The sequence below is a fragment of the Dermacentor albipictus genome, chromosome 7, assembly GCF_038994185.2.
Source record: "Dermacentor albipictus isolate Rhodes 1998 colony chromosome 7, USDA_Dalb.pri_finalv2, whole genome shotgun sequence".
In the NCBI taxonomy this organism is placed as follows: Eukaryota; Metazoa; Arthropoda; class Arachnida; order Ixodida; family Ixodidae; genus Dermacentor; species Dermacentor albipictus.
This window is the reverse complement of record NC_091827.1, coordinates 60011580-60155758: the sequence shown is the minus strand read 5'-3', so window position 1 is coordinate 60155758 and position 144179 is coordinate 60011580. Positions and strand designations below refer to the sequence as shown.

General features: G+C 45.3%; 3 protein-coding genes and 1 long non-coding RNA gene across 5 annotated transcripts in view; 3 read left to right on the top strand and 1 right to left on the bottom strand.

The window, feature by feature from the left end:
• The window catches only part of LOC135912638 (uncharacterized), a 76608-nt gene extending 45016 nt beyond the window's left edge, over nt 1–31592 (bottom strand). The window contains exons 1-5 of one of the 2 annotated variants that reach the window (XM_065445125.2): nt 31420–31592; nt 25683–25841; nt 13158–13228; nt 11095–11185; nt 9697–9943 (exon numbers count right to left, since the gene is read on the bottom strand). In XM_065445125.2, the coding sequence (XP_065301197.1) occupies nt 9697–9943; nt 11095–11185; nt 13158–13228; nt 25683–25841; nt 31420–31435 (584 nt within the window). In that variant the 5' untranslated portion in view covers nt 31436–31592. Of the gene's footprint in view, nt 1–9696; nt 9944–11094; nt 11186–13157; nt 13229–16580; nt 16676–25682; nt 25842–31419 lie in introns of those variants that run through there. The other variant, XM_065445127.1, reaches the window with a different exon arrangement.
• Nucleotides 31593–41578: 9986 nt separating this feature from the next.
• LOC135912637 (uncharacterized) lies at nt 41579–78788 on the top strand. Its single transcript, XM_070521278.1, has 14 exons — nt 41579–41710; nt 43501–43632; nt 44706–44744; nt 46845–46854; nt 48324–48418; nt 52684–52841; nt 54767–54821; nt 55939–56245; nt 62348–62507; nt 64169–64293; nt 68790–68907; nt 72177–72344; nt 77212–77343; nt 78401–78788. Exons 1-14 carry the CDS (start codon nt 41695–41697, stop codon nt 78563–78565), a joined length of 1680 nt encoding a protein of 559 aa, XP_070377379.1. The 5' UTR covers nt 41579–41694; the 3' UTR covers nt 78566–78788.
• Nucleotides 78789–95187: 16399 nt separating this feature from the next.
• On the top strand, nt 95188–99151 carry LOC139047473 (uncharacterized). Its single transcript, XR_011507167.1, has 3 exons — nt 95188–95311; nt 98303–98392; nt 99114–99151. It is a non-coding gene; the product is annotated as an uncharacterized lncRNA (long non-coding RNA).
• A 4962-nt stretch (nt 99152–104113) lies between these two features.
• On the top strand, nt 104114–141911 carry LOC135912634 (uncharacterized). Its single transcript, XM_065445123.2, has 10 exons — nt 104114–104214; nt 106378–106475; nt 113106–113238; nt 117766–118006; nt 121802–121961; nt 125739–125863; nt 131127–131244; nt 136497–136664; nt 140520–140651; nt 141593–141911. Exons 3-10 carry the CDS (start codon nt 113136–113138, stop codon nt 141758–141760), a joined length of 1215 nt encoding a protein of 404 aa, XP_065301195.1. The 5' UTR covers nt 104114–104214; nt 106378–106475; nt 113106–113135; the 3' UTR covers nt 141761–141911.
• The last annotated feature ends 2268 nt before the right edge of the window (nt 141912–144179 follow it).

Here is a 144179-nt window from a genome sequence, read left to right as displayed (position 1 = left end):
GTGCTCTTCTTCTTCATTACGAAATAAATAAATAAATAAATAAATAAATAAATAAATAAATAAATAAATAAATAAATAAATAAATAAATAAATAAATAAAGTTGCTGGGATTGAGGCCGTGCAGTCGTCTCGTTGGCGCCGCAGATGTGTTTGCACGCTGTATTGCGCGATAAAGTGTGAAAACGTATGTGCCGCCCCTCCTCCCCTTGTCCACAGTAAAAGCAATACAAGCGCCGTGCGTGGCTTCGTGTTCTCTCTCTCTCTCGGTATACTCTCTACACTAATTGTCTGGAGACGTCAAACAATGTCAAAGGAATGTTTGCGTGTCCTTTGTGATGGGACCGAGTCAACCAAATAGACGCAAGTAAGCTGAACTCGCGTATAGGCATTTCGGAGTAAAAAAAAATGAATAAGGTGGAGTAGTGACTTCTTTGCCGAAGCAAAAGTGCTGATCATGACCCAGTGCACTCTTTTTTCAGTAAGTTGTTTCTCAATTTTAATGGTTGTTCATCTTTTTTTTTTCTTTTATGAGCTAGTGCACTAAGGAAAGGCCGTAACCGCTACAAAGTCATAATGAAATTCTGCAGAAAAAATAGATAACAATGAATTAAACCACTAGGCTGGAACTACTGTTAGCAGGCCTATAACACTAGTAATCGTTGTTGTAACAATAAATTAAGCTTCTCACTTCCCTTAACTTTTCTCGCTCACTGCATAGGTAGCCTTGAAGCCTTGAGCGATCATTGACCAGTTTGCTCACGTGATGCCTGCGTTTGGGGGGCGCTGTTCTTGCAGGCCTCTCGGATTCAACCACGTGACCACCACAATGATGCACTCCGATACCACGTCACTCATATCCTAACTGGTCACCCCGACTGTTCCGGCTTTCCGCTCAAGATCAAGTCTGGTCAGCCAAGTCAAAGTCAGTCAACATTACTTTATTTCAACATCTATATTGAAAAGTACAATGATGCTAGGACTTGTAAGCGATAAACCGCAAGAAGCGTGACAGTGGCCTGCACCCTGTTTAAAACACACAGGCCGCAGGATGCAGCAAGTGGCAACATCCAGTTAGTGTGCTCACAAATGAAATCTGTGTAGAAAATGCGTTAAACGCAGTGTTTGCAGTATAAGAAAGTGAGAAAAAGTTCAAACTTTGCAAATTGTCAGATAAATACGTCATTATGTTTAACGCTTACATTGTAGCAGCTCCAACACATTTCCAACACATTATCTTATAAACGGCGTGCAGATATCTCATTTTCCATGGCCAAATGCGAATCAGTTTGGCTTGAATTTGACAATCACTTTCTACCAACCAACAAAAGAACTATCATTGGTTCAATTTACCGTTCCCCATCGTCATCTTACGATGATTTTTGTGCTGAACTTGATAGTTTATTAAACTCGTTCATTACCAAAAATTACAATGTAATCATTGTCGGCGACATTAACATTACCATTACAAATTTTAACGATAGTTCTTGTGTCCAGTACACCAAGTGCTTCATTGGACATGGTTTGGAATCTTTGCTAGATTCTCCAACACGATGTGCTTCTTCCGGTCAAAATACGCTTATTGACCATGTACTCAGTAATATCATGACTAATCAAAAAGCTGATGTGGTCCATTTTAATCTGACAGACCATTATCCAATTTTTCTCTTATTAAATACTCAAACTACTTACAAAAATAAAATGGTGATTAAAAGTTCTTTTGACTCAGGAAAATTTGTGGATTTGGTGTCCGGCTCTGACTGGGGCCTATTATCCGAGGAATCTTGTGTTAACAAAGCATCCAGCACTTTAAATGAGAAACTAACAGATATTATAAATACTTGTACGTCTGTATCCTCCATATTACGTTGGTATTCCACCCCCAGGCATCCGTAGATCACTAGAGGACTACTGCGCTCTATAAATAAAAAAAGATAACCTCTTCAAAAAATTAAAACTCCAAGCATTTAACCTCGCCCTTAAGGCTCGATTCAAATTATATTCACAAACTCTCAGCGTCTTACTTAAACAGGCTAAGAGAACCTACTATGAAAATAAAGTGCTCGAAAATGGGAATGACTGGAGAAAAAATTGGAATGTAATTAAAGAATTTTTAAATCTTAATCAGCAAGACACACCTGTGACAGGGTTTACTGACGGCACCGCACTCCAACTGATCCTATAGATGTCGCAAATTCATTTAATGAATCATTTTTCAAGAGCTCTGCAGCCGGTGTCCCTAACTTGCACAAGTTGCCCCGCGTGCCTCACTCCTTTTTCTTAAAACCAACATCGCCAAATGAAGTTCATCGCACTATAATAGGGCTCAAGACAACAGGCTGTGGCCTAGATTCAATTCATCCATCAAAAATCAAACTTGTTGCTCGTGAGTTATCTTTTGTCCTCTCTGATATTATTAACACTGCATTTCGTACCGGCGTTTTTCCAACGAGTCTCAAACAAGGAAAAGTCACTCCAGTATTTAAAAAAGGTGATCGAAATATCTTTTCTAATTATCGCCCTATAACGATACTGCCATTTTTTAGTAAAGTAATTGAGAAGCTCCTTGTTAATCACCTAACGAACTACCTAACAAAATTTAACCTTTTAACTTCTAAGCAGTTTGGTTTTCGTGCTAACTTATCAACTGTATTAGCACTGATAAAACTAACTGACAGCCTAAAGCAGTTTATCGACAATGGGCTATGGGCGGGAGCGGTATTTGTTGATTTAACTAAAGCTTTTGAAACTATTAACCACTCCATTTTGTACGCTAAACTTGAATCATTTGGAATTTGTGGACCTGCTTTAGCTCTTTTGCAGAGCTACCTTACTAATAGAACCCAGGTTGTTAGATATGGAAGCGTTTTATCCACCCCAATAACAACGAACCAGGGCGTTCCACAAGGATAAATTTTGGGTCCTCTGCTATTCCTCATTTACATTAATGACTTACCATCATCGCTTAACAGTTCTGAGTGCATCCTCTATGCTGACGATACAACGATATTCAGTAGTGGTAAAGACATTAACAGTCTACTCAGAAAGTTAAACACCGATGTCACGAATCTTGTGTTTTGGTGTAAAAATAACTTGCTAAACGTAAACCCTGTTAAAACAAAGTTTATGTTATTTCACTCGTCCCAAAAAACGCCTACAAGAACCCCTGAACTATACATTGATGACTACGTCATTACCCCATCTAATTGTGTAACATTCCTTAGTGTTACATTAGACCCCCAACTTAAGTATAACATTCACGTAAACTCTGTCACTAAGAAGACTGCTTTCGGCATCCGCGTGCTCATTCGAACAAGACACTGTTTTCAGCAATATATACTAAAATCACTTTACTACGCTTTCATGAACAGTCACCTTACTTACTGCATTTCATCATGGGGCAACACATATCCTGCACATCTGACAACCCTCATTCACCTTCAGAACCGGGCGGTCCGAATAATTACCCACAGTTCATATATGACATCAGCAGCGCCCATTTTTCGCACTCTTGAGATTCTACCATTAACATGCACATTTCAACTGAAACTATGTCTTATATTATATAGAAGTAGAAACAGTGACATTCCAGCTGAGTTACTTCCCTCGACGCAACTTTTCAATACAAATAACACGCGGTTTTCTGAAAATAATAATCTCTTGCTTCCTAAAGTCAACACTAACTACGGTAAAATGACAGCCTTCTTTTCCGCAATTTCATTTTGGAATTCACTGCCATCAAATATTAAATCATGCTCTTCATTACACTGTTTCCGGCGGCTTCTAAAACAGTTCTTATTAACAACATACCTTACCTGATTATTCGACAAGTGTACATACTTTTATATGTGTGTCTATATATAGGTGTGTATCTATGTGTGCGTGTGTGTATACATTTATTACTGTGTAGCCATGTTTCATTATTTTTCTCGATTTATGTTGATAGATTATCAGTCGTTTGTAAATTAATTTTGTTGCACTGTTGGATTGCCCACTTTTGTTCATAATCACTATACTTCTATTCAATTACTGTGATGATAGTACCTTCAAGTGTATTTCAATATGGAATTATTCTTGCTAATTTTTGTATAATCTTCAACTACCCGATGTTTCAGTAATTACTTCTAATATGTTCATTGTATTTTCACGCTGTTCTTACCCTCGTTGCTAATCCTATATTACATATTTTGTGCATGTTGTAACAGGAGGTCCCCCTGACAGTTTTTACTTTGGGACCTCCTTCTGTGTTACATTTTCTTTGTAATTGTATTGTATTGTGTAATAATAAACTTCAAACTTCATGAGAATGGAATTATAAGTCAAAAGAGGGTAGCAACCTGAGGTAATCAAAGATTTGCTTAGTGTGGGAGCCATATGGGACATTTACGATTATTCGAAGTGCTTGCTTGTCACATCGGTGAATGTCTTAAGCTTGCAATGATGGCCGTACCCCATATCAGTGACATTATGATAATGTCGGAAAGAAGAAAGAGTTATGGACTAGAAGCTTTATGTGTGATGGGAGAACAAACCACCGCCTCGATTGCGCTCCAACTGTCCGTGATAATTTAGAGCAAGCCTACTCAACGTGTTCTTTCTGATACTTGATTTCATGCAGTACAACTCGAAGACTCCTAACGACAAGTACAACTTCAATGCCAGAGAGCTCAGTGTAAAGTTTATGTCAACATTCATACTTTTGTTTTGGCGCAAAATATTACAGATTTTATTTTCGCAATATTTATGGCCATTGAACTACACTTACATATACGTGCACGTACGTCATCAGCTCGATTTATAAGTGCCGGCCGATGAGAATCTGAGAAAGATAACTGTTGCCTGCTTATACGTTATATTTTGTATTTCTGCCGATATATACTAGATGGTTTACATATACGTTAGAGAGCAAAAGTCCGCGGATACTATGCTACGATATTTGATGTTTACTTATTTTATTAAACCAAAATTTAAAGCTTTTTAGACGCATTTGTTGTATGTGGTAACGTAGATAGCAACCTAAAACATTCCGAAAGTTTTCTGAAAGCAATAATCAGAAAGTTTGTTAATAATTGTGCTTCGATTGATGCAATAGAAAGCTTTGGAATAATCAATAAGTACACCAACCACGTAATGGCCACTTTCAAGGAAGTCAAGAATAAATGTTTAATGCAACAAACGTACATTCTCAGTAGAACGTCTTTTCTTGTGTGTAAGTAAGTGAATTTGAATGGTGCCAGAAGGTTGTGCTATGTCGAAAGAGAGGTCACTCGAATGTATAATAATTTTTCTATACTTTTCGAAATGACAGGGAGAATCGATATTGGCCTGTAGTCGGACGTGTTATATCTATCACCATCTTTGTAGACAAGAGACACTTTGGCAACTTATAGACATTGAAAATGCGAACAATGATGACAATAACGTGTTTGAGTGGTTCTATTGTAAGTTGTCACTGTTTCCGGATTTGAGTGGTCTCCAGATTTCAGATCGCAGTCCTTAGGCGCCCGTTCCTGCGTTGAACGTCGGCGTGCCTCGGCTTTGTACCTTGGTGTAACCGAGCGAACGAGCAAAGAGAATGATGAAAAAGTGAAGGCGGAGTGCAGCGGCACTTGAAAGACGGTGAGAGCGAAGAGAACGGGAGGAGGAAAGTGGAGGAGGAGGGTGAAGCTGAAGCATGAGGAGGAAGGCGAAGTAAGGCACATTTAAGCCCATCCAGAGGGCGCTCACGTCAGCGCATGCGCACCAGCGGTGGCATCGGCCGTGTGGGGGAAACAAAACAAGCAATCAGAAACTTAACCTTAACGCATAGCGTTGGCTGCGAGCGTCTCCAGGTAAATATTAGGTTTACATAAGCTGCAGTTGTCGGGAAGTGGCAACTGCGGGGGGCGGTACATTATAGTCCCGCGCTTCGCGGCTCTGGCAGCCGGTGCGGTGCTCTGTGCGATGCCCCAATATATCGCGAAATGAAAACACATATAGAGCTGCGCGCAAATTTCGCATTAGACAGTATCGTAATGGTCGGTGAATGTTCTTTTTGTTCGTTTCAGCATACGCATGCCACCACTTGTTGCTAATATTCGCTCCAGTATGTGTTTGCCCTTAAGCAACCAGCTCGCGCCTCAAATAGCAAGGCACAGCACTACGTGGTATCGTGCAGATTTTCCATTCCAATTCATTTCTTCGTATTCTCCTAAATATCCTTGCTCGCTTTTCTCGCCATTATTTGCAGCCATTTCACTGTCTCTGTTTCTACCACTTTCTTTTTGATGACTCCAGCTTGTGTGCTTACATTTTCACTGAGCGTGTACTTGGTACTTGGTAGCGCTCGTCCTGTCTGTTCCTTTCTGTGTCCGTGTTCACTTCGCGCTACTAGCCAAGATCATGCTACCGTACCTACTCGCCCAACTGTCTATCCTTTTGTACTTGGTTGCCAGCTTTCTTGACCTCTTCCTCCATTCTTTGTCCATGCTTTTTCTGTCGAACTGCTTGTGCACTTTAGCCGTCCATTTATTTTGATCCATGTGGCTGAGTCTTTCTTGAAAACGTACTTTGCTCTGCGCTTCTATGACTTAAAAACAGGCCCAACCCATTTCGATCTGCACTGCATCATTTGTGGTTTTACCGCTTGCTCCGAAAGCCAACCTGTCTACCAATCTTTGGTTAATCTTCAACCCCGACGTGATACTATTTTAAACACAAAGTGGCATTTGCGAACGTTAGAGCTTCCACTCACCACCTTATATTTATTGTGGCCTCAAAATGCTCTATGTTTCATAAGTGCTGCGTTCCGCTTCCCATCAATATTCAGATTATCCTGGTGGGCGCCTGAGTAAGAAGTCTTTTGTTCGTTTATGCATGCGCCGAGGTAGTTGCATTGCTTAACTATGGGTATGAGTCGCTGTTGAATTGACACCATCCAATTCCCGATTTCTCTGTGCTAAACTTAGGACGTAGATTTCTCGCTGAGTTGCCATAGCTATTCGCAAGTGTCGGCAAATCTTATATTGTCCGCTATGTCATCCGTAAACATAAGTGCGGGCACGTTCTGTTGCACCGAGTGTCCATAACTTATGCAGGATAAATCAAACCCTATGTCGCCGTTTTCTAATCGTATTTCTATGCCCTTGACATAAAGCGTGAATAGCAATGGAGGCAGAGGTCACCCTTGTTCCAGCCTTTGTTGAATGTGTATCACTTCAGTATATTTTCGGCCAGTCCCTACATTTTTACTCGGTTGTGTCGATATACCTCCCTGAGCAGCATCCCCGAAATCGTCATCTATGTCTTCGTTTTTGAGAATATTCCATAAAAATTCCGTCTGCGCTGTAGTAGGGTGCCTTAATGTTGGCACGGGTATTTATTTATCCTTTTTCCAGGTACTGCATTTTCCCACTAACAACTTAATGTTATCGCCTGTCAACTACTGATAACAACTTGGTAATCTTATCTGTCCTCTCCCGCCTGGCTGCTCGCCACCGCCCACCCACCCGCTCGCTCGATATGTTGCTCTCTATGGAGCGAGCGAGCGAGCGAGCGAGCGAGTGAGTCTGTCTGTCTGTCTGTCTGTCTGTCTGTCTGTCTGTCTGTCTGTCTGTCTGTCTGTCTGTCTGTCTGTCTGTCTGTCTGTCTGTCTGTCTGTCTGTCTGTCTGTCTGTCTGTCTGTCTGTCTGTCTGTCTGTCTGTCTGTCTGTCTGTCTGTCTGTCTGTCTGTCTGTCTGTCTGTCTGTCTGTCTGTCTGTCTGTCTGTCTGTCTGTCTGTCTGTCTGTCTGTCTGTCTGTCTGTCTGTCTGTCTGTCTGTCTGTCTGTCTGTCTGTCTGTCTGTCTGTCTGTCTGTCTGTCTGTCTGTCTGTCTGTCTGTCTGTCTGTCTGTCTGTCTGTCTGTCTGTCTGTCTGTCTGTCTGTCTGTCTGTCTGTCTGTCTGTCTGTCTGTCTGTCTGTCTGTCTGTCTGTCTGTCTGTCTGTCTGTCTGTCTGTCTGTCTGTCTGTCTGTCTGTCTGTCTGTCTGTCTGTCTGTCTGTCTGTCTGTCTGTCTGTCTGTCTGTCTGTCTGTCTGTCTGTCTGTCTGTCTGTCTGTCTGTCTGTCTGTCTGTCTGTCTGTCTGTCTGTCTGTCTGTCTGTCTGTCTGTCTGTCTGTCTGTCTGTCTGTCTGTCTGTCTGTCTGTCTGTCTGTCTGTCTGTCTGTCTGTCTGTCTGTCTGTCTGTCTGTCTGTCTGTCTGTCTGTCTGTCTGTCTGTCTGTCTGTCTGTCTGTCTGTCTGTCTGTCTGTCTGTCTGTCTGTCTGTCTGTCTGTCTGTCTGTCTGTCTGTCTGTCTGTCTGTCTGTCTGTCTGTCTGTCTGTCTGTCTGTCTGTCTGTCTGTCTGTCTGTCTGTCTGTCTGTCTGTCTGTCTGTCTGTCTGTCTGTCTGTCTGTCTGTCTGTCTGTCTGTCTGTCTGTCTGTCTGTCTGTCTGTCTGTCTGTCTGTCTGTCTGTCTGTCTGTCTGTCTGTCTGTCTGTCTGTCTGTCTGTCTGTCTGTCTGTCTGTCTGTCTGTCTGTCTGTCTGTCTGTCTGTCTGTCTGTCTGTCTGTCTGTCTGTCTGTCTGTCTGTCTGTCTGTCTGTCTGTCTGTCTGTCTGTCTGTCTGTCTGTCTGTCTGTCTGTCTGTCTGTCTGTCTGTCTGTCTGTCTGTCTGTCTGTCTGTCTGTCTGTCTGTCTGTCTGTCTGTCTGTCTGTCTGTCTGTCTGTCTGTCTGTCTGTCTGTCTGTCTGTCTGTCTGTCTGTCTGTCTGTCTGTCTGTCTGTCTGTCTGTCTGTCTGTCTGTCTGTCTGTCTGTCTGTCTGTCTGTCTGTCTGTCTGTCTGTCTGTCTGTCTGTCTGTCTGTCTGTCTGTCTGTCTGTCTGTCTGTCTGTCTGTCTGTCTGTCTGTCTGTCTGTCTGTCTGTCTGTCTGTCTGTCTGTCTGTCTGTCTGTCTGTCTGTCTGTCTGTCTGTCTGTCTGTCTGTCTGTCTGTCTGTCTGTCTGTCTGTCTGTCTGTCTGTCTGTCTGTCTGTCTGTCTGTCTGTCTGTCTGTCTGTCTGTCTGTCTGTCTGTCTGTCTGTCTGTCTGTCTGTCTGTCTGTCTGTCTGTCTGTCTGTCTGTCTGTCTGTCTGTCTGTCTGTCTGTCTGTCTGTCTGTCTGTCTGTCTGTCTGTCTGTCTGTCTGTCTGTCTGTCTGTCTGTCTGTCTGTCTGTCTGTCTGTCTGTCTGTCTGTCTGTCTGTCTGTCTGTCTGTCTGTCTGTCTGTCTGTCTGTCTGTCTGTCTGTCTGTCTGTCTGTCTGTCTGTCTGTCTGTCTGTCTGTCTGTCTTAAAAAGTTAGTAGAAGGAACTCTGGCGGTAATGTCAAAAATTAGTAGAAGGAACTCTTGCGGTAATGTTAACGGCAATGGTGGTTCAGCAAGAATGGAAATTCAAGTTAGCACAGGTATTTGCCTAAACTTTGTCCTTCTGGCGTCAACGGGCTTTGTGGCTCTGCTCAACGATCACTTTCAACAAACGATTGTGTTATAAATGGTACAATAGGGGACGTGTAAAACTTAGCACCCATGACGTGTATACTTCACCCATCGCAGTTAGCGGTCCGTATACGATCGTTATTAATAATGACGGTTTTCTCTGCTACTGTTCCAAATAGTTATTTCAGTGGGATACTAATGATCCAAGATTCGCGTGTGTCAGGGACTCACCGGACGTCGAAGGACAAACCGCACGAGGTGTCAACGTAAGTGCTGCAGGCGTTCCTGAATGCATGGTAGCTGATGCCGTTGACGGACCCGATCACAGCTTTCTGGAACACCCGCACGTGCGTGTATATGATGATGTCACATGACTTGTCCGGTGGGAAGAGCTTAGAAATTGCCGTCTGCGTCCCCACCGAGCACAGCAAAGGAGGGGGCGGCGTCGGTGTCGTTGTCGAAGTTGTTGGCGTTGGTTCTGCAGGATGCGAGAGACTTGCGTTGGCGTGAGGAAAAAGAAGCATTCGGGAACCTCAAAATTATCGAATAGAATCGATTATAGGCTTTTGATGCGTGCCGAATTATAACATTGATTGGAATACGGAATGTTTTTTCAGATTCTGAACGTAAGAAATGAGGACAAAAGTAGCGCCCCCCCCCACCCCCCAAAGAAACGTGGTTTCTGTATAAAACTGGAAAAGGCGCCACATTAAAGCATCCTGAATGAGACGAACAAACTCAGACTTGGCCAAACCAGAACTGAACTGGCTCCTCGCTGCTATAGACAGAATAGCGTATGCTTCGCGTGGTTGAAATTTAACGCCTCTTCGCCTATACGTTAATAGCAACAAGTGTGATTGCAACAACTCCCTGCGCTATACATTCGATTCTGGGCTTGACGTCACATCCGCTTTGATTGCGTCCCATCCGCCTTGAGCGCCACAAGGTATGCGTGTCTTCTGTTAAGTGTCAGCCTAAGTTCTGGTAATGAAGTAATCGATGCGTTCGCTTAGATTTACAATGCTTCCGCGTACTCTGTGACGCCAAGTATAGGGTTTTCAGCTAGATATATTGTGGCAAGTATTAAAAAACGCGAATATCCGTCATGAGAAGATAACCAACTTCGTATTATTCATCATCTTCTTGAGCAACCCAAAGTATTGCTTTTACATGTCATTATTTAAGCCAAATATTTTATGTAAAACAACCAAGCGAACATTTTTACCACTGTCCACTTCAACATTTTCTGCTTCAGCCAATATCTTACATGTTGCATAATTTCTAATTATAGAGCCAACTGCATAGTAAAGGTTGCTTGGATGTCTCAAGGGGCAGTGAACAATACTAATTAGATCCCATTCTTGTAGTGCCCACTGGCATTTTCTGAGGCTTGGCAGACGCTACTTGAAAGACTCTATATTGCGAATCTCTATCAAACTGGCTGGTCAAACTACAATATACACAATGCGTGAAAAGTTGGCGGAATGAGAAAGATAATAGGAGCTCTACGGTTCTTTTCTTTTTTTTAGCTACGACGTAAAGGTTGAAACAGTTCTACGAAAGCTAACACTCTCCCTCATCACGAAGCACCGAATTCCCGATCGTCAAAATATAGTCTGAATGGCTCACTTGGTCTCCGAGTCGCCTTTGAAATGGACGAGCCCGTATCTTGTCCCGGTACGGCGGGTGGCGTCTGTGGTGCCGGCGCCTGAGGAGCAACCTATGGAGAGGTTAACGGCAACATTTATTTTCTTCGGTACGCATGCCCTAAAGGTACCTAATAAATAAGGATTCCAACACGCCTCACGAACTCGACCAAAGAACACCACAAATCAAGGAAGTCTCTCCTTTGTTTTTCTCTTTCTTATTTTTTATGCGAAGCTTTACTTGCGAACCGTGCCTGAATGACCTGACCGTAACTGCCGGGTGCTGCTGCTGCTGCTGTCTTAAAGATTAGATCACGCCTTAAAAAAAAAGAATGAGTTACGTGCCCAACGGTGGGACCGAACGTCGGTCGCCCAGCACAGCAGCCCCAACTTCTAACCACGAGGCGACACCAGGTTTATGAGGTAATTACCAACTATAGCTCATTGAGATAATGGCCGCGTCTGTCACATTGCGCAGCGCGGATGTGTGATACCACTTGCGCGTGATAACACTTGTGATAACACTTGTGCAGTCCCCTTTAGACCAATGACGCGGAAGTGAAGTGGTTAAATTTAGTGCGCTTCATTGGCCGCTTCCCGAAAGCTTTGCTTCACGTAGATACTGAAGTGTCCGTTGGATGGGGATGATTGTTTTCTAATATGCAGGTAGTTTTTTCTCGGTGTCTAGAAAGTGGTGGGAGGAGAAAATGGGGGAGGACGCGTGGCTGTGGTGCGCTTAAGCAGCGTGATTATTAGGCGTCCCGCCACATAAGAAGACCGATTAAATTGGGTGCTACAGATGAGTCATATGCGGTCGTTCTATTCACGCAATCACTATAAGATTATAAGGTTACTATTACCAGAATTCACTATACTATAAAGGCATGAGGCTGATATTTCAGCAGCTACCGTGGGTGCTCTCCACACTCTGATTTCGCTCATCTCGTAGCCACAAGTGCCCAGCTACTAGGCGTGTAGGTACCAATATGAAGTCACGGGCTCTTGTAAGGGTGTTGTCAGTAGTCTGCACAAAGAGCGAGTCTAGATGAAGTCGTGATGACACATTTCGGTCTGTCATTAACGCGCCGTCCTAACGGCGCAAGCATGTTGGACATGAAATGGGCGCACATTTTTTTGCGTCCAGGTGCTTGACGTCCTCAGCTAAGCCGTTTGTCGACGTGTTTCCCTTCTTGACGTCATTCTCGTGCCGCTTCGAGCATTTCTTTGAATTCCCAGTCTCACCTACATACAGAAATTCGCAATCAGCACATGATATATTACACACTGCACCAGGTGTAGTGTATCACTCATCATTCGAACTACTGATAACACCCTTAACAGAATGGACTGCAATCTTCCCACCATCTAGGCGAAGTCAATTCTTCCAATGTTAGGGATTACGTAAACTGTTTCAGTGATGACCATTTCGTTCTTGCGTTTTGTAAACGGGCTTCCCATACCTGCAAGAAACGTCAATTTCGTGGTTTGTTGGTCGGTTGCAAGATTTATATTTGCTATACTGTAACTTCACCCGGCCAGACGGTTCTCAGTCAAGCCATTTAATTCATTAAACTTCGTACTTGACGGCTAATACCCGGCATAATTATATTTTTGAGATTATCTAGAACGGGCGTTTTAACAAATTTTCAGAAGGTTGGTGTAGGTATAGCCTTCTCAAGAATTTAAGCTAGCCATTTGCCTGGCTTATCAGCATTTGAAGCATTCTTATCACTTTGAAGTAGTTTTAAGATACGCTGGTCTAGAAGTAGACTTCAAAGGTTTATGAAGACCTGAAAACTCCCTTTCGCAGGTTCCAGTGAATCGAAGCTAAATTATCCAGCCAACAAACTGTTTTTTTGCCTCAGCTTTATTTCGATAGGCTTCCGTCTGTCTCAGCCAGCTGGACATCTGGCTTCTCCAAGATATGCCTTCCTATCACTTTCAACGCTCGGCCATTTGAGCAAAACTGCCAGCTCTTCTTAAAGGTTATGGGCAGTTGATGTTTGAAGAGACTTTACTTTGAGGCTATATCAAAGCAAAACTCACCAACACGTTGGTTCCGCCACCTTCACCTTTTCCAGATCGTCCTTCCGCACCTTCATCCTCCATTTCACTGCCTGACAAATGCGAAATGAACAAGTTTGTATAACTCACGCTCCAGATTTCCAATGACTAACACAAGCAGCTTTTCATTGCAGCCTCTGAAATCCGTACCAGTCGCGAGAACAGACGGCGATTAGAACTGTTTATTTCCGCACCATCGAGAAGGAATTCGTGAGATAAACGTCTCAAAAGTGAGACTTTCGTGTTTCATTTTTCTCAGCTTGAAAAGAAAAATTGTAGAAGAAAAGAAAGGCGTAGGATTCGTGGTATAACCACTTTAACTGTTGAATGGTTGTTCACTTGGCACTCCATTCTGACACAGCATAGTTCGGGGCAGCGCCACCCTTCAAGTAATGTGTTTAATCGGCTTTGTGACTCTCGACGGCCCTTCCTGAGGGAACGCCTCGCAACTAGAAGCTCTCGGCGTCTACTCGAATGCACTGGATTGGAAGCGTGCTGTTCTATATACCTACTACTCTTCGTAAACAATTCGAAGCGTCGTGTCCTTTTGGCGCGAGGAGTGGCACTATGTGGTGGGAAGCGTACATTCAAGCGCTTGCATGAGAGCTCCGTACTCTGTGGCATCCAAGAAATTTGAGTCGAGGCGCACCGGTAATACGCATGCAACAACAACGTTTTATCAAGGAATACGTACCACCCATTCCTATTGCGAACAACCCGTGTGCCCGATATGTCCTACCTACATCCGTATGTGGCTATGGACGTATGCGATCATATAATCATATAGCTATGAAAACTGATTTGTGCTTGACTCTTCATTGTCGCTACAACGGGAACACATGAATATAAAACTGTGGTTCGGCGCACATGGTGTTTCTTTACTGGGATGTCCTACGTACGGAAAAACGCTTGGAAATGAAACATTAGTAATGCGCTTATTCATTCGCAGCTTAGACACAAATTTACTCGCAACTGACAAAAGCTAAAATGTTACGATTAGGAACATGGTCCCTCCTGTTCTTAATTCGCTGGTGTGAAAGATTTACTCTGTGCTTTCTTTTACTCTTCAGATGTCCTAACTTAGGTGTACTTGACACAGCGTTGGGTCCGCAAATGTGAGCGCCTCAAGAACGCTTCCTGCAAGACCAGCGGAAGAGCCTTCTCGGCTCATAATAATGACGCCAAACCGAACCTTCAAAGTGCTCCCTTACGGAGGCTGGTTTGGTTACGATGAAGCATGACGGATTTAGGCGAGAAACCTGAAAAGTCCCCGAAAAATGCCTCATCATTCGCGGCTTCAGGCTTCGCGAATGTTATCTTGAAAGCACAGCCAGCTCACATCTTCCTGTTCTTTCTTAAGAACTTCAAGACACACAAGATTACCAGGTCACGCAACTTAAGAGACAATACTAAATTCGCGTGAGCTACTGTTTATCCTCACGAGCTTTGCCATGAAAACATAAACACGATCAGCAGCACAGAGGATTATGGGGAGGCAAGCACAATGATTTTGGTCGTGGCACCAAAAGCATTCACCGATATCTGCTTCAACAGGAAGCTCAGTGTGGCATTGCAGAGGTCTATCCCGAATCTAAAAAGGTGAAGCTAGTTACAGCGATGAACAGCGCACACGGCTGTCATCCTCAGACACCTCTTTCAGACAAAGCCTCCCAAGCAGACGTGCCTTATACCCCGGAGCTTGGTGCGGTATGGTTCGTAAGCACAGTTGCCGGAATCGCCGTTCGTTTGAACCACACTGCGTGTCTTGTTTTAGACCACGCACTACGAAGTGTGTGCGCCACCGATGCTCTCGCGTCTTGTCTTTCATTGTTTGGCGTTGCTCCAGTTTTTCAGCTTGACTGCACAGTAGATATCAAAGGACTCCCCTGCATCACCGGCTAGATAACCAACTGAAGGCGCCGCCTTAGAGCCGTGAACCTTGCCGAGTTTGTTTGGTGGAAAGCGCATGCAGAGAGACAAAACTATCCGGAACGATGGCGCCTAGAGTAAAGAAGCCGGAACAAGCCGGAACACAGCGCTAGTGCTCTGAGCAATATAGTGTTTGGGGTTGTGTGGCAAAAAAACAACAACATTGGGTACCAACGCAAACACTGCGCTGCACTTCCAGCGAAACCACACGGAAGGCCACCTGGATTGTCGTACCAAGGACGCGACGACCCCCCACAACTTTTCGCTGGCCTCCAAGTGCATCTTAATCCGCAGGAGAGTGCTACGTTTAACTTGGTTGCCAGGTTGCTACCTTTCGCGTGCGGTTTTTCAGCCTGAAACTAAATTTAACTGGGTGACCAGTTGCGCATATCGCCTGCATATAAAACCTGGTCGTCGTGGTTAGGAACGGAATGGGGCCGCTATCTCGCACTTGCAGCACGACGCCGTGCGGAAAGTGAAGTTGCAGCAGTGGTATGCTCGATGAATATGGCATTGCTTCTATAACCACAAGGACTCGGGTTCGGTCATTGCCAGCAGCGGCTGCATTTCGCCGAATGGTACACCGGTGAAATTGGCGCGGAAAGACGGGCGTTAAAAAACACGGATGCAGCTTCGCGTCTCTGAAATTCACGAGCGCAAACACATACGCAAATATTTGAGCAAAACCCCAAACGCCAGTGGCGTTTTTGTAGTAGCCCCTTCCTAATTCTGTTCGCGTTTTCCACGCTTCCATTTCCGTACCATAAATCCCTACAAACTTGCGCAGTCTTTCGGCGCTGTAACCGCATACACTTGTTTGTTGAGATTACAGCGCACAATAAATGGAGAATGTGGCTTTGAAAACGAACTGTCTTATTTCATTACGCATGTTGATGAAAATTGGCACACGTGCCCAGAATTTCTCCCTGATGCTTCGATACAAGTTTCAGATGAACAGCTTGAGCACATTTTATTCATATTGTTCCGCAATATCACAGAATTTGCGTAAAATATTTCACCTCCTTAGCTGATGCAACAAATCTTTAGAGTACCTCTGCGTGATCTATAGTGAAGTCATTTCGCATTCAGATAGAAATACAGTAACGGAAACTTAATATGCGATTTTCAAGAATTCGTTTCTTTTTATCATTTCTCGCGATACGAAAGTCACGCCCAGCTTTGATAAAGAATGCTAGTCAAACTCAAGTGGCAGAGTTTTGCCATTACGGTATCCTTTATTGCCAACTGTGGCTTTTAAGGACGTCAACTCCTTTTAGCGACGCTGAAAAGAAAAGGGATGGGGGTCTCAGTGCACGTTGGAGGAACGACACCAACCATCCTGATTTCCCTCCCCCTTCCTTTTATTTCGTCATGTGTAAACATGCCAGAAAAGAAAACACTATACTGCAGCGATATAGACACCGTCCTAAGCGTGTTCCTCTACATACTAAGTACATGTGGCATGTGAGATCTTACCTCCTAAGGACAGAAGTACGACCATAATGAGGATCAGGAAGAAACCGATAAGCATCAAAAAACCGCACACCATGGGCCAGTTGTTGCTCTGCGGCCTGAAATTGGTGAAACACGAGTGTAGTACACACGACGAAAACGGCACCATTTTGCATTCATGACTTTTGTCTTTTTGTGCGTTCATTTTTGCCCGACGCCTCACTTGCCTAGATATAGCTGGGATCGGTTGCTAAGCGTAGCAGATAAACTACTAGAATCACTAGAAAGTAACTCTTTATTTGTGATTTGTGATAGGAAAAAGCAAACGAGAATGGCGTCCTGTGGAGCGCTGTCCACGCAAGGTAGCCACATCAGTCAGCGAACAAATAAAGTTGTCAGAAGTGCATCGCACGGCCCGTGTTTGCAGTCAAACTCTCGCTTTCGATCCCCATTGAAATGAAAGATTACAATCGGTGAGCCTCATTACCATCCTTTCGCGACCTCGCATGAGAAAACGGATGAGACGAGCGTTTCAACGGCCGTTTATCTCAACGGTCACTGAAAGCGAAAGTGCGACAGCTGTATTAGACAAGTCAGTGCGAGGCCTTTCTGTATGTGAAGGAGCCAGTCAGCTATATGTTACGATGTATATTCTAAATATGTAATGACTTCTGCTACCCACTCTCTTCGGAAGCCAGTTTATGCTATGCAATACAACTTTCTGTCGCATCAGGTTGCTGTGCTCAGGGCACTGTTTCAACTACGTTATTGTACACGTCATACTTTAACCGAGTTCACCACTGAGCCTATCCGGCGAGAAACCGAGCCAGCGAACCAAGCTGAAGCCCAGAGAGGATGGCTAAAAAAAGCAAGCTTGGTTTCAAAAAAAAGAACGAAAACTGCGAGAGGCTTATTTCTTTACGGTGAACGCGATGTACTGGGTTTAGCCTCAAATCCAAGCTGTTTTCTTGAATAAATAGATATCCAGCAGCCAGTCACCATGGGTGTCATTAAAATGGGTCGACACCATACTTACGTCTTACATAAACTGCATATTTACTGACATTCCCTGTGAAAAGTGCTTCAGATTTATTGTGCATCACGCGAGTAATCTTGCTGTGCGCAAAAACAATTTTTTTCTCTTACTCGCGTGGCGTTGCAGTGCTTGCAATGACAGCCTAGTCCTTCGCAAAAAAAAAAAAACGGTCTGACTGCGGGTTCTCTTGTTCCAACGTCTGCACTGCTCCTCATATTGGGTGAAAACGAACCACACGGCCTCGAACTGTCGTGATGTACAAACTCATTTGCCAGTGCACAAACCTTAACCCTTTGGTGTGCTTACGAGGCGTGTTTTCAAGTGGGAAATGTTGGAATCGTGCTGAGGTGTCTCCTCCTACACATACCTTTTCTTAATTTGTTTCCAGTAAACTCTGTCCCACGACTGCATCCCACACTGCGTCCCATTTAATGGTAGTTCTATAGGAACAATGCATTTGAATGGCATTTGTGATATAAGCAATGCGCCCGATATGTGCATGCTTAAGGTCTCGCGACACCGGCGTGCAAGAACGTGCATGATGTTTCTTACCGTAGGCGAGAAAATATTGTGGCCCATGTGAGCACTTAGCAAAATGCATCAGCGTACCAACTCATACGAACACCTTTAGAGCTCAGTTCTAAGGCGTCCGTTCCTGCGTTGAGCGTCGGCGTCCTTCAGCGTCGTCGTGGTAACCTAGCGAACGAGTACAGCGAAGGATGAAAGAGCGAACGCGGAGCGCAGTGGGGATGAAAGACGGCGATAGAGGAGAGAGTGCGAGGAAGAAAGCGGAGGAGGAGGAGGGTGTGGCGAAAGCGTGAGAAGAAAAGCGTAGTTCCGCGCAAGACGGGCTTTGCAGCGACAACCGCTATAGATGGCTCCAGAGTCGCGCGCCCTCGTCTGTTCACCGATGACGCCATCGATAAGGCATGCGGCGGTGGCGTCCGCCGGTACCATATATGGAAATAAAGCGCTGCATGAGGGGAGGTCCGACTGCGGCGGCTGCTGTGAATCACGCCTACGCGTCACCCACGCGCTGCCTCTCGCGATCTCCCGGTTAGCGAGGCAGTCGCGCCACACTTCGCTCGGTTTGCATTACGCCGCGCAAACAGATTGTCCGCGCCGGCGACGCTACTCAGAGCGTTCACTATCTAATGTAAGCCGTATGCCCATATAATCATAATACACAGTATTGACACGAATACTCTGTTGACACTACATCTGCGCTGAAATTTCTCATTAGAGAGTATCGTAATAGTCTACGATATTATTTTTATCCGTTCAACTATGTATTAATACTGGCAACTGCAATATTTAGGAAAGTTACTGCACGCAAAACGTTTCAACTTCGGAAACGAAGATAGTCAGTGCCAAAGTCATGTGATCTTAGTGTGAATCACTATGCTATATGTCATCATCATCATCATCAGCCTAGTTACGCCCACTGCAGGGCAAAGGCCTCTCCCACACTTCTCCAACTACCCCGGTCATGTACTAATTGTGGCCATGTTGTCCCTGCAAACGTCTTAATGTCATCCGCCCACCTAACTTTCTGCCGCCCCCTGCTACGCTTCCCTTCCCTTGGAATCCAGTCCGTAACCCTTAATGACCATCGGTTATCTTCCCTCCTCATTACATGTCCGGCCCACGCCCATTTCTTTTTCTTGATTTCAACTAAGATGTCATTTACCCGCGTTTGTTGCCTCACCCACTCTGCTCTTTTCTTATCCCTTAACGTTATACCGATCATTCTTCTTTCCATAGCTCGTTGCGTCGTCCTCAATTTCAGCAGAACCCTTTTCGTAAGCCTCCAGGTTTCTGCCCCATATGGCAATACTGGTAACACACAGCTGTTATACACTTTCCTTCTGAGGGATAGTGGCAAACTGCTGTTCATGATTTGAGAATGCCTGCCAAACGCACCCCAGCCCGTTCTTATTCATCTGGTTATTTCAGTCTCATGATCCGGGTCCGTGGTCACTACCTGCCCTAAGTAGATGTATTCCCTTACCACTTCCAGTGCCTCGCTACCTATCGTAAACTGCTGTTCTCTTCCGAGACTGTCAAACATTACTTTAGTTTTCTGCAGATTAATTTTCAGACCCACCCTTCTGCTGTGCCTCTCCAGGTCAGTGAGCATGCATTGCAATTGGTCCCCTCAGTTACTAAGCAAGGCAACATCATCAGCGAATCGCAAGTTGCTAAGGTATTCTCGATCAACTTTTATCCCCCATTCTTCCCAATCCAGGTCTCTAAATACCTCCTGTAAACATGCGGTGAATAGCATTCGAGAGATCGTATCTCCCTGTCTAACGCCTTTCTTTATTGGGATTTTGTTGCTTTCTTTGTGGAGGACTACGGTGGCTGTCGAGCCACTATAGATGTCTTCCAGTATTTTTACATATGGCTCATCTACACCCTGATTCCGTAATGCCTCCATGACTGCTGAGGTTTCGACTGAATCAAACGCTTTCTCGTAATCAATGAAAGCTATATATAAGGGTTGGTTATATTCTGCACATTTTTCTATCACCTGATTGATAGTGTGAATATGGTCTATTGTTGAGTAGCCTTTACGGAATCCTGCCTGGTCCTTTGGTTGACAGAAGCCTAAGGTGTTCCTGATTCTATTTGCGATTACCTTAGTAAATACTTTGTAAGCAACGGACAGTAAGCTGATCGGTCTATAATTTTTCAAGTCTTTGGCGTCCCCTTTCTTATGGATTAGGATTATGTTAGCGTTCTTCCAAGATTCCGGTACGCTCGAGGTTATGAGGCATTGCGTATACAGGGTGGCCAGTTTCTCTAGAACAATCTGACCACCATCCTTCAACAAATCTGCTGTTACCTGATCCTCCCCAGCTGCCTTCCCCCTTTGCATAGCTCCTAAGGCTTTCTTTACTTCTTCTGGCGTTACCTGCGGGATTTCGAATTCCTCTAGGCTATTCACTCTTCCACGATCGTCGTGGCTGCTACTGGTACTATATAAATCTCTGTAGAACTCCTCAGCCACTTGAACTATCTCATCCATGTTAGTAACTATATTGCCGGCTTTGTCTCTCAACGCACACATCTGATTCCTGCCTATTCCTAGTTTCTTCTTCACTGTTTTTAGGCTTCCTCCGTTCCTGAGAGCCTGTTCAATTCTATACATATAATAGTTCCTGATGTCCGCTGTCTTACGCTTGTTGATTAACTTAGAAAGTTCTGCCAGTTCTATTCTAGCTGTAGGGTTAGAGGCTTTCATACACTGGCGTTTCTTGATCAGATCTTTTGTCTCCTGCGATAGCTTACTGGTTTCCTGTCTAACGGCGTTACCACCGACTTCTATTGCGCACTCCTTAGAGATGCCCATGAGATTGTCGTTCATTGCTTCAACACTAAGGTCCTCTTCCTGAGTTAAAGCCGAATACCTGCTCTGTAGCTTGATCCGGAATTCCTCTAGTTTCCCTCTTACAGCTGACTCAATGATTGGCTTCCTGTGTACCAATTTCTTCCATTCCCTCCTCAAGTCTAGGCTAATTCGAGTTCTTACCATCCTATGGTCACTGCAGCGTACCTTGCCGAGCACGTCTACATCTTGTATGATGCCAGGGTTCGCGCAGAGTATGAAGTCGATTTCATTTCTAGTCTCACCATTCGGGCTCCTCCACGTCCACTTTCGGCTAACCCGCTTGCGGAAAAAGGTATTCATTATCCGCGTATTATTCTGTTCTGCAAACTCTACTAATAACTCTCCTCTGCTATTCCTAGAGCCTATGCCATATTCCCCCACTGACTTGTCTCCAGCATGCTTCTTGCCTACCCTGGCATTGAAGTCGCCCATCAGTATAGTGTACTTTGTTTTGACTTTACCCATCGCCGATTCCACGTCTTCATAAAAGCTTTCGACTTCCTGGTCATCATGACTGCATGTAGGGGCATAGACTTGTACCACCTTCAATTTGTACCTCTTATTAAGTTTCACAACAAGAGCTGCCACCCTCTCGTTAATGCTATAGAATTCCTGTATGTTACCAGCTATTTCCTTATTAATCAGGAATCCGACTCCTAGTTCTCGTCTCTCCGCTAAGCCCCGGTAGCACAATACCTGCCCGCTTTTTAGCACTGTATATGCTTTTTTTGTCCTCCTAACCTCACTGAGCCCTAATATATCCCATTTACTACCCTCTAATTCTTCCAATAACACTGCTAGACTCGACTCACTAGATAACGTTCTAGCGTTAAACGTTGCCAGGTTCAGATTCCAATGGCGGCCTGTCCGGAGCCAGGTATTCTTAGCACCTTCTGCAGCGTCACAGATCTGACCGCTGCCGTGGTCAGTTGCTTCGCGGCTGCTGGGGACTGATGGCCGGGGTTTGATTGTTGTTTTCATATGGGAGGTTGTGGCCAAGTACTGCACCAGGGTGGCCAATCCTGCTCTGGTGAGAGAGTGCGTTACCGGTTCTGGTCGCCAGGATCAGGCCGCACTCCAGGCCTGTTTGTGAAATTTTCAATTTTGCTTTCCTTTCCTTCATTCTTCTCCACCCTTAAACTGGCTCTGTTCACTACTACACGCAGAGACAAAGCTATATGTACTAGCTCTTAAAAATTTCCTCTCCAATACTTCGATCCAAACGCGATGGCGTTCCATGTATTGACTTTCATATGGACTTCATTCGGTAATGAGGAACAACTGGCGGGATAATAATCTATTGTTCAATAAATGTTGAGGGCAAATATCTCGAGATCTCGCTAGCTTCAATACTTCTGCGGAGTAAATGTGGCATGGAACACAAACGGCGCTCTTTGGCCAATTGGGATAAAATACCCGATGCAATACAAAGCGTTCGCTTACCGATCAGCTCCTGTAAAGGAATATAAAACGTAATGTGAATGACATCATGCATGATCATCAAGGTGGTCTAGCAACAACTGTTCAAATGGCGTATAAAAAACTTTCGCCCGTTCCAGATATCATTTTAACCGCGAACACTGGTTTCTGTAGCGCCGTGCTAGCGCGGGGGGTTGAATGGATGGATGGATGGATGGATGGATGGATGGATGGATGGATGGATGGATGGATGGATGGATGGATGGATGGATGGATGGATGGATGGATGGATGGATGGATGGATGGATGGATGGATGGATGGATGTATCGATGGATGGATGGATGGATGGATGGATGGATGGATGGATGGATGGATGGATGGATGGATGGATGGATGGATGGATGGATGGATGGATGGATGGATGGATGGATGGATGGATGGATGGATGGATGGATGGATGGATGGATGGATGGTTGGATGCATGGATGCATGGATGCATGGATGGATGGATGGATGGATGGATGGATGGATGGATGGATGGATGTATGGATGGATGGATGGATGGATGGATGGATGGATGGATGGATGGATGCTATGAGCGTCCTCTTTGGAACGGGGCAGTAGGTTGCGCTACAAGCTCCCATTAATATATTTCCAAATGTGCTACGTATGTTATCAACACGAACAATTCCCATAACCAAACTTTGATTTTGAATGCCTCTGTTGTTTTTCGTGTCCTTGCTTTTCTTCCATCAATCTTCCAATCGCCTCTTACTAGTCTCTATTGCGGGCATGTTTGCTTTCCCCTTGCTTTCGTTGAGCCCAAGGGCTTCAAGGAGGCCAGAGGTGCTTAAATCGACCGTTGGGCCGATGTCTTCACATTCTGATAAAACGTGCTCCATCATTTCCCAAGCTTTACTGCAAAAAAAAGGAGCCCGCATGAGGTCAGCGCCACCAACATTCAGCCGCTCAATCAGCCACACAATCCCCGCGGCTCTCTGTGAGTTCACGTGTGCCGATGTGTTCCCGGCCGGTTTTGTCAGCGGGATAGTTGAGAAGGGAATGGGGGTTCGGCAATGGACAAAGCGAGCAGAGCCCGACTGACGGCTATGGGAAAATCGCAGATGCCCCGAAAAGAGCGAATGGAAGCACTGCGAGTCCGTGACGTCGCACGCCGTTCAACCAACGCCCCAAATTTGAAAAAAAGAAAAATTCATTCGCACTATGCAAAGCGTAACCTTAACAGCAGTCTCTTAACTGTGGTCGCTTTTTTCACTGACGTCTGTCGTTTGAAAGCATATGCCGTATAAATTGGCTGCCTGAAGTATCAGGCAACGAACCGTCCTCGAGATGTTTCACTTTTTGAGTTCGTTAGTTATTTTTACGCTCGTGACTGATTTGCAAAGTCATGACCGTCGAAAACATTTAGGGAAGCCAAAGAAAGCAGATCTCCCCGATGGTCTGTTGTACGATATTTAAGCAGGCCAACACAAATTTCGATGACATTCGAATACTACCCGACAATAAAAAGTGCGTATCACTCACATTTGATTTTGGTAATGCAATGTTCAGAAACACTTGAAGCACGGGTTTGAGATTGGACTAAGTGTTCGTAGTATATTAGGTCAGCCATACCGTTGGGCAGATGTGCCTCCTTATGTTAGTCCTTTAACTTCTTATTGCGTAGAAAAATAAAAAAAAACTTTTCGAAAGAAGTCCCCACTGGCAACTATTGGCCGTTTCTGTTAAACTCTGTATTTGGTGCAGTTCCCGTGTGCCCAATACATCCAACCAAATAAAGCATTGTTTCTTTTTCCGAAATCACTTGGTGATTGCGTAGGTGTCAGTAGAAAACAAAAATATAGTTTTTTCGTGGCCTTCTCGTTATTGCACTGCTGCCTTCCCATCGCAAAGGCGCTGCCATATACAAAAATGAGGGCTCGCAAATAATGTGTGTATAATTATCCCGTACATACCTTCTGTAAAATCACGAAACATGTAAAAGGAAAGAGCAAGATACGTCAAGTGCGCAGACTCTCTAAGCGTGCTTCGTTTAAGAATTCACTGTCCCCCTTCAAAGCGGGACTTGGGCGAACCACTACAGGACACGAAGCACGTTCACCAACATATAGGCTAAAGCAGATTGGCGCGTCAACTTACGTGAAGTGGACACGCGGGAACCTGCGCGTAAGAAGCAAAAAATAAGACAACGCCAGCTCGGTTAACCGCGTAGCGTCTTCTTTTTTTTTTTTCGTCGAAGATACACTCACGGCACCTCACCCTGACACGAACGGAAGATTTTTCCGCGCAATGAATTTGTCTGCCCATCAAAATGGAGTATAGCAGGGCTTCTATATAAGCTGAACGGCTGTTTTCCTGACACTGTGCACCATTTTCACGCTGTTTTGGTGCCAGTAAAGACGATTATTGCTCGCAAGTTGGCACTCCCCCTAAAACCGGCACTGCTAATGGACAGCTGTCAGTGAAGGGCTTCGCTAATAAGAATTCACGTGTCAGCTATCACCACCGCGCTTGCAAGTCGGCAAGGGGCCAAGCGTTACTACGCGCGTGTGTCCTTGGCATCGCTTGACCTTTCGCTAGTCAGCACGGTGTCTAACACTACCATGCACTTGTTTGTCTGCTATTACTAGAGGGTTTGTAGGCGAGCATGCTACCTATATTCCTACCAAGCGCTGGCGTGTCGATCTGCTATCAATATACAGTGTTCGCAAGTCACCATGGTACCCAAGAACTACTAAGCGCTTGCGTGTCTGGTATCAAGACAATGGTGGTTTATAGCAAAGTCAATGCCGAGGACTTGCCTGACTGCTACCACAAGACCGCATGCAAATCGGCGTAGTGCCAAGCACTATGCCATGCTATTTCGTACCCTATATCACACAACATTGCTATGTAGAAGTACTCTCTCCAATGCTTTGTTTTTGGCTAAGTACGCTCTTCGCAGTGCATAGACCACTACAGTGTGGCACTTCGTCTTCCTCGCGCATAGAAGCAATAGAAAGCGGACCAATTGTTGGTCAGACCTTTAAAAGAGGTTATTCGCTTACTGGCACTACAATTCGTCTAATGACCGCGATATCCTTTTAACAGACTGCATGCAGAACGAGAGTTCCTCAGATTCACGTTACGTGAGTATGCGTGAGTACAGAAGTATCAGGTGCGCTTTACACTCGAGCACAACAGTTCAAGCAGCAAGTGTTCATTGTCCTTTTTTAAAAGGTTCAGCGAGCAACGACATCCACCTTTTACCCTTACCTAGAAGAATGGGTGCCCCTTCGTTCTGCGTATAGTTATACTCGGCCTGCTCGTACCAGCCGTATGGGTATTGCTGCTGGGGATCTGCTTGCTGGTACTCTTGTTGTTGGGCCTCCGGCTGCTGGTAATATTGCTGCTGCTGCTGCTGGTCGTAATAACCTGAACCCGCAAAGAAGCAGTCACGAAGTAAAAGCGTCAGTAGCCTGCAGCGCTGGGTTAGAAGCTGCAAGAGCGAAGCTGCAGCTTTGCTCTGCTGAACAAGATATCGGGGTTTTGGGCGTAGACCCGAGCGGCTAAATTGTGACGGGATCTTGAGCGCTAAAATAAACGCTTTCGCACGGTGCTTCGGTCGGGCAGTATAGACAGCAGTTTGGCGCATGACGTCACAGACACAGCTGCTTACTGTACTTGTTCGCCAACATGCAGCCAATGACGAGGTCAGTGCAAGTCGCCTATACAGCCCCAAGATATAAAAATGAGTCCAAAGGCCCACCTCATCCCAGTTACCTATAGCCAAACCAGCTACGGCTCCTTTCAAAAGCAGCGTTTTGCTCTGGGACGTGAAACCTAATCAATTTTCGTCGTTCTTTTTCTTCGAATCAATAAATGCAGCGCTAGCTATTCGTTAACGTCCCAGACACTTCGCTGTTCTCGCTCTTTCATCGATTTGTCCTTTACTTTCGACGAATGAACTTTCCGAAGGGCAGTAACGTCATTGACCTACAGGCTGGTACAGCACTTCCCATGCCGCTAAATCGGCTGCATTTTAGGTCTGCAGGAGAAGTAATGTTTATTCGAACTGCATTTTATCATAATTAGGTTGCTCCGTTTCGGCGGAGAAGTATTCATATAAACAGAATCACAGTATCGCGAGTGGAAGTAAAGATGTCATTTCTCGCGATACGCGTGCCGGAGGAAGTCAAGTAATTACCTTTGAGTTTTTCGCAGTCGTGTTTTCAGTTTAGGGCACGGGTTGCCACTTACGGACTGAAGCTGGTGGGTGCTCAAAGCATAACCACATAGTAGGTATAGTAGCTAGGTAGTAGTAGTAGGTAGGTAGTAGGTAGTAGTAGTAGGTAGTAGAAGTAGGTAGTACGTGTTACCACGTTTCCAGATATTGATTCTCAAAAGCTGTCACGAAATACTTCAGTGTTCAACACAGTCGAGTCTTGCACAGCGAAAGCAAGGATTTCTGAGAATCCGCTTTGTGCGTTGTCGGCGTACTTCGGCGCATGTCCGCTGAAGGATATCTCGGAGCTGGTTACAGTCTCGTGTTATGCCTGCGAAGTAAAAGTACCTCGAACGTTGACTAGCTACCATGGCAAGATTATAACATGTTCCCTAGAGTATTTGACTGTAGAGTAAATAGTATGCAGAGATAAACTGGGCTAGCCTGTGGTCCGCGTTGATGAATGCGAACCCCGACGGATCCGTAATTGAAACCGCGGACTTTCTTCGGGCTCTTCGGACGGCCGTCATAGCGGTCCCTTCAGCTTCGGTGTCTTTCTTAAAGCTTTTCTAGAAATGATGGGAGTAGAAGCTGCAAATAAAGATTATAATTGCTAACTTGATAGCCAAAGAGTACACTTTAACGGTGGTTTGCGCGAGCTATGAAAAAATAAAGTTGACAGCTTGTCTTGCTTTAAATTCTACGTCTTGGGCGTCGACATATTCATTACACAGGGCCAGAAAGAGACGTTGGGTAATTGAGTCTCTTGAAGATAGGTTATTGTCGTGAAGACAACGCTATTGCAAAAACCAGCGTCTTCCAGTGTGAAATCAGGGGGTTTTTGGCACTGGGTCGCACTTGGTACGCTGGCGCTCGCTGGGACTCACTGGGACAGCAGTGAGAACGCTTGATAAGAGCTGGATCACACTGGAAGAGACGCTGGTTCCACTGCCGTGTGTTGTGTCGGCAGCGGCAGGCAAGCGGGGGGCCCCGACCAGCGAACGCGCGGCTAACGCCGGCGCAGTAAAGGAGACGCGGAGCGAACTGCTCCCGTTGAAAACCGGAACGAAGACTCCGCCGACCGGCGGCTGTTTATTGCTTATAAAGGGTTCACACGCCAGAGGACACCTCCCAATTGGTCCAATGCTCGTCACATGACAGAAGGAGGGTACGCCATCTAGCTAAACAACAAAACATACATGTGCGATGACACATAGATCTGACAGGGGGCGACACTATACTACACCGTGACGTTGGGGTGCACTGGTTTGTGCTGTACATGCGTTGGTTCTCTCTGCAGTTTGCTGGTTCGCACTGGAAACGGCGCTGGTTGTGTTTACGCAAGGACGAGCGCTGCTGAATAATCAATGCTTTATACAGTTTCATCGCTTGATACTAGTCTCTTGTCCTAAGTAACGCTATATCTTGGGCTCGTATAATCCTATTTCGTGTCGCAGCTTGGAATAAAGGTGCATGAGCTTCCCTGATTATTCATGGACATTTGACACTGAAGATCACGTTAGTTTTTCTTTGTCATTTTTACCATTTGACTGGGCGGATAGCTAAATTCTTGAACGAAACCACGCAAACGCAGAGGACGACGAGTTTTTTAGTAGTTCGCACGTAACATATGTCTGGGAGTTGTCGCCGTTGTCGCAGTGTTGTGGAGTGGACATGAAATGCAGAAGTCGTTCAGACGCGCGCGAACGGACCCCGAGTTCGAAGCCTATCGCTGACTGATATTATCGCACCGATAAAGAAGCTGAGGCGATTCGTGCGCTTCCACTTTCCCTATTGTACTAAAAAAATGTTCTGAGACTCAAATACGCACATTTTAGCTTTCGCCAGCTACCCGCGCTGAGATCGATCCTCATTGAAGCTTAGACATCGCGTATCCGCCGAGTCCGTCTTCACGCTATCGGCGCGTCTAGGATCAGGAATAAAGAAGTCTAACAAGAATAAATCGCTATATTTTAGCTTTCGCATCGGTGTTCCTAAATAAACAATTTTTTCATGTCTACAGTGCCAGCACAGGAAGCGATGACCGCCTATGTTTACGCGTCATAAACATGTGCGATCGCCGAAGGCTCCCAGCACTAGCCTGCGCTTCTCTGACGAAGATATATGACTAGACAGACGCGTTGGCTGAGAGGCATCGCTGAACTAAGAAAACGTTCCTTATCCACCGCGTGAACGACAAAAAAACGCCTATCGAGTAACAGTATGGGCAGTAACAGCCCATACAGTGTCCCGGGTCGGCGGTTCATTTAGAATCTTTTTCGAAGTTGAAATACTAATCGCAAGTGAAAATCTATGATGTGGCACTTCCGAGCATGCTGCTGAATACGGATAGCAAATTTCTCTTTGTAGTACAGGCGTGAGTATTAATTGCTGGGCGATAGCGCATCTACCATGTCTGTGCGAGACGCAGCTTGGCGAAACAAAAACTGCTTCTCGATTTTGACATGGCAAATTATCCGCAAATTATCGACTGCTGGTGCTGCGTAACAGTGAAGTTCTTGCGGTGTCCGGGCACCGCAAATATGCGGGGTCCAGGCACTGCATATTTAACGCGCTACAGCTGTACCATAACTGCACGACGAGCCTGATCGTGAATAAGAATTGGAGGGTTCCCATTAGCCTGCAGCGTTCCGTGCGTCAGGGCTGCCCTCTTAGCCTTCTCTTGTTCTGTATCTACATTGAAACCCTGTGCATGAGTTTCATAGAAAACAATAGAATTACTGGATTAAGCTACAAGCTGTAGAAGTGAAGCTGCTGGCTTATGCAGAGGATGTCGCTGTTTTCGCGGAAGATCAGGGGAGCATAATTGGGGCTGTCAAATGTGTCCGTGAATTTAGCCATGTCACTGGTAGCGGAGTTCACTGGTCCAAGTGCCTAGGGCTCTGGCATGGATCGCTGCCAACGAAGCCAGATCATTTCGCCAACGTGCATTGGATGTCGAACCCGGGCAAGTACTTGGGCATCCCTCTCAATGCTTATCGCGATAGCGAGCAGTACTGGAGAGGGCAGGCCAAAGACACACGGGAAAGAGCGGAGAAGTGCAAAGGCACTAATCTTTCTATTTTTGCCAGCGCCAGCGTTTGCAACCTTTTCTTTATCAGCAAGCTTTGGTACGCAATACACGTACTGCATTGTTCACGGTCAAACGTTCAGAAGCTACACAGAATTTTAGCTGTTTTGTCTGGGCGTCGGAATGGGACCACTGTATGGTCGGACTAACCTGTACCGGCGGGTAAAAGACGGGGGGCTGGGATTGGGCCGCCTCTTTTTACGGCAGCTAGTAAACCGGCTTTTGTTCTTTCGGGACGCAACAGACCCGTTCTTGCGCACGGTTTGCGAAATGAGGCTGAGTAGACGGCTGCCAGAGTATGTTGTTTCAACAGAAGGGTTTTCCGGAGGGATTCGACGTTTTTACGAAGAAGTCGTATCGAGTGTCAGATTTCTTTCAGTGCGCTTCTCGAATGATTACCTGTCCGGAGTGAACAAAAAGAAACTGTATTGTGCTTTGTGCGACGTTCTTTTGCCAGTGCCATTGTACAGGTCCTTGTACGGTGGAGGCGCAAGCAGCGATGTTTTAAAAAGAGTGGAGAAAATGCAGGTCCCGCCAGCAACAAAAACCTTCTTTTTGAAATTACACACTGGAACATTACCAGTTAAGAAGTTTTTTTGGGGAAAGGGAGTATTTTTACCGTGGGGAACGCACTGTTTAATTTACAAGCGGCCAGAGACAATAGGTCATGTTTTTTTTTTAAACTGTTGAGAAGGCCTGTTCCTCTGGTATGTATTGCACAGGACACTAAAGAAAGAATTTCCACTAGACCCGTATGGCATCCGTTACTTAAGCATAAATAATGAGGATGCGGTGCCATTTGATTTACTTATGCTCTTGGGCCTCCACTGTATTTGGCGCGCGAGAATGGCAGGATACCATGTCGATAAAGATGCGCAGCCTGCACGTATGTATTTCAGAGAAAACATGCACTGGTTTGTCGCTATCTGTAAAGTGGCACAGGAACCACCCGAGTGGCTCGCAAGAGTAGAGCCGTTGGTAGCATTACGCGAATTTTGATTACACTGAGCCAGCACAGTGCTGGTTGAATATGTGCACATTCAGAAAGTATATATTGTACTTCTGTATTCGTTATGGTGATTGTTGTCTCTTGTGAAACTATGTACCATAGCCAGGCAATAAAGAAAAAAAAAAGCTTGTGTTGCGTAGAGGTAAACTGCCCGGCTTTGGATCTGCAGGTTGTCGATCGAATCCAGGTTTTATTTTTACCTTTCTTTCTTCTTTTTTTATTGCACTAAAACGCTCTTTGTTGCTTTCTGTATTCAAAAAATATATACGGTGTCCAGGCACAGCATAGTTAACGTGCTAGAGCAGTTTTTCGCATGAGTAGCCAGTGCCTCCCAGTACGCCGCGCCTGCCCAGCGCCCCAGCATCCAGCGCGCGGCACTGGGCCCATAATCCGGCGCACTGGGTGCCAGTGGCACTGGGTTTTGCAATAGGGAAGAGACGCCCGAAAGGCTGTACACCGTTTTTAAGAGTACTACGTTCCGAAAGGCGGTACTCCGTGATCCCGTGCGGTCCGCATAGCTAACGTGACTGAACGAGAACCGGCCCACACAATGCAACATGGCCGATGGCCTCTCGCACTAAGGTCGAGCTGCATCGTCAAACTCTTGCAGGAGATTTCTAAGGCTCAATGACTAAGGTGCTGAGCAATCTGACGAGCTGCCGCGTGAGAAGAAATGTTCCGCGCTCACCTTGTGCGTCAGCCATGTCTACTTCGAGGAGGAGTCAGGCAGAGGAGAAGCTCGAACCTGGTAGGGACTGGCGGCTGAGGGGCCGAGAGACGCGAGCGTTGAAGCCGTTGCACCTCGTGGCACGAATCTCGTGGCTCGTGAATTGAGGCTTCTTCATCGTCATCACCTCGTGGCACGAATCTCGTGACACGAGGTGATGATGACAATGAAGAAGCCTCAATTATTGGCACAAACATACTGTGGTGGGTAGGCCACGAATCGGGTGGTAATATGAATTAATAAATAAAAGGAATTGGTTAATAAATAAATAACACAAAAGAAGGAAAGTAAATACATAATACAATATGAACATTATACTGCGAATACATGAGATAAAGTAGTGATCATTACTATAGTAAGCCTTGCATTAATAGGAATACTAAAAAGGACATACTTGAGTAAGTTAAATTTGGTATAAAAACATGAGTAAGATTTAAAATGTGAATTTGTGCTTTTACTTTTTTAATTTTATAAACTGAAGTAGAAGTAAATCAATAGTGGAAACTAAGAACTACTAACAAGGCATTATTATTGTGCCATATAGAAAATCATAAATGGCTAGGCAAAGGTTCCTGTGGCTGTATCCCAATACAGTTGCTCCAACGGAGAGTATAACAGTACTCCTCAAAGGTAATCCTAAATTTTGAAGTGCAATTTCTAGACATAGTTTTCGATCAGCAGAAAACCGCCGACATGATAATAAAAAATGATCTATAGATTCCGGTTCATTGGAAAAGTAGCATAGAGGGGATAACGCCAAATCACATATGTGCAAGTAAAAATTAGGTGTTGGAATACGGCAACGGGAGCAGCCTAGTATATGAAACCTCGGATTTCCGGTTAGGACACCATTGCCGGTTCTAAGAATAATTTAGGCGCAAACAATCTTTAGATTTTGCTAACAACAGGGCTTTTTTGTCTTCGCTCAAAGAAAATTGCCTATATCTGGATGCGGTAAGGTGCGCTGTTGCCGGCAGCACAGATAGCACAGGACGTGTTAAGGAAGCTCGTGATAAAGAAATGCCTATTTCATTAATATGAATGTCTCGGTGGCCTGGGACCCATACCATATGAGCTAAACTTAAGTGAAACGGAGCTAATGAATAAAACGTGTTCAATGTTGTCGACTTAGTAGACGCCGTAAGTGCGCTGCATCACAACCTGTGAGGATAATAACTCTTGTAGTATGAAAGGGTAATTTTTGCAAAACAAGAACTATTGCCAGAAGTTTGGCATGAAAAACTGATGTGTAATCTGGAAGGCGAAGTGAAAAAGGCCAATCGAGGGATGTTGAGTAGATACCCATGCCTGCCTTCTCTTCACACGAGACATCACCTGTCTCTATTACAGTTATTTTGAAACGCACAAATATTCTTGTAAGCGGTCATTCAAATAAGTTGTGGGCAGAAATTTCGCATTGTTTGGAAAAAATGTCTGTATATTCAATTTTGAGCAACCCTGGAGACCTATGAAGTGGAAATATTGGTCCAAGGCGAACATTTAAAGGTGCTAATTATGCTTGCACAAATACAACTTGTGGGGTATGAAACCATGTCGACGTGTTCTCAAAAAATGGATTTGGTTCCCTAATAAATGGATATTGTCCACGTCGTAGCGAAGATTGACAAGCTCTTAAGTAGGTTTGAACCGTAAGCATGCGGAATCACGTGTGAAAAATAAGTAGGCGCGCTTCCTGGTATGTCTATCATTTTCGTTTTCTTGTGCACCCTTCAAAGGGTGGTTCTCCTTTCAGCGTAGTTTAATATTTATGTTTCTTTAGAAATAACAGCTAGTCGCGAGTAGCGCCCATGTTTGCCGTTTCTCTCTTTCTCGTCCACGTCTTTCTCGCGCACTTTTACGGTAAAAAAATGAATTTTTATCCACTTGTAATCGTAGAGGTCGCCCAGTTTCTTAGGGTGAAACAACTCTAAAACGTCATTTCTCCTCTCTACAGTCTACCTACACCAGAGCACTTCTAAAGATTTATTTCCGATTGGAATAAAGTACTCATTCCTTGGCTAAAAGGCAACGGCTGACGTGGTTAAGAAACTCTCCTCAGAAAAAAAAAAATAACGAAGCAGTTTCTGGCTTCGCAGCGCAGTCGCGCGCAAACAACGCGTCGGGCTAACCCACCGTCTTCTGCGCCAGGTTGTAGTAGAACTCCTTGAATTTCTTGACTCGCTGGAAGGGTCCGCTGGGCAAGCAGCTCCCCGTTACGTTAGAGGAACCAGCTGAAGTTGGCTCGCCTGCCTGGCATCTCCATGATGAGCATCGCCTGACAAACAGAACTAGACAATAAGCACCAAATTTGGTTTCCTTTCTTCCTTTAGATTACAAGCACCAAGATAGGAGTTTGCATGCATTTGTTCTCAAACATTGTAAGCTTTTTTTTTGCCTTATTTCGCTTTTTTCTACCGATTCATCTTTCTTTCGCTTGTTGGGTTATTGAGGACAACTGCAAATAAACTGATGTTGTCCGTGATCGTTGCAGTTGTTCATGGTCGGTATATAGCTTCGTGAGCAGGTGTAAGTGGCATTTTGCCTAAGTGGAACTTCGCCATCGAATATCGCCGCGATGTGACAGTTGTAAGCGGCAAATGACAACAAAGGAGTTTGATTGCCCAACAGAAATCACTGTATAACACCTGGCTATAAAACCGGCGAGAACTCAGTAAACATCATGATAAATGCCATAATTATTATCTGATGGAGATATTTAGGTGCGCCGTTAGGGATCAATGACATGGGTGGCAAGTTAGAGGCGCTATCTGTTTATGCATTAGACCACCTAGTAGATGATTCTGCGTTCTATTGAATTAAATGACGTCACCAAGACAATCAGACCTGCAATATGCGACGTGAGAGGAACACCTGCTTTCCAGTCCATTACCAAAGAGTGATGTTTAGTGTTTCTGCATGCGCAGTACGTGTGTGTTCGACTACACGCACGCACGCTGAAACGAAAACGCAAGCCTACACAGAAATGAACATAAATGATATATATTTTGACCTTGAGGCGGAGGAAGCGGATATTTGAACGCCTTCCGCTTCCTTGCGTGGCATTCATCGCAAATATTGATGACCTCGGGTCACCACAGTGCAGTTCCGTCACTGTATCACTACGCCTTATTTGTGTCAAAGCATCCAATATTCCTAAAATTAATGTTCTTCCTGTACCATTTCCAAGCCACCATTTCGGAGTAACCCAAAATATATTGAACAGAAGTCACCTTTTCCTGCATCTGGGAGACTGTGTCGAACGTGTGGAAGATGCTTTTCTCGATAAAGGTCTCCTAAGATGGATTGTTGAAACCGATGTTCGACTTCTCGAGGTTGAGCTCCGATTTGACAGGTTCGCATGCCTTCGATATCGAATCGGGGGAAAATCACGAAATACATGGTAAGAACTCATCATCGTCGTCGTCGTCCTCATCATCATAACCATCATTATCCTCTCGTCTAAATTGACTGCATCACGAAGCAGTTTCCACCACGACTTGCTCTGCGTCAACCAGATCCATTCCGTGACTGCAATTTTCTTGCTGTCATCCAGTGCATAGTAACCTCATAATTTATATAGCCCCTTATACACTCTTCCTGAGCGTGGTTTGAAGTTCTTTAAAAAGAAATTAAATAGAAAAAGCAATTAGGGCGTATTTGCACAGCAAGACTAAAAGTGCGCATAAGTGAGGTGCCTGTGTTCTAAGGAGTGCTTAAAAACCTTACCAATCGATGGCCAAATGTACTTTCTATTGGTCGGTTGAGGGGATGCTCCTTTTTTCTCTATGTGACAGAAAACTGCCTTTCCACTGGTCAATTCGGAATGGGTTCACATTTTCTACTAACTCTACAGTGAACTGCTCTTTATCCACCGTCAGAGTTTATTTACTTAGATGTCTTAAGAGTGGTTTGCATGACTTCTGCCAGCAGTGCGTGATAAGTTCTACCAAGATCCGGCCGCGCGGCTTTTTGTTTCTGGTAGATTTGGTTTTGCCAAATCCGTGCATAATTGCCAGAACTCTGTGGACGATTCCAGTAACTCTTTCCAAACAGCCTGCCCAGCTTGCCGTGACATGTGGCACCAATGAGTCTTCTTGACAAGCTCACAGCTGCTCAACTTGGGGCAATCGTCATGTTCAGTTTCATAAATTTGAACACCATCGGAGTGCATGAATTATAGAAGGCACAAATTTCACTCACTCAAGTTGCTTTGTTGTGAGCATTACAAAAGATGAATTGATCATAGCAAGAAATAAAAGTTCGCATAGTGACGCTACAACTGTTCAAGTGATGTAATGAGATTAACACTACTGGGATCCCACATCGCATATGCATATTCAGATTTTGATCGTATTAGAGTATTGTAAAGCTGTAGTTTTAAAGCAGATGGTGCTTTCGAAAAGTTGCTCCATAAGTACCCGAGCATGTGATTAGCATTGTTGATGACGTACTTTATATTAATGTTCCCATTTATGTTATGTGTAATGTATCTACCTAGATAATTATATGACAGGATGAAATCTAAGAGAACGTTGTTAAGATGGTAAACGCTATGAATAAAATTAGATTCGGATACGCACATTATTTTGCATTTGTTAACTACAAAAGGCTCCTATACAAGTTGCATGCATGAATAACTGCCAACTTGTTTTGGGATGTGCTTTGGAGGACCATCAAGAAAGATATTCCGTTAGGTCCAAAGGGTATCATACATTTACATAAATAGACAGCGAAGATCGACGGCCGTTTGATCTCATGCTAATTGGCCTTCACTTACCATGCCGATCCCGCATGGCTAGCGGGTTTTCATTGCAAGCGGAATGCTCGGTCCACACGAATGTATCTTCCAGAATGCATGTTGATACTTGTAGAACCTCAGAAATCACAAGAGTGTCTACATGTGCTGCATCTGAGGTGGCGGCACTCGCCCCTTGACCTGCGTGCCGGGGGTGGGTAGATCACCTTATCCGTTGGACATTAAAGTTTATTCTATCTACGGGTGTGGCTGTAGAGGGTGGAATCCTTGACAGCGCTCAAAGAGTTCTAAATTAGCCAGCTCAGTAAGGCTGAAACTTGGCGTTGAAAACGTAGTGTTTTATCTTGTTTTCCCAACAGCAGATTGTTGTTTGATAATATATTACGAAAGTGGCAATGAATAAAAAGAGAGTCCGTGGCGTAATGGTTTCAACATCAGATTTGTATTTAGATGTCATGTGTTCGAATCCTGGCGTTCGAAAGTGTTACTAATGGCGAGTTTGCAAACTTACAAAGCCATTTCAAGCCGAAAGCGCAAATGTCAGGCAAATGTTTCAGTACCTATTCAACTTCGAGGGTTGAGATGTTTTATTGTTGTAGGTATGTTTTAATTGTGACCCTGCGCGTACCGTTATCGCTACCAAGTTGAAATAACTGTTTAATATTTTGTTTGCATCACTAAAGATTCGGTTGATAGTTCAGGAGGTGTTGCGTTACTTTCTGCACCTGCCGTTTTCTCTCTGTGTCCGCAACACGAAATAGCCTCGAGTGCGCAACAACCAAGGCTAGGGGAATGTCACGAACAAGCAACCAATAGACTGCCTACCGACCGAAAACATCGTACACTGCAAAAGGACCTGTCGGTGGGCGAGTTCAGGCAATTTAGACAGCGTGACAGGACGTTGACAAAAAAAAAAGAAATTTGGGGACACGCAAGCACTTTTTATAAGTTGTGAATGCGAAAGCATTTAGGTCCCATTGAACGCCGCTCAGCGATCATTCGGAATAATGTTTCCGAGTTTTGCAGCGGGTTGGTACGGGTCATCTTGCGAAGTTTCTACATTATGATGTTGGCTGTAGACCGAAATCATTCAGAACATACTGCTCAGAAATCAAGGACGCCGCATGCCAACGACGACCTGCGCAATGAGAGGCCGACGAACCAGCAGCGGCCACCAACAACGGGAATCGACGCGAAGCCTCGCCGAGTCACGTCACGACATCTGCTCCGTGAAGGAGGGCTGGTGACGTGGCGTCGCGTCGATGCCCTCTCCACTCACGCAACACATGGGGCGCAGCAGCGGCAGCAGGTGTTCCGTTTCGCTCTCCTCTCCACCACCGAGGCACGAGCCAGCAAGCGCGAGCGAGCGTCACGAGCGCGCGAGGCGCATTCGTGACGTAGTAAGTAAACGTGACGTAGTAGGTAAACGCCATGGCTCAAATACCCCAGTGTGGATATGAGCCCTAGCATGCGGCCATAGTCATCATCCTCATACTGTCGCTCTTCACGATACCTGTGTGAATTGGAATAAAAAAGGCATCACTGAATATCTTTCAGTGGTCCATGGCCTATCCTAACCTGAATCAAAACGCTAGAGCATGATGTTAATTTGGCAGGTACTGGCAAGGAGTTCTAATGGGTATTTGCCGAAAATTTTTCAAAATTTCATGAGTTATCTAGATAAGAGCTAGACATGGGGCTTCGAAGTATCGGATGCATTAACTACCACGAAAAAGGATGCAGTTAGGTGAACTCAGGTAATTAGATTCATTAAATAATTAGATCCCCCACATTGCGTTTGTGCCAATAATTGAGCCTTCAGCATCGTCACCGTCCACCGCGATTGACCCCCAGCCGCATCCAACTTGCTCAGCATAGAAAAGAAGCTAGTGCTTTAGTGACTCTTGGCATAGCAAAAGCTTGTGACAGCGTTGAGTACTCTCTACTGCTGGACAGATTACAGTCCTACAATTTTCCGAAAAATAAACCGGCATGGATTTTTGAATTTCTAAGAAACAGAAAATTTCTTTGTTTTCAAACCGGCTTTTCCTCAAGAAAGTTCGATGAGACAAGAAGGGTGCCGCAGGGTGCTCTTCTGTCTCCTGTACTATTTAATCTATTGATGAGTTCAGTACCAGTGCACCAGGATGTGAATCTGTATGTCTATGCGGATGACACTGCAACTTTCGCGGTAGCTAAAGACATCGATTCCCTTCACCTGTGTTTGCGAACGTACCTCTGTACTCTACAGACGTGGCTTCACGATCTGCACTTGTCACTAAACGTAAACACAAGTTCAGTCCATGTTTTTCAGCTTTCCGGGCGGTTACAGTTATTATTAGTGTATGAACGAGAACCATTCCTCAGCCAGAGTCGCTTAAATAATTGGGCATCATATATGTCGGAAAACTTAACTGGCGTTCTCACATAGAAAATATTGGAACGAAGGAGACACGAGCCTCAGGTTTACTACGTAGGATCAGTAACCGACGTTCTGGTATGCGAAGTGACACTAATTATGATTTATCGCATGTATGTATGACTGATTCTACAATTTGGCTGTGTTTTGTGCTACGGAACTGTAAACTTTAAATTAAGACCTCTTGTTTTCTTAGAAAGAGAAGCTCTTCGAGTATGTTTAGCACTTCCTAAATTCGCTGCTCATAATATATTATACCAGGAAGCGCGCCTACTAACTCTTCACACGCGATTCCGCATGCTTACGGTTCAAACCTACTTAAGAGCTTGTCAATCTTCGCTACGACGTGGACAATATGCGCTTATTAGAGAATAGATCAATTTTTTGAGAACACGTGGTCACGGTTGCATACCCCACAAGTTGTACTTGTGCAAGAACAATTATCACCTTTATATGTTCGCCTTAGAGAAATAATTCTGCTTCATAGGTCTCCAGGGTTGCTCAAAATTGCATTTGGAGACATTTTTCCAAACAATGCGAAATTTCTGCCCACAACATATTTGAATGGCCGTTTACAATAATATTTGGCCCTTTTCAAAATAAATGCAATAGCGAGTGATGATTCTTCGTGTAAAGAGAAGGCAGGCATGCGCATCTACTCACCATCCCTCGATTGGCCTTTTTCGCTTCGCCTACCAGCTTACACATCAGTTTTTAATGACGAACTTCTGGCAATAGTTCTTGTGTTGTGAAAATTACCCCTTTATACTACAAGAGTTATTATCATCACATATTCTCTATCTGTCGACAACATTGAGAATGTTTTATTCATTAGCTCAGCCTCACTTAAGTTTAGCTGATGTGGTATGGGTTCCAGGCCACCGAGACATTCATATTAATGAAAGAGCCGATTCCAAAACACGAGCTTCTTTAACAGGTCCTGTGCTATCTGTGCTGCCGGCAACTGCGCACATGACCGCAGCCAGATATAGGCAATTTTCTTTGAGCGAAGACAAAAAAGCGCTGATATTAGCGAAATCTACAGGTTTTTTGCACCTAAATTATTCTGGGAACCAGCAACGGTGTTCTAACCGGAAATTCGAGGTTTTATTTACTTGGCTGCCCCCCGTTGCCGTATTCCAACACTTCCAAATTTATACTTGCACAGTTGTGGTCTGGCGGTATCCCCTCTATGCTACCTCTCCAATGAACCAGAATCTATAGATAATTTTTTATTATCATGTCGGCGGTTTTCTGCTCCTCGAAAACTATGTCTAGAAATTCCACTTCAAAGGTTAGGATTACCTTTAAGAAGTACTGTTATACTCTCCCTTGGAGCAAGAGTATTGGGACACAGCCACAGCAACATTTAGCTTGCCGTTTATGATTTTCTATATGGCATAAAAAGGATGCCTTGTTAATATTTCTTAGTTTCCACAATTGATTTACTTCTACTTCAGTTTAGAAAATTCAAAAAGTAAAAGCGGAAATTCACAGTTGAAATCTTACTATATTATTATTCAAAAATTACCTTAATTAAGTTTAAGTATATCCCTTATATTAGTATTCCTATCAATGCAAGTGGTCAAATGGTTAGGGCGTCCGGTCTGGCTGCGGGTGGTGGTGGGTTCAAACCCTAACGCTGGACACCCACCGGTGAAAGGGGTACAAGCGATTCCCCGCCAGGCGCCCGGTTGCAAAAGGGGAATCTATGATTGGGGAAAGCTGCCGTTGTCCGTTAACGTAAGCCTTCGTGGCTCTGTGATTGGTTGGCTGGATGGCCTTCGTGGTGGGATGGCTCGGGGACGTAGTTGTGCGGTTGGATCTGTAAACGCAAGGCTTACTAGTATTGATCACTACTTCATCTCATGTATTCACAGGATATAGTCCATCGTGGATTGTATATTTATTTTCCTTTTCTTGTGTTACGTATTTTTAAACAATTTCTTTTACTTATTCATTCATATTACCACCCGATTCGTGGCCTATCCCCCATAGTGGGTTCTCAAACTGACCATGTTCGCCATCATGTGTACACAGATTCCCAGGCTGCACATCGGGCATGTGCTAATATAATTTACACAGATCCCGTACTGCTGAAGATCCGGCACCAGGCATGCCTGCTCCGCGAATGCGGTCACGATGTTACCATTCACTGGGTCCCTGCGCACTGCGGTATCCCCGGAAACGAGAAGGCTCATAGACTGGCACGCGCTCATCTTTCTACCGCGCTAGCCAGAGCCTCCGATAATCCTTATCCTCTCCTAGCTACCACACCTGAGGTAGCAGACCCAATGGCAGACAAGCATGCGACCAAACAACGACTTGCCGCCTACCTCGCAGCAGTGGGCAATCCACTCTCTATACCATCACTTCTACCGAAGGTATTCACACGGCGAGAGTCAGTCTTGCTTCGGAGAATCCAGACAAGCACCCTCCTTACTCCTCACTTGTTGAACCGTTTCCACAAGGGTGGTACACCACCACCAGTAAGTGGGTTCTGTTCCATGTGGGCACGTGCTGATCTAAACCACCTTTATTGGGAGTGCCCCCTCTACATCCCACCAAGGCTTCGTGCCCTGGCCACCATACAGCGGGGACCCTGGCCTACTTCTCTCCGGACTTGGGCTTGCCCAGATACCACGTCTCCAGACCATGCCATCGAGTTCTGGCGAGCCCTGCTGCTGTTCCTTCAGGACCCTGCAGCACCACCCGTCGGCGATCGGCTCCGCGACAGCCACAAGCGTCATGCCGCCCCCACTTAGCTGCCTCCAGGACGCTCATTAATAAAATGGAGGCAGCCTTACCCTTCCCCTTTTCCAACAACACCCCTACTCTTTCCAACGCAGCGTCTTCGACGCATGTTAATGTGGAATAAACATGGTTTCATTCATTCCCATAGTGGGTTTGTGCCATTGCTTGAGGCTTCTTCATCATCATCGTAACCTCGTGCCACGAGATTCACTACAACGGCTTCGACGCTCGCGTCTCTCGGCCCCTCAACCACCAGTCCCGACGAGGTTCGAGCTTCTCCTCTGCCTGACTCCGCCTTGAAGTAGACATGGCTGACGCACAAGGTGAGTGCGGAGCATTTCTTCTTCTCACGTGGCAGCTGGTCAGATGCCTCAGCACCTCATTCATTCAGTGTTGGAAATTTCGTGCCACAGTTTCACGCGGCACGATGCAGCTCGACCTTTGTGCGAGAGGCCATCGGCCATGTTGCGTTGGGTGCGCCGGTTCTCGTTCTGTCACGTTAGCTATGCGGGCCCCACGGGATCACCGAGTACCGCCTCTCGGAACGTAGGACTCTTAAAAATGGTGTACAGCCTTTGGGGCGTCTCTTGTCTTCACGACAATCATAGATCTTCAAGAGATTCACTTACCCAACGTCTCTTTCTGGCCCTGTGTAATCAATATGTCGACGCCCACGACGTACAATTTAAAGCAAGACAAGCTGTGAACCTTATTTTTTTATAGCTCGCGCAAACCAGCCTTAAAGTGTACTCTTCAGCTATCAAGTTAGCAATTATAATCTTTATTTACAGCTTCTACTCCCATCATTTCTAAAAAAAGCTGCAACAAAGACACCGAAGCTGAAGGGACCGCTATGACGGCGGTCCGAAGAGCCAGAAGAAACTGCATGGTTGACGTTACGCATCCGTCGTGGTTCGCGTTCATCAACGCCAACCACAGGCTAGCCCAATTTATCTCTACGTAGTATTTGCTCAACAATCAAATACTCTAGGGAACATGTTACAATCGCCCATGGTGGCTAGCCAATGTTCGAGGTACTTTTACTTAGTAGGCGTAACTTGAGACTGTCACCACTTCTCAGATATCCCACAGCGGACATGCGCCGAAGAACGCCGACAATGCGCTAAGTACATTCTCAGAAATCCTTGCTTTCGCTGTGCAGGACTCGACTGTGTTAAACACTGATGTATTTCGTGGCAGCTTTCGAGGATTAACACCTGCAAACGTGGTAACAGCAGGGGTGTACCTACTATGTGGTTATGCTTTGAGTACCCAACACCTTCAGTCCCACTGTGGAAACCCGTGCCAAAAATTGAAAACATGACTGCCCAACACTCGAAGCTAATTACTTGGCTTCCTCCGGCACGTGTATCGCGAGAAATGTGGTCTTTTCTTCTACTCACAATACTGCGATTCCGTTTATATGAATAGGTCTCCGCCGAAACGCGGCAAGTTATTTATGGTAAAATGCAGCTCGAATAAACATTCGCTTTCCTGCAGACCTAAGATGCAGTTGACTTATCGGCATGGGCAATGCTGCGCCAGCCTGTGGATCAATCGTGGTACTACCCTTCGGAGAGTTCATTCGTCGAAAGTGAACAATGAACAGATGAAAGAGCGAGAATAGCGAAGTGCCTGGGACATTATCAAATAAGGCTGTATTTATTGATTGGAAGGAAAAAAGGAACGAGGAAAATCGATTAGGTTTCACGTCCCAGAGCAAAACGCTGCTATTTGAAAGGAGCCGTAGCTGGTTGGCTTATAGGTAAGTGGGATGAGGTGGGCCTTTGCACTCCTTTTGATACCTTGGGGTTGTATAAATGAATTGCCCTGACCTCGTCATTGGCGGCATGTGGGCGAACAAGCACAATAAGCAGCTGTGTCTGTGACATCATGCGCCACACAGCTGTCTATATTGTCCGACCGAAGCACGGTGCAAAAGCGTTTATTTTTGCGTCCAAGATCGGGTCAATATTCGGGCACTCGGGTCTACGACCGAACCCCCGACATCTTTCTCAGCATAGGAAAGCTGCAGCTTTCCTCTTGCAGCTTCGAAACCAGCGCTGCAAGTTACTGACGCTTTTACTTTGTGGCTGCTTCTTTGCGTGTTCAGGTAATGACGACCAGAAGCAGCAGCAGCAACACCAGGAGGACCCAGATCCCGAGAATCGCTACGCATACGGCTGGTACCAGCCCTACAACCCCGAGAACGAAGTGGCACCCATTGTTGAAGCCCAGAAAGAAGGTAAGGGTCCAAGGGGGATGTCGTTGCTGGCTGAACCTTTTCAAAAAGGACAATGGACACTTCCTGCTTGAACTGTTGTGGTCGAGTGTAAAGCACACCTCATACTTCTGTACTCACGCAAACTACCGCCTGATACTTCTGTACTCACGCGTACTCACGTAACGTGAATCTAAGTAAGTCGTTCTGCATGCAGCCTGTTAAAAGAATATCGTGGTGGTTAGACGAATTCGTAGTGCCAGTAAGCGAATAACCTCTTCTAAAAGCCTGGCAAACAATTGGCCCGCTTTTTATTGCCTCTGTGCATGAGGAAGACGTGAAGCTGTAGTGGTCTATGGAATGCGAAGAGTGTTCTTCGGCAGAAACAACACATTGCGGAGAGCACTTCTACGTAGGAATGATGTGTAATATAGGGCACGAAATAGCATGGCATAGTGCTGGGCACCACGTCGATTTGCTAGGCTGTGACGCGGCTATAAACCAACATTGTTTTGATACGAGACACGCAAGCGCTTGGTAGTACTTGGGTACCATGATGACTTGCGAACAGTCAATATTCATAGCAGACACGCCAGCGCTTGGTAGTAATATAGGTAGCATGCTGACTTACAAACCCTCTAGCAATATCAGACAAGCAAGAGCATGGTAGTTTTCGATACCATGCTGACTTGCGAACGGTCAAGGGATGCCAACCAAACGCACGCGTAGTAGCGCTTCGCCCCTTGCAAGCTTGCAAGTGCTGTGGTGATAGCTCACACCTGACTTATTATTGAAGCCCGTCACTGACAGTGGCCCATTACCAGTGCCGTTCTTAGGGGGAGTTGGAACTTCCGAGTGAATAATCGTCTTTACCGTAACGAAAACAGCGTGAAATAGGTGCACACTGTCAGGAAAGCAACCGTTCAACTTATAGAGAGACCCTGTTACTCCATTTTGATGCGCGGACAAATTCATTCCTCGGATGGATCTTCCGTTAACGTCAGGGTGAGGCGGCGTGAGTGTAACTTCGACGAAAAAAAAAAGGCATTACCCGGTTAACCAAGTTTCTTGTCTTTTTTTTTGCTGCTTGCGCCCAGGTTCCCCCGGGGCTCAGAGGAGTCACGTGTCCACTTTACGTAAGTTGAAGCGCCAATCTGCTTTAGCCTATATGTGGGTGAGCGTGCTTCGTGTCCTGTAGTGGGTGGCCTAAGTCCCGCTCAGAAAGGATATTGCGAACCCTTAAACGAAGCTCGCTTAAAGAGTCGGCGCACTTGGCGTATATTGCTCTTTCCTTTTACCTGTTTTGTGATTTTACAGAAAGTGTGTACGGGCTAATTATATGCAGATTGTTTGCAAGCCCTGATTTTTGTATATGGTGGCGCCTTCGCGATGGGAAAGCACCAGTGCAATAACTATAAGGCCATGAAAGAACTATATTTTTATGTTTGCTACAGATGCCTACGCAATCACCAAGTGATTTCGGAAAAGCAATTCTTTGTTTGGTTGGATGTATTGGGCCCTTGGGAACTGCTCCAAATACAGGGTTTAACAGAAACGGCCTATAGATGCCAACTGGGTGCGTGGAGACTTCTTTCGGAAAGTTTTTTTTTTCTGCGCAATGAGAAGTTAAAGGACTAATCTAGGACTAATCTAAGGAGATACATCTGCCGAACAATATGGCCGACCTAATATACTATGAAGGCTTAGCCCAATGCCAAACCCGTGCTTCAAGCGTTTCTGAACATTGCCTTCCCACAATCAAATGTGAGCGATACGCACTTTTTATTGTCGGGTAGTATTCGAATGTCATCGAAATTTGTGTTGGCCTGGTTAAATATCGTGCTACAGACCGTCGGGAAGATCTGCTTTTTTTGGCTTCCCTAAATGTTTTCGACGGTCTAGACTTTGCAAATCAGTCACGAGCGTAAAAATAACTAACGAACTCAAAAAGTGGAACATCTCTAGTGCAGTTCATTGCCTGATACTTAAGGCAGTCAATTTATACGACATACGCTATTAGACGTCAGACGTCAGTGAATAAAGCGAACGCAATTAAGCAACTGCTGTCAAGGCTACGCTTTACATAGTGCGACTTACTTGTTCTTTTTTGCAACTTGGGGCGTTGGTTTCCCTCTTGGAGCTCTCGTCGTCGACATTCTGGGAAAACCTTTTGACGGAGTGTGACGTACCGGGCTCGTAGTGCTTGCATTCGCTCCTTTCGGGTCATCTGCGATTTGCCCGTAGCCGTCAGTCGGGCTCTGCTCGCTTCGTCCAATGCCGAACCATTCTCTTCTCAATTATCCCGCTGACATAACCGGCTGGGAACACATCGGCGCACGTGAACTCACGACGAGCCGCGGGGATTGTGTGGCTGATTGAGTGGCGGAATGCTGTTGGCGCTGGCCTCACGCGGGCTCCTTTTTGCGGTAAAGTGAGGGAAACAATGAAGCATGTTTTATCAGAATGTCAAGACATATGCCCACTATCGATTTAGGCGCCTCTGGCCGCCTTGAAGCCCATGGGCTCAGCGAGAGCAGGGGAAAAGTAAACATATCTGTAACAGAGAATAGTAAGACGTGTTTGGAAGATTGGTCGAAGAAAAGTAGGGACACGGCAAACAACGGAGGCGTACAAAAACAAAGTTTCGTTACGGGAATTATTCGTTTTCTTACTTTTCCTTTCTTTCTTTTATGACATAGGTAGCACATCGGGAAATATAATAATAAGATTGGTGGCGCAACCTACTGCCCCGTTCTGAAGGAGATGCTCCTAGCATCCATCCATCCATCCATCCATCCATCCATCCGTCCGTCCGTCCGTCCGTCCGTCCGTCCGTCCGTCCGTCCGTCCGTCCGTCCGTCCGTCCGTCCGTCCGTCCGTCCGTCCGTCCGTCCGTCCATCCATCCATCCATCCATCCATCCATCCGTCCGTCCGTCCGTCCGTCCGTCCGTCCGTCCGTCCGTCCGTCCGTCCGTCCGTCCGTCCGTCCGTCCATCCATCCATCCATCCATCCATCCATCCATCCATCCATCCATCCATCCATCCATCCATCCATCCATCCATCCATCCATCCATCCATCCCCCCACGCTAGTACGGCGCTACAGAAACTGGCGTTCGCGGTTAAAATGATTTCTGGCATGGTCAAAAGTTATCCGCAATTTGAACAGTTATTGCTAGACCACCTTGACGACCCTGCATGACATCTTTCACATTACGTTTCATATTCCTTTACAGGAGGTGACCGGTAAGTGAACACTTTATATTGCATCGGGTATTGTATCCCAATTGGCCAAAGCGCGCAGTTTGTGTTCCCTGCCACATTTAATCTGCAGAAGTATTGAAGCTAGCAGCATCAAGAGATATTTCTCCATAACATGTATTAAACAGTAGATTATTATCCCGCCAGTTGTCCCTCATTACCGAAGGCAGTTTCTATGAGAACTTAATACATGGAACGACATCGCATTTCGATCGAAGTATTTGAGAGGACATTTTTAGGAACTAGTACATATAGCATATTGATTCCCGCTAAGATCACACGCCTTTGGCACTGACTATCTTCGTTTCCGAAATTGAAGCGTTTCGGCTGCAGTAACTTTCCTAAATATTTGTTGTGAGTATCGTACTATAGTTAAGCAGAAAATGATATCACAGGGAATAAGGATAGCCTCTAATGCGAAATTTGAGCGCACTTCTACGCGTCAAAAGAGTATGTGTGTCAATATTATTATAATATTATTATATGGGCATACGGCTTATATTAGAAGATGATAAGATAAGGTGGAAGCTTGGACGAGTTGGTGATTAAATATTGACATGTTAGCACAGCGCAAGGCACGATGACTGAAGAAGAACAAAATACAGGCGGCGACTTCAACTGATTATTACTTGCGAAATCGCCAGAGCTATATACATCAGCAAAGGTAATGAAAAAAAAACTTTTGCATTAAGTCCCCTATTGCATCTCAGCCAGAGACTTGATTTCGTTTTTTGTGAGGGCAATCGAGGGCATGCTGATGCAAAGGTCGCCCAGCCGCTGTATCTTGCCAGCCTCGATGATTTCACGTGTAAGCTGTTCTCGGTGTTTGGAAATGATGACGCAGTTTTCAAATTCAAGGTCACAATAGCATCCTCTACAATGAATGCCGTTGCAAGGTCATCTTGGCATTCACTGCAGACAATTCAAATCTTAACATATAGCTGATTGGCTCCATCACATACAAAAACGTATCGCATTGACTAGTCTAATACAGCAGTCACACTTTCGCTTTCGTAGACCATTGAGATCAACTGCCATTGAAAGGCTCGTTTCATCTGTTTTCTTGTGCGAAGCCGTGGCAGGATGGTAATGAGGCTCACCGATTGTGTTCTTTCATTTCAATGGGGATTGAAAGCGAGAGTTTGACTGCAAACACGGGCCATGTGATGAACTTCTGACATCTTTGATTTTTCCGCTGACTGATGTGGCTTTCTTGCGTGAACAGCGCTCCACAGGACGTGATTCTCGTTTGCTTTGTGCTATCACAAATCGCCAATAAAGAGTTACTTTCTATTGATTCTAGTAATTTATCTGCTACGCTTAGCGGCCGATCCCAGCTATAACTGGGCAAGCGAGGCATCGGGCAAAAAAGAACGCACAAAAAGACAAAGTCATCAATGCAAAATGGTACCCTTTTCGTCGTGTGTACTACACTTGTGTTTCACCAATTTCAGGTCGCACAGCAGCAACTGGGCCGGGGTGTGCGGTTTTTTGACGCTTCTCGGGTTATTGATAATCATCATTATGGTCGTACTTCTGTCCTTAGGAGGTGAGATTTCACATGCCACATGTACTTAGTATGTAGAGGAAGACGCTTAGGAGGGTGTCTATATTCACTGCAGTATAGTGTTTTCTGGTATGTTTACACATGACGAAAAAAAAGGAAACGGGAGGGAAATCCGGCTGGTTGCTGTCGTTCCTCCAACGTGTACTGAGACCCCCACCCCTTTTCTTTTCAGCGTCTCTAAAAGGAGTTCACTTCCTTAAAAGCCACAGTTAAGATAATGGACACCGTTATGGCAGAACTCTGCCACTTGATTTTGACTAGCATTCTTTATCAAAGCTGGGCGTGACTTTCGTATCGCGAGAAATGATAAAATGATACGAATGCTTGAAAATTGCATATTAAGTTTCCGTTAATGTATTTCTATTTGAATGCGAAATCACTTCACGAAAAATCACGCAGGTACTCTAAAGATTTGTTGCATCAGCCAAGGGGCTGAAATATTTCACGGAAATTCCTTGATATTGTGGAACAGTATCCGCGGAACTCGTATCACCTGCTTTAAATGTGCGCTTCAGATATCTATGAATGTGTAAAGAGTAAGGCGCAATAGAGAAGTACAGTAGAAAAAAAACAAAGGACAGGACCGGAACCTGCTTTGTTTTCTTTTTCTGTCCTGGTCTATTGCGCCTTGCTCTTTACACTTTCAAGCATGAACCAACTAGCCCAAGGAAGAGTTTTACTTCAGCTATCTATACTTGCCACCGGAACAAGCGAACAAAAAGCAAATGATTGAAGGTCGTTCGAAATTCATCTGCAATGCCCCTCACGTGTTTCCAGCGCGCTTCGCCATTGGTCTAAGGCTCACTTCGCAGGGACGTCGTCAGCTCTGTTATTTGCACATGGCGAACTCTCGACCGTTTCCGTAATCTTGACGAGTCTAAATAGGGGCGCTACGCCGGAGAGGCCGTCGCATAAGCGTGGCCGGTCCCTCCGTTTGTGGACGTCTCAGGCCAGCGGATAAGCAGTCCGATCGATCGGCGATGCGGACTTCGCCACCAAGCATTGCGCGCTGAATCCTCGGACACGCAGCTAAGCCTTTTGAGCATCGGTTCTTCGGAATTTGTGACCAAGCACACTGCCCACCCACTCCTCGGACCCGCGGCTAAGCATTTCGCACATCGGCGCCTGAGATCGGGACATTGCAGGTCATGACATTTTCGCTTTATCAGCTTGACTTCTAAATTTATAATGTGGCTCTTCGGTGACCCTAAAACTCTGCATTATGCAAAGGTAACGTAAAAACAAAGCAATCCAGACATTGTGCTGCAAAAGCAAGAATGCCACAACCGTTAGTACAGGTTCAGCTATGCAATCAATATACAACGATACTTCCATTGTAGTATTTAGACCTTTCAGGGCCTCCAGAACATACAAAGAACCGAAAATTGGGGTGAATAAAATGTGCTGAAGCTATCAATCTCAAACTTGTATCGAAGCATCAGAGAGACATTCTGGGCATGTTTGCCAATTTTCATCAACATGCGTAAAGAAATACGACAGTTGCTTCTCAGAGCCACATTCTCCATTTAATGTGCGCTGTAATCTCAACAAACCACTGTATTCGGTTACATCGACGAAAGACTGGGCAAGATTGTAGGGATATATGGTACGGAAATGCAAGCCTGAAAAACACGAACAGAATTAGCAAGGAGAAACGACACAAACGCCACCAGCGTTTGGGTTTTCGCGAGAGTAATTGCGTATGTGTTTGCGCTCGTAAATTTCAGAGACACGAATCGGCGTCCGTGTTTTTTAACGCCCATCATTCCGCACCAAGTTCACCGGTGTGCCATTCGGCGAAATGCAGCCGCTGCTGGCAATGACTGAACCCGTGTCCTTGTTGTTATAGAAGCAATGCCATATTCATCGAGCATACCGCCACTACAACGTCACTTTCCGCCCGGCGTCGTGCTGCGAGTTCGAAATAGCGTACCTATTCGGTTCCTAGCCGCGACGACCACGTTTATATGAAGGCGACATGCACAACTGCTCGCCCAATTAAATTTAGTTGCAGGCTGAAAAACCGCACGTGAAAGGTAGCAACCTGGCAACCAAGTTAAGCGAGTAGCACTCTCCTGCGGATTAAGATGCACCTGGAGGCCGGCGAAAAGTTGTGGGGGTCGTCGCGTGCTTGGTACGGCAATTCAGGTGGCCTCCCGTGTGGTTTCGCTGGAAGTGCAGCGTAGTGTTTGCGTTGATTCCCAATGTTGTTGTTCTTCTGCCACACAACCGCAAACACTATTTTGCTCAGAGCACTAGCGCTGTGTTCCGGCTTGTTCCGGCTTCTTTACTCTAGGCGCCATCGCTCCGGATAGTTTTGTCCCACTGCATGCGCTTTCCACCAAACAAACTCGGCAAGGCTCACGGCCCTAAGGTGGCGCCTTCAGTTGGTTATCTAGCCGGTGATGCAAGGGAGTCCTTTGATATCTACTGTGCAGTCAAGCTGAAAAACTGGAGCAACGCCAAACAATGAAAGACAAGACGCGAGAGCATCGGTGGCGCACACACTTCGTAGTGCGTGGTCTAAAACAAGACACGCAGTGTGGTTCAAACGAACGGCGATTCCGGCAACTGTGCTTACGAACCATACCGCACCAAGCTCCGGGGTATAAGGCACGTCTGCTTGGGAGGCTTTGTCTGAAAGAGGTGTCTGAGGATGACAGCCGTGTGCGCTGTTCATCGCTGTAACTAGCTTCACCTTTTTAGATTCGGGATAGACCTCTGCAATGCCACACTGAGCTTCCTGTTGAAGCAGATATCGGTGAATGCTTTTGGTGCCACGACCAAAATCATTGTGCTTGCCTCCCCATAATCCTCTGTGCTGCTGATCGTGTTTATGTTTTCATGGCAAAGCTCGTGAGGATAAACAGTAGCTCACGCGAATTTAGTATTGTCTCTTAAGTTGCGTGACCTGGTAATCTTGTGTGTCTTGAAGTTCTTAAGAAAGAACAGGAAGATGTGAGCTGGCAGTGCTTTCAAGATAACATTCGCGAAGCCTGAAGCCGCGAATGATGAGGCATTTTTCGGGGACTTTTCAGGTTTCTCGCCTAAATCCGTCATGCTTCATCGTAACCAAACCAGCCTCCGTAAGGGAGCACTGTGAAGGTTCGGTTTGGCGTCATTATTATGAGCCGAGAAGGCTCTTCCGCTGGTCTTGCAGGAAGCGTTCTTGAGGCGCTCACATTTGCGGACCCAACGCTGTGTCAAGTACACCTAAGTTAGGACATCTAAAGAGTAAAAGAAAGCACAGAGTAAATCTTTCACACCAGCGAATTAAGAACAGGAGGGACCGAGTTCCTAATCGTAACATTTTAGCATTTGTCAGTTGCGAGTAAATTTGTGTCTAAGCTGCGAATGAATAAGCGCATTACTAATGTTTCATTTCCAAGCGTTTTTTTCGCACGCAGGACTACCCAGTAAAGAAATACCATGTGCGCCGATCCATAGTTTTATATTCATGTGTTCCCGTTGTAGCGACAATGAAGAGTCAAGCACACATCAGTTTTCATAGCTATATGATTATATGATCGCATACGTCCATAGCCACATACGGATGTAGGTAGGACATATCGGGCACACGGGTTGTTCGCAATATAAATAGGTGGTACGTATTCCTTGATAGAACGTTGTTGTTGCATGCGTATTACCGGTGCGCCTCGACTCAAATTTCTTGGATGCCACAGAGTACGGAGCTCTCATGCAAGCGCTTGAATGTACGCTTCCCACCACATAGTGCCACTCCTCGCGCCAAAAGGCCACGACGCTTCGAATGGTTTACGAAGAGTAGTAGGTATATAGAACAGCACGCCTCCAATCCAGTGCATTCGAGTAGACGCCGAGAGCTTCTAGTTGCGAGGCGTTCCCTCAGTAAGGGCCGTCGAGAGTTACAAAGCCGATTAAACACATTACTTGAAGGGTGGCGCTGCCCCGGACAATGCTGTGTCAGAATGGAGTGCCAAGTGAACAACCATTCAACAGTTAAAGTGGTTACACCACGAATCCTACACCTTTCTTTTCTTCTACAATTTTTCTTTTCAAGCTGAGAAAAAATGAAACACGAAAGTCTCACTTTTGAGACGTTTATCTCACTCATTAATTTGCGACGGTGCGGAAATAAGCAGTTCTAATCGCCGTCTCTATCTAGCGATGGGTACGGATTTCACAGGCTGCAATCAAAAGATGCTTGTGTTAGTCATTAGAAATCTGGAGCGTAAGTTATACAAACGTGATCATTTCGCATTTTTTAGACAGTGAGATGGAGGAAGAAGAAGGTGCGCCAGGTCGATCTGGAGGTGGACCATCTGGAGGTGGACCATCTGGAGGTGGACCATCTGGAGGTGGGACCAACGGAGGTGGGACCAACGGAGGTGGGACCAGCGTAGGTGGAGCAACCAACGTGTCGTTGGTGAGTTTAGCTTTGATATAGCCTCAAAGTAAATTCCCTTCAAACGTCAACTGCCAGTAGCCTTTAAAAAGAGCTGGCGGTTTTGCTCAAATGGCGAAGCGTTTAAAGCGATAGGAAGGCATATCTTGGAGAAGTCAGTCGTTCAGCTGGCTAAGACAGACGGAAGCCTATCGAAATAAAGCTGAGCCAAAACACCAGTTTGTTGGCTGGAACTCTTAACTTCGACTCACTCGAACGCGCGAAACGTCTTTTCAGATCATCATAAACCTTTTAAGTCTACTGATAGACCACCTTCTTTTGCAAACTACTTTAAGGCATTTAGAATATCAGATGTTGATAGGCCACGCAAAGGGCTTGTTTAGGTTCTTGCGAAGGCTATTTCTACACCAATCTTCTGAAAACGTTCTTAACACCCATTGTAGATTACTTAAAATGTATAATTAGGCCGGGCATTAGCTGACATGTACGTCGTTTTATGTAGTAAATGGTGTGACGGAGAACCCTTTGGCTAGCTGAGATTATAGTATAGCAAATAAAAATCCAGCAACCGAACAACAAACGACGATATCGGAATCTCTGTTCCCGTATGGGAACCCTCTTTACACAGCACAAGAACGAAATGGCTATCACTGAAACAGTTTCTGTAATCTTTAATATGTGAAGAAGTGACTTCGCATAGATGGCGTGAGGAAAGCAGTCCATTATTTCAAGGTTGTGGCCAGTAGTTCGAACGATTAGTGATACCCTACGGCTGGTGTAGTGTGAAAAATACCATGCCCAGATTGCAAAGCTCTGTATGTAGATGAGACTGCAAATCTAAACAAATGTATGAAGCAGTTCTAGAATGACGTCAACAAGAGAAACACGTCGACAAATGCCTCAGCAGAGGATGTCGAAGCACCTGGAAACAAAATTATGTGCGCCCACCAACACGCCCAGGATGGCGTGTTGGTGACAGACCGCAATGTGTCATCACGGCCTCATATAAACTCCCTCTTCATGGAGACTACTGGCAACACCCTTAACAGAGGTCGCGACTTTATATTGGCACCTGCACGACTCATAGCTTTCCACTTCTGGCTACGAGATCAGCGAAAGCAGGGTTTCGAGAGGACCCATGGTAGCTTTTGAAATATCAATCTCATACCCTTGTAGTACAGGTACATTAGTAATTGTAATCTTAAAATAGTATAGTAATTGCGTAAACTGAACGACCGCAAATGACTTCTATGTTGCACCCAATTGAATCGGCCTCCTTATGGGGCCGCACGTCTAATAATCGCGCTACTTAAGCACACCACAGACACGCGTCCTCCCCCACCACCCTCCCTCTTTCCCGCCACTAAAAAAAACTACCTGCATATTAGAAAAAGAATTATGCACATCGAACGCACACTTCGGTATCTATGTGAAGCAAAGCTTTCCGGAATAGGGCAATTAAACGCTCCAAATTTACCCCTTTCACTTCCGCGTCATTGGCGTAAAGGAGACTGGCTCGCGCGCAAGTGTTATCGTAAAGTCGGGCTGCGCAATGTCACAGACGCGGCCATTATCTCAAAGAGCTCTAGTTGGTAATTATCTCAAAAAGCTGGTGTTGTCTCGCGGTTCGAAGTTGGGGCTGCTGCGCTGGGCGACCGACGCTCGATGCCACCGTCGGGCACGTCATTCATTCTTTCATTTAAAGCTGTGATCTATTGGTAAGACAGCAGCAGCAGCAGCAGCACCCAGCAGTCACGGTCAGGACATTCAGGCAGAGTTCGCGAGCAAAGCTTCACTTAAAAAATAAGAGAAAAAAAGGGACATAGTTCCTTGATTTTCGGTGTTCTTTGGTCGAATTCGTGAGGGTTGTTGGAATCCATATTTATAAAGCACTTTTAAGGCATCCGTACGGAGGAGAATAAATGTTACCGTTAACCTCTCCATAGGTTGTTCCTGAGGCGCCGACACCACGATCCGTTAAAAAGGCGACTCGGAGACCAAGTGAGCCATTCAGACTATCTTGTGATGATCGGGAATTCGGTGTTTGTTGAAGAGGTTGATTGCTAGCTTTCGTAGAACGGTTTCAACAGTTACGTGGTACTTAAAGAAAGAAAAGAACCGTAGCGCTACTGTTATCTTTCTCATTCCGCTAACTTTTCACGCACTCTGTATATTGCAATTTGACGAGCTAGTTTGGTAGAGGCTGGCAGTACAGGGCATTTCAGGTAGCGTCTGCCAAGCCTTAGAAAATGCCAGTGGGCACTACAAGAATGTGATCAATTCAGCATTGTCCACTGCCCCTTGAGACATCCAAGCAACTTTGACTATGCAGTTAGCTCTATAATTAGAAAGTGTGCAATATAGAAAATATTGGATTAAGCAGATGTTCAAGGGGACAGTGGTATAAATATTCGATTGGTTGTTTTACATGAGAAAATATTTATATTAAATAATGACATGTAAAGCAATGCTTTGGGTTGCTCAAGAAATAATAGCAAGTTGTTTATCTCCTCGGGACGGATATCCACAAGTTATCTAGCGGAAAACCCTATAGTTGGCCCGACAGAGCACGCGGAAGCATTGTAAAGATAAGCGAACACATCGATTACTTCCTCAACAGAATTCAGACTGACACTTAACAGAAAACACGCACCCCTTGCGGAGCTCAAGGCGGATGTGACGCGTTCAAAGCGGATGTGACAAGCCCAGAATTGCATGTAGAGCGCAGTGAGTTGTTGCAATCACACTAGTTGCTAATAAGATATAGGCGAAGAGGCCTTAAATATTCAACCAAGCGAAGCATACACTATTCTGTCTCTAGCAGCGAGCAGCCAGTTCAGTTCTGGTTCGGCCAAGTCTTAGTTTGTTCGTCCCATTCAGCATTCTTTGATGTAGCGCGCTTCCGAGTTTTTATATAGAAAGCATGTTTTCTTCTTTTTTTGCGGTCGCCACATTTGTCTTAATTTCTTACTTTGAGAATCGGAAAAATAATCGGTATTCCAATCGATATTATAATCCGTAATGTGTCGAAAGCTTATTATTGATTCTATTCGATAATTTAGCGGTTCCAAAATGCTTCTTTCTTCTCACGCCAACGCAAATCACTCGCGCCTCGCAGAACCTCGGCCGACGACACCAACGCCAACAATTCCAACAACTCCAACAACTCCAACAACTCCAACAACTCCATCAACTCCAAGAACGACGACTACGCCACCCCCTCCTCTGCTGTGCTCGGTTGGGACGCAGACGGCGATTTCCAAGATCTTCCCGCCGGAAAATTCATGCGACATCATCATATACACGCACGTGCGCGTGTTCGACAGAGCTGTGATTGGGTCCGTCAACGACATCAGCTACCAGGCATTCAGGAACGCCTGCAGCACTTACGTTGACACCTCGTGCGGTTTGTCCTTCGACAGCCGGTGAGTCGCTGACACACGCAAAGCTTGGACCATTAGTATCCTACTGAAATGACTAGTTGGAAGTGTAGCAGAGGAAACCGTCATTATCAATAACCATCGTAAACGAACCGCTAGCTGCAACGGGTACAGTGTACACGTCACGGTCGCCAAGATTTAGACGCCACCAATTATAGAATTTATAAAGCAAGCGTTTGTTGAAAGTGATCAATTAGTAGAGTCGCAAAGCCAGGTGGCGCCAGAAGGTCGAAGTTTAGGCAAATACAGGTACTACGCACACTTTACATTTTTGCTGAACCACCATGATTGTGGTTCCCGTTGACATTACCTCCAGAGTTCCCTCTACAAATTTTTCTGGGCTGTACTCTGTCCGAAACCGGGGTGGACAGACAGACAGACAGACAGACAGACAGACAGACAGACAGACAGACAGACAGACAGACAGACAGACAGACAGACAGACAGACAGACAGACAGACAGACAGACAGACAGACAGACAGACAGACAGACAGACAGACAGACAGACAGACAGACAGACAGACAGACAGACAGACAGACAGACAGACAGACAGACAGACAGACAGACAGACGGACGGACGGACGGACGGACGGACGGACCGACCGACCGACCGACCGACCGACCGACCGACCGACCGACCGACCGACCGACCGACCGACCGACGGACCGACGGACCGACGGACCGACCGACGGACCGACCGACCGACCGACCGACGGATCGACCGACGGATCGACCGACCGACGGACCGACCGTCCGACGGACCGACCGTCCGACCGACGGACGGACGGACGGACGGACGGATGGATGGATGGACGGACGGACGGACCGACGGACAAGGCGGGCGGGCGGGCGGACGGACGGACGGACGGACGGACGGACAACTTAATAGAGCGCAACTTATCGAGCGAGCGGTCGGGTGGGCGGTAGCGATCAGGCAGGCGGTAGAGGACAGATAACATTAAGTAGTTCTTGCTATCAGTAGTTGACAGGCGATAACATTAAGTTGTTAGTGGATGAAATGCAGTACTGGAAAACGGACAAATCAATGCGCGTGCCAACATTAAGGCAGCCTACTACAGCGCACACAGGGAATTGTTATGAGATATTCTCAGAAACAAAGACGTAGATGACGATTTCGTGGATGCTGCTCAGGGAGGTATATCGACAAAACCGAGTACAAATGTATGGACAGGCCGAAAATGTAATCAAGTGATGCGCATTCAACAAAGGCTGGAGCAAGGGTGACCTGTGCCTCTACTGCTATTCACGCTTTATGTACAGGGCATAGAAATACGATTGGAAAACGGCGACTTAGGTTTTGATTTATTCTGCATATGCTATGGACAATCGGTGCAACGGAACGTCCCCGGACTTATGTTTACGGATGACATACCGGACAATATAAGATTTACCGACACTTGCGAATAGCTGTGGCAACTCAGCGACAAATCTGCGTCTTAAATTCAGCACAGAGAAATCGGGAATCATGATCTTTATTCAAGAAACGAGTAATTGCAGGGTGTCAATTCAACAGCGAGTCATACCCATAGTTAAGCGATACAGCTACCTCGGCGCATACATTAACGAACGAAACTCTTCTTACTCAGTCACCCACCAGGATAATCTGAATATTGATGGGAAGCGGAACGCAGCACTTATGAAACATAGGGCATTTTGAGGCCACAATAAATATAAGGTGGTGAGTGGAATCTCGAAATGAATAATGGTACCAGCTCTAACGTTCGCAACTGGCACTTGGTGTTTAAAATAGTATCACGTCGGGGTTGAAAATTAACCAAAGATCGGTTGGTCGGTTGGCTTTCGGAGCAAGCGGTAAAACCACAGATGATGCAGTGCAGGTTGAAATGGGTCGGGCGTGTTATGAACTCGTAGAAGCGCCAAGCAAGATTAGTTTTAAAGAAAGACTCAGGCCCATGGATGAAAATAAATGGGCCGCTTATGTTCACAAGCAGTTTTACACGAAAAGCGTGGACAAAGAATGGAGGAAGAAGTCAAGAAAGCTGGGAACCAAGTACAAAAGGATAGACAGTTGGGCGAGAAGGTACGGTAACATGATCTTGGCTAGTAGCGCGAAGTGAACACGGACACAGAAAGGAACAGACAGGACGAGCGCTACCAAGTACCAAGTACACGCTCAGTGAAAATGTAAGCACACAACCTGGAGTCATCAAAAAGAAAGTGGTGGAAACAGAGACAGTGAAATGGCTGCAAAGAATGGCGACAAAAGCGAGCATGGATATTTAGAAGAATACGAAGAAATGAATTGGAATGGAAAATTTGCACGTTACGACGTAGGGCTGTGCCTTGCTATTTGAGGCGCGAGCTGGTTGCTTAAGGACAAACACATACTGGAGCGAATATTAGCAACAAGTGGTGGCATGCGTACGCTGAAACAAACAAAAAGAACATTCACCGACCATTACGATGCTGCCTAGTGCGAAATTTGCGCGCAGCTCTACACGTGTTTTCAATTCGCGATATATTGGAGCATCGCACCGAACAGCGCACCCAGTGGCAGAGCCGCGACGCGCGGGACTATAAAAGACCGGCCCCCCACAGTTGCCACTTCCCGACAACTGCAGCTTATGTAACCTTAATATTTACCTGGAGACGCTCGCAGCGAACGCTATGCGTTAAGGCTCGGTTTCTGATCGCTTGTTTTGTTTCCCCCGCACGGCCGATGCCACCGCTGGTGCGCATGCGCGGACGTGAGCGCCATCTGGATGTGATTCAATGTGCCTTACTTCGCCTTCCTCCTCATGCTTCAGCTGCACCCTCCTCCTCCACTTTCCTCCTCGCGTTCTCTTCGCTCTCGCCGTCTTTCACCCGGCGCTGCGCTCCGCTTTCACTCTTTCATCATTCGCTGTGCTCGTTTGCTCAGTTACGCCGAGGTACGACGCCGAGGCACGCCTAAGTTCAACGTAGGAACGGGCGCCTAAGAGCTGCGATCTGAAATACGGAGACCACTCAAATCCGGAAACAGTGGCAACTTACAAACAGAGCCACTCTAACACGTTAGTAACATCATTGCTCCACGTGGTAAATAATTTTGCCAACCTAATATAATTACCTGGAAATTTTCCTGAACGTCAAGAAGCTGTCATAGTGTCTCTTTTCTCCAAAGGTGGTGATAGCAATGACTTGTACGAACACAGCCATTATCGATTCTCCCTGTCTTGCTGAAAGGTACAGAAAGATTATTACACATGCGAGTGACCTCTTCTTTGACATAGCACAACCTTCTGGCATCATTCAAATTTCGTTCCACCCACACACACACGCGCACACTCACACACGCAAAGACGTTCTACTGAGAGTGCGCATTTTGTGCATAAAGCTTTATTCCAGACTCCCTTGAAAGTGGCCATTAGGTGCTTGGAGTGTTTATTGATTGCCCGAAAGCTTTCTATTCGACCAATCAAAGCACAATTAATAAACTTTCGGATTATGGCTTTCAGGAAATTTTCAGAATCTTTTAAGCAGCTATCTACGATACCGCACACAACAAATGCACCTGAAAAAACTTTTAATTTCAGTTTAATAAAATAAATAAATATCGAATGCCGTAGGATAGCATCCGCGGACCTTCGCTCTTTAACGTATGCCTAAACCAACTAGTAAATATTGACAGACATAAAAGATTTATCGTATATGCTGACAATACTGGTTACATTTTTCAGATTCTCAACCGCCGGCACTGACTGCGCTGAAATCGAGCTGACGATGTACTTGAACATGCATATAAGTGCAGTTCGCTGGGCATAAATATTGCGAAAATAGAAGCTGTAATATTTCGTGCCAAAAACGAAACTACGACTGTTGACATAAACTTACTCTGAGCTGTTCTAGCATTGATGTTGTAGTTGTCATTAAGAGGCTTGGAGTTTAATTGCATGAATTCAAGTATTAGAAAGAACACGTTGAAGAGGTTTTGTCTAAATTATCACGGACAGTTGAAGCTTTATCGAGGCTGTGGTTTCTTCTCCCGTCGCACATAAAGCTTCTAGTCGATAACTCGTTCTTCTTTTCTGCTTTATCATAATGTAACCTCATATGGTGTACAGCTATCATTGCAAGCTTAAGACATTCACAGATGTGCAAGCAAGCAGTTTGAATAATCGTAAATGTCCCATATGGCTCCCACAATAACCAATTTTTGATTACTTCAGGTTGCTACCCACTTTTGACTCATAAATCCGTTCTCATGAGCCGCTAAAATGTAGGCGTTAAACATATAGACTTATTTATCCGACAATTTGCAAGTTTAAATGAGCTTTTTCTCACTTTCTTATCATGGAATTACTGCGTTTAAGGCATTGTCTACAGAGATTTCATTTGTGAGAAGACTAAGTGGATGCTGCCACTTGCTGCATCCTGTGGCCTGTATGTTTTAAACAGAGTGCAGGCCACTGTCACGCCTTTTGTGGTTTATCGCTTACAAGTCCGAGCATCGCTGTACCTTTCATTATGGATGTTGAAATAAATTAATGTTGACTGATTTTGACTTGGCTGACCAGACTTGATCTTGAGCGGAAAGCCGGGACAGTCGGGGTGACCAGTTAGGATATGAGTGACGTGGTATCGGAGTGCATCATTGCGGTGGTCACGTGGTTGAATCGGAGAGGCCTGCAAAAACAGCGCCCTCCAAACGCAGGCATCCCGTGAACGTAGCGCAGCAAACTGGTCAATGATCCCTCAAGGTTGGCAAGGTCGAGACGCTCGCCATGCAGTGAGCGAGAAAAGTTAGGGGAAGTGAGAAGTTTATATTTATTGTTAGAACATCAATGGTGAGTGTTATAGGCATTCTAACAGTGGTTTCAGCCTGGTGGTTTACATCATTGTTTTCTTTTTTTTTTTGCAGAATTCCATTGCGACTTTGTAGCGGCTACGGCCTTTCCTTAGTGCACTAGCTCATAAAAGAAAAAAAAAGATGAACAACACTTAATAATTGAGAAACAACTTACTCAAAACAGAGTGCACTCGGCCATGATTAGAACTTTCACTTCGGCAAAGAAGTGACTATATTCCACCTAATCTTTTTTTTTTGTTTTTGCTCGGAAATGCTTATACGCGAGGTAAACTTACTTGTATCGATTTGGTCGACTCGGTACCGTGACAAAGCACACGCAAACATTTCTTTCACATTGTTTGACGCCTCCGCACAATCAGTATAGTGAGTATACAGAGAGAATGAGAGAGAGAGAGAGAACACGAAGCCACGCACGGGGCTTGTATTGCTTTTACAGTGGACACTGGGAGGAGGGGCGGCACACACGTTTTCGCCCTTTATCGCGCAATGCAGCGTGCAAACACATCTGCGGCGCCAACGAGACGCCAGAGCGACCTCAAGCCCCACAAATTGTTTATTTATTTATTTATTTATTTATTTATTTATTTATTTATTTATTTATTTATTTATTTATTTATTATTTGTTTTTATTTATTTATTTATTTATTTATTTATTTATTTATTTATTTATTTATTCAGTTAGCTCACAGGCTCCAGAAGGAGTATTGCTTCAGCGGAGGACACAGGGAATTAGCAAAAAGAAAGGAGTACAATGAAATTATGCATTGTTAGCAAGCAAACATGCATGAAATAACAAATATCCAACAATATAAATAACGCGATAAATGAAACAAAACGACTGTGCGAAGTAGCAAAAAGGGAGTACCAAGAAATTATACGAATGGCTGGTGAAGATAAAAGAACAACTAACAACTAAACTAACAAACAAAACCAACAAAACAAACAAAACTATACAACTTCGCTAAAAGTGTTTAGTTAGGTGCGCAGTAAGGTTTAGCTGTGATGAATTATGGAAATGATATACATAAGCGTACCTTGAAGCATACAGGGTCAAAAATGTCAACATATGTCATTTGGTAGGTTATTCCAATGCTGAATGGTACGTCGTTACACCACGTGACAACTTGTAGAAGTAGAAGGTTCGGCGTTCGAATTCCGTGTTTTTCTTTGGGGTACTTACACTAAATTAAATTTCCATAGCTGGACACTCCCCAGGCAACACTTGTAGAGATGCGCGTTCCATTCCTTTGTAGGTACCTCGAAAAGGACATGTTTCAGAACGTGGAAGTTATGGACGACCTGGACGCGTTGAAGCAGCACCACCGGGTCAACCACTACGGCATCCTGAACATCATCGCAGATTCCGCACATCTCGAAAAGCTCGCAACCGTGACCGCGACTGATACACTCAAGGTAACGGATTGGCACGTCGTTTCGGTGATCGTCACTTCGAGTAAATAAAGCTAGCAGGCAAGTTCCAAAGGGAGCTTTCCTGCCAGGTTTGGCTTTACTGCCTGGCTGTGTCTTTTGTCGGATAGGCTCAGTGGGAAAGACGGTTGAGCAGGAGCTGTCAGTCAACAAAGAAGACAGATGATACTTGTTCGCAGTCTTGAAATATTGACAACCCAATCTTCATTAAAGCCGTTCCTATCGAGAAGGTGCATCTGAAATTTCCGTTGCTTCAAATTCAACGACGTACTTTGAAACGTAGCCCGCATATCACTCGCCTCTTTGAAGCGTTGCCCTCATACAATATGGTTTTCGGGCACTTTCTTAGGTAACATATTACGAAGCCATTATTCGACCCATACTCATCTGACTTGTAGTACTTGCTCGGTATAGTGTCATCACCATTTTCGCTAAAGTTGGTCATCCCACTCCCAGGGCAGTGAGCGAAGTTGGGTGCAGTTCGTAAAACACAGTTATGAAGCTTATGATCACTGGCGTACGCAATTTACTGCTAAGGCTTTAGTACATCCGCACACTTCCAACTTCGCCTTGGCACTGATCATGAGTTTCTCCTAATGTTAAGCAAATGTAAGATGTTTTCTTTACTGCACCGAGGACACCGGAAAAACGTACTGGGAACCTCTATAAAGCATGAAAATACCCAAAACAAACAAAAAAGGCTTCAGTAATTGTTTTCAAAGTCCCTAAATAGGCTGCTAGCATTTTACGAAATTTTCTCAGATGCTCTAAAAGATCCCTGCCCCCCCCCCCCTCTTCCCTTCCTTCACTTTGGCCGTATGTGAACTAGTCAGTCAAAGCTATTTTTGGACGCCGAAAAACATTCCGGGAAACGGCCGTATAATATCCTGGAAGGCTTGAATAAGAACCAATTTTACTCAAAGGCTATAAATTCATCCCTACGCATTTACCTTAAAACACTGAGTTGCCGTAAGGGTCTTGAACTTGGTGTAAAGTGTAGTCATGACAAGGAAGTGGGCTGAATTTCGTGCCGCTCGTAAACCGAACGCATAATCGTAAAGCGCCGGAAAACTCACGCATCTAATACATTGCAAATACGGCAACTAGGCCACATATTTGGAACTTAGCCTATATTGTGCAAACTGGGAAGCAAGTGCCATATTGAAATGCGAAACATCACGTCTGCCCCCTCCTCTCCTCCCCGCTGCTTTATGTGCGAACACGATTGTAAACTGAGCTAAAGAGACGAAAAATTGTCATGTCTGTTACCAGTGCGTTGCTAAATGAAATTTTAAAGGTCGACTATTATCTCGACTTGTGCTAAGAAAAACGAAAAGCAAGTCTGCAGCTTTTTTGAGCACACGACGAAAACAAAGAAAAGGCCGAGGCAAACGAGTGAGCTCGTGTGCCTCAGCCTCTTCATTGTTCTCGTCTTTTGCGCAAAAAGCTGCATTCATGCCCTACCAACATGCCCAGTCAGTCACCTTAAAAAAAAAACCAAGTAGTTCGATCAGGCAGAGAAAGTAGACTATAGTTACATGTATTTGTGACTATCTTGAAAATTCTTGCTACTGTTCTTTCTTCTGCTTGGCAATATTGTGCCTGAAATAAAGAAACGGGTATTCCGACCTTGCTATTATTGACAGGTAATGCGGAGGCTGCTGGGCTCAAACAGAGAACTCAACAAAGTCTTCGTGGGCGTTGGCTCCTACTTCTACAATGACAAAAATGCATGGTCGATCCTGGAGAACACTGCGCAGAACCTCGCATTGTGAGTACGCAACTTCCGGTCAACACATGCAGCCAGAGCTTTTGGAGTCTGTCGCTGCAGAGATACCCGGGAAAGCCGGATACCTTATTTTACAAGCTTCGATCCGCCCGTGCTGCACTAGGCACTGCAGAACGCATGTTCATCGCGTAACTTTTTTGTGTAGTTGCCCAACTCTGTTTCGGCAAGTTCCTTCCCACGATGCTATGAATCGTTTAGACGCCAAGAGCGTACCTGACTGGATAGCAACGAAGATTAGGAGAATACATGCGAGAATATAACTACGATCACTGTTGCGCGAATTAGCTTCCGAAACTTGTTAGCGTCGAATGTGTCAGACGGTGGCGTTTTAATGAATGCGCCCCCTTCCGTCGGCGTTTATTTCTTTTCGTCGGAACTTCTTCCGCCTTCGGCGTCACTCTAAACGCAAGCAGAGCAGAAAATTAAATTTAGACGTAATCGGTGAGTTTCTTTTTGTAATTTTTATAACAACCTTGTCAATAATAGTGAATGGCCAAGGGAGACCTCAGCCCGGAGGTGACGTTTTTCTTCGGGAGCACTTGCCGTCGCTGGGACCCTGGCAAAGACGCATTCCCTTATCTCTCGTAAACGAAGTATTGTTCACTTGAAAGCACCAGTTGCGCAAACAAAGGCGGCTCGGATTAGAGTCGTCAGATGATGCAAATTTCTTCTAGGAAACGTTCCTTCAAGACTAAGGTTCATCTTGTTCAACCGCTGTTGCTATATTCAAAGCTACATCTTCCTATGGAACGCGATCTTGGGATTTACAAAAAGGTGATTCTGTTCAGTCTATCTCTCAATCCCGAATACGATTGAACTAATAGGCGTTTGAGGCTACTTAGCTGATAAATCAGACCCGCCATTGTGGCGCAGTTTATTTCGCGTTGGACTTCTTAAGCCCATGAAAGCGGGATATAATTTCGGCCGCGATGGTCACCAATCGGTGGGGGCAAAATGACAAAAAAGAAAGAAAATACCCCCGTGTATCATGCATCGGGTGCACGATAAATACATGCATATAATAAAAAAATTCCGGATCCCCTTCCACGGCGTCCTTCATAATCGTGCCGTTGTTGTGAGACATGAAACCCCAGAATTTAAATATTGTCAAATCTTCATCCGAAAAGCCGGAAACATTCGACCCGGACAAATTGCTTCGCACCAGGAAGAATCACGAATACTGTGTATTACGAAGACATTGGAAATGCCGGTTTCATCAGAATGATGTTATCTGAATACTGGCACATTGCGTTTTTATAGTCAAAAATAATTCCGCAAGATTTCTCACGCTGCATTTGAGAGGTGTCTGCGTCAGCACACGTAAACATCTCTGAGGGTTGAATTTCCACTGCAGACCATCCAAGATTTTCAGATTTCTGTCACGCACGTACGAAGAAATCATTACGAAATTCAGTAACACAGGGGATGCGTTCTGGGGTACGAAGATCCTGTTACCTGTGCTCGATGTTTTGCGCCACAAGAGCTTTCTACGTGATAGTATTATCAAGGTCTAAACAGCTTAAGGTGATTTAAGGAGGTATGTCTTCAGCGGAGCAACTGGTTCGCATGAATGTGACGGAACGGACAAGTAGGAACACAGCTGAGTCATGTGACCTAGTAACGCTGATTACACGAGGAGAGCTGTTGGTTGGAGGCGGTGTGGGGCGGGTGCTTTGAATGGCTCAATGTGAACCAACTACCTTTGGAGTTAAGTCGAACTGATTTAGGACACAGGAAATTAATATAAGTTAATTAGGCCGTTGAACCCACGATCCTTGGTGGGAGTTGAACCCACTTGGAGATTTGGGCGAACTAGCGATTTCTACAAGTTGCATTCCCATTGACATATCGAAGGTCGAGAGTTGGGGCTAATTAAGGCGAAGTTGATTGAGGTACTCGAATCCATGACCCAACATGGAGGTATGGGTGAACCAGTAATACCTCCAAGTTGGATTTCAATTGACATTGTGAGGGATGATAGCCGAACTGTTGGGGTTAACTAAGCCGAAGTGAATTAAGGCACAGTTAATTAACATAGGGTTAATTAGGGCACTCGTGCGTACGACATTGTCGGAGGTGAACGCGCGGCCTTTGGTGTTAATTAGGAAGAAGTGAATTAGGGCACAGTTAAATAGGGTAGATGTAAATGAGGCACTAAAATCCACGAACATTGCTGGGAAAAAAACAAGTGATAAGAAGTAACAACACGATAGAATGAAAATGTCGAGTGACGTAATGGATATCTCGTGAGTGGGCACGCTTCGCCGTCATCCTCCTTAGCGTATAGTAAATTAACCGTCAACTCCTCAATTCACGGCTAGACTGGGCAGCGAGACAAGGCCAATCCGTAGACAAAGAGGCAAAGAAGCCGGCAAACACAGCGCTGCTTATATATACAGCGCTGCTCATATGTATATATATATATATATATATATATATATATATATATATATATATATATATATATATGGGCCGACATAAGATCAGAACTACACACAACATTACGTTGCGCGTGTCCACAGTGAGATCAAAACATGCAAGCCACAGTTTATGGCGATTATTCAGGGAACCGAATTTCGTTTTCTGATAGCGACATTGACCGCAGGCTCACGCACCCTCATTTTCTTATGATTTCAGAGATCTACATATTTTATCCTGCCATTATGTTTTTTTGTGTTACCGGAATTCAGCCGTGTTCTCGACAATGCATGCATAAATGACGCGGGACTCGGTTGTAATATGACCAGAGCAATAATTGAGGCGTGTGTGATTGCAAGGACGGAGACCACGCGAGCATGCTCATGGCATCACGGTAAAAAAAAGAAAACATGAACTCTCGGTTTCTTGAAATACGGCTGTTTACATTTACATTGTATGTTTTACATACTGTGCACACGGGCACAGTTCTCATATACGTAGCCCTAAAAGCATGCTATTCTTGTTTGTATTTCTGTTCATCGGGTGTGTATATATATATGGGGTGCCTCTGAAGACAAGATATTTGTAGTTGAAAGTATCACAGTAGTTGCGTGGTCACCTTCCTTGCTGACTGCGTCTATAGTCGCACTCTGTATTCTATAGTCATGCTCATTTTATGACGCGTGCTTTATTCAGAATAGCCTTTAGGAATAAACTGTCTCGGGTTTACATTTCCAACGACGCTGAAAATAGGAAAGATACTAGCCTTCGCGTTCTCAAACCATACTCCACTAGACGTCTTCCTCCTCTCATCGATGGATAGATGAAGGGATGTGATGAGCTTCCTCTTTAGAATTGGGCGCTGGGTGTCCCTATCTATGTTATAAAAAAGAAAAAAAGGAAAAAAGAACCACCATAAATTCCTGTAACCAAAGTTTCTGAACACCTATTGTGATTTTTTTTATGCGTCTGTTTGTCGTTTCGCTACTTTTCTTCCACCAATTTTCTAATCGCCACTTACTAATTTCTACTGAGGATAAGTTTACTTTCCCCATGCTCTCGCTGAACCCTAGGGCTTCAACGATGACAGTGGGGCATGTATCAACCGCTGGGCAGATATTTTTACATTGTAATAAAAAATGCTCCACCGTTTCCCTAGCTTTACCGCAGCAAGCACATGCTTCTTCTTCCTTCTTATATCTCGCTTTATAAGTGCGTTTTCTAAGGCCTCCTGATCTCGTTTCGAAAAGTAATGAGCTTCCCTATGAGTTATCATAAAATTGTTTCTTTCCTGATATCGTTTATTCCTATGAAGTAGCTACTCGTGGCAGGTTTCTTTTTTCTATTGCCGCCACATATGAAATTACCTAAGCTTGTCTGACCTTTCGTTTGACGTTCTTTGTTGTTGTGTTGCTCACCTACAGGCCCTAGACATGCTGGTAAGCTTCCTAGATCTTTTCCTCCACTGTGAATCAATGTTTTTCTTCCACATTCCTCAGTCGTTTTTGATAAATAATTTTGCTTGGAGCGTTCCTCATTTCAAAAATTGTCCAGCCATACCACTCTGTAAACCTTCATTTGTAGTCTTCCCGTGAGCGCCCAATGCGAGGTGGCCTACTAACCTTTGGTTGCCATCGAGTCCTGATTGTAACCCCGATTTCAAGCAAACAGCCGCATTTACAAATGTAAGTCCTAGAACCATCACACAATTTCCACATAGCCGGGAGCACCTCTTACGTATTGCATCCACAACACCGCCACCCCTCGGCTGAAAAATACGATACTGTTCTCAAGTGTTGCCGTCCAACGGCAGGAATGGAGAGCAGTGACCCCCTTTTGTCGAAAGGAGGCGCTGCCATTCTCCTTCTCCATTCGGGGTGGAGTTGTGTCGAGGAACCTTCTAGAATACAAGGGTAAGTTCAGAAGAGTGAGCTAAAGCAACGCTTTTAAAGTCTGGGATTACAAGGCTGCGCAGATCTTTCGTTGGTTCGTTTCGGAGAGATATTTTTTTGCTCACTCGGTGTACCTCGTGTCATTTGCATAAATTTTGTTTCCCGCAGGCTTGATGTGGACATCGTGGTGATACTGGCCACAATTGTGACGATGCCGAGCAACCTACGATGCAGAACGCTGCCTGTCAACGCTTTAAAGAGCCGGGACAGGCATACACCCACTCTGGCAAGTATATCCGCATGTTTACAGGGTGCATTAAGAAAGCGGGGGGAAAAGGTATATTTCTAAAATTTTCGAAATACTTGCGCCTTGAAGAGATCAGTCAGAACTGAAACGGGTAAATAACAAACTATGCGCTTTTTGTTAAGTCATTATGAAGGGCTTGTATAAGCCTAGAATGTAGGTAGGGAAAAAAAAGACAGAACAAAGATTCACCGATGAGGAGACAGTGATGATACTCCCTAATGCGAAATCTGAGCCCAGCTCTGCATGTTTTCATTTCGTTATATATGGCTGGCGCGGAGAATCTCCCTCGTGCGGCTCCTGTCAGACGGAGTGAAGCGTTGCAAAACAAGACACACTCAAGCACAACGATAGCCGCGATCACAGTCGGCGATCGTCGAAAATGTGATCTATGGGTCAAGCGCGTTGGCTTCTGTACATGAATCGTCGAAGGTTTCAGTGTAATCAGTGGTGCGTGCGTGGCTTAAAGAAAATACCACACCATTCGCGTCGCCCGTACAATCAGTTTACGAATACTCTGGCGCCATCTCGTAGTCTCCCGCGGCACTCTGCTTTTGTCCTCGGCATTTCGCCATGCTCTTCACTTCCGCTTTCTTTCTCGCGCTCTCTTGACTATCGCCGTCTTCCATCACCCCCTGTGCTGAGCGTTCACTCTTTCATCCTTCACCGTGCTAGTACGCTCGGTTACGCCGAGGCAGGACGAGGTGCACTGAAGGACGCCGAGGCACCCCGACCTTCAACGATGCTTCCAAAGAGTTGGGTCGCCTGCTAACCTCGCCGCCGATACTGCGTCACTTCGACCCTACAGCTCCGACTGAAGTGCACATCGATGCCAGCGGTGCTGGACTCGGCACTGTGCTCGCGCTGCGCAAATTTGGTTTCAACGAGTACGTCGTTGAATATGCAAGCAGCACCCTCACTAAAGCAGAGACCAGTTAGCCCGTTAAGAAAAGAAAAGTTTTGTGATAATCTGGACACTTGGTAAATTAAGACGCTACCGTGCCTTCGACGTTGTTACAGACCACCGTGCGCTTTGTTGGCTGTTCACGTTGAAGGATTCCGCCGGCCAGTTAGCTCCCTAAGCTTTGCGGTTGCAATGCTTCAACGTGCCCGTTGTCTACAAGTCTGGGCGCCGTCACACCAATGTCGACGTGCATTCCCGTTTGCCCATGTCAATCGAAATGCTGCCTGCTTGCCTGCCGTTGATAAATTACATTCGTTCCCAGCAGACTGCCACACGGCTTGGGAGTAACGCAGGTATGCCAGGATTAGCGGTCTTATGCGCTTTATTTCAAACCCGTCGACATCTCCTCCAGCTTCTCGAGCTTTTCATCGTCAAGCTTTTCACTTCGAAGTGTGGGATGACCTTCTCTATCACCGGAACTACCTCTCTGACGGCCCCAAATAGTTGCTGGTTCTATCTCGATATCTTCGTGGCGAAATATGAGATGCATTCCACGCTTATCCACAGTGTGCACATGCGGGTGTCTTCAAAACGTACAGCCGGCATCGTTCCAGGTTTTATTCAGGAGGCATGTACACCTCAAGGTTCCTGCTCAGCATGTCTCTGGTCCACTTCAGTCAATCCCGTGCCATGCCAGACCCTCGATCGCATTGGCATCGGCCTGTACGGAACCCTTCCGAGCACGGTTTCCGAAAACCGCTGGATAGTCGCCATTGGCCATTGACTATGGATAGCCTTCGCCATTCACAGGATTGCAGCCACAGCTCATGACATAGCATCCTTCATCGTGAGAAATTTTATTCTCTGTGTGGAGGATTTCCCTGGGTGGGGAGGGGTTCCTCAGGACTCAAAAAAGGTATTTCCTTCTCCTCCTCCTCTTCTGTCGCGGCGAACCTTGCCAACGCCTGAGGGATAGAGAACGTGTGTTCCTCTTGAAGGTCGTAAACGGGCGCCTTCCTGAATGTGGCATCGTTTTTTGAACCGGCATGCGTACCATCCTCATACTAATGGTTTGGATGAAGTGTTCTGAAATACGTCGCCTCTGATAACATTGATTTCGACCTTATTTTGCCGTTCATAAGATACGCCTACACCACTGCACCACAGAGGACCACAGGTTTTTCACCATTCTTCCTCTTGTATGGCCGGGAGCCTTCGACAACGCTCGCCACCAGTTTCCCGTACCTACGCTAATCATAAGAGTGGACGCTTAACCGTGAAGCTGTCCACCATGCCGAAAGAATTCCGTCAGCTCGCCCATTCTTTTACTACACCGTCGACCAATGGAAACAACAATCTTGACGCGACTATGGCCACCGGCATTGTCACTTACTTCGGGATCGCTTCTATGGATTTGGTTCGCAGCTGTTCCTGCTGGCCTCTCACCCAAGGTTGTCTCAATATATCACAAACCCGACCATGTTGTAGCGCCGACATTGCCTGTGAATTATATCGTCCAGCCAGTCATGCCACCTACGGGCCAGTGCTGTCGTGGTCGTAAAAGCGTCCACGTACAGCTCCTAAAGCCGTATTACGACCCACTCATACTATGTTCACCAGGAGTCGCCAGGATGGCTCCTTTTGCAATGGAGGCGATTGTAGTTAAGAAGAATGCTCCAGGCTGCAGCCGCATCGCCAGTTCTTCGGCGAGGAGAATGTACCGTGCTTCGACCGGAAAAACCCTGTGCGCGATCAACCTATCGCTTACCAGGGACGACGGTGCCTCCATTCCGTGTGCCACCGTCAAAGATGCTGGCGCACTGTGAATGCGATGCCTAATGTCATGGCGCCTCACTTCGTCACGGTCCGCGCGCGCGGTCCTTTCGCTCCAAGCACGATTGAGAGCGCTGCAATACGACAACGCATGAGCACAGTCGCGGGGTTTTATTTACTTCGCGGGCTTCCCTTAAACGCCCCGATAAATTACCACACAGCAGGTTCGTCACCATCAAAAATATGGAAACTTTGTAAGCGTAACTAGCCGCACTTGGACCTAAAATAATATTGAAATATTTGCATAATTGATCCTATTTATTACACTAATTAAGCGGATTATTAAATAAATGCTCCAAGGAGAGCATGTGTTGGCAAAGCATAAGTCATTGGTTTCATTCAGCTTCAGTTCACCACGTTCTTTTTTTTTTTAATCTGTGGTTCAAGTTACGTAAAGCACTCTGTAAATGAGATTATAAGATACGGACGATACGAGTCGCGATAGTAATTATTAGGCAGATTTCCCGTTGCGTAGAGAGGGCATGTCTTTGAACGTGCGTTATGAAATCAACAGGACAAGGCCTACCGTATGGCGAAGTCACGATTCTCGAGGTCGGATCTCGTCGTGGCCTTCGCACTGCAGATGGGCGTCGCCGTTTACAGCTTCAATAAACGACCCTATAACGCCACGAGTGGGCTGTCCCAACCATGCACTGGCTTCGGCATCTCGGACTACTCTCAGGCAAGTTCCAGTTTTCCAGCGTCTGAGTATTGACTCTTTTTTTCTTCCTGTTCCTATAGCAATATACGGTGCCTGAATCCATATGGATACGTGGTTAAAACTTCAGATGCAGTTGAACATGGCTATGACGAACAGGTTTATGCACTGATAGCACGCCCATAACCTAAACGAACCTTTGTTACGATTTCTTTATATGGGCGTCTCTCATCTTAAGTGGTAAAACAAAGTGCGCTAATAATCCATTTGTTGCTGCGATGAATCCTCTGCATAGGAGGCAGTGATGTTTTGCCTGTGCCTTGAAACTAGTTTACAGTGTCACTAATGTGAGCCTTCGCATTATTAATCGCCTTCAGTGCCTGTGTTCCTGGTGTCGCTGGTGTCGACCTGCTCAGAGAGCGACACGCCTTGCCGTTACCTTGTTGTCCTCTCGGAAGAGCTGTTGCGATCGCAACAATTCTCCCTCTGCGAACACAACCTTTCCACTTGAAGCTCTCAGCTGTCTCATCACGAGGCCGAGGGATATGTATGACGCATGTCTTGGGAAGAACTTTGATGAGAGGTGTACGGGGGCTCAGAGGAGTACAACACACAGCCACATACAATTAGGACGTCACACCTCTTGCCTCCCTAGTCGCACATTACTCTTGAGGATTGACCAAGAACGGGCACACATTCGGTGCCGCATACCAGTGCCAAAAGTTGTTGGTCTCGGGCACCGACCCAATGTCACGTACTCAGTGATCCATGTTGGCTATTCGGCAAAAGCCAGCCCCAAGGTGTCCATTCGAGTGCACACAAAGCGGCCCGATGTTCCTGGCAATACAGCCGACAGCACATATCAAGCGGTTCGTTTTTATTTTCTACCATTTCTGCTACGGCGGCGCTATCCCTCCGGTCACTACATGGGCAGCTCTTGTACACATGCACAAATACGCATAAAAGCAAACGCTGTTTAGTGTGTCGACAGTCATGTTAGGCTGCGAAGACGAATATACAGGGTTCTTTTTCAGTGAAGATTTACGATGGTGCCCCTCCCATTGTATTTATTTACTTTTGCCAAAGCACCTCCTATCTCTGTAATTGAACTTAGACTACTCAGCAGACTCTTCACGGAAAATTAAAGATAATTAGCAGTAACAGTGGTTTACTGTGGGAAATCACGCTTATTTCTGCTGCACAATAGGGAGCGCGGGCAAGCTCCGGGGAATGGGAAGAAGGAAATAAAGATGAAAGAAAGGGTAGAGAAGGAGAAGCATCAGGAATCTCCTCCGTTCATGGTGGAGGCCGAGGATGAAGGCAGTGGCCGCAGAGATAGGGGCGCCTATCGGTAGGAGGCCATGCAGTTCTCCTCCACAAACTCCAAGAGGCTGTGGAGAGCTTCCAGGTGGAGAGGCGACGGGAACAGGTGTTCGTTTTGTGTTGCAGCAGGTGCGCCCTGTTGACTGTAGACAGTGATGACGCTTTAGCGTTCCTGTGCCAGCGCTTCGCAAGCACAGAGAAGGAAGGTGCTCAAGGGTCTCGGGATCGTCGCAAGTTCAGTAGCCTATATAAGGAAGAGGCGTTGTTTATTGTGAATCCTCCTAAAGTATGCGCGACTGTTGACTCACGCAGTTTTGTGTGACCTTTATAGGGTCGCGAGTAATACCACAGCCGCTGTCGGTTGGTCGACCAGTTGCCAACTTTTTGCGAACTGGTCAGTGGTAACTCCTAAAAAACACCGAGTGGAAATACTACAACGCGCTGCCCTCAACTTATCTGTCTGCTGTGAATTCCTATAGAGAGGCGTTGATATGAATGCACCAAAGGGATGTTGGGCCCCTTTGCGAGGATCTATTCGTGGACTCAGTGTGACCAACATAAAGAAGGGGCCTTGCTGAAGACTAGCTTCTGTGTTTGAAACGTTGGATTTAGCGACATTCTGTGTTCGACACCTTTTGATCACAATTACGCAGTGTACCGAAAATAGGAGCCTGCTGAAGGCAGACGAAATTCAACAGAAAGAGAACCGAATTTAGGTAACAATATCTTCCTTGGTGAGTTACCCCCATTTGTTCGAAAGGTGTATGTCAGTTTCTTATTCTGGCCTTGTTCTTGCGCTGATTCCGGAGATGGCACAGTCTAAAATTGTTGGCCGATTGCGAACGTAGTGCAGTCTAATGTCCGACGCTCCTTCTATTCCACTCACGCCATGGGTGACACTATAAAAGACTGGTCCGACCAGATCAAACTGAACAGCGACATAAATGGCGTTTTTCAGCAATGTCATGATTGAAACATGATCGTTGAGAAAAAAAAAACAGTTCCTATGTCCGTTACAAAGGAAAAATTCCGCTCAAGTTCACTTATGGTTCAGATAACACCACACTGCGAACTCCAATAAATAAATAAATACCAATATCTGGGTATTATCCCATTCGACTTAAGCTGGGCAACACACGTTCAGCATGTAGCAAAAAAGCCATGAACAAGCTCTTTTTTCTTCAACGTGCCTTGCATAGCTCGCCTCCCGGAATAAATCTACTCACTTACGTTTCGCTTATACGTCCGATATTGGAATATGCTAATATTCCAAGGTCTCTTCATACACCTACCACCGTAGCCACACTCGAAAGGGTGCAGCGAAAAGCTGCGTGAATTATCTATAGCATATACAATCACACATATTTACAGACTGACTGAAGCTATGGGTGACGCTATAAAAGATTATAAAGGGTCTATAAAGGGGGTTGCACTTCGCGCAGAGTTTTACCCTCTACTTAGCCGACCGCAGATACACTGCTGAATGTTCTTATGCTTGGTTCTGCACAATTATTTATGATTAACTCCGAAGACTTCATCAATATAAGCCATTCCAGAATCACCCATCACAAACACCCTCTCACTCTTTAGGAATTATTTCGCAAGAATAACAGTTTCTTTTCTTTTTCCCCCATGCAGTATGCGAACGGAATGCACTAGACGCCACAACTGCAACGTAGCAGACAGCCCTGAAGTGTCTAGAGCTTGCCGAGCTGAGTATAATGCTACCAGACCAGCGCTATTTGTGATGAGAGTATAGTGCCTGTTTATACTACCTGTATAAGTTGTATTGACAAATTTGCTGTTTGTTTGATTTTCTTGATTGTATCATGCATGTTTGTACCTTTAACTTGACGTGCTTGATGCTTAGATGCTGGACCTGCGTAGACATGCTTGCTTTCTACCCGTTGTTATATTTGTGATCGTAGGGAGAACTTTGCTCTCATCGAGAACTAGGAGTGCAGGATTTATTTACAGTATTTATATTTCGACAGGAGGTACATTTCAACAGTCTAGCATGACTCCCAAATGGAGCCCGAAAGACGAAGCATGCAGCACAGAGCACTTGAGCACAAAGCTCCAGGCGCCAAGCATACTGCTAGCAGCCGACAAACTGCTGCTTAAAAAGCCTCTGTCCTCCCTAGATCCCTAGGGGAGGGAAAACTGCTGTCCACAGTCGTTGAGGCGCAGTCGACGCGCCTTTGAGCAAGAGGGCTCACACACTCAGACACGCACTTAGGATTCCCAGAACACACCGAGTTGAGCGGGTCCTCGTAACCAGATTGTTACGCTTGACCCCAGCAGGCGCCTCTTTATTCCAGAGCTGACTTCTCCGGTAGCTGCCACGAGTTTCAGCATACTGTGACAAATCCTGGGGCCCGAGAAAAAACGCATCGCCAAATACGCTTTTCCGAGAAGCTATCTTGCGGCAAATAGACCATGAAGGCGACGGCGAATCAACCAACAATACCCGGTCCGCCGAACGGCTAGCCTGGCCGACGCCGCTGTGCTGTACGAAGAGGCTCATGGTTAATTATCTTTGCCGTGGTCTCTAGTTCTCCGAAGGAAGTGCATGGTCGGTTAACGTTGCTGGCGTCGCCAGTTCTCCGAAAATCGCCACCACCGCAGAACGATCAAAACTAGTGCAGCTGGCCGGGAAAGGTTCTGCAGATTAGCACCCCTGCAGGCCGATCGCAACATAAATAGTAATAATAAATAATAGTAATAGTAAATAGTAACGTAAATAGTATAGCTGCTAGCCATTCCAAAACTGCTATATCTTGAATTCTTGAAGATATAAACTATATATATATTTAGCGCCGGACTCCGTGAACCCGCCTTCACTACATGGAGGAGCGATACATCCAGCTCGCGCCGAGGAAATTTAACCAAATCGGGGGTACACTGCGGAACAGGATGGCCAATCGATCGCTCACTTCTCGCCTTTGCTTTTGCCATGCCGCGTCCGAAGCAATCGCTGACCGAAGCCGACTTTGACGAGCGGAAAAAGAAACGTGGAGAGAGTGCCTGACGTCGAGGTGTGTGTGTGTGTGTGGGGGGGGGGGGGTTCTATACGAATGCAATTAGAAAAGTTAGGAGGTGGTACAACACCCAGCTGATATCCGCCAAGCGTTGTCGTCCCAGCGCGGCTCTTTCAATAAATTGCACGGTTCATGCACGTACCTTGGTCCTCTATCGCTTTCAATTGCGAAGCTTTGTTTCCGAACCCTCGAAACCGGCCGTGGCTTCTGCTGTTGCCTTAGCGAATAACTGCCACTGTGAAAATTATGAATCAGAATAAATTACAAGCCTGGTGTCGAACTCTAACACCCACCTAACCTGCAACGCCAACTATCGCAGTGAGCTCTCGTTGTCGTAGGCAGGTTCTGGCGATACGACGGGCACATTTTTTATTAATCACAGCGACGTTCGAAATTAAGACACTAGGTTGTGTTGGATGCTCACCTTTCACGGTAGCTAGTAGAGCTCGGACAGCAGTGACAGCGCGAACGAGAAAAAAAAAAGCACAGCTGACAGTTTCTAAATGATCGTTGCTTGAATGCTCCAGGCGTGCCAGGTGCCACAGACGGACCTCGACATTGAGAAGACAGCCGTCGGCCAAGAATCCGAGGCGCAGTCCCAGCGACACAAGAAGCATAAGCTGTTGGCGTTTGACACGCTCAAGCACCTTCTTGACAAGGTGACTTGCTTGGGCCTTCACTCTTCATGCACAAAAAACAACGCTTAATTCCCGCGATAATAAATCTAATCTTAGCAAAGCTAATCACAGCGTCAATCGCAATCAATTCAAGAAAACTAATTTTAATGCCCGCGGAGGACATTATAACTAGTTTTCTTGACAAATTTATTTTTTAATAACTTCTTGTAGTGTTCACTTCAGGTAATTTTGTTGTTTTTCGGTAAGACGCGTAGTCCTACTCTCTGCTTTAATTTCGAATTAGCGACATTAGGACGGAAGCCTTAGATGGCTCTTGCGACAAAAGATACATGTGCGGCGTCATTGCACCAAAGTTCATGTAACCAAAACTCACAGTGAGCCGAAAACACTTGGAGATATGGGCCGTCGGCCATATCTAAGTTGGATTCCAGTTGGCATCGCGAAGGTCGAGAGTCGAACCCACTACCTTTGGTGTTAATTGAAGCACGGTCGATTAAGATAAAGTTGCCTAAGGCACAAGAACCCACGACCTTTGGTGAGAGTCAAACCCACTTGGAGATATGGGCCATCGGCCAAATCTCCTCGTTGCATACAAACTGACATCGCGAAGGTAGAGAGGCAAACGCCTGACCCTTGATAAGAGTGGCCCTTGACCCTTGATAAGATATGGGTGAACCGGCCATATCTCCAAATGGGTCTGCTCAATATAACGCTTGCGCTTACGTTGGTCGACACCAGAGCCAGGCCGAAGACGCCCACTTGCGTCTCCCGGCCAATCTTTCGGCAAACAGATGTGCAACCACTCCGAAAGTGCGTCTCCGCCAGCCTCTTTAACGTCACGCTGCTTTGCAGTGACGTTTTCACGATGGCTATCGCGACAAATTCGAACAAACGAGCCACATTTATTTTGTGGACTTTGAGATGTATTACCCTTTCGCCGTCCGCTGTTAGTCACACTTTGCAAAAGCGTTCTTCGTAAGCATGCAAAGCTTATGCTGCATTCAATTTGACGTCTAGATTAGGTGTCCACGCTTTTTTAAGGAAGCGATGAACCTGTCTTTTCGTTTTGGCTTCCCAGGCCGCGAACATCATGCAGAGATCCGACGTACGGACCAACTTCACGTGGTTGTTGCTCAACGCTGACCTGACAGACTTAAGGAAGCACTGTCTCGGACAACCCTTCGAGCGCGTAAAGCGATTCAGAGACTTTTACTACCGGCAAGCACAGATGCCGAAGGGTTAGCCACATACCCTGCTGCTGTGTGGTAATTGCCCAACGACGTACAGGTGTCGCACTGTTTTGCGAGCCGTCCTGTAATGTGTCTGTGGGCGGGATTTTTCGTTAGCCCTACGTGACCAGGTAGAAAAAAAAGCCTATATTTTTATTTAGCGTATGTTAGCGGTACTGCATGCGATAAACACATTGTGGTCAAACGGTTTTTGACTTTTCCCTTTGCTCTTGTAAAGTGTCTTTGCGTGAGTTGTCTCGGATGGTGGGTCACCTTCGCTAATGGCCGCGAGATCAGGCTTATACATGGCAGCACCATCGTCGCATTAATGTGCATGGGTGGTCATTGGTGTGCATTGAAATGTACCCCAGTCAAAAATTCCAACAAGACCATATCTGTTTGCTATGCGGAAATTTGGCATATCGGCTTGTCGGCCGGTTGGTTTATCGGCCTGTTGGAGCTCATGCCTAAGCCTATTAGGCCTGCACATTCACAGCCCTGCAATATTTTGCATAAAATAAGTTTTGTCTGAATACCTGAAATTATTTTTATTTACTAGAAGTACCACAGTCGGCAAGAAAGCTTGCGTCACAAACAATCACTTCCTTTACACGTCGCCCGGCTTCTTTCAAGGTGCTTTCAAACATTCTTCATGTTTTTTTCTGGTTTTCGTCGCGCACATTGCTGCCCGTGTGCCATTGCCCAAGAGAGCTGCAAATAAAAAGCAAGAAGGAAATTCAAAAACATGTTTATAAATGCAGTTGGAATGTATATGTATACAGTGAAGTGGTCCATAATTATGCATAAGGCTTGGGTGCTCTAACAGGTGTTTATACAATTTTAGTCCATGTGAGTGCAAAGCAAATTTAAGTGGCATGTTGGTGAAGAATACAATGCACCTGTGAATACAACCAGTGTTATAGGGGTTGAATGAGGCAAGCTGGCTTTCTGCAGTACTTGTTTGGGGGCGCCCAACCAGTCCTAAGAGGAACAGATGTGACCATCCACATTGATGCGCCGTCCCACAGACATGTATGAGCCATTCAGTGAGCAAGCAACAAGCAGCAGCCACCATCGGCAAGAGAGGTGCAGGCAGGTTCACTAAAAAAGCTTCACTTGAAAGAATTATGTGGACCTCGTACACGTCTGTGGGAATCGATGTGACTGCTCATTTGTGCTAAATATCAACACAGTCTTCGTTATTTTTTTTTGTGGTTACAATCTGTCATCAAGCAGCTTTAAATGGTGCTGACTCTACCCTTAATGTCTACACTGGAGCACGAAAAGTGGCAGACAATGACCCTTGCGTGCTAACCCGTGGTCACTGAAGTGCTTGAAAGAATATCTCTGCTCATGTTGCCAGAGAATGTAGATTTCGTAGCGATAGATTGGTAGCGATACCATGACATGGACAAAATATCGATTGGTCAGGTAACATGCAAGTGCATGTGCATGCAACAACGTATTGACAAGCCTTTTTGGCTACGTCTGGAATGTAACTTCCTGGCAAATTCAATATTTGAGATTCGTGATTATTGGGACGCTTAGGCACCGGCCACCATGAGCCCCCGACCCTACGCTCAACAGCAGAAACCATAGTAACTGCGCTATGCACTGTGGTTTACTTGAATGATAAACAGCACAGTTAAACTAAACACACAGAAAGTTCCTTTCATTGACAAAGCACAGCCAACATAGCCAGCCTTACACATGTAAGGGGCTTGGTGGTGCATTACTTCAGCCCGCGGAATTCCTATAGTTTATGAACATTGTAAGATTAAAAAATCTGAGTAAGTGAACTGCGCACTGGTTGGCCACCTCAGTTGAAACAGTAATTTAATGAATTGAAAAAATTCACTGCATGTCACAGTATAAGATCTAAATGCCCTACATTGCAAACCTTTTAGTGAGGCCACCATCTCGGGGGTTAAAGCGGGTCTCCGCTCCATCTAGCCCTTTGCCCAGCACTTATTTGGCAATGTTCCTGCAACGTTGCAGCGCCTCAGTTGATCGGGCATCCAATAGAAGCCATGTCGCAAACCGGGAATCCACTGATGCCCGAAACAAGATGCCCCAGCCTCCTTTTCGAGCCACCAGTTGGTCCCAGCATAGATCTGGAATATAAAGAATTGCATTAGGCATTATATTTTAACACGCACAATAAACAAATAGAATACCCTGAAACAGCACGAGCTGCATATGGCTGTGTTGGTGGACATTACATCTGCGAGTTCTGGCAATGCACCCTTCTGTCTTTTCTTAAATGAGGGCCCACCACGGAAATAGCACAAACAATGAATTGTTATACAACATTATCTGCATGACTAAGGCCCAGTAAAATAAAAATTGACTGTACAGATAGCCTAGCCTAAAGCAGCATAGCCAGGCTAAATTTGGCATTCGAAATACAAGCGAAAAAAAAGCTAGCCTAAATGGCTGATCGCTCTTTCATAGGAATCAGTGGGACACAATAGGGAAACATGTCACAGAAGCGGTTGCATGTTTATTGTACATGAAGTATTAAGTTGTAAGTAGTCATCAACGGTACCCTACCACTGCACAGGGATCATCGACGATCGCCACAAGCGAATGTAGTGGAACGACTTGTGACCGGGAAACATCCCCTAAAGACACTGCATTGCACGCGCTGGAGCCCTGTGTACATCCGCCATAAACCACAGTCGTTCGAAAGATGTAAAGATGTTTTTATTAAATCGCTTTGTGAACTCGCGCTCTGCTGCAGCGTCCTGTTGGCAATTGGCGTCCTTCTGCCAAGTTGCTTCAGCGAAAGTACCAGCATATTGGTCTGGCTTCGCAGTGTCTTGGGCAGCCACTTGGGATGCGCTCAGCTTCAGGAATGAGAATGGCAGAGTTCGTAGCATGCACCGCAAACGCACAAAGGCAGTTTGCTTCCCACTGGCGTGTGTGTCTCGCCAGATCAAAGCGAGATTCGCTCATTGATGTTGTTGCCTTTTTGCGCCGCTTAACACCACAGTTTTCTTAGTTGGTGTCATCACAAGCGAAGCAGCAGGCAGCATGTAACCACTGCTGACGCATGCTGAAGCTGCAGTCCGTATGGTGGCGAGACGTCACAGGCTAATCCGACACGAAAGATAAACAATGTGCGGAAACTGTTTTAGAAACGAAAGTGTTTCATGCCGGGGTACGCCATCAACTTTGTGTAACCGATGTGACGTCGGCGTGAACAAGTCAAATATGCTCTGTGATGACAGGGATGGCTCCTCCATGTAGGGCGGTGAAGCAAAGTAGTGCACCATGACACTAACGAGCACCAAGGATAGGATAGGAATAAACTTTATTTATCCAGCAGTTGTTGATGTTGGTGCCCGGGGCTAGGCTGCCAGTGGACCATCGCCCGAGGAAGATCTTTCGAGATCCTCGGCAACGGCCCTGGCCCGCTGGACGGCCCACTCCTGGTCTTCGGGTGCCTCGCTGAGGAGGGCGGCTTGCCATCTCTCAGCGAGGCGCCCCGCTTCAGAGGGTTCCGCTGTTGTATTCCCCCGGCCTCTTTGTCCTTGTTCCACGTGGCGTTGGCATTCCCAAAGCACATGGGAATGCCATGTGCTTTGGGAATGCCAACGAGCACCAACAGTAAGCGTTTTAGTAATCACACTGCAGCATAGTCTTCAACACCGTGTAGCTTGATGTAGGCAGTGTAGGCTTTCGGCTGAGTTTACCACACAACTTCCGCACATCGTTTTTCTTTCTCGTCCGATTAGCCTGTGACACCTCGCCGCCTCTGGAGTGCAGCGTTAACATGCATCATCAGTTCTTACACACCACCTACTGCTTCACCACACCACACCACCTACTGCTCATGATGGCACCGACAAGGAAAACTGCTGCACTAAGCGGCTCAGAAAGGCAATGACGTTGACAGGTGAACCTCGCTTTAGTCCGGTTAAAGACACGCCAGCATCAAAAAGAACGTTTTCAGGCGTTTGCGGCACAAGCTGCGAACCCTGCCGCTTCCATTCGTGAAGCTGAGTCCATTGCAGCTGGCTGCCCAAGACATTATAGAGTCGGGCCAAAATGATCATACCTTCACCAAAGCGGCTCAGCAGCAGGGCTCCGCTGACCAATAGGACGCCCTTGCCAAGCAAGGCTGCAACATTGTCGCCAACCTGCAAATCGTGTGCCTTTCGCTACAGTGGACGATGAGTTCACAAGGCAAACATGGAAAAGCTTCTGTGAAGACACACTTAACTTTCACGTTCTGCAATTTCTGCAAATAGTACATTTCCCCAAGTTTTAAATGACCTTAAAAGAACGCTAGCGGAAAGAAACTATCCCCTAGTTGCTCTCGATAGAGCTTGTGATGTCGCGTCAAAATTGAAGGGACAGTCGGAATCGGCGAAGAAACAGGCCACACCAGAATCTGACAGACCGCGGGCCTTTATAACAAAATATCCCAATGCACTCCCAAACATAACGTCCTACGAAAATACCACCCAATATTATTAAGTAACGAGCGTCTGAGGAAAGCGTTCCCGCATGTACCTAGGGTTACCTATCGGCGCAATAGGAAGATCGAAGACATGTTGGTTGGTCTACGCAAAAGTCAGCCAACAGCACTCCCCAGTAATAAAAGCACGCTGTCGCCCCAGGTGCAAAACCTGTAAGCACATTCAAACGGGCATTAAAATTAAAAGCACCGAAAATAGTTATACTCACGATGTCAAATCTACCTTCATTGTACAAGTTCGGATGTGATTTATATGCTTGAACGTTCCTACGATAAGAAACAATGTATCGGTGAAAGAGGACAATCAGTGAAAGTCAAATTAAATGGGCATCGTGCGGACAAAGCTAAACTTCCCAAAGCCGTCGCCAAGCATTTCCACCAACCAGATCATCCCTTTGATTAACCTAAACACTACACCTTACAAATTTTCGTTCTGAACGAAAAAGCAAATGTAGATAATTATACGTTATCCATAAGGTCAACACATTGCAACCAAAAGGCATGAACGTTCAAAAGGGAACTTTAGAATCTAATCGCTATGCTAAATTTCGAGATATACACAACAACACTTTGCTTGGTTTGTTAGATTTTTTTTCTTTTTCTTAATTTTTTTCGTTTATTTTTTTCCAGCCAGCGTGTCAGACGCCGTTGACACGTGCTTGGCATTTGGCCGTGTCACTGTTCACGTGCACAGCGCTCCTTTATTCTGAATTAGACACGCTGACACACCTTCACCCGTTGCCGCACCGACCCGCCTTACACCCTCTCTGCTTTAGAAGAACCCCTCCTATATATATACTGTGGTGAGGATAGCATACGGCGCCTTCAAGAAGACAAGTCCACTTGTGGGAACGTTGGCTCATGCTTTCACCTTGTTCTCGTTTTGCTCATCGTCTTGAATTTCCATCTGCCGCCTTCCCCGTGCTTTATCTGCAGCTTAGAAACACTGACAGACAACAGAAAATGTCAAATGAACAGGTGATATTGCAATAGCGAAAGCTACCCATAACAATTAGCCATAAAATATAAAATAGTGATGGTTTCCTGAAAAGGAAACGTTGGCTTGGAAGTAGTCAAGGCACATCTGGATAAGGCTGTGCTTATCTGAAAGTTTTCCACATGGATGGGTGTGAACATTATAAATGTGTGAACTAGTGCTTTGAAAAATGCTACAGGTATGTAGGTGAGTATCGGTGAAAGTGACTCGTTAAATATGAGCGAGTGCACACAAAATATTGGTTAGCTAGAGCAAGTGTCTCACAATCTGTTCCTGAGAACTAAGCAATGGTGTCAGAGAAATCGTACCAAGCTGATCTGGCAGGAATACTGTGGGGCTGTCAAAGAACGTAGCAGCAGTGCTGTGTCCTAAAGATAATGCAGAAGCAATGTTATTGCAAATCAGTTCTGTAGAAATTCACGAACTAGAGGAAGCTTCATGAAAATGAAAAAAAAATGCACCCCGCAGTAGCATGAAGCTCCGAAGGGAATTTGTAGCTTTGTGCTGCTGTAAGGTGGAGGACAATTTTTTCCTTTCAACAACAATTAAGACTGAACAACAGTGACACACGAGGATGGCAAACAAGAAAAAACTTGCCCTGTCTATGAAGTATCTGACTCAAAGCCTGCAAAGCTTCTGACCCACTGACACCAGATAGCCTGTCACTAGATTCTGCAATGACAACACACCAAGTCCTTAAATATTACTTTCGTACATTACAAAGTAAACATATCAATGCAACAACTTGCAATGGCATGGCTTATTAACTTCTTTTGGAATTCGAACAAGTAATCCACTCGCGAGCAAACTTTCTCATTGCCTTGAACAGCATTCACAACATTCTTCTCCTGCCTTGTCCCATAATGGAGCCAAGAGCCCATGATATGCTAATGTTACAAGCTCCCCCACCTTTTTCTTCCCTTTCTTCTGCGCTTGGTCCCTTTCGCTTCGCCCCAGAATTAAGGTCCTATCAAAGCGCGGTGTACAATTGCTGCAAGCATTCAAATGGGACGTAAGATGTGCCCCTGTTTGAGCATTACTGTTTGCTTTTCTGGCATGTTTCCTGAGTCACTCATTGATGCATCACCAGGTCTGACCGACGTACGTCTTTCCACATGATAAAGGTAGGGCATAAACAACTCCGGTTGCATAGGGAACGTATGCTATGCCATGCCTAATTTGGCAGCCTCGCCTGTTATCACTGCATGCGTGGGCACAGTTTCGCGAGCTTATTCAGAGCAGAAAAATCCAGAGGGACACCGTGCCAACCTGCAACCTTTTTAAGGTTGTGGGAAACCTTATGTATATAAGGCACCAGCACAGGTCTGAACGCTTCACGTTCTGTCGTCTAACTCGTACTCGGCTTTCTGATTTTCAACCAGTGTAACAGACTTTCGGCTATATCTGTCAAAAGTGTCATAGGGAACCCTGTTGTCGAAAGGGTTCCCTATGACACCCTGTTGCCGGCGAACTTGATCATCAAAACTTGCTTCCATTTTATTGCACACAAGATTTATTGAGAGCTGATTCCATGCATTTGGATGCTATGCCTCTTTTGACAATGCTTGAATGCTCCGACTTGGAAGACAAAAGTTCCTTTTGTGCCCGAGGAATGTAAACCCAACGAACATGGCGTTCGCAGAACTCTAGGTTAAGATCTAGGAAGTGCAAATGATTATCGTGGGATAGTTCGTGGGTAAATCTTAGGTAAAACTAACCACATTGAATAAAAACACCTAAACCCTCATTAAGAGTATCCAGCTAGGAAGAGTCACACGCTAAAAACACTAAAAACTCGTCGACGTATCTAAAAACCTTTAAAACATTTCCTTCTTTAATTGTGCACCACGCTTTCATGAGACCTTGATTCTGTGGCGAAGCAAAAGCGAGCAAGCGCAATTAGCACTAAAGCTTATCACATAAAGAAAAAAGCAGATCATTGTGTCAGTTACTCATCCTTATCTCTTTACGCTGTCGAGTGTCAGTTTTTAAGCTCACATGTCTGTTAACCGCCTGGCATAAGGGATGTGTTCATTTTGATTACGTTTGCGCATGTGTGGCCATGGAGCATAAGGGTGTCCCACATAACTTGAGCCAAGAATTTAAATATGAAAGGGGCGTCAAAGCGAACTGAAATGAACGCATAGTATTCACAATAGCCTATAGTAACTCAAAGAATTTTTTGTTTCACCATAATTCACTAATTATTTAGATTATTTACAAATTTTTAATTATTGGCTGATTACCTTAAGTACTACACACCGATTTGTAGAGCACCTTCAGAAACCACCGATCGAGTTGTTTCCTTTGTAATACATCTCACGTAGTCCTTTTTTCCGGGTTGCAAAGAAAGCCCGCGAAATATGAAAAAAAAAGCCACGTGATGGAGCGCTTGCGCAGTGGTATCGTGCTGCTCTCAAGCGTGCGTTCGATGAACAACGTCGGCTCGTCGTCGGGTGACGGGGAAAATGCATGCTGCTGGCCGAGCGCTGCCGATGAGATAAAGAACTCCCTTCTGCTTCCTCATCGCCAGTCACAATGCAATCGACCTTGTTCACCGAACGCACGCTTGAGAGCAGCACAATACCTCCGTGAAAGCGCTCCGTGATGTGGCTTTTTCACATTTTGCGGGCTTTCTTTGCAAACCGAAAAAATGAACTACGTTAAACGTATCGGAAAGGAAACAACTCGATCCGTGGTTTTTTTAAAAAATCTGCGTATCGTACTTGGGGTCCTCAGCCAATAATTAGAAAGTTGGGTAATTAAACTCCAATAATTAGTCAGTAATGGGGAAAACAAGAAACTGTCAGTTACTTTTGGCTACTGCGAATAGCATGCATTTAGTTCAATTCGGTTCAGACGTGCCTTCCATTTTTAAATTCTTGGCTCAAGTTATGTAGGACATCCTGTATATGTGTGTCGTGGCAGTGAATAAATGTAGTTGTCAGTAGCGCTTCTGTGTCTGTCCCTCTCATTTTGTGGTCGGTCTGGTTTTCTCTGTTCTCTTTTAATGGACATGCACCAACTCGCACCTACAGAAGTTTTACCCAAGTTCTACCTTATTATGATGCAATAAATTTAAACTCTGGTAAATATTTCCATGCAAGCGGCTCCAGATGGAAACTTTTTAAATGCAAATAACAAGTAGCCTATAAATAGATCTATGCAAGCCAGTGGCATATAGAAAATGCCTTATGAATCTTCCGTGACGCACGTTCCTCCACAGCGTCATTTGAAGCCACAGCTGCAGTGGTTCCTGAAGATCATACAAACGATAGGTTATTACAATGTGGAAGAAGTATACTAGCACTGATAGAGTTATAAAAGTTAAGGTAATTTGAATGTCCTTGAAAATTTTAAAACCACATATGCGCACAAAATATTTCCTCACCCACAAGCTGTGGGCTCCTCTCAGAGCTCGCGTGGGAATGTGGTCTGTTGCGAGAGTGTAGGCCTGAGTCTGCAATGATAATGTGCATACAACAGCGTTTCTACTACCTTCAACACGATATCAATCAAACAGACAATAAATGTAGTACCTTGCAAGCAACATGAAAAATAAATTGCTTTTTGGCTGTCATAGTGACAAAAATGCAAATTCCAATTCTGGACATGTTGTAGAGCGTACATCGGCGGACAGCTTTCTGTGGCAATGAAGGGAAAGTTACGGGCACGAGGCTGCTCCACATGTATTACGGTGCCAAATAGTCCACCAGCGTTCGACAGTGTTTCTGGTTGCTCGGAACAGGTGCCGAATTGACACAGCTTCACGTGCGACCGTTTCCCATTTGCCCAGACGCGGAAGGGAAAAGCCGCAACATAAGTAAGCGTTTACATCCAGTGGTGTGTTTTATCTTATTTAACTGTTGCTAATAATGTGTTTATGCTTTCTCTTCCCTAGCTTAAACTAATGTGGCTGAAAACATGGAACTCTTTTCAGAAGTGCTCTCACTTGTGCGTAATTTGCCTCCGTAGCTTTCCCTTCATTGTTCCAGAATGTTCTCCACGAGTATAGCACATAGAACTCTACAGCATAATTCTGGGGCCCTGAGTTATTGTTTATAAAATGTAGAAAGAACAGAAATGGCTTGTGATGGTAATAAAGGGGTGATATCGGCTCACTGACCTCCAGCGGAGCAGTCAATCTTCCCCCCTTTCGTCCAGGCCCCTACCACAGAAAAACACGCGGTCGGTTGATACATGGCGGTGCCGCACATACCCTCACCAACGTTCAATAGCATACCTTAATTTCAATTCTACACCGTCGCTGCTAACACACCCTTGGTCATTGCCTCGCCCGCCCGCCTTAAGCCCTCTCCCCTTTATAAGAACCCTACTTATATATACCATGCCGAGAAAAGCATATGTCGCCTTGAAGAAGACAAATCCACTTGTCTAAATTCTGCCAACCGCTTTTACATTGTTCTCGTTTTGCTCATCTTGAATTTCCATCTCCCACCTTCCCCGTATTTTAAACGATTAAACACTCTGATCGGCAAGCTTTCTGTTGCACTAAAGAAAATAGGTACCATGAAAATTGGTTGTCATTCCCTTTAACAGGCCTTAAACGCTTTATTATTTTGTAATTGCAGCTCACATACTTTTATCAACACTGAAAGCAGGGAAAATGGCTTTTTGTTTTTCTTGACTAGCTTCTAATATCATATTGAGCTTTCAATTTCAAGATAGTAATAATAATTGAAAGGTAGCATTATACTGTTCCGAGAACATTGGAATGAAAAGTGCAAAATAAAAAGAAATTGACACAGTCCGGCAATACTTCACTCAAGCACTCTGTAAGCTATATGCAAACATAATTGATATGCTCAAACGAAGAGTTATTGCAGCTTTGCTTCTACAGTACACTCTCTCAACCATGTTTTTCTGTACAACAAATTGCACATTGCATTGCATGTGCAATGAAATTTGGCATGACATGATGGTCAATATGTTCAATGCACATACTCAATCAAGCGGACCAAGCAGTATGTGTCCCAGTGTGATCCGATACATAAGTGCCAGAAAAGAAGTGTTGGTAATCATACTTTCCCTTTCCCTACATTGAGGTTCTTTGTTTTTCTAGGCCTTTTGGTTAGGAACAATTGCATTTCCCGCTATGTTTCTCCACAGCCCCAGAAAGCAGCGACGTTTGAGCACAGAAGTGAAATAGTATTGCATAATGCATACACAGCACTGACAGAATATATTACAACTTTTCCTCTTTTTGGTATCTTGCAACACAAATGTAACATTACAACACAGCTTGCACTTAAGTCTTCCCTAATCTTGTTAGGCCTGATATCCAACTATTGACAAGTATTGGAATTATATACAAGTGAATAATAACAAAACTGGAATTGCGCATGTGTGATGCCAAGTGAAGCCAGTAATTGAAAGATGAGGGTAAAGTACCAAGGTATACTTTTAACTTCCCAAAACGCTAAATGCTTCTCTCCAAATCTTAAGGCTCACATAATAATTATACTTTTCAGATTACCAAATTTTCCTGTTTCACGGGATTGCTCATCCAGTGTGTTAAAATTCGGCACAATTGACATTTTAAACCCCAATGATGTCCAACTGTACGAACTTACACTTGCAGTGATCTCCGCTTGCAAGCAATTGGGTCGCATTGAAAGCTCCCATTGGACTCAATGTTTTGTTAAATTTAGCCTTTTCGGCAACCGAATACCACTATCCACCGACACAGTACCGTTCGTTTAACAGCTTACCTGGCATATGGTGTACCTTGGCTTTATAGTGTCCACCGGAGACACTGTAGTCGCCGGTCCACCATGCTTCGCATGATTCGGCGCCGTCAAAATCGGAAAGGCTTGTCGGATTAAAGTCTCTTACCGGGTCGATAAACTTCAGTTTTCGAGTCGACCTGGTACTGCACGTACCAGCGTTCCGTCGGGGAAAGCACACTAGAAGATCATGACGAATGTGCTTTGTAGAAATTCGTGCAGAGAAACAAAACAAATGAACACGCAGCGTCGAGCTATGGATACGACTTCAGGGCAAGCGATCAAATCCGAACAATTACAATCGCGTTCCTAGTGGTCGTTGATCACTCGCCGTGGTTGCTCAGTGGCTATGGTGTTGGGCTGCTGAGCACGAGGTCACGGAATCGAATCCCGGCCCCCATTTCGATAGGGGCGAAAACACCCGTGTACTTAGATTTAGGCGCACGTTAAAGATCCCCAGGCGGTCGAAATTGCCGGAGTCCTCCACTACGGCGTGCCTCATAATCAGAAAGGGATTTTGGCACGTAAAACCCCATAATTCAATTCAATTAGTGGTCGTTGATCTATATAAACGAAACTTAAAACACCAAAAAGATCAGCATTTTAAAGTCGTATAATCATACACCACTTTATTTTTTTACATTTACACGCTGGATTTAGTTCTCTGCATCGGAGAGACCACAAAGACAGAGTGTTGTACTAAGGCAGAATGCTGGTCTAGCTGGAATAAATGAAACACACTACAGAGCACTGTAAATTGTATAGTGTGTTGTTGTGCGTGCAAGACCCCCGCTCCCCATCCACCCAACAAGATAAGAGAAAATATTTTCACCACTGAAATAAATTAGAGCGAGTTGGTATGGACTCATGTCGCTGAAATTGCAGGTGTGCCAACACAGGCATGAGTAACGAAAACGGCAAGACTGACGCGGGCGTTAGGCTCATGATTTTCATCCTCCTGGCCATTTCGACCTTTAGTTTCGGGTTTGCATGTCTGTCCTGCGTTGTCATACAACTTTTTCCTTTCCTCCATGTAACTAGTCCTCCAGCACATCCTCATGAAACGAGCGATGCAGCTGGCATCAAATGGCGCCACTTCTTTCAGTCGTGGCTAGTATCCTGGCCGTAAATGCGTCAGCATACCCAAAACTGTATCATCCAGAGCCTGGCGTTCAGCACCTTAGCGCAAAAGATTGCAGCTTGCAGCTTGCACGGTCATGCAGAAACATGACGTTTCTTGCAAGAATCTTTGCTTCTGAGTGATTCAAGTGTATGGATATGTATTGAAAGAAACGATGAAAAGCAAGCGTGTGCCTATGGCTTGTGTGAGAAAGTACCAGGAACTTTCATCCTGTCCCACCCTGACCCACCGGGCAGGTGGTATCTCCTGCCAGCGCCTCATCACTGCTCGTCCGCATGCCGGACGGTAACCACGTGGCACCGGCACGCCGACCATGTTAGGCCTCGCCTCGGTACCTGGCTTGCTCCCTCGGCTGCCACTTCAGACGCACAGCCCGCAAGGGGACCAACGGCAGTAGCAGTCGCTGCCAGCGAAGCACGGCCCACCTCGGAGGCGGCAAGCGTTGCGACTTGTGCGGCGCCCGTCGGGCCGGTGTCAAGTGCGGCGCCACTCCCCAGGCCAGCCACTGCAGACCCTGCGGATGGAGCGAGGCTGGCTCAGGCCGCACCCAGCGTTGCCAAACACGGCCCGTTGACACCGGTGCCCAGGCGGAGTAGTTGACCATGTAGGCCGCCGGACCGTTACTCGCCTCGAAAACAGGCGTCGTCAACCCGGCTGGCGCGGCGACAGAGCCTCAACCAGCCATGAAATCCTTTTATACATTGAGCCTGGACGTATATTGTTTGTAGTGAACAAACTGGGGGTAAGGGATGTGACAAGCATGTGACGGCCCCTGGGCATAATCTTCGTTCAACCGCCAAGCTCGGTGGTTCGCCTGGCTCGGTGGCCTGCCAGGCTCAGTGGCAAACATTGATGCCCGCACCAAATAAACACCGACGAGTGCTGCTGCTCGCGGTGAGTCATCGTTCACCACCACCATGCTGTGGAGCGTCTCTGTGACAGGAGGTGCCTGGAGCCCCCCTCGTCTACGAACCCGGGCGGATCGTGAGTCCTGGGGTTCCTTAACGTGCACCTGAACCTAAGTATACGAGTGTCTCTGAAATGTTTGCCCATCGAAATGAAGCCACCGCGGTCCTGATCGAACCCTTGAGCTGAGCAGAGCAATGCCACAGCCACTGCGCCGCCATGGCGGGTGCTGATGTGCGCGTATATATATATATATATATATATATATATATATATATATATATATATATATATATATATATATATATATATATATATATATATATATATATATATATAGTATGTTTTTCTTGTGGTTCTGTGCGTACGGCTATCGTGTCCAAGCAGAAATTACATTATATATTGATTTTACGTTAATAATGTTTCCGTTCCTATGCTCAGGCCATCTTCCGTAGCTCTTCAGTGCATGCCCTATTTTTCGTTCTGTTCCGAAGAGGAAATAGCCTCTAGTGCGCGAGAACTAAGGCCAGAGGACTGTTAATACAAGAAACCAGTGTACTGCCTACAGGCCGAATACATTGCGCACTGCAAAAGAGCACTTCGGTGTGTGAGATTACGACGATTCATACCCATATTAGGCAGTGTTACAGGACATTAGAACAAAGAAAAGAGAGAAAGGGAGAGAACAGACAGGAACAGTATGTCCCGCCATTCCCCTTCCTATACTTCGCACACACTCCGCAGCTATATATCCGTGTATGTTAGTGTCTAACCGTTTTCCCGACTATTTAGGTCACTGGGCAGTGAATGGTCGAATGGTTAGTGCATCGGGCTCGCGCAACTGGTTTCGAAACCAAGCAGTGGACCAATCTCGCTCCCTGAGTGTGTGCCAATGTTCACATAAGTGCAGCTCCTCAACTAACCTCTTTAACGACGACATGGGCCATTGTAGATGTGAGACTAAGTAGGCACCGCTATTCGAAGAAAGAGATTTTACGCCCACTTGGAGTACAGCGCATGTGCCACTCAGTCTGTGCCGCTCTTCAGTGAATGCCTTTGACGGTAACTTGGCTAACTAGGCCACTGGTTATGTGTCGCTCTAGAATGCAAAAAAAAAACAGTGCTCTTTAACTTCATAGCCAATGCTGGGCTGAATCGATCCTACGTCACACGGTTTCCTCAAGGACAGCAATTTGATGTTTTAGCAGACTGGGTCAGAAATGGACTGGGTAAAGGCCGCTTTTCAATGAACGCCTTTCATGCTACCGCTTTAGCGGGCTGCGCTACGAAGGCGTTAGGCATGTGCTGCTCTCCAATGAACCTCTCGCCTAGTTGGGTTAATGAGTACGTGCTAGAGTGTGCGGCAAGCCAGGGAGCAATGCTACGCTTTCACAGGCAATCGTGCACCAGGCTCCTTATCTCGGAGGCCATGCGTGGACTCGTCCAGAAAGAAGAGCAATGGAGGAGCTCGGTTGCTACATGACGCGTTTCTCAGGCGCCATGTATTTCGGAGACCACGTGCAGGCTTCGAGGTGGGGGTGATAGATGGCACCGTGTGTTCTTGGCGAAGTGCGAAAGACGATCCCCGCTGCAGTACATGCCTCATACATGCCTCGTTGTGACTGTGGCAATGCGTCGTTTCCCTGCATTGATTCCATGCTAACGCATTACCATCGGCAGGGATCGTAAAATTGGTTGTGCCGCAATTTATTTTATACTCATCTCGTCGCCCCACTATTATTGGCTATTAATAATCTATTGCGTACCCGGCAAAAATGGTTTTCCAATATGCCCACCCTGAAGGATAATTCTGACCACCCGCACTTGAAATATGGTGTAAATATTTGATACAACGTGAACGGGTTCGACTTACCATGTTGGTGGTAACCACGTGGAAAGAAAGGGGAACATTGAGAACGTAATTTAAGACTACACAAATGAAGACGTCTCCAAGAGCTATAGCACTAGGAGAGAGTACAGGATACTCTTTCGTCGCCCTGACTACCTTATTGTCCCATGACTCTCCGTCCATACTAGAGACTTCCGAGAACGATGGATGCGTGTAGCCTGCTTATATCCTTGCGCCGGTACATGGTCAATGCTACGCGCTCTAAAACCAGACGCAAGAAATATGCTCCCTTAAATTTTCAGTCTTTAACTCCCAACAGCTCGGTGCAGGTGTCTCTTGTCCACTAGAACCAGACATCTTCCACCTTGAAAAGCAGTGCCAGCCTCGCAGATGTGAGAACCATGCCTGTCCTTACCACACTCTCATTGCCCGTCTTGGAAGTCGAGGCATACTCCGTCTTTAGCACTACATTCTGTGAATGGCTGACAGACGACCAACGAGACTGCGATAGCGGACCATGGATGGATGAATTAACGGATGGGTGGTTGTATGGAAGGATCGTTCCATAGTGTTCTAACACAAATTTTCCTGGCTGATGAGTGACTGCCCCAGGTGCTGTACCGTGCCTGTAGCGCCAGTGACTGTATAACGACACTGTCTGCGTGTTTTCCTGTAGTGACCTGTTCGTATGTTCTGTGCTAGCTGATATATTTTGCTTGCTTTTTTATTGATGTATTGCGTATTCTTGTCTGAGTAATGCATTTTGGACATTGGAGTAACCTTCTCTAAAGAAGTCATCCTTCCCACTGCTTGTTGTTATGGTTGCTGCCATTAAGATTTGGCACATACTCAGGAGTGCGGTTCTGTCGAGGTTGACGAGGTCATCATAATGCAAGTACTTGCGTCATGTTAACTTGCCGGTGGATGCTACCAATATTTACCTAAGAATGGTTATAAATTCAAAAGAAAGAGTACATGAGAATCATCATGCTAGTTTTCGACATTTCGCTAAGTAGAAAAAAATCACGTGTTGTCGCCGTCGTCACCGTCGTCGTTGTCATCATAGAGATCATCACCATCATCATCATTTCTATTGCAAGAGGATGAGATCTCACAGAAATCTGGAATTACCCTTGCCTTCCACCAGCTGACCACATCTTCTGTCTGCAAATTTCCTCATTTCTTCACACCACCTAATCCTCTGACGCTCTCGATTGCGCTTTCGTTCCATTGGAACTCATTAGGTAACTGCAACTGACCACCGGTTATCTTCTCTACGCACTACTTGCTGCAACGGTGTACTCAATAACAAAGGAAGGAACCGAGCTCCATTTGCTCCTCAGTATAGTTCCAAATGTTTTGCAAACTTTTCAGCAGACCTTCCACTACATTCTTCGCTTCTATGATTTTATCTGCACACTTCTATTTGACGGCCGACTTCAATTTCCATACTCGGTAGTGGGTAAGCGCTAGGGTTTGGGGCACAAGCGTCTCTCATGCTTCACGAGACGCGCGCAAATTAGAAAATAAAAAGACCACTACCGGATTCGTTTCAGTGTCCACGACGGTTGACCCCCATCGAGTTCGAGAGAGACCTTTGCCCGTCTGATTCATCAAGAAACCCGAGAACATGGGTGAGCGTGCAAACGCGTTCCTCGCTCTTGTGTAGTTTTCTTCCTGCCCAATGTCGGGCAGAAATGCGTACCCGATTAGAGCATGGACAATAACCGTGATTAGATCTCGTGTTGGCCGTCTTGGGTTACAGCGACTTCAATTGGTCTCGTGTCGTGTACTAACGAAATTATTTGGCGACTTACGAATTTAAAGAAAAGTAAGAAATTGTTCCCGATGTTACATCACCCAGCACATATATTCGAGGAGCTACACGATTCCCTCGCCTATTGCTTTCAATGCCTAAGCAAATTAACATCTTCACGTAAGCAGAATAAAATGTTAGACACTGGCAATAAGGTTGATTGTGTATTTGCTTAAAATTAGTAAAGTCTCCTCTTTTGACAACATAAAAGCTGGAAGAGGGGGTCTCGAAGTGCTCAGTTGCATTGGTTATCTAAAACGAAGAAATAAAATAGGAAAACAACGTTTATTACATTTATAATAGCGAGCCGTATTCAGAAGTTATCAATCTGCTTGCACAATTAGCAAGATTGCGCGCAGTACTAAGCAAAAATGTGGGCCGATAGAGCGTAAAACTATTCCAATCTGCTTTTATCCCAAATCAGCCATTAGACCTCCGTGATAGGTCAGAATGATTCGAGTCCCGCCCATATGCGCTGTTGCCGCTTCCATATGGGGAGAGCCCATCAAATGTTGACCTATCACGGAGCGCTAATGGCCGATTTGGGATAAAAACATACTGGAATAGTCCTGGGTTAAACAGGCTATGTTCAAGTCAAGGATGAGCTCTACATAATGACATTAAATTGGAAGGAGCCTGGCACGAGGTTTTATTCTGTATGTGATGGAACAATTTGAAATTTCACAATTTTACTAGGATAAAGTGTGGTAAGAGAACTTTGAAATGCTCGAATCAAATGACTATCTAGGAACAAGAAGTGAATTTAGATAACTGCAATAATTACGTGCATAATTAAGAAGCGCGCTAGTTACCTAGAGCCTATCAATGTGCGTACTGAATTACCAAGCATAAGGTCAGAACGATATTAGTGAAGAGGTGTCGCTGTCTGCCGGATTCCTGTGGAACTACCATTCGGGTGGGCATTTCTCGTTGCCACGTCTGCCGGCTAGTAGTGTGTGGACGTGCGTGTGTGACCTACGAGTCTTCACGTTGTCTGTTTATTCCTTCGTTCCAGTGCGCCCATATTTACCTTGTCTTTCTTCTTCGGCGTTGAGCAGAAGCAGCGAGTCTTTTAATAATTTCGCCGATTTTCTTTGCCGAGTGCAACCCGTGCTATACCTTGCCATCCTCCGTTGGTCACAGACTGTCCAGATTTATTGCGATTAGCATTCTTTGGGAAATCCGCTCGTTCTTCTGCATACGTACGTACCTGACCACTTAAACGCCAGGTTGGGTCACTGGGTCTGAATGGGTAGAGTGTCCAGCTGCTTTGCTGAGAAAAATGGAACCGGTCTGCAAACCAACCGGTCGACCAGGTTGGGTCACTGGGTATGGTCCACTCTTCAACGACTCTCAATGACGCCAACTTCGGTCACTGGATATGTGTCGCTGGGTAGGTAGTTGTTCTTCAATGAACTTTTTGACGTCAGCATAGGTTATGGGTAAGTGCCGCCGGGTATATGGTACTCTTCAACGAACCTCCTCGAGGATGTACTTCAGCATTCTTATGCATATGTTATGTATAGTGCAGGGCACTGGGCCTTACCTATACATTGATCTCAAGATTATTGTTCATAATGGTTACGCGTCCAGCTTTAACTGCGTCTGACCTATTCTGTAGATGCGCCGGACGCAAGTTATAGAAGTCGGTTGTGATGTCGCAGTAGAGCATGTATTTTGTCTTGAGAAATTATTATAAGTGATTAGGCGCGGTTAAAAAACTCACACTAGCAAGAAGAAAGTGTCGATACAGAAAATTCTTTCTTTTGCAAAGCGTAATTTTCCTGTTTTCAAACTGTTCTTCAGAACATTATGCTTTCTTAATTCGAAAATCTTACAGTGAGGTGCAGTATTTTACCATTTTACAACAGTCAGCGCGCTTCATTAGTGGAGTACCTGTCTAAATCACTAACAGCCAAACATACGCCATCTTTAGATTTCCGTGCGTATACAGCGGGTCACCTTTTGAACCAATTTCAACGATAGTGTTGCAGCATATTCTAGATCGCTCTAGGGCCCAACAATGCCGACACACACACACATATGATGCATCCACGGCGCTTACGTCAGCAGCATTGTTTTGAAGCAAAGTAAAAAAAGCATACCAAACATTATCAAGCGACATTTGCTACTCTGTCAGTTGTGTTAAAGTCATTTTGACAAGCGTCCCCACAGGTTATCGGGTATTGACCACATTTGGTTGCGTCGTAATTTTACCGGTAAGCTGCAGAAAGGCAGCTATGTGTTTTAATGATCACCGCATTGGTCCAAAGAACACGGACTAGCGGAAAGCAGTTTCTGGTCGCTTCAGATCTATCAAATATAACATATATGGTGCCATCGACTTTCTACCGTGGTCCATATCGGTTTCCAGCGGCACGGATCGCTCTCGAGAGTGAAGCCTGAGAGAGAGAGAGAGAGAGAGAGAGAGGTTGCGCAAGCCGAGCGTTCAGGTGCTCCCAGAGCAATCTGAGTAACCACGTGATCGAGATTCTATCGGACCTGGCTAGCGCTCCCCGCTCGAAGGTGAGAGCACCCACCGAGCGGCCTCCAGTTGGAGCACGGCGCCCTGGATGGACCACACGCAATGTGCATCTGGAGTGCTCGATTTTTACCTGCCGAGTGTAAGCCGCACAGCAAAAGTGCTCTAGAGCTCTTGAAACGGACCACTGCTCCATCTTTGCTTAGTACGGACTCGCGCTAACAACGTCTTTGCCTTCACTAAACTGTTTCTTTTTTGAGGACTCATGATGCTGTTCACTGAAGCAGCTCGTACCATTTGTAGTCACGCCCTTCTTCGTACTCACAGCCTATTACCCAGAACAAGCGTACCCGGAAGCGGCAGCGTACCCGGAGTACTCTGCATTCCCGGAGTTTTCGGAGGTCGAGAACCAGTACGGTAAGCGAGAAGTTAAGCGTTCGAAGGATCAGGCGCCGTATTCACAAAGCTCTTCATTGGAGAGCGCTTTTTGACGTTGGCCTACTGCCTTTACCACTAATATGTCTAGCCATCAGGATTCGGTAGGATTTTGTCTTACGAACAATACGAACGGAAGAACTTTTCCTTTGAGTACGGGCGTGCAGCCTGTATTCACAGAATTGCGCGAGTCAACCAACCCCTTGGCTTCCCGTTGAGAGAACTGTCATACACGCTTGCTCTGTGGAACCAGCTAGTTTTTATATGAAACTGACTCGAGCCAACTTTACTGGGTTCATGTAAACGTAACTAAGACTTTACAGACTCTTTTTCCGCTTCCATTTCGCCGTCGGTGATCCTTCGGATGGGAAAGATTTTCTTTAGTGAACATTTCTTCGCGCTGTTAGATAGTATCGACAACGAACTTCAAACTGCTCATTTGCATTACAGGCATAAGTTGCTACGCTATTTACGCATATGTGCGCATATTACTCTCTCTCTAAACGTTCACCATAATGGTTGTCGATTAGTGAAAGTAACTCCACTATAACCAATTGTCGTGACGTCACTCTAATGGATGTAGTATTATAATTTTGGTGCGAAAAAAAAAAAGAAAGCCTTCCTCTATTAGGCGCAAAGATGTATGCTTGCCCAGTGTGTTTTTTACTCACCTGTGCTTCTTCTTTTTTTCTTTTTACATCAGGTGCTCCCCAACTTTCGGGGTATACCGCATGTAAGAATTTGTCTATAAATGATTGTGCAAAACATTTCGGAGTAGTCGTTCTACATTGGCGGAATGATACACTCACTCAATCACAGTAAGAAATAAAGAAGAGCAGAAATAAAAAAATAAGGTCAAGCAGCAGAATTCATCGAATAATTCCTTCGGCTCTGGACTCATTTACTGCGACAGCAGCACTGTCCCACGAAAAAGAAAGCAACACCTTATTGCTTGTTTGTTTTGATTGTCTGCTTCTTTATCATAAAATGACGTCCACCGAATGTGGAGCTAGAAGAAACCCCAGTGGTTAGTGTGGTTTCTTAGTGCATACTATGTAAACATATAGTCTCGGGCAACAATAAAAAGCTAATGTTTATTATAATATTTGAAAGGTAGCTAAAATTTGTGACAGTACACAAAGGGTAGTGTAGAATATATAATTTCTGACCTGTTCTTCTTTCTGACGTACCCATTCTCCTTTCTTTATAAGATAGTAATCGGGGTCGGTAAAAGCTAAATATATACTAGACCCACTCCGACATTATGAGACCCCTTCGTCTAAGGAGACTATATTTATTTAGATACAATACAAAGCCTCATAAGAACTTTTTATTCACTTTTTTGGACAAATGCTTAAACCAACCTTGTGTATTTCTTTTTTTCTTTTTTTGCCCAGGATGGTTGGAGATGTGACAATTTAACCATTAATATCTGCTGAATGTGAGCTACCGCGCTCAGAAAGAGATAGCCTATAAAGAGCGCCCCTGGGAACGTTAGCGACGCCGTTGAAAAAAAAACAAAGATTTAGAAAGGATGATGAGAAATACAATTATAATTTTTATACATGTATTTTGGAACCTCCCTCTGTACTACTTTTCCTTCGTAATTGTAGTAATGTCTAAGAATAATACATTTGATTGACTGATTGATTGAAAACCTAGAATGTTCGGTTGCCAGACGTTTGATGACCGAACCATCGGTCTTAAGATCGTACCTTGCACCATGTTGCCTGAATCTTTTTTTGTGTTGCATAGCTTGGATAACGGTAGCTGCGACAACGTATATATTTGGTGGAATATTATTACACTGTTATGCAAAACGGCTAAATTTGTTTGTTTGCGTTGTGAAGTAGGAAAACACGCCACATGCTTGATGTTACTCTGGCATGATACTTCAATTGACCTTGAAATTTGAAGTATAGTATTTTTTCTATTCGTCTTTCTTGTGCATGACTATGAAGGCCGCAAGTGAGAAGGCAGTCAATTTCTTAAAGGCTTCGTGCTTCTTAGGCACAATGAGTCATTTTGAATGTCTGGACTGAAACATTGAGATATAATCCGAGGCCGGGACTTCTACAGCTGACGTCAGGAGCGAAGTGAGGCCGTGCCACTTGCAAGATTTAAGTGAATTCATTTTCTCTGTACGTTTGCAGTGCTATCACATAGGCACTTGGCGCCTCCGAATACTGTGGGCTGTTGTGCAAATTATGCGGCATTGCCGGTGTGACGTCTTGGTTGGCATTAACGTTGTCAATGCTTTCTACGATGTTTTTCAAACAGCTATTCTCGGCGCATTATCTATTGTGGGAATGTGCCAAGTTCAAGACTTGTCATCGTCAGTGTCACGTAGGCCTTATTGTGCCGCAGAAAGCTGGTTTCACGAACATCGCAAGGAACAAGTGCTCGCGAACATGGCACCACCTCGTCAAGATGAATTGATGAGTGATGCGATGGGCAGTGTAACAAAAGCTACACTGGCCATGATCGTCGCAAGTGTAGTGCGACAGTGTAGACACTAGCTAAACCGGCACTATAGTCAGATACAACTTTAGAAAAAAGGGGAGGCCCCGCCCAGATGACCGAAGCGGCGAAGTCACCGGCCGTCGGGCGCATGACGTCGGTCCAGAGCGCGCGCCCATTGGTGGATGCTCGTGTGCATCCGCCGCGGAGGAGTAAACGCCCCCTTTTTTCTAAAGTTGTATCCGACTATAGTAACTAGCAAAACACGACTAGGTCGTAACAGCGACCACCTCGGACACTTGCCACACACCCAGGGAAAAGAAAAACTACACAAAGCAGGCCAAAGGCAAAAAAAGACAGAAAGAAGATAAATTAAACATTTAACATTCAAGTGAGCCAGGAATCTTTCAAGTTTCATTTCAAGGGTTTTTCAGATGAAATATTTTTACAGCAACAATGACAACCAGTTAGAGGCCTCTGGGTATAATATAAGGACTATCTTGAAGAAGCACGCTCCATTATGCCTCGGAGATTATCTATATGCTAGCGAAGACGCGTTCAAAATATTTATATCCTGACACTTCCTGTGCTCTGAAGGTTCCTTTTGTGCCAATAAGGCGTTCTCGCGGTCGCAAACGCAATAACAATGTGAGATAACCTGACACAAGTAAATTTAAGCAAGTTAATGTTCATATTTACCGAATGGCGCTTGTTCGTTTAGTGCTCTTTGGAGGCGTCATGCAGGAGCGTTATCCTCAGAGATTATTCATGTAAGCCCTGAAATTATTTCGTAAACCGTCCTGAATCCAAAGATCAGGGAAGTAAGCATCATAGCAACTGTTTTCATTCTGTATGTGAACTCTCGTAAAGTCAATAAATCAATTTTACCTTTTTTCTTTCTTTCCAGCTAAACCTGAGTAAGTTCACTGCCACAATGGTCTACGCAATAGTAATTCTAGGCTTGTCATAGCAAAAAAATTGCGAGTGGACATGTTCTGGAATCCGTCTTTGTGACTGCTTGAGAGAATTTGTAAAAGCAGCTTAGGAAAAAGCGAAGCCATTATATTTTTCCGCAACATGCTTTTAGAGGCTAGATAAATAGTAGAAAGATTTCCAAATATCGCCATTTTAACTAGAACTGGCTGAAGTACGCTTATTATTTAGTTAAGAAACAGTCGTTTCTCTTTAGTTACGCCTTCTTTTTCCTTTCTATGATTACCCGCACACTTCGCCTGGTTTCGTGAAATCATCAGCCACAACAACACTCTCACAACATCTCTGATGACGTCACTGTCAAATCGCTCTCGGCTTCTAAACATCGCGTTTCGAGCACCTAATACAGAAGCAAAACAAAAATAAATGTGGCATATATTGATTCATAAATTTCACCTCCTCGTCGTCAAAAACCTAACTGTGAACGTTATGGCCTTTCCCCACAATCTTGAATTATCAGTCTTCAACTCATTGTAAATGTGAGCACAGGACTTCGACACGGAATACGCAAGAAATAAAATGCAAATTCATTTTCAGTTACAGTAATTGAAGAAGCAGCTACTAAATGCTTCTAGATTTTGTAGCTGGAAGCAATTGCTGGCTCCCCACCCCCTGGTGACGTGTATACATTCGCGCTTTATTTTTCACTCTATTTCGTTATAGCTTCCAGGACATGACGTGTAATGAGAAACTGGTTACAGGTAGAAAAGTGTGACACTGAGGGCCCGGGACACTTATCTCGCTCTCTCGGTCGGTGTTCACGCGGTGCTACATGAATAAACTGGCCCGGCAATGAAGAAAAAAATCTCCAAAACTGGCGGTCCCCAGTAACAGTCGGACTGATACTTGAAAAAAAGAAAACTTATTTGGCTCAATTTTCGGGGAGTTTGAGTCTAGTGCTAATAAATGTGTAGGTTGCTGAGCACTTCAGTTATTTCAGTGAGGTTCTCGGAACCGCGTCCGCGGCGGGTGCCCAGACCCACTAAAAAGACGCCGGACTCAAATCTTGTTGATTTGAAAGAAAAGTTTACGCTCTCTCTCCGTAGCGCGGAACAAAAGCGCACCACCACAAGTCGTCTCGCGCACTTCATGTTCCGCATTTATGGGGGCAGTTGACATTGAACAGCGCAGCAAGAACAGCAAAAACAGAGTGAAGAAAAATACAGGAACACAGCGGGCTTGTGGGACCTTGCAGAATCGCCGCTCAATTTTATGCGATGCTCATTTTTTTGAGCAGATGCATTTAAACCTACAGCTGCCTCAAATGAAACCGCACAGGTTCCGACGTCGCCCGCATATGGCTCACTCATTTGGATCCTCGACCGCATAGAAAATACACTTTCGAGCACTTTCTTAAGGAATTTGTTTGCAGAGGCGATATTTTATCCTCACTCATTTGCCATCGTACACAGGTTTCCGATAGCGTTCCCACTTTAATGGTTAAATTTGACTTCGATGACATTTATATTTGTCTCATGATAGCGAATAAAATTGTGTACTGCTTGTAAGATACACATATAACACGCCAGATCGCTTGCATTCGTAGTTGATTTTGAAAGTTGCTTTTGAAAGTTGATTTTGAGGTGATTTTGAGTTGATTTGAGTTGAAAACGTTTCATATAACGCAGCCAAAAAGGCAGAAATCTGTGGTTTATAAATTTTTTCTCAGCTACTTATTCACCCAGATTCCTTGAAATTTGCCTTTCCATTACCTTTATCATATTGCTATTATTGATGTTACGTATTGCTTATGTTGCGCATTGTTATTTGTTTGTGCATGCGAAACGGAAAACGTGTGGTTGATGTGCGGCCTTGGCTCATTTGGTAAAAAATTATTTCAAAAAGTGCTCGAAAGCTTTACACGCTACTCAAGTGGCAAACGAGTAAGTTGTATGCGGCAAAGTTTAAAAGTGTTATTTTTAAACAAAGACAACTGAACTTTCTCGTGCAGCTGCTCCGAAGAAACTGCTCCGATGGAAAGTGCGCTGCCTTAGGTCGAATAACTTTGCTTTCTTTCTTCTTTTTTTTTTGCCTTTTGAAGTTTCACAACCGCGCGTACCTTGAAATTCTTATTTTGAGAAGGTGCAAATTATCATTCTCCCGACTGTAGCACGAAGTTGCATTCGCTAAACGAATCTTTCTGCTTCACGGCATTCCTTGCGGTTTTCCGCAGAACACATTCGCCAATCGATACTTTGTTTCGCATACCTCAGTGTGCAACGACAGCTCTCTTTCCACTCCCAGGGAAGAAGGCACGGGGAAGAGATGCGTGCTCGCCGTGTGCGGCGGGATCATATTATTCGCACTCGCCACGGTTGCCGTGGTGTTCCTGTTGGCCTACCAGGGTGACAGTAAGTATCCATGGTTCTAACTGATTTTGTGACAGCGCCAATAAAAACAGACTGTTGGAAATACATCATTCTAATATAGACACGCGTACAGAGCCTTACGCCAATAGGCAGTGCCAGAAGCGTACACGTTTACTGAATAGCTCCATTAGGCCATTAGCCTTCCATGATGTTTATTTCATTTCCTCACCCTCGATCGCTCACCACCTCTCAAAATTCACGGATCTTTGAAAACACAATGAAGTGAATATCTCTCGATAGCCCTTTATTATGTAATTCTTTGAGCCCAACTGCCACAAAACTGTGAACTGTTTGCAAAGGTCAGTTTCCGTGCCTAATTGTACGTTCGAAATTCTAGTGAATGGGTCTTGTAACGCTCGCAAAACAGACGCATTTTTTATACCAAAGCAAGAGAGAATTTGCAACGCCGCTCGCTATTGTCACTCGCCGGAAATGACGCAATGGCCCGGAATGCGTGGCTACTCTGCATTAACTTTAGTTGGTCGCCGCCCATGGATGCTAGTGGCAACATTCTGGATGCCGCACAATAATAATAAAAACAAAACACGGAGGCGTTGTGCAGTGCATCATATACGGTACTATAATGAGATGGGTATATTAGGAGAATAAACATATACGGGCTCTGTGGCTTTACCAAAATTGATTCAATAGTATACACTACTCGCTTATAGCAGTTTTCTGTAAACTACAATTTCCTTGCATTTGTTCTTTAAATGTGCCGTGACACCATATTTTTACCAAAGCAACTCTCCATCGTGCCGCGTTCCTCGTACAGAAAATGAAAACACTACGCTAGATGAGTGAAATTCATGCTTTCGACATGCCTAAAGTAATCGCTTTTTACGTTGTTGATGTTGTCTTGAATTTATTCGTTAAAACATTGTAGTCTGGCAACCCGAATTTTCAAAGCTGCTGGCGTGACAATGCGAACCTTTCTTTAGCTGTAGCTGCATAGAAGGTGAGGCCACGCGCTCGCTTAGTCTGCTGTTTCGTAGACTGTGTGGTTTGAACGTAGTGTCTGCGAATTGATATCACGAAATATGATGTTATATTTTAAGGTCAACAGAATTTTAAAAATTTGCGAGCGACACGAAGGAGACTTCCACTCCTGAAGAGGAATTACTGCATTAAACACAAAATTTTTTGCACGTCAATTCGGACTGGGGCCTTCTTAATTATTAGCAGAGTTTAAATAAATAAACTTTAGCCTGGTACTTGCGCGACACGTTTCGCAGTTTACACGTTGTAGCCGACGAATCCGTAAGCCATATTCAACGGCAACAAATTCATAGGATGACGTAAGTTTCGAGATATGTTTTCCTCAAGTCTGGGACGAAATTCATTTGGCGTTCTGTTTATTTTGCTTTAATTCATAAAAAAAGGTGTTATCAAAAAAGAAAGCAAATGGGACAGTGTATTTTTACGGAAGTCTGATTGCATGGCTATCAAAAAACAAATTTTATAACATCAAAATCCTTTCCGAGCGTATGGAGCCCGAGAACGCGTCGACTTGCTGTATGTGCTTGTGCCTGTCGCAATCTTTTGCCATAGAGGAATTAGCAAAATAGCCGGTTAGGGAAGTTTTGTTAATATGCCTAATAAATACTTTTATTTCTCGTGCTACTTATTCTTGCCTCACTGAGTAATTTCGCTAATTGAGTGGACTTGTGCTATATTTATGAGGTGATTGCTTTTAGAAATTCGACAATCACTAAAATGAAACACCTGGCATATGTGCATTTCGATGCCTAAAATTGGTCGTAAACACACCCTGCGTCATGCGCCTATGTGTGTTTTGTGGCCGCCGTTTCGTGCTGACGAACATGTTTGCTCTTAAAACGCCAAGTTGAACGGCAACGTGTCTTGAAGATTGCTCAGTGAGACAGAAAACATGCTGTAGTTGAGAAATATACGATAACACTCGCCGAACGTGGGGTTTGTACTCAATCGAGCAGAGAGAGAGAAACAGAAAAGAAACTTTCCGGCAGGCAATTTGTTCTTGGAGCGCAACCATCATTGTTCACCTACGCCCCGAACGTAAACAAAGCCCAACAGTCAATAATTAACCAAGCACCTCGCAAAGATGCGGATAAGGTAACGCATCGTCACGGCTGTTTTCTTTTTTTTTTGTTTTTTGTTCGCTAGGCTCCGAGGTGGACGACGCAGCGCGCAGCAACCGATCTGGCGGTGGTGACGCCCCGCCTCCCCCGGAAGTCCCCGTCGTCGAAGAGATAACTACCACTGTGAGTCATGGCGTCTACCACGAATCATGCGGGACAGAACCCCGTGCTGCTGCAAGACAGCTCGCTTTAATTGTGACGCTTTCTCTGCTAACCTTAGCGGACTTTGTCGATCTCGATGGTTGCCGCTGCTACCACTGCCGGGCCGAATGTCTCACACGTGGGACAGCGTTCATCTAACGAATTGGCTTAGCGTCATGCGTGGTCGCGTGGGTCACGTGAGTGGCGTAGTCCGGTTACCTGGGACATGCGATGCAGTCACATGTCATTACTGTGCTGCAAGACGCGATGCTGAAGGTGGAATAGTATTATGCATTGTATTTAAGCGGGGGCTTCACGAAAACTTCATTTGACATTGGCCCTGACACGTGTATTGTGCGTGCGTTTTTTCATTGCATTGGCATACATTACGAGGTGTGACTTGCTCTGATTTGTCTGAAGTCGGCATCGCCACAGTGTCTGCCGTAAGCGAGTCACCTAAAGCGGCTTCGCAAAGTTACAACGGGCGTCTTAGCGACGACTGCATCTCAATGTGATAAAAATTTCTATTTTTGGAGACAATATTTTTAGCGGTGGTGGACATCAAAATTTGATAAATAATTGCAAATAAGTCTTTAGCAACGTCACCACCAGCTAATATATATTCGCCGAAACCTCTCTGGGTTACCGGCATTGCCTCCCGCACCAGTAGCAACGATTGCACACTACCATAGATGCTTAAATGCCGTAGTTATCATTGCATAACAACAAAGTAATAGTTTTATATTAATCCTTTTAATTAGCCGGCTACGCTGTGTCGCTGCGTAGGTATACTTGTGTTTGCAACAACTGCCAACTTTTTTCACGCCTTCTCTTGTATTAGTAACCACTCCCGCCAAACATGTCACTTCAATTTAAGAAATTTCAAGTAAATGAATAAGTTTATCGCCAAGTGCAGAAATGTCATATGTTGAACAGCATAGTAACTGTGTATTCACAAAATGCCCACTAAACGCTTTAAGTAGGTAATGAGAAGAGGTCTCCCAATTGACTAACGTGTTTCTTACAGCTGCTGGTGACTTGCACACCCATACGACATTTATACCAATGCACTGTTCCAAGGTAATGGTAATGCTGTTACACAATATCAATCAATTAATCAATCAAGCAAGCAAGCAAGCAATCAAAGGTGTTTGTTAAAGTGCCCATGAACAACCTCGAGGGTCTTGTTGCTGGCTCACTCGGCAAAAGAATGCGAGAAAAAATATTGCATACCCACAGACGCACACACGCACGCACACACACAACATAAAAAAGGTAAGTTAGCGAAGAAGAAGCGCTCGAAGCCATCACTGCGAAATACATCGGAGACGAGCAACAACGGAAGACGCAGCCAGTCATTCACCCGGAGTACGAGGGGGAACCCAATCCGGATTTAGACCAACCTTTCACCAAGTCGGAGATCGTGGCAGCCATAAGAAATCTCACAAGAAACACGACGCCCGGCAGGGATAAAATTAACAACAAGACCCTCTGCAACCTGGACGACGGGGCGACGGAGAGTTTGCTAAAGTATATCAATAAAAGCTGGGAGACGGCCAGTATACCGGCTTCCTGGAAGCACGCGGACGTAACGATGATCCCGAAACCCGGCAAGCCCATCAACCTACAGAACCTGCGTCCGATCTCTCTTACGTCATGCGCGGGAAAACTCTTTGAGCACATGGTCCACAATCGTCTCTCGCCCTACCTGGAAGAAGGTGGGCACCTGCCGAACACTATGTTCGGTTTCCGGCCTAACCTCTCCACCCAGGACATTCTACTTCAGCTTAAAGAAGAAGTCATCGACGGCCTCAGCACATGCCACAAGAGTGCCATCCTGGCACTCGACGTGAAGGGAGCCTTCGACAACGTCTCACACGAAGCAGTGCTAAACAGCCTACAACATACCAACTGCGGACGGCGGACATACAACTACGTCCGGGACTTCCTGACGGGTAGAACGGCGACCATAGGCCTGGGGAATCTCAGGACCGAGAAGTTCCCAGTACCGCAGAAAGGAACCCCCCAGGGGTCGGTGATCTCCCCGTTGCTGTTCAATATAGCGATGAGGGGATTGCCGAACCTCTTGGAGAACATCAGGGGTATCCGTCACGCAATGTATGCAGACGACCTGACCATGTGGACGTGCACGGGATCGGCGGGCGAACAACAAGACACCCTGCAGGAAGCCATCGACAGGACCGAGCATTATCTACACCACTGCGGTCTTTCATGCGCGCCGGAAAAGTCGGAGCTCCAGATCCTCAAAAAGAGGACAAGAGGGTGGCCTCCGCAGGACACACCTGACCCAACGTTGACACTAAATGGAGTCAACATACCCAAGGTGGACACACTTCGTATTCTGGGCCTCACTTTCCAGAAGGACGGTGCCGGTCTCGCCGCCATTATAAAACTGCAAGCGACAGTTATCCAAGTCGCGCACTTGGTGCGAAGAGTGACAAACAAAAAGTACGGCCTGAAAGAGCAGGACACAATCAGATTAATACAAGCCCTGATAATCAGCAGAGTCACTTACGGCACCCCGTACCTGGGTCTCAAGAACAGCGAGAGAGACAAATTGAACACCCTAATACGAAAAACCTACAAGCTGGCACTGGGGCTTCCACCGAAGACGTCGACGGAGAAGCTGCTCAGCCTGGGTATACACAACACTTGGGAGGAACTTGTAGAGGCCCACAAGACCAGCCAGATAGAGCGACTCAAGCTCACCAGCACGGGTAGGGACATGCTAATAAGACTGGGCTACCCAGTCGAATATGAGTCTACAAAACAGCGGGTTCCTCTACCCCTGAGGGAGAAGATCACGGTGGCCAGCATCCCGAGAAACATGCACCCTGAATACCACAGAGAAAGGAGGCGAGCGAGAGTGAAAGCTCTACGTAAGGCCTACGAAGGACCAAAACAAGGAGAAGTCCGATACACCGACGCGGCAAAGTACAAGAACAGAGCGGCCTACGCTATCAGCGTGATCAACGGCCAAGGACAAGAGGTAGCTGCGGCCTCGGTAAACACTACAGACATCGACTGCGCGGAAGAAACGGCGATAGCCCTGGCGGCCACTACGGGCCAGCGAGAGGAAGATCTAATCACAATCATCTCCGACTCGCAAACAGCATGTAGAAATTACCAAAAGGGCCGCATTTCCAAACAAGCCCTGAGCATCCTCGAAAAACGAGACAATTTCCCTGAACTGTACATTGTCTGGGCCTCGGGACACGAGTCCCTGGCGGGTAATGTAGCGGCTAATGCCGCTGCCCGAGATCAAATTCTCCGGGCTATCCCACCAGGTGCACGAGCTCCGGTAGACCAACAAAATAGCGTCCCGAAAAGATACGCCGATATCCTGAGCCACTACAGGCTGAGTAGGAGGATCTATCCACCCCCGCATCCCCAGCTGACAAGAGGAGAGGCGGTGATGTTCCGAAAACTACAGACCGGCACATTCCCGCACGGCACCCTGCTACACGCGATGTACCCTACGAGCTATACCCACAAATGCGCTTTCTGCTCTAGGCCCAATACCTTCTACCACATGGTATGGGAATGTCAGCAAAACCCATCGACACCGCCCATCACCGGACCAACCGTGGAGCAGTGGGAGGCCCAGCTGACAAGCTCGAGCCCTGAAGACCAGCATCGCCTGGTGAGCAGGGCCAAGTTATCAGCTCAGGCCCCCGGCATCCTGGACTAGGGAAGCCGCCCACCTCGGACGATTTTACCGTCGGCTCATTTCTACTAATAAGGTTTATTCCTCCTCCTCCTCGCGAACACAGATTTCAACAGATCATAACATGTGTACACTCACAGAATGCAAAATAAAAGTAGAGAAACAGAAAAGAATTACAGAATGATGGAACACAGAACAGACCAGAGTTTTGTTCAGTTATCGAAATTCCTCTGCAGTTCCTCTCAGGAAAATATTAAAATTAGTCATGAAGATATCGAGGAACTCTGAATGGGCGTTATATGTCACCTGCACTCTAGATAGATGGTCACAAAAATTGGAAGATCACAAAAATTGTAAGGCTGAAAGGCGCGCTGTTTCCTAGTGCTTTTATGCGGTATGTAAAAAGGCACATTGAAAGCAAGTCCGAGCAGCAGATTTTTCTATGTGGTAATTTGAGGAGAAGATTAACATCCGATTTGTTGCGTCTACAGGTGAGGGCACATAACGTGAGCGTCTGTGTCAGCTCTACGGAGATGGAAGGCTTTCTACAGAATCGATGTTTAAATATAGATGTGAAGATTTTTTGCACACTTTCGAGAAGCTCCCAATTTGACCTATAAGTGCTGCACAAATGACGGAGGCGTACTCAAGAACTAGAAGGCATATGCTCTTACATAATGTTACCAATGGCCCAGGCTGTTGAAAGTCTCTCGTCAACCGACATATTTTCCCGAGCGTTCGAGGTGCATGCTGTCCATCTGTCCGGTATGGGGTAAAAAACTCAGAGTCATCGAAGCACACTCGAAGCTCTTTTGTTCCCCGAGTTCTTGGCAGGAGAACGTTTTTTGACGCTATAGGAAAATAAAGTGCTCTTAGCCTTCCGCGTGAAGCTTACAATTTTCGCTTTTGATGCGTTTATGACCAGCTTGTTTCCAGCGCACCATGACGCGAAATTCGCAATGTCCTTCGGAAGAACGGCGCAATCATGAAAATTTTTTACCACTTTGAAAAGTTTCGCGTCATCACCATATAACAAAACAGCAGTTTTGAATGACTGCCAAAATGTCGTTAATAAACAGCGAGAACAGAAGAGGGCCCAAGACAGGCCCTTGGGGAACTCCATTTTTAACTGCATAAGTGACAACTGACCATTTATGCTAACGTTGGCGCACGGTTCGCATAGGTAGCTTCTTATCAGCCCTGTGACAGAGTGGTGCAGATCAAGTTGTGTCAACTTTTGAAGGAGTATTTTGTGGCACACAACCTCAAAACCCTTAGTTAAATGACATCGAGCTGTACTGTTTCATACACTGCTTGACAGGCATGCATCATGAAGCTAACTAGGTAGGCAGTTGTGGAGGGTCCTGATGTGAAACCATGCTGCTGAGGAATGATAGTACCGATTGATAGCTGTAAAGTTAAGAGTCGTAAGTTATACACAGCTTCTACGCTTAGCGTTTGATTATACATGCTACACAATGACACCAAGTGCCGCAGTGAACTGTAATTGGGGTTGCTTTCGCACTAAACGAATTCCTTGCACAATTAAACACCACGCATCATCAGCATCATCATTACTACACGAAAAATAAATAAAATCAAGGAAAAACAGTCTGACACACGAAAAATAAGTAAAATCAAGGAAAAGCAGTCTGACTGTAAGCTCTATATTTACGGCAGTAGCAAGTTCACTTTCGCTATATAAAGGAATACGTACTTTTTGTTGATTGTAGTCGAAACAGTGTACTGTCTCACTGCTAGCTGTCTCGTGTCACACTCATTCAGTCAAAAAGAAAAAAATGGCGTGAATAAGTAATACAGCGGAAATGGCCACGATATTTGGCTCTTTGCCAATATTTATTTCCTACAACATCTCGCTTCACGGTGTGTCAGAATATTTGCAGTTCGCGCGAAAGGCGAAGCACCGATTGCGATAGCAAATTAGCAGATAGCTGTACGAAGTAAGTGTAGTAGTTTTATCGGCCGTATAGGCTTGTAAACATTCGCTTACTAACTAAACTAACAATGATAGAATATGTAAGCGTGACTCAACGAGGGCGTAGAAAGAAACAGACATACAAAGACAGCGCTGGCGTTGTGTGTGTGCTTCGTTCTACGTCCTTGTTCAGTCGCGCTTGATCATTCTGTCATAGCTTCAAACCAACTAGCCTGTCAACGTGTTATGACTAAACTATCCACCACGGTGTTACGAGCGCACAGGTAAACATGAACCCATCTCACTGGATGAGAGCGGACACTGTCTCTGAAAATGCTGGATTAAGGAATCGCGGCAGCAGCTCGCGAGCCAACTGACATGCATGCATCTGTCACTTCAAAACGAACGAAACGTCGAAGACACAGCCCATACGAAACTACCGGCACTACACGCACTCTCTAAGCATCGCAGATCCCTTGAAGGTGAGGCCCGCACGGGCGCACACTTTGGCCAGGTCGCAGATCGCGTTCAAGACACACGAGCGCCGGCAACGAGTCCCTACCGCGTCCTCCAAAGGCGCCTACTCATACGGCGTCCGTGATTCGCGTGGCCAACGCCGTAGTAGGCGCCGCGGTTGTCTCCACTCTGTACGGAGTGGCGGGCGAGGAGGCCATCGAAGTACCCTAGCAGCCACCGGTGAAGAACGCCCCTCCTCCCGTGCCTGATCCCCCTGCCTCGCGCGCCACAGGAGAGGGCACACATCCGGGCTGCGTTCCTCACTCGCTCACACGAGATTGAACCGCGTTCGCCGGCTCACCCTCACACGCTTTCAGTCGTGCGGTACTTCACGGCGACGGCGACGGCGGAAATGCGCCAGGAGTGTCCACATAATTGCTATCGCAATAAAATCTGACGTTGCAAACAATGCCGCAGTTAATATTGTCACGTCATAATATCTCACGCTACTGGGTCTCCGTCCCCCCTCTAGCCCCTCCCGACAACGCTACGCACTCAACCTATGAGACGAACGACACCTTCGACCTCCAGCACCGTGGCTACACCGATGGCGACGGTGACTGCGACGATGACGGCGAGCAGCACGGTGCCTACTACGCCCTCGGGTGAGTTTTCAGATATATGTCATACGCGCTGTAATCGGGTCGCAGAACGATACCTGGATGTCGCGATAGGTAGTGAAGTAGAAATTCTCCTTTGTTGACGTGCCATGAATATATAGCAGAAATCTAGCGTAGCCAAACTTCATACCTTCGGAACTGTGTTCTTTCACAACAAGTAAGTGGAAGCATGTGGAATAGGGTTAAAGGTGACAAAAAGAAGCTTGAATTTTTTGTGGGGCCAGTTGTTGAGATGATACCATGCTTGTCGCAGGAGTGGACGTACGCACTTATACAAACACAAATGAGGCGCCATGATTCGTTACCGATTTCTACACAATCGGTGAGCAAAAAAAATCGCTCTAAACAGCCAACACACAACGCTCACTTTATTACATATCCGAACTCAGATGCGATGTATGCTATACAAAACAATAATAAAATGTTAATAAACGCGGCTAAGTGTCGCGTGACCGTCGTACGCGAATTTTTGTTTAGGCTCATAGATGCAGTGTGAAGAAAATCGCAAATAGAGCAAAGACTGAAAGAACGAGGCAGATAAATCAAGGTGCACCTTGATTTTTGTTCAGTAAGAAGTATTTGCTAATGCGAGAGACAAACAAAAGTGGTTCCAGATAACGAACGTCATTAGTGCGTCACCTCCAAAAATACCCCCAGGGTTAAAGTAATCAGACTACAAAGCAAACCTTCTGCTATCAGCGGCACCGTCTTTCCGTTACTGTAAAGAGTCGCAATGTCTCTTACAAGGCTCGTTGCTGGACTAATTTGTTCATGATATAACGTAAAATCAAAAGCTCACAATGAAGTCACCGACAATATTGAACACAACGAAGTGCTTTTAGTGTTGTCTTGTCCGAGTCCGTTTTTTTGTTCTTTTTTTATTTTACTTTATACAATATGTCGCCACTCTGCTAAAATCTTTTAGGCGGTTTGATTTCAAGAACTTTTGAGTAACCGTTTCTCTCGTACTATGTCGAACGTTCACTTCAGGCTTGCTGTATCATGTGTTAAGCACACGGCATGCCTTTCCCTTCCTCTGCCGCCCTGTTTACTGCGTTTTTTCGTTGTCGTTTCGGTGGTTTTTACGCTGCCTTCCCCATTACAAGTACGAGCGTTTGCCCAACATTCAGCTCTCACGACTGCCTTCATCCGCGAAAGCTGGTTTCTCCGTGCACTCTATGGTGGCGTGATATTTTGAATGAAACAGGCAAGAACGCAATGTCGCTAGACGGAGGCAAAATGGATACGAGGCGTTTGTAACTGCCTGCGTACGATGCTGCGCTACGCGACAATTACTGTATAGACCCAAACTGCAGGAAATGTCTTGAATGTACGCTGGATTGGTAAATAGTATCCTTGTGGAATAATTCAAAGTGAGCGATGCCTTATTAAAACAAGAAGAAAAGAGGAGGGGACACGTGCCATTTAGGGTCCCGCAATATCACTACCACACATCATAGATATTGAAGGCCTCTACCGAGGACTCGAATTGGGTTTATCTATTAGCAAGGGTTACACTGTGTTCTCAAGCAAAACATTCTAGTTAGTCTTCTTAATTTTTCTGCAAGACAAACAGCCGATGCATGCAAATACACCTTGAAATCCGCGACGTCGAACAAATGTTCCAGCGATGCGGTTCGAGCATAAACTTAAAAGGGACCGACTGATTCCAAGAGCTGTCCTGAGTATTCGATCCAAACTCGAATGGAATAATAACAGCTCCTTGAAGCAATCAAATAACATATTTATTGAGGTCACGCACCCAGAGTTGACGCAGATTATGAGCTGAAACTCCGCAGAAGAGTAAAAGCTTGATCTGGAGTGCAATTAGGCAGATGCTTCCAAGTGATGTAGGTATTTCTGACATACTTGGCAAGAAAAGCAAATCAAGGCATTCTTGTAGTTCTATCAGAGAAAACCTTTGAAAATAACACACTGAAAATGAAGTCAAAGACCGCACAGCTCGGGATGGAACGAAGAAACATTAGGCCTAACGGTGAAGGATAACAGTGTACAGTAGCATAGCCATGGAGGTGTACATTGTTCTCTTTTAAACAGAAAGGAAGAAGTAACATTTGGAATATGATCCAATGCAAACGCAGACGCAATGGTCTACTACAGTAACTAAATGGGTTCAATGGGAAGTAAGCGAGGTGGGAGGTAGTAGAGTGTTACACAGAGTTAGGTGATTAGGAAATTCGCAGGAACGAGGCGAGAACGGCAGATATAGATCAGGGGATATAGAAGATCCTTTGGAAAGGTTTTCTCCCTCGTAATGGGATCACCTCGCAGACACACGCTGAATTTTAATGATCGCTGAAATCAACCCCGTTGAAAAAGACAAGATAAATATTTGTCGATACTACAGAAATTTCCATGCCAACTACAGAAATTTCTGTCGTGACCACAGAAATTGCTTCCGTACGACAGAAGTTCCTGACGTTTGTGTAGCTGGGAGAGACATTTCTGGTGTTACGACAGGAATTCTGACGTCGCAGCAGTAACATTTATTCGCGATTGCGAAGAGTTCGGAAGTCCCAGGAAAAAGGTTCTGCTGCGAGCACAAGAGTTCTGAAGTAGCAGCAAAATTGTTCTATCGCGGCAGCGATTCTGACGTTATGACGGAAATTCTGTCGTTGCGACAGAAACATTGTGTCGCCATGACCAAGAGTTCAGAAATCGTAACAGAAGTGTTCTGTCTCGTCAATAAGAGTTCTGAATTCGCAACAACTTTCTGTAGCGACAGCGATTCTGACGTCGAAACAGGAACTCTCTGTCGTGACGGCAGACTCTTTCGTGGCGTTAGAAATGTGCCACTTTTTATAGCAACAACATAAGTTCTGACGCCGAGACAGAAGCGCTTTCCGTTGCGACGCTTTCAAATTTTATGCCAGTTTCACATCAGTGGTGTGCACACTACTTTTCTCTTGCATGGTATTCAATGATGCGTCCTCTGAATACGGCAATGCTGCTAGCATCGACACCGGCATGAAAATTGTCGTAATTGTGCCGTGACGATGAGGCACCCATCACCCCCTTTACCAGCTTCCTCATAATCGGCCGTTGATCGAAATAAAAGCGTCTGCGGGAACGACTGCGCATCTATTTTGTTTTGGTTTCTAACATGAGGTACACAAGCCTGTGGACTGACACGTGGTGTAACTCTGACAGATTAGTTAATTTCCCAGAAATATTGCATAAACTTTTGCTCAGCGGAAAATAAGTTTTGGGTTCCGCTAAATTGGGTGAAAATCTTCCTCGCTCGGCTGTCGGTGTTCTGGCAGAAGCGCTGTCCTGAGAAACGGGTAGGCTATTTAAATGAGCATTTATTCGTGAACGTTTATGTACCAATGTTGCGCTGAAGACAAGAATTATATGCGCGCTCAAAAGTGTAAAGAGCGAGTGACAGCTGTCGAAATTAGCAGCAACAACCCTAACAGTGTCCCCGGTCACCGTGGTCTATTTATGAATTTCTTAACCCGTATAGATACCGTAAAGCGAAGTTGATGTTCTAGCATTTCACGGAGTACAGGCCGATGGTAACACTTCTCTTTTAGAGAGGCGCCAGTTTACGTGGCGAAGGGAAAGCGAACCCATTGCTCTCTCAACATACAAATGTAAAGAGCAGCCAAGAGAACGATTGTTACTGTTGACATGGATGAAATGTACTAGTCTAACCACGTTCGGCGTAGGGCAGTGGTAAGATAATGGGATCAGAATCATCACGTCGCAAGTTCGGATCCCCGGCGAAAATTTTTGTTCACTTTCTACATTTTTGCACTAACACATTTACGTAGCCCTAAAGACATCTCTGTCAATTTTCAGTTAGGTGTAGCTGAAGAACTACAGAACGTCGGACTACAGAACATCCCAAAATATGGCAGTCTGAAATTTTGCGTTGTGTTTTTTCAACTGGGAAAGATCAGCAAACTACGCCAGCCCCATCGCCTTCATTCTGCGGCGCTAATGCAGAAAGAGCCAACCAGGAGCGCGGATTTCAAAACTTCTTTCGTTCCATTCGTTATTAAAAGCGAGCGCATTACCATGGTGTAAATAGCGTAAGAAATAGTAAGATGATAACGAAACCTATGGCGACGACGATGACATAATGATAATGAGAATGAGTATGTAGAGGTTCTCTTTCATTGGCACAAAGAGTGCTGGTGCCTTAGCTATTGATGATGATGATCATCTTCTTATAGAGTTTATATTGGCATATCTCTTAATTGCATGTGTACTAAACTGGTGTTCTGCTACTAATAAACATTTGTCTGACAGCGCTCGCCCATATGTCCTTCTCTTCGTATTTCCGTCTCCTTCAATGCGGACTTCAAGTGTAAGCTTATATAGGGTGTGCCCTATTGGTCCTACTTAAGAGCAAGTACTGGCACTCTATGGCCATATACTCGGCCCTTGCGCCACAAAACGCCAATTTATCATCGCGAAGAAGTTAATTGATGACGATCACGGCGACGCCCATTTAACTGCCCTCGCTTTCATTGGTTCTCGTAGCCCGATCGACGACGCCACCCCCGCCGCCACCCCCGCCGCTCATGTGCTCGGTGGGCGCGACCGCGGCTGCCATGAAACCGCTGTTTCCGCCCGACAATGCGTGCGACATCGTGGTCTTCACTCACGTGCGGGTCTTCAACAGGACGGTGCGTGCGGTCCTCAGCCAGATGAGCTTCGAGGCGTTCAGGAACGTCTGCGCCACCTATCGGCAGACAACGTGCGGCCTCTCTTTCACCTCGAAGTGAGTCCACGTGACACTCCTGACAAGACGCTCGTGACGTCACCCGCCAAAGGGTGGGGGGTGGGCAACAGGGGAGGGTCTCGGTGGCTGTGCTGGAGGTCGCTGGTTCGATTCCCTGCCCAAGCAGCTAATATTTCTTCTCGCAGCCCCACTGTTGCTGCAGGACGTTCAACCCCATCGATCATTCGCGAGGTGTTCCTAAAATTTGCTTTTTGAGGCTGTGGTTTCGCGGCGGCAGAGAAGCGTTCATCAGGCGAGAAAAACGATCCAAAGTGGCGCACGAGGTCTAGGAATCGACTCCCAATTGCGGCGCCTTGTTTCAATCAAGGCTGAAATTTCGGAAATAAAAAATAATGCTAATTTACTGTAGAGAACCTCGGATAGTCATCCAAAATCAGCCGGAGACCTCTCGCGTTAGTTTCAGCATGTGTCAGACACTAGAGTCGCTCAATAAAAATCCGCCATTTTCGGTTGTTATTATATAGACGCCTTTTTTGACATAACGTCTTCTATTCTTGTTTAATATAAGCCACAAACGTCACACGCGAATGCGGCTCATCTGGCAATAAGCAGTGAACGTTTCCTCTACCATTGAAGGAACCGCGTACCAACGAAATAGATAGAAGCGCAAGGGCAGCCTGTCTATAGTTCTGGTGCAAATACAGGAGGACTTTCCAGGAAACCATAATCTCGTTTTCACAAGCTTGCCACGAATCAGTTCTAATCAATCACTTTGTAGAGTTGGCCAAGCGAGAGAAAGCTAATAACGCTTTTCTTACGAAGCAGCCGTTTTGCTTCCATGACTCTCTTCTGCAATATATGCGCGCTGATTTCATAATACAAAGTAGGAGAAGGCAATCAGTAGAAACCGCGGAGTCATTTATTACTTCAGTTACGCATTCTATAGATCTGCAGGAAACATATCGGGTTTTTGTCTTGACTATCACAGGTTTTAAGAGTTGCCTCTACCAGATAGCGCGATCGTAACCATTGAATTTAATTGCTCCAGGAGGCGGAACGCCCTTTTACAATTCTACAAAATTTCGAGCACATATTGCAATACACAACTTCAGTCGGTTTACTTACAAGGCACGTCCCTTCGAACAAATTCTGAGGATAGCACCCGTTGCGTTAGAAGCGCTTTCAAACTTGTATTTAAGGTGTAGTGTTGTTCCACTCAATTCATAAGAAAAGAGAAACAAGAACACTTCGTTTCATGCTTTCAAACCTGAAAATATCTGCAACGCCGATCAATTTCTTCTTCGCACACAGCAGGAATGAACCTTTCCAAACTGGTGCCGTCCTGAGAATCCGTTCGAAATGGATACGGCTTGCCAACTCACCACCTATGATTCGCAAAGTGCGAATTGCGCCGTAAAGTGATGGTTAAATCATGAATGAGTAAAATTTTGTTTCCACATGCATTTTGATATCTTGCGCAAGTAATGAAGTGAAATGGCACAATGACTAGAATCTTGCTATCTAGAACACGCGATTTTAACAATGCTGTATAGTATAAAAAAACACCCTGTATATTATAGCGCTATTGTGTGAAACACGTATACTGTCCTTTGAAAGCCTGTACACTTATGCCCTTTCAGCTCTTGTCTACTATGGCCATTAGCTTTCCTTATGTATGCCCTCTGGACGTCCCTGTGCCAAGGCAAACTAAAGAAAAGAAATGTCTTGGCGACGTTTTGCATATGATTACGCAAGTAGTGTGTATACATGGTTTCGTAAGAGAAAGTCCAATGCCAATAAAAAGAGAAACAAATTCAGTGGTGTTATGATGCCAAAACGACCATTTGAGCGTACGGCACGCCCCAGGGAAGATCGCGGATCAAGGTTCACCGCCTGGCTTTCCTTAAACGTGCACCTAAATCTAAATAAAGGAGTGCTTCTGCATTTCGCCATCATTGAAAGGCGGCTGCCGCGGCCGAGGTGGAAGCCACAACCTCAAGCTCGCCAGATCAACGCTACAACGACTTTTAGTACGGGTTTAATGCACTAAAAATTAGAGGCGTGCAAAAATTTTAAGCAATAAGCAGTCCATATAAATTGATTCTTATTACCCTGGATTGTGGTGTAAACTTTGCATAGTATATATTGTCATGCAGGCGTGTTATTGCTCATAATCTTGTTTAGTGCGTTACCTTATATATGTGCGCCTTTGGAAGATCGCTGACTTCAGCGATTCTCCATTTTATCTACGCTTACACAACATTGCACCAACCGTTACGGCGTCTGTAGATGTCAACAGGATGCAATAGGAAAGTTGTCATTCAGGCTTAGATTTTCTGAGCGTAATATCCAGGATGTGGAAGAGCACAGTTGAAAAACTGTACTAGTTAAATGGGGGGGGGGGGGAGGGGAGTGAGCGCCGATTCACCTGATGCCGACGTATCCCACAACTAAGCTAATAGGGGCACGTGGCTAATATACCACGGCTGTAGTTTTTCTGAGCATCACAAACCTAACCACTCTGCTTAGGGCACGCAATTTTTTATCTCCGCCCGGTGCTTCTGTAGAAGAGGGGTAAATACGACATTTGGCCGAATGATTGTACCATGGCAGCTTTGCCCAAGTAAGAACTTTCCTAAACTGGACAGAATCTCATTACACGTGGATATTACTAGTTCCTAACACCGTCTGCTCTGTCTCTCGTAGGAGCTAAATTCTGTTTGTTTCGGCTTCCAAACACGGCAAGACAACGCTATAAGATCCGGCTGAACACTACAGGAACCATTACGCTCTTTTCAGTCAATAACTCACTTGAACATGGACACACCATGCTCGTTTAGCCGAGGCGTTTCTCAAATCATCTAAACAATTCATTTAGAATTTTGCGTCAGAATCTGCCCATATATGTCCGCTGGAAACGGAAACGTTTTCATAACCATCTCCACTTAACCCTGTCTTACGTCATTTGACTACGTTCTGTGCTTCCGGCCTCCTTCACTCACTTGCGAGTCTTGCGCTGTAGGAAAATCTAGGTAAGAGCGACAGCTCAGTGAAATGGGATCGGCCTGAAGTTGAACAACGCGCACGTGGTAGAATTGTGTGCCATGTCGCGAATGGTCCTGTTGTGCTGGCACTGGCGTCGCAGCAATGCCGGGCACACCCGCAAGCATGCAGAACACTGGGGAACATAGAGCTTCTTATAATCACCGAGCGGCAAAACTGGAGCTGCCGGCGTGTTGCTTGCACTGGAATCTGGACATATGGTGGCTTAGGGCTGGCGTCTTTATCGGAGAGACATGAATTTAGAGAGACCCATTATGGCTAGCAGCATTTCATCTTTCTCACTTACTAATTCTTGACGAGTTTGCAGCTTGTAAAAATGTAAAATTTTCAAATTGAATGTGTAACAGCATTTAGTGTAACAGCGTTCACTTTATTAAGCCGCGGTGATATGCGCTGAGTCACGCAGTTAGGTCAAACGCGAAGAGAACCGGTGGCCGCTAAAGTTGAAAAAAAAAATAAAACTACAATGTCTGCGCTCACTGTTCTTCACTTTCAACAGTCCGTTCTGGTTTCTTCACTTGCTTGTATTATTCGGGAGGTAATGGCTACGTTCAAGGCCGAGTGACATTAGAGGCGTGCCTCGCAGACTCGCATCTCCAAATTGCCGTGGTGGAACACACACCTGTAATTAAACTCGTAAATGGGATGGTGGAACGAGATTTTCATCCTAGGTATTATACATAGTAAGAATTATATAGCACAAATTGCGTGATAGAGAGCCTCGGTCGCGCCATGACTATCATGTCCCGCCACGATTCGATTCGCTCGCAGGATGGTGGCGGACAACATGTTCAGCAACACGCCGATAAGGAGCCAGCTGAAGCAACTTCGGAGTGAGTCGCGAGTCCACCACTACGGCATCCTGGACATTTACGGCACAAGAGCCGAGGTTGAGAATGTGTCCACAACAGTAGTGCCAGGAGTACTTAGCGTAAGTGATGGTCCTGTCCGCGCAATTTTGCCACTTACACGTACACCACACTGGCGTCAACGACCAGATAAATTTTGTAAGCATGGTGTTCTATTGGACAGATATTTACGGAATGCTAGGTTGCTGGAGACGTTTAAGGCTCCAGCACGGATGGATTAATGGATGGATACATGCTATTAGCATCCCCTTTGAAAAGAAGTGGTTGCTTGCCCCAGCAAACTGTATATTTCTTACTTTCCCGAATCTCCTACACGTGTTATTTATGGCCTGTGTCAATATGTCTGAGACGTTATTGGGAACTTTGGTTTTGTACTCCTCTGTTTTTTGTGCTCTCCCTACTTTTCAGCCATCAAATCTCAACCGCCTTCTTCTGGTCTAGATTGTGGACATGTTTACTTTTCCCTTGCTATCCATGAACCCTAAAGCTTCAAGGGGGGCACCGAAGCCTAAACTGAAACCCCGGTAGATATCCCCTTCACCTTAGAAAAAAGTATCGTCGTTTACCTAGCCCTAATGCAGCAAGCATATGTTTCTTCTTTTTATGGTGCACCTCGCTATATAGCTACGCGTTTCAAGGCATCCTGATCTCGGTTCCAAAAGTAGAATTTCCCTGTTAGCTATCATAACATGTTTCCATCTTATTTCGTTTTTGCTGCTTAGGGAGTTGCTTATAGTCTGTTTCTTTTCCATTGCTGCCACCCAGGAGATTGTCTCTCTACCTCGCACTTTGTGTTTAACCTTCTTTGTTTCCATGTTGCTTACTACACTGGCCCCACACTCTCTAGTAAGCGTTCTAGTTCCACTATGAGTCAATGCAACGCTCATGATACATCTTTTGACACTTTGTGAAACTACAACGCATTTGAAAGCTTCTTGTGCTGCGTGAGGGTTCTGGTCAAAAACAGAAAGGCTCAACGTTAGCACTCAAGTCACTTCCGACGATTTACATCGGCACTTAAGCAACGTATGGTTAGTCAGTGTAATAGTAAATCCTTTCCCTCTATGTTTATAGTCTGCTGCACGTGATGGCACAACCAACTCGGCTGCTCACCTAAACGTGTCCGGTAGCTGTCCGTAAACGTGTTAACCTTCACGGAATATTGGGTTACTGGAGACATGGGTGGCTACAACAACGTGCCGTAACAACGTAACAGCGTGCCGCTCGTAGCGGCACGTTGTTACGTTTTGCCTAAGAACAACATGTTGGACCAGTTTTCCTGTAGCTGGTTGTTCTTGTCGAAGACAAATAACAAAGGGTGCATGTAAGTGGTCAGGTTACTGCCAGCTAAGCAGAATATCATTCGTCACAGAAACATCGGATCTGTCATCTCTGGCTGAAACCTGCGGCAGCAGATGGCGCCACCAACTCGGCTGTTCGCGGCGCCACAATAAATATGAAGTGTCGTGTGAAACTTGGAGAGGAGTAAAGGTGCCAGCGCAGAGCAAGGTTTTGAAGAAAGACCCAGGAACATCGATGAAAGTAAACGGACGGCTAAAATGCACAAGTATCAGCACTTCAAAAGCGTGGACACAAAATGGAGGAATAGGCCAAGAAAGTTGGCAGCCGGGGACAAGGTATATCTCAAATGTAAATGGGTTACCAGGAGTCATCAAAAAGAAAGTGGGAGAAACAGAGACAGCGAATTAGGTGCAAATCATGGAGGTTAAGAAGATCAGGGAGATTTACGAGAATGGGATGAAACGAATTACAAGAGAAAATCTGCATGATGACACAAAGGGCAGTGCCTTGCTATACGAGGCAAGAGCTGGTTGTCTAAGAACGAAAACGTACCGGAGCAAATGTTTGCAACAATATGAGGCACGTTTCTACTGCAGCTAGAAATCCGGAAACCGCTCAGCACATCCTAATGGAATGCAAATGTATTCACCTAGTGAGTAGGTAACGCACACCTTTCAGGAACACTCGGATTAAAAGTGCAGGGAAGTGCCAACCGGTTCGCATACGACATAAGCAAAAGTAGTTTAGAGTACTGATGGAAACAAAAGTAGGGAATAGATCGATACGACCGGATTCCTTAACAGGCATAGATAGCGGCAAAAGGTGGATAAAAATTTTTGAGGGCGAGAAAAAAAAATAAAGGTGCACGCGGAAATGCTAGAATGAAAAGCACTAATAGCATACCAGATTACGTCACGAAGGCTAGGCGACTCTGTAATCACCGCGTTTCAACGGGAATGCCCAAGATCATTATACTCAGCAGCAGCATAATCATTCACGTCTACATTTCCGATGACCCGGTATTTCGCAAAGGACAATCCGTTTACTGGCAAGATCAAATTCTCTTCCAATAGCAATACGCTTACGGACAAGCTAAAACTCCCCCTGAAAAGCGTAATAGATTTACTGACAAGCTTAAGATCCCACTGTGAAATGTAATACGCTTTTTATTGACAAGCTAACACTGTCCTTTAGTTCTTCATATATGGTAGTTTTGAAGTCTCCTGACGTTTTCTAGTTGTTCTAGGAGTGGTCTTGGTCTTACAGAGTGTTCTTGAACTGCTATATATTTTGATTTCAGCGCAATGTAACTTATGCTGTGCTTTCTTTCTTTGGATCTCGCCGTTTGTGACAGCTTCGTTAATGGTATACTTTTTGACACCATTCCTCGTGAACCATGTATCCTTGTTTTGCGTGTGCGGTGTGGAGGTTGCCATATACAACCATTGGACAGCAACTATTTTTTATTGATGGTCTGACAGTAATATTAACAAATATGCACTATTTCTCAACGCTTTTTTCTCCTTATGAGAGGAATCACTGATAATTATGTTGCTTCGCATGGTAGCTTTGCGCTGGCAGCTGTGCGCAAGAGCAAGGTTTTTATTTATTCTGAAATTACGCAGTGTAGTTAAATGCACGCTGTAGTCACGAAGAGGTTCCAAGTCGCCTAGTTTCAAATTCTGCCTTCGTGGCTGTGCTAAGAGCATGCGTTGTTTGACTACTGATGGAATCTATCAGATACTGTACCTAAGATGGCCAATGCCTTTAGCTTTGAAATGAAGTCAGAAGGCTGGCACTACTGTCTTTCTGAACGAACACAGCAACTGGATGAACACCGAATAGCAAGGTCTAATGAAACTTGATTTTTTAGCCTGCCGCAATTTTCGCTGCAGCAACAGCCTACAGCAGTTTATCCAGAAATTTGTATATCTTTTTTCTTATTAATTTCTGGCATTCTAAGCTAGTTTTCGATGCTGTATCCTCGAATACGAAAGCTTGTAAGCGGCAAATGTGTTTGGTGAACAGACATTTGGCTGCATCAAATAAACACATTTCTTTTAATTTTTTTTATTTCGCTATCATAAAGTTGACATTTGCTTATGTACGTAAGTGTGCGAAATTATACACTGACATACAATGTGAAAACTGGTATTGGGAGCACAACCCCAAATGGGAAAACCCTCTAAACCACAAGCTTGGCTTCTCTGTCAAACGCTGTATTTTTCCGAACGCGCACTCTGAGGTCATGAAGACTAGGTGTCAAAAAGTAATAATAATATATAATTAATTAAATAATAATTATTTATTTATTAACTAATTGATTATTTGATTAGTTTTGTATTAATTACTTATTCTGTCACTCAGTCAATCGATCAATCAATCATATACTCAAAAATAAGTGTGAGAAACAGCCTACTATTGCTGTAAGCACAATGTGCTTACACCTTTCAGGCTGTAGACAAAATATTAAATGAGGATATCAGAGGGTGTAACACAGTCTGCCGGACCTAAATCGATTGCCGTTTGCTTTGCAGCGGATGCGACAACTCCTGGGCAATGACACCAGCCGCCACAAGGTCTTTGTCGGCATTGGGTACTACTACTACAACGACACCGATGCGTGGGATAAACTTGAATACGCCGCCGAGAACGTGGCGTCGTGAGTATAACGATCACCAAATTTTGCCTGCTCCGGCCACGGCGGCCGCATTTCCACTGAGGCGAAATGCGAAAACACCCATGTACTTATATTCAGGTGCACGTTAAAGAACCCCAGGTGGTCCAAATTTTCGTAGTCCCCCACTACGTCGGGCCTCATAATCAGAAAGGGGTTCTGGCACGTAAAACCCCATATTTTTTTATTTTCCCTGCTCTCAGCGTACGCTTCTTAGGATAAAGAAAAGCTAATTGAATGTTTTACGATGTCGAGGTGGATTCACTACTTCTACCTGAAGCAGGTATGCAGCAATTGGCAAGATACAATTATTTGTCGCGGCAGATTCTTTTGGATATGCAAAATATGGGAAGGATATGCCAAAGATACCTGACACTAAAAAATCTGTGCATGAACTGAGTTCTTGAGGGGCCTGTTTTTTTTTCATTATCATATTAAATGACAAAAAGACTAGCGCCATCTATGACTGTAACATTACGTAACAGCCAGCCTCTTTTTCACAGTGTTAATAAATAGAACGCATCCGCAAAAATTTTTGTTTGGATATTTTGTTGCTTTTTTCACCCAATTGTGTAAACCAAACCAATTATATACGTTATATCCAAGAATTGTACTAAGGACTAGTAAAAATATTATTGTAAGCGATTGATTGATAAAAAAAATGGTAGAGCCCATATAGCGATGACTGTTGACGGTAATGCTCTTAGCATTGAAGCCATATAGCAACACAACCTATTGCCACCGTCCAAATGCCTTGTGTATGAGCTGAAGCAGGGTGTGAGACCAGGCTAGTTGGTATTCCATGCTGAAGTGACTACAAGACTGGAGCCGGGATACAAAAAGGCGACAAGGACAAGCGCAAACTTCCAACTGGCGGTCATTACAAAAATGTAGTTATATATACTCTCGCGCACTTGATCAAAATCAGATGCAATCGTACAAGACACCGTGGTCATCGCAAATGAACAAGAGTGCACCATAGCCAGGCCAAGGCTTAAGGCAGCCTCCGGCTCTTTGAAGAAACACAAACAATAGTAAACAACGCGCAGCAAAACACTAGACTCATCATTGAGGCAGCGGCTATCGCAGAAGGCAACTGCTTTAGCAAACCATCCCTAGCATTTACTGCTAAAGAATTTGCATTCCTGGGGTCTGTATGTGGAGGCCCCCGTAAGCTTTGGCCTGGCCATGATGCGCTCTTGTTCATTTGTGATGACCATGCTGTCTTGCACGATTGCAACTGATTATGATCAAGTGCGCTATAGTATATATACATACCATTTTGTATTAAAAACCAGTTGGAAATTTGCGCATATCCTTATCGTCTTCTTCGTGACCCGTCTCCACTCTTGCCTTAGTCACTTCAGCACTGTGTATGAGGCGCGTACTGCAGCAGACTCCTTTCTCGGGCTTCCGTTTGAACACACTGCGCCACCTGGCGATGCCCCGCGAAGCCGCCGAGAAGGATGGAACGCCAGTGCATGCGCTGAGAAAGGCATCGTAAGGCAGCCGGGTTCCTCTCTCACGCGTCTTTCTGGAAGCGTTGCGCCATCCGGTGGGAGTGCCGAGATCTCCAAGCTTGGCTTCCAAGACTAGATGCGTGACAAGCCGTTTTATGGCAACTCTTAATATTGTTCGCATACGGCAGTGGCTCATACTCAGTGACCCACGTTGGCGAGAGATTCAACGCTAGCTGCTTTATGTTAAAGGCATAGAAAGGCTAGTGGAAAGCAGTAAATTAGGTTTTGAAATTCCTACGCGCGTATGGGCCAATGGTGCAACAGATGGTATCCGGATTTATGTATGCGAATGACATAGTGCTAAGAGCGGAAACTTCAAGGGGTTTACAGAGTCTGGCGAATATGTGTGGCAACGTAGCGACAAATGTAGGCCTTAGGATTAGCACACAGAAATCAGGAATTGGGAATATTAAGGAAAAAAATAAGATTAGTTCCCTTTCGCTCATTGAAGAAGGATAACCAAAGAAGCTGTATTGGGATTACTATGTGTACAACTACATTGATATATATATTTATTGTCATGTAGATTGTATAATTACTTACACCTGATTTCGCTACTTTCAAGTCTTATTTCGTCTCGTTCCTTATCACAGTGATGATCACTTTGTCATCACTGTGGTACACAGTGATCGTTTGTACTGCTATACTACAGACGTTCTTGCCAAAGGTTAAATCTCTGCATGACCGGTGACGCGTGGTCCGCAGATTGATGTCCGAGTAGCACTCAATCCCAAACACTTCCAACAGGAAGGATACAATCCGCTTTCCGGTGGGCCGCGCTGGGTCGATGTTAATGTCAACGATTAATGGGTACACTACTACGTTTGATTACGCTTTTCGGCCCTCCAATGGGAGCGAAGGGGCTCCGCCATTCCAAGTTGTATATATGGCCATGAAGGCCCTGGGCTATGGCATGGCCGGTAAGATAACATTCGGAGCCACCGCCACGACTGATACCATCAAAGGTAAACATTAACGCACTTTAATACATTGGCGGAAGATGATAGCATTCAGAGCGACCAACGCCACTTTATTTTTCACACATGCGCATGGGGTTGCGCCAGAGGAGTTTTTGGCGTACAGGAGAAAGATGGGTGGACGGACGAACGGACGGATGGACAGACGAATCGGCTGGTCATATACAGCTTCGCTGCAAACTGACAAACAAAGACGTACACCGATCAAGTAAAACTTAATAAAAGACGAGTCGTTTCGGCGTCCATACATTCCATATGGAAGCTTCGTTTGAAAGCCCCGAAACGTGATGTCTTTTAATAAGTTTTACTTTACGTCCTTTTTTGTCATGTCTTATACCGACCAGACGGGCTTCCATCGAACTCTCTATTACAGCTTGGCTGTAAAAACGAGTAATTACGTGGTGCTAATTCAACAGCGTGTGATACCCACAGTCCAGCAATGTAAATAACTCGGTGTATGCATATACGAAGGGAAGACTCACTTGAGCGCCCGCCAAGATAATCTGTAAATAAGCGGGAAGCGGAATGCAGCAATAATGCAACACATAGCACTTTGGGGCCACAATAAATATGAGGTGGCGCGTAGAATCAGGAAAAGAGTAATGTTGCCAGCGCTAACGTTCACAAATATCACTCTGTGCTTAAAATCGGGTGCCTTATCTGGGTGGAAGTTCATCAAAGATTGATGGGCCAGTTTGCTTTGGAAACCCATGACAGAATCACGAATGAGGTAGCGTAGGGTGACATGGGTTGGCGCTGTTTTGAAGTCAGGGAAGTGCAGAGCAAAATTTGTTTTGTAGAAAGTATGAGGAACATGCGTGAAAATAAACTGGCGGCTAAAGTGCACAAACATTTGTGCTTGAAAAGCGTTGACATAAAATGGAGCAAGATATTAAAAAAGTCGGCAACAAAGTACAGGGTAAATGAAAGTGTAAATAGAAAACTAGGAATCCTCAAAAAGAAAGCAAGAAAACCGTGCTAGCCAAGTGGATGTATGGAGTGTAAGCAAAAAAGACCATGGAGATTTACAAGAACTAGGAGAAAAAAAATAGAAAGGTAAATCTCTACACAAAGGGCAGTGCCTTGCGATTCGAGCTCGAACTGGTTGCCTTAGGACATAAACACACCGGAGGAAATATATGCAACAAGATTACGCACGTGTATGCTGGAGCGAAAATAGGGAGACAACATAGCCCATCCTAATGACATGCGAAAGAATCCGCAGTGAGACGCGTTAGTAACGTACACCTTCCAAAAGCGCTTGGGTTTAAAGTCGATGGAAGTATCATCTTGTCAGTAGTAGAAGCAAGCAAGAAACCTTTAGCGTATTGGTGAAAGAAAAAAGCCGGAAGAAAATTGATACGACCGGATCCCTTACAAGGATTTGTATCAGAAAAAGGCAAATAGCAAAGTCTTGAGGAAGAGAAAATAGATTATGGAGATGTATACGAAAATGCTAGGATGAAAAGCATGTGTAGCATACCTGATTACCTCAAGCATGCAAGCCAGGTGACTCTTTGGCAACGCCTCATTTGAAAGGTCATAGGGGATGCCGAGAAATCATCATTATAGCTGTCACCATCATCGAAGCCCGAGAGGGGAGTCACGATCCAGTAAACGCCTCTTGCACAATGCATTTCGGCGGTGGCCACATGTTTTGTCGCTTCATTGCTTCAATACTAAGCGCATAATCGCCTACAGCCATCGGCAGATCGGCACTGCCCAGTTTTCTTCTTTCTTTGTCCATACAGTGCGGCACCGTTCCCTGTGGCAATTACCTAATTACCCATGTAGCTGGCGTTAAAGACATTCATTAAATGTGGCACACAGCTAGTGGCACATGCAAAAAGGTCATTGAAAAGACCAGCAAAGTCCCTGTGGCTTCATGAATAGCGTGAAAGAGATTTATTCAAAACGGTACCTACCCATGTCATATACCCAGTCCCTGCATCCCCAGTGGCCCATGTCGCCGTCGAAGAGGTTCGTTGAAGAGCGGCACATCGGTAGACTTCCACATACCTAGTGAACCGAGTTGGACCGACGGTTGGTTTTGAATCATGTTCCTTTAGCGCAGCATCCCCGATGCGCAATCCATTGCACCATGGAGTATACAGAGGCCGAGGTTCGGGTGAATGCGGTTGAAGTGCCAGCTGGATAGATGTACAGTTAGCCCCCTAAAAGCTTTTGAAGTGCAAGAATAATTGTAATTGAATTTATGGTATTATCAGCTTCTTCCTTTTTGTTAACATCGCCTGAGAGTTTTGTCTTTGCTTTTATCACGAGGAGTTGTTTTTTTCGAGATCTCGTGTTGAGAAAGTGGAGGTTCACCTTTTGGCTTAGATTGCACGAAGATGCTGAAAATATTTGCATGTTGCAAGATGACACTCACTTAGCCGGTTTAAAAAATTCAACAATGTAACATAAATTGCACTATACTGAAATAACTCCTGACTAACCGGATTCATGATCTCAGCACCACAATTTATGAACGGCTTGATTGCATCGTTGTGAGAGCAGCTATTGAGGTGACTGCACAATTGTAGAGTGCGCAAATTTAAGCCAAACCTAAATGAGATAAAACAAAAGCGGCCTGCAGTGCTCTACAACCGAAAACCATGTATCCCTGCTCACATTGCATTATATGTTGAGCGAGCGACACGAAAAATCTCGAGATTATTTTGCTACTGTTTTCGTTTCAATACACTATTCACGGTTCTACGCTGTGCCGTTCAATGCCACACTCTCCCGCAGGAAAGACGTCGACGTTCTGGTCATAATCACCACGATCATCACCATTCCTTCAATTTATGAATGCATCACGCTGCCCGTCAACGCCCACAAGAGCCCAAAAGCGTACACTCCAACTCTGGTAAGTTTCCACCGAAATCTATTTACACCCTTGAACAAAAGTTGCCAAGGCATGGATGCTGCAACAAAGTTAACACGTCTCGCAGCATAGTCATTCAGCCTACAGCTAATGAAACGCTGCAACTTCAAATGGGCACCTGAGAGGACCCTCAATTGGCATTCCTGGTGAAGTGTGTCCTTTGATTTATTCGAAGGGGACAGATAATTACTGGCGAAAAGGAAGGAAAATACACCTTACTTTGATTTCGCACCCAGGGCTCCACGCGGGAACATTAATGTGACGTCGCACACTTTGAAAACTGATTTCCGCGCGTGGCCTTTTTGCTTCGAGAAACATTCTCAAAGCTCACTGCGTTCAGTTTGGGCTTTTCTAGTGGGCAGTGAAATTTTTATTTATCGGTAATCTGTTATGTAGTGTCGACGGGTCGCTGTAAGTACTGCCGTGGTGGCTCAGCGGATATGGCGTCGGGCTGCTCAGGACGAGGTCGTAGGTTCGGTTCGTGTCCTCGGTGGCCACATTTCGATGCGGCTTGAACGCAAAAATGCTCGCATACCAATCATTGCATAGATACAATGAAGAGTTTCAGGTAGTGAAAGACTTTATCCTGACGCTTCCACCATGGCGAACCTCATATCGTGGTTATGGCACGCAAGTCCCCAGAGTTTATCTAAATTTATTTTCTCTGTTCTAATGCCCCGACGTGAAGCTGAGCGTGCCCGACAATGGAAACCCAGCTTTCCGTCCTGCGTCTTTTCTCTCTCATCCTAACTGTGTTCGCAGTATTACTGGCGCTTATGGGTCTCCAGAAGTATGCGCGACTTCTATTACTCTACATGTATTATTGTACTGTATTACTGCGCACTTGCGGATGCATGGACGACCATCGAAGCAGACAAACAAGAGCGCTGGTGTTTGTCCATTGAGTCGCAAGTGTGCTACCTTTACACAAATAACCGCCTATAATAGTGCCACGAATATTACGTCAATACGTTACCAATTCAGCCTTAAACTCATCTCAACCTTATCAGAGCCGCTGACGTAGCGGTACGTTTCTGTGTTTTTGTCCCGCCACGTGCCTGTTAACATTTCTTTTGTCAAATAAGAATATGAGGACTGTACCAAGAGAGCGTTTGCCGTTATCCGTGTAATATTCTTTTCATTCCTTCACAACCAGAAGTAAACCGTTGTGTTCCTTTTGTAATATCCGTGAGAAAAATCTGACGATTTAGCACAGATTAGACAAAAAAAGGCTACTGAGGACGGTAGCTTTGCCGGCTTTATTTTTTCGAGACCTGACTAAAGCTGTTCACGCTATGGGAATATTTGGTCTTGCCATAATCCGCAGTCGTTCCCCTTTCTACCTGCATAATAGAACACAAGTTGTCGGCGTTTGCGATACTTATTCAAAGCAAAAGACGGCTAATATAGGGGTACCACTAAGGTTTTTCTGTTACCACCTTTTGTTCTTAATTTATAGTGGCAATCTACCTAATTTATTCACACACTGCGATTCCTTGCCGTATGCTGACGATGCCAGAACATTTATTTCTGATAAAAGGATCAACTACCCACTCTAGAAACTTTGTGCCGATCTTCTTATTATATTACACCGGTGTGACATAAATATACCAAAATTTAACCAAACTTCAACTAAACTCATTGTGTTCACATACATCAGAGATCTTTACTTCCTGTTTCTTCCACCTGGTTGCCAGGTACTCGATCTAGGCTAGCGATGATTGCATGTACTTGGGCGGCTACATACCTACACTGTCATTACCACATTTGAGACGTCAAAGAGACATCCAATGGTACACGCATGTTCATTCGAGCTCACCCATTTTTGTCCATGTACAATTCTCTTTTCATTGCATTATGCATTAATTCATTCCCATGTGAACGAATGTATGTATATATGATTATTATATAGTACTTATATTCTGCCAATACATTTAGTTCAGCAAAGAGCAATCAAAATAATAATTTTCAGCTCATGCTCCACAACAGCTAAAAAATTATTAAAGGCCAATGATATCATTAAAGTGTTCAACATAACTAAATGTTGTGTAGGCATCTGGTTACCTTATAATAGGAACAATCGATTTTCCTTTTCTTTCAATACGTCTTCTTCACTAGCGAGCACTAACATCACATGATCTGCTCTTCGCAAAAGCCCCATCTTGCCCAAAGTCCGAACTAACTACGCCAATGAAACTGATCATTTCAGCATTTTCTTTTATTAAAACTAGCTACCGTTTGTTTTAAAAGTGATTGTATTTCGCTCATTTATTACATAACTAAAAAAATTCATTTTTCACCTATCCAGCCCTACATAATATTTTCATACATACTACATAATGTTTACATTTGCATTGTCATTGATAAATGACACAGTTCAATAATATGGCTTATTGTCCACGCGTGAAATTGCTAAAACTTGCCACTTTCTGTTCAATTTGTTCAAATCTATATGTGTTGCTAATTCAGCTTTTGATATAGTTGTTTATGGACGTCTTCTAGTGTGTTTTTACAATTGCTGCCACGCTAATTTGTCTTTATAGCTATTTTTTACTGTCGTTGCTATAACTAAGTTAACTAAGTTTACTTTTCCTTTCACGTATACCACCTACAAGAGGTGCCAATTCACTCTCCGACTCCAAGACCTCAGCCTGTATTTTGCATTTTGTAGCAACTTCATATATAGTAACAAAATTTATAGAAACAATATTCTTTACTCTGAGAGTGTGTCCCGTCTGATAGAACCCGACACTGATAGAGTTAAGTGTGAGCTTAACTTTTTTGACGGATGGTCTCCTGGCAACGTTGAGACTTTTTTTAACATTTATTCTGACGAGGTAATATGTGGTGCATGTCCGAAGCTCTGACACGTTTGAGTAGAGGTGTTGATAAATGAAGAAAGTTTTCAAGCAACAAAGCTCGAATGGCCACTTATTTTCAATTATCTCGAGAATATTACTTGTTTAAAATATCCCTAAAATCGTGGAATGATAAAACATCCGCAGTTAAATGACGCTTTTATTTGCCGCAATCAACTTAAATGGGAAGTTCATTGGGAAAAGGTCACTGGCAGGCCAAAAAACGAAGTTTGGAAACATCCGTACAATGCTCAACGATTTATTTATGGCTAGGTTACATGCAGGCAATGCGCGCAGACTTGAGCACCACAATCAGCCTGTCTAAAAAGAAATTTATGTATTAATTTTTTGTTGTGCTTAACCTGTCACTGAGCTTGCATTCCGAGCTAACGGGAGATTGGCGTTCATATATTGGCGTTCTCTTGCCGCCCTCCTTACACAAGCTGAAAATTCTTTTATTTATTTATTTCTATATTTATTTATTTATTTATTTATTTAATTATTTATTTATTAAAAAGCACAGATAGGCTCCTGGAGCGGAACTTCCTCATTGTGAACTTCTCTTGAGCCAACCATGTGAGTTCTCTTGATCATCACGCTTTAGAGGAAGCTTCAGCTCGGGTCAAACTCCGATACCACCTATTCAAATACTCACATGTAAAACGCTGAAGCGCTTTTCGGAGATAACACTTGGACAAGTTTTAATGAAATTTGCTGCATTTTAGTGAAAACGTTCAATGATAGTGACTGTGGCAAGTGGAGTTTCGATTTGGAGCCTGAATTTTTTCACACGAATTTTCAAAAATTTATAAGTTTGAAGAAACCACAAGCACGAAACTTACAAATTTGTAGCAGCACACTAGGAATAGGCATCACATTTCTGTAAACTGAACCCGTTAGAGCATCCAAAGCAGACAAATGTGATATGTGACTTTATATCTTACGTGAATTCGTGACACTATTTACAAGGGTTTAGCCAAAGCACCATTCACATATTACTCATGTTTTTTAGATCCATGTGTAACATATCAGTTTTATCCGCACGTGCTCTTAAATGCAATGTACCAATCGTCTTTTATTGCTAACTTAAGAGTTGTATCCAAGTTAGTTTCGTTTTCTGAGAATTAAAATTTTTTGCCAATTTTTACAAATATATTGATGACATACATCGAAAATTCGCAACCAACAGTCATTAGATGTTGACATTTTTCTTTGAAATACAACAAACCTTAACAAATTTGGTGCAGTGGTTACTGAGAAATGATTCCTGCTTTTCCATGTATTTAGATAAGAGCACCGGAACTAAAGCTTCCTCCTCACTTAGGTTGATAAAAACCGCTGCAATTGGCTACTTTTACTTAATGAGGCGTTTGTCCTACAGTAGCTATTTACATCACCATGTATCGATCCCTAGCTCCCCTGTTAGCCTTAGCGAATCATTGGCCGCGAAACTTTAGCTTTGTCTCTAGAACACATTATCTTTCTATAGAGTGCTCTCCTTGCTTTTCAAGTCATTTTAAAACAGAGCGCGCAACAACAGTAGGGATCGCTTTTGCAAGTGTTGATTCATCTTGCTCTAGCAGAACTGCGCTACCGATCTGTGCCGTAAGATATTTGGTATAGTGGCGGGATCGGGACGGTATTACCGCACACCGCTTCTGTAACTCCCCATCAGCATACATAGGCCAGATGAATAAGAGCACGCCCAAGTCACGTACGCACTCACCAATATTTTAGCAGGCTGTGTACTCACTAACACTCATCTGTACTCACACACGTCAATACTCACTCTAATTCCTACACTCACGCCCGCTCATGCACACCAAGGCTCACTCGCATTCAAGTAATCACTTCCATTCATATTTGCCCGCGACTATTGACGCTCGTGCTCATGTCCACAAACACGCTTTTTCAATCACGAACGATCTACTTTACGCCTGTGAAATGAGTGTGGAGAGGGTAAGAGTGAGGCGCACTCCTGAGTGAGCTTGCTGCCCTATGGTCATGATATCCCGCCATTCCTAAAATTGCAACCTGCGCTGACGGGATTCAAACTCACCACCTTGTCATTTGTGGGGAGCGTCTTTTAAGTTAAGTACAGTGCTCGGTTCTTGAGCCTAGCAATAATACACTATATCATAACCATCGCCAGGTTTCGTGTGCTTCCCTTTTTTTCTCTTGCACTGCAAGAAAATCTGCCTAATACTTGGCAAAAGAGGTTTTAAACATTTGTTAGCGCAGGGTGAACACAGTGACAAAAGGAGGGCGAAGTGCAACTCGTCATTAGTGTGCGCTACAAACATTTAAGAACGCGTGCCAGTGTACACAAATATCCACCATTACGTCAAAAACTGCGCTGCCTCCCGCTATTTGCAGGAGCACGCGTTCCGGATGGCCAGGGACGGCTTTGGGAGGCGTAGTCTCACCGTCGCCTTCTCTTTCCAAATGGGCGTGATCATGTACACACTGAAAAAGAAGTACAGCCTCCCAATCGCCGCCCTCTACGAGCCGTGCAGCTACTTCGCAATCACGGACTACTCGCAGGCAAGTGCCATTCTTGCTGCGCAACCACGCATCTTCTTCCTTTCAGCACCGGCACGTTTGGGAACCAATGGCGCTCCTAGTAGCGTGCGGCTATTGCCCAAGCGAAATCTAACATCGACCTGTCTTTTTACACTGTCATAATGTGAAATAGACGTTGTCATGATATTGCGGTACCAGCTACTCATTGCTACTCATTGACTCGTTATTGGAAAGTATCGTATACTTGCGCGCCTTCACACTTGAGCACACGAGATATTGTAGTGAACCGCGCACAGCAAAATTTTAGAGTGCATCTCTTAGGTGCCCGTTTCTGCGGAGAGCGTCGGCGTTGGCGTCGTCCATCGTAATCGAGCGAACCAGCACAATGAAGGACAAAAAGCAAACGCGGAGCGTGGAGGGAGTTAAAAGACGGCGATAGCGTGGATACCACGAGGAGAAAGCAGAGGGGGAGGGCATTGCGAAAACGTGAGAAGAAAAGCATAGGGCCGCGCACCACGGCTTTTGTGGCGACGACAGCTACGAGATGGCGACAGAGTAGCGCGTGTCGTTTGCGGCGGCTAATATGAATGGCGCCGGCGCTTCACCTACGAGCTGCCTGTCGTGATTGCCTCGATTAGTGAGGCAGTCGGGCCATACTCTGCAGCCACCCGCGCGAGACAGATTGTCCGCGCTAGCCAATATATGGCGAAATGAAAACACGTATACAGCTGCGCTCAAATTTCGCATTAGGGAGTATCGTAATGGTCAGTGAATTTTTTTTTTGACCAGTAAAGGTGCTAGTTTATCCCATGGCCAACAAATTCACCCTTTAGCGACACGATTGATACCTGCCTCGGGACAAATTGCTTTCTGTTACAGCGAAGCTATATATGGCTAGCCAATTCTTCCATCCATCTGACCATCTGTCTGTCGTTTGTGCGTTGAAAACACATCTGGCACAATCCCATGTGCCTGCGCGAAAAAAAAATAAGAGGCGCGCGATTAGCCAACACCACTTATAAAGCAAACGGCCTGCTTACTGCGATCTATGACATCATGCTGCCAGGACCGAAATTTTCATTGACAAGGCTGGCGCTATGAAACCGGGGACCTCAAAATCAATGATGCCTACTCGGGAGCATCCCCGTTAGATTATATGGCAGTCGCGTCAGGTAACATGACGTCATGGATTGGAGTAAAAAGACCTTGTGTTATCTAGGTGATGTTAGATTAGCTGCGCCCGAAGTTACGTCGTTGCTCTCCTTCGCAGCCGAGTGCGCCCGCAGAAGTTTCTCTTCGGCTCCGAAATGGGTAGTCCATGCGTCATACGCACTCCTTAGGAACAGGCAGCTTTCGATCAGCAACGCCACGAGCAGGACCGGGAACGAGCTCGTCTACGCCATGCGGAGGCTGCACTCTGGCAGAACAACAGGCTCGTGCAGCCGAGCGCAAGCAACAACTGCGTACCGAGGATCCTGCATCCTAACCAGCCGCCGTTTAATGAACCGCCGGAATTAACTGAGTGATAGATACCGGGGCGGTACGTTTCAGGTTTGCTTCTTAACCATTTGTACGGAGTGCTTGGGCGGTGATTTTGCTGGCAACACATTGAAGCAAAAGGGTCCGATTATATAGCTGCGACAGACGATAAGGAACATTTATCGCCTATTACGATATTCCCTAATGCGAAATTTGAGCGCAGTTCTATACGTGTTTCATTTCGCGATGTATCTGCTGGCGCGGACAGCGTCTCGTGCGGCACGCAGCAAACGGAAGGAAGTGCGGCGCGACTGCCTCGCTGACCACGAGATCGCGAGAGGCGACTCGTTGGCGACGTATGGACGCGATTCACAGCAGCTGCTGCAGACAGGCCTCCGCTCATGCAGCGCTTTGTTTCCACACCGACGACGCACGCTATTGTGGAAGCACCTCGTAGCCATCGTCGCCGCAGAGCCCGTCTTGTGCGGCAATACGATTTTCATGTCAGACGTTCGCCATACCCTCCTTCTCTGCCCTCCATCTCACGGTTCTTCTGACCCCTCCTCCTCCGCTTACCTTATCTCTCTCTCTCTGCTATCGCTGTTTTTTATCTCCCGCTGCGCTCCGTGTTCGCTTCTTCATCCTTTACTGTGATCGTAAGGGAGCGAGGGCTCGTAAGGGAGCCCTCGCTCCCTTACGAGGGCCGGCGACGCTCGTCGCTGCAACGGGCACCTCAAAATACATTTTCATAGCAATTGCTATCAAAATCTCGGTTAAGACACTTCGGTGCGCACCAGGTCGTCATAACTATTATGAGGTTTTCAACTGCGGCTTCTCTTAATGCGGGTGTAAATTGAGCTCCCTGTTGAGTACAGCAAGTTTTTACAGCCCTAACGCTAACGGTGTGAGCCGTGATAAAACCAGCCCCCCCAAAGTGTGCGATAATCTTTAGTGTGACTGTTACAATGAAATCGTACACGAAACTATCACGTAAAATTAGCACTTCTGGTAACGTTACACCAGATCGGATTTATCTTTATAGAGAATTAGTTGTTGTGCTGGCTCGGCCTGTTACTTTTCAGTGTACGTTGTTGATTTTAATTAAAGAGTTTTCCGCCGTAGCTTCTGCCAAGTTTGAGGACCTGTTCGAAAAAATTTTATTGCGATAGCAACTATATGGAGAGACCACGGGAAATTCTGAAGTCGCCATTGCCCTGGTGTTCTGTGTAAAGCCTTCATGTGATAAGACCCCGGTCGTGCACCGCATACTGTAGCTGCGATGGAGAGAAAAAGTGGTGGAGAGGGAAAGGGGAAAGTGGAGAGGGAAGGAGGTGAGGCAGATGCATGCCACTTCCTCCTTTGCGTAAGGGGGAAAATCGGGATCTGAGAGCTCGCTAGAAGAGGGGAGGGGAAGGAGGCAGGTTGGCGTGCGTTCTCCCCAGTACGGGGACGGTTGAGAATCTGGCACAGGCGACGCGTTGAAGCGGGAGGCAGCCCGAAGAACATTTTCCTCGCCGCTGCCGCCGCTCTTCATCGCGACAGTGTTGTCAAAGCGAGTGTTCGCAGTCATTCTTCGACATCTGCTTATGTTTGCCCATGCAGGCGTGTCACCAACTCGGTAACACAATTAGCAGATGAATGTTCCCTTCCATTTATAGGACCAATGGAACTGTGTGCGTTGCTTCGTGTTGTTGTGTAAAACTTTGCTATCCCTGTCGCGTTCTAAAAAGGGGCGGAATGCCATAACGTTGGTGTGCCGCTTATAGGGCTTAGTTCTGGGAGCTCTAAGTGGTCGAAATTATAGCGGGGCCTTCACTATGCTTCCCGTCATATCTAGATTTGTGTGAGTAATCGTATTTTCCAATCAAATAGGCTTTGTGATTCGATTCGTATTGGACTCGGGAATTCACTATTAAAGCTGGTGAATTATCTGTTTGATGTCCGGCAGTCATTTTTTACGAATATTCTTATTCGACTAAATTTTGAAATTTCACTTTTCGAACGCCGCTACTAATTCACAACCCATTGTGCAGTTTCAGGACGAAAAACCTCACAATCTTTTCTTCACGGTCACAGTGGCTTTGTTGGTATTCTAGGAAGGCTATCTGCTAATACGTCCCGATTGTTATCTCTATTTGATTTCCTTCGAAGCCCTTCGAACCACGCTCAGGAAGAGTGTATAGGGGGCTTTGTAAGTTCTCAGGGGAATATGCATAGCAAGGACATCAAGAAAATAGCAGTCACGGGATGGAACTGGTTGACACAGAACAAGGCGTGATGGAGACAGCTTGGAGCTGCATTCAGTTTGGACGGGAGGATAATGATGAATATGATGATGATGATGGTAATGAGTTCTTACCTTGTGTTTGGCGATTTCTCCCCGCTTCAATTTCGCAGGCATGCCAACCTGTCAAAGCCGAGCTCAACCTCGAGAAGTCGAACATCGGTTTCAACAATCCGTCTTCTCAGACCCTTCTCAAGAAGGACATCTTCCACACGTTCGACACAGTTTCCCAGATGCAGGATAAGGTAACTTCTGTTCACAATATTCAGGGATACTCCGAAAGGGCGGCTTTGAAATGGTAAAGGACAACATTAAGTTTAGGAATATTTGATGCTTTGACAAAAAGAAGGAGTGGTGCTACAGTGACGGAACTGCACTGTGGTGACTCGAGGTCATCAACGTTTGCGATGAATGCTGTGCAAGGAACCGGAAGGCGTTCAAATACCCGCTTCTTCCGACACGAGCTCACAAAATATATAATTTATGTTCATTTCTGTATTGCCTGCATTTTCGTTTTTGCGTGCGTGCAGTCGAACACACGCGTACTGCACATACAGAAGAACTAAACATCGCACTTCGGTTGTGGGCTGGAAAGCAGGTGTTCCTCTCACGTCACATATTGCGCATCTGGTAGTCTTGATGACGTCATTTAATTCAATGCAACGCAGAATCATCTACTAGGTGGTCTAATGCATAAACAGGTAGCGCCTCTTGCTTGCCACCATTGTGTCAGCTTACGTAAATATCTCCATCAGATAATAATTATGGCATTTATCATGCTGTTTACTGAGTTTACGTCGGTTTTATAGCCAGGTGTTATACACCAATTTCTGTCGTGGAATTAAACTCCTTTGTTGTCATCTGCCACTTACAAGTGCTACACCGCGGTGATATTCGACGACGAAGTCCATTTAGGCAAAATGTCATTTACACCGACTGGGGAGGCTATATACCGATCATGGACAAGTACAACAATGACGATCACAGAAAAATTCAGTTTACTTGTAGTGGTCCTCAATAACCCAACAAGAGAAAAAAAGATGCATCGACAGAAACAAACGATATAAGGAAAAAAAAGCTTAAAATGTTTGAGAACAAATGCACATAAACTCCTATCTTGGTGCTTGTAATCTATAGGAAGAAAGAAAACCAAATGTTGTGCCCACTGTCTCGCCCTGCTTGTCAGGCGATGCTCATCATGGAGATGCCAGGCAGGCGAGCCAACTTCAGCTGGTTCCTCATCAACGTGCATCTGACGGACGTAACGCGGAGCTGCTTGCCCAAAGGACCCTTCCAGCGAGTCAAGGAATTTAAGGAGTTCTACTACAACCTGGCGCAGAAACCGGCGGGTTAGCCCGACGCGTTGTTTGTGCGCGACTGTGCTGGGAAGCGAGGAACTGCTTCGTTATTTTTTTTTCCTAAGGAGAGTTTCTTAACGACGTCAGCCGATGCTTGTTGGCCATCTTCGGTGCAAGCTATACAGTAAAATGGAGACGGGCACAGGCTGTGTGTATTCGAATGACTCTCTGCATACGTCATGGCCTGTGCGGCAATCAAGCGGCTTTCAGGAATGCTTTACTGAATTCGAGGCGTTCACGTCTGAAGATGTTTACGTCGCCTACCGTCATTTTTTCTGTGTTTATTTGTAATGAAGAAATAACGAAAATCATGAAACGTGTAGTGGAAATCCTGACATAAAGCCAAGTCATTTCGTAAGCGCATGCATAAGAACAAGCTAAACTTTTTTTGCATTCACCATGCTTGTGAAAGGTGTACTGCATAAACTTCCTTCAAATTTTGTGGCCAGTGTTGAGGGTAAGTATACATTACATGAAATGTCACGTTGCTGAAGATCAAAGTGAACATAATGGTGCGCCTGTAATTGAGTTCTATAGAATTTGATTGCCCTCTTGACGAAAAATTTGTGTGAACCATGTATAACATTCATTCGGTGATAAATCCCACACATCAGTCATTCCTAAACTGTCAAGAGGTTGTCGCAATCGAAATCGCCTGGTAACGACCTCAGCAATTAGGTTTTGTTGGCCGAAACATAACAGCGGGAGGGGGCGTGAATAGATGGGCTGTTGTAAAGCGAACATGCGGCTTGTGTCGACTAAGAGGAACTGACCAAGGATGGAGGGCTTTATTCCAATCGGAAATAAAGCTTCAGAATTGCTCTGGTCTAGGTAGACTGTAGGGAGGAGAAATGACGCGTTAGAGTTGTTCCACCCTTGAAAAACTGGGCGATGACTGCGATTACAAGCGGATAAAAATTCATTTTATACCGAAAAAGTGCGCGAAAAAGACGTAGATGAGAAATAGACAAACGGCAAACGTGGGCGCTACTTGCAACTAACAGTTACTTTCAAAGAAACATAATAAGTAGAAAACTCCGCTGAAAGGAGAACCACCCTTTCAAGTGTGCACGAGAAAACCAAAATAATATGCATGTGACAATAGCAAAGCTTGCTGATCAAGAATCGTTTGACACAAACTCCCGAAGGCAAAATACTTCTGCCTGAGACATACTATCGACTGTTGACTAATGCATGTGTCACCCTCGAAAAACATGTGAAAGGATTCATTACTTCCCTTGTTTATTGCGCTCTCTGCCTGTACGAAATCTCAGTTTTATCAAAAGCGGGTATACACATTCTTTAGCAGCAATATACCGCTTAATGGCCGAATGTCCGAAACGACCGAATGTCGTTTCTCTGTTTTTCGTCTACGTCTTTTTTCGCACACTTTATTCGTTAAGATGGAACCACACCAGCTCGCCCAGCTCTCATTCTTGATGCAGAAAAGAAATTTCTTGCTTCTTGCACCTTGGGGAGGGATGAAGACACGCTGGAAATGTGGTGTTTGACTAAGAGGAGTACTTGTGAATATTCAACCAATTCCTTGACTAATCACTGAAAGTGGGTAGGGGGAGCAACATATGAGAAAGTGAGAGCAGGAGCCAATGTTTTGACAAGTGGACTTGTCTTTTTCACGGTGACATATGCTCTCCTCAACATAGGGATTTTCCTACGCGCATCGGCAACTCTGTCACCCGGGACTCGATACCTGACCTCGCGTTCGTCAGGAACGTCGAGAACGTGGGCTGGGAGAACACAGCCATGGAATTCGGCAGCGACCACTAGTTTAATTCAGTTTAATTGTAGTTGTCCTCAATAACCCAACAAGGGAAAGAAAGATAAATCGACAGAAAAAAACGAAATAAGAAAAAAAAAAGCTTACAATGTTTGAGAACAAATGCATTTAAACTCCTATCTTGGTGGTTGTAATCTATAGGAAGAAAGAAAACCAAATGTTGTGCCCACTGTCTCGCCCTGCTTGTCAGGCGATGCTCATCATGGAGATGCCAGGCCGGCGAGCCAACTTCAGCTGGTTCCTCATCAACGTGCATCTGACGGACGTAACGGGGACCTGCTTGCCCGGAGGACCCTTCCAGTGAGTCAAGGAATTCAAGGAGTTCTACTACAACCTCGCGCAGAAACCGGCGGGTTTCTTCAACGTGTCTCGGAGTAGGACCAACAAATTTACGTTCATCGATTGGGACCACTTTCGCAAGAGTCGCGAGGAGGAGGAGGAGGAACTTTATTATTGCAGAAACCGTTGCGCTATTTATTCCTGGGTGGTTCCCTCTGACAGGGCTCCACTGGCGATCGCGGCTCGCCGGGCCTGGTCGAGGGTCGCCAGTTGGCTTCCCAGGCCCAGTTCGCAGAGTCTCGCCTCCCAGGACCACGTAGTGAGTGTGTGTGTTGTGA

Excerpts from the sequence above, each read along its gene's own strand:
- LOC135912634 (XM_065445123.2), top strand. The coding sequence starts at position 113,136 with ATGAGACGAACGACACCTTCGACCTCCAGCACCGTGGCTACACCGATG. Across the intron at positions 118,007-121,801 it reads GGCCTCTCTTTCACCTCGAA|GATGGTGGCGGACAACATGT; the intron begins GTGAGTCCACGT and ends ATTCGCTCGCAG. Across the intron at positions 131,245-136,496 it reads AAGCGTACACTCCAACTCTG|GAGCACGCGTTCCGGATGGC; the intron begins GTAAGTTTCCAC and ends CGCTATTTGCAG.
- LOC135912637 (XM_070521278.1), top strand. Across the intron at positions 62,508-64,168 it reads CCGCGACTGATACACTCAAG|GTAATGCGGAGGCTGCTGGG; the intron begins GTAACGGATTGG and ends TATTATTGACAG. Across the intron at positions 77,344-78,400 it reads TCAAGCACCTTCTTGACAAG|GCCGCGAACATCATGCAGAG; the intron begins GTGACTTGCTTG and ends TTGGCTTCCCAG.